The 144,179-nt window shown below is 39.4% G+C and overlaps 4 protein-coding genes and 2 pseudogenes across 9 annotated transcripts in view; 4 read left to right on the top strand and 2 right to left on the bottom strand.

The window, feature by feature from the left end:
* Positions 1-25,550, top strand: part of LOC136679498 (transient receptor potential cation channel subfamily M member 3-like) — a 242,962-nt gene extending 217,412 nt beyond the window's left edge. For 4 of the 5 annotated variants that reach the window (XM_066658059.1, XM_066658058.1, XM_066658057.1 and 1 more), the window contains 7 exons: positions 3,380-3,508; positions 6,462-6,713; positions 8,010-8,184; positions 16,101-16,251; positions 21,468-21,661; positions 21,928-22,060; positions 23,559-25,550. In XM_066658059.1, coding sequence (XP_066514156.1) covers positions 3,380-3,508; positions 6,462-6,713; positions 8,010-8,184; positions 16,101-16,251; positions 21,468-21,661; positions 21,928-22,060; positions 23,559-25,068 — 2,544 coding nt within the window. In that variant the 3' untranslated portion in view covers positions 25,069-25,550. Of the gene's footprint in view, positions 1-3,379; positions 3,509-6,461; positions 6,714-8,009; positions 8,185-14,672; positions 14,781-16,100; positions 16,252-21,467; positions 21,662-21,927; positions 22,061-23,558 lie in introns of all 5 variants that reach the window. The other variant, XM_066658055.1, reaches the window with a different exon arrangement.
* A 9,956-nt stretch (positions 25,551-35,506) lies between these two features.
* LOC136678908 (Krueppel-like factor 9) lies at positions 35,507-41,493 on the top strand. Its single transcript, XM_066657091.1, has 2 exons — positions 35,507-35,860; positions 38,010-41,493. The coding sequence occupies exons 1-2, from the start codon at positions 35,602-35,604 to the stop codon at positions 38,288-38,290; spliced, it is 540 nt and encodes a 179-aa protein (XP_066513188.1). The 5' UTR covers positions 35,507-35,601; the 3' UTR covers positions 38,291-41,493.
* A 752-nt stretch (positions 41,494-42,245) lies between these two features.
* On the bottom strand, positions 42,246-55,335 carry LOC136679033 (protein FAM219A-like). Of its 2 annotated transcripts, none has more exons than XM_066657297.1 (6): positions 55,102-55,335; positions 53,312-53,411; positions 48,947-49,049; positions 47,344-47,424; positions 47,175-47,250; positions 42,246-45,510 (listed from the first exon to the last, which is right to left on the bottom strand). In XM_066657297.1, exons 1-6 carry the CDS (start codon positions 55,156-55,158, stop codon positions 45,352-45,354), a joined length of 576 nt encoding a protein of 191 aa, XP_066513394.1. In that variant the 5' UTR covers positions 55,159-55,335; the 3' UTR covers positions 42,246-45,351. The 2 variants fall into 2 exon arrangements, with proteins under 2 accessions (XP_066513394.1, XP_066513395.1); XM_066657298.1 differs by having other exon boundaries at positions 47,196-47,250.
* Positions 55,336-88,434: 33,099 nt separating this feature from the next.
* LOC136678331 (chymotrypsin-like elastase family member 2A) lies at positions 88,435-92,721 on the bottom strand. Its single transcript, XM_066656352.1, has 8 exons — positions 92,682-92,721; positions 92,443-92,531; positions 91,710-91,807; positions 91,046-91,174; positions 89,972-90,108; positions 89,148-89,293; positions 88,851-89,003; positions 88,435-88,452 (listed from the first exon to the last, which is right to left on the bottom strand). Exons 1-8 carry the CDS (start codon positions 92,719-92,721, stop codon positions 88,435-88,437), a joined length of 810 nt encoding a protein of 269 aa, XP_066512449.1.
* A 3,494-nt stretch (positions 92,722-96,215) lies between these two features.
* Positions 96,216-114,460, top strand: LOC136677861 (carotenoid-cleaving dioxygenase, mitochondrial-like; annotated as a pseudogene).
* A 1,299-nt stretch (positions 114,461-115,759) lies between these two features.
* Positions 115,760-123,333, top strand: LOC136679456 (uncharacterized; annotated as a pseudogene).
* The last annotated feature ends 20,846 nt before the right edge of the window (positions 123,334-144,179 follow it).

Genomic DNA, 144,179 nt, shown 5'->3' with positions numbered 1-144,179 from the left:
GACCTGCCGGTGCTACATTTCCTGTGAAATGTAGTGAATTAATATGTTGTCAGTCAGACCCCTGTATGCTGAAGCCATTTTCAGGGAAGGCTTGACTCTAGGTGTTCGAACATTGTTGTGAGGCTGTGACAGCATTCAGCAAATATGAGGTCAAGTGATGATAGATGTTTTGTTCTTCCAAAATGTTATGTTGTCTACACAGAGATCACACAAATCGGTAAGTTTCCAAAAAGTCTTTGAACTAAGATAGTGTCATATACAGGTGTCAATGCTGTTAACTTAAGAGGGAAATACAAAATAATGATAAAATAAATGCAACAGAGGTGACACAGTGGTACTACAGGTCACTGCCACACAATTCCAGGGTCTTGAGGTTGGTTTAAATGTTGCATGAAGATTGTGTCCTTCAACCTGCATTTGGAGACAGCAATGGAGCCCTGTTTGGACAGTAAAGGCCAGTGGGATTTCATTCCAACATCTGAACACCACAACAGAAAATCTTAATGCTTGTTTTCCACACTAATTAAAGGAAGCTGTTTCAAGCTGAGCCATCCTTGAAGCTCATAAGACTTAAGGTATGGATCAGGTTTTGACGAGTGCAAAAAGGAGGGCTAGTCCTGGCAAACGTCACTTGATTTTGCCAAAAAGCATATCAAAGGCCTATAGAAGTGAGTAGAAAAAAGGCCACTTCTGAGCTTTGTCAATAAAGGGTTAATTGCAAGCAATTCAAAGGTTGGAAATGGTTCAGTTACAGTGAAGATGAGCTTTAAAGGAAAATGAATATTTGTGTTTCCCAACAGCATAAGTTTAAAGAAATGAAGCCTTCAAAACCACTGGTCTAAAATGAAGAAAGTGCAAGTGTTCTGAAGTTAGGAATCTTACACTGGAGTGTGTTTGACACATTTTAGTCTCTGTGTGTGTGTGTGTGTGTGTGTGTGTGTGTGTGTGTGTGTTTGTGTGTGTGTGTGTGAGAGAGAGAGAGAGAGAGAGAGAGAGAGAGAGAGAGAGAGAGAGAGAGAGAGAGAAAGAGAGAGAAAGAAAGTGCGAGAGAGAGAGAGAGAGAGAGAGAGAGAGAGAGAGAGAGAGAGAGAGAGAGAGAGAGAGGAAAGTAGCCCTATTCTCAGCTAGCAAGACCATGTTCTGTCAGTGAGTTTGACAGGCTGGAGGAGTTTCCTCACAGATGTTAGGGCTCTGCTGGAGCTTTGCGGTTCCCTTAACCCAGATTAGGCTGAGTGCTGGATTAAATTACACTATTCAGTTCTTCTTTTCAGAGTCAAATGTGCCAGAAATTGGATCAGCTATATTCTTTTCTGCAGAGTGTATTCACTGAGATATGCAAGACAGGGGCTAATCCTTGATCAACATGCTAGCTCTAAAATACAGTCACATGACTTAAAGAAGCAGTTTGGCGGGAAAACATGTACAAAATGTACAAAAGGTTCGGTGTCAGAATTTTGCTACATTTAAAACTACTAAAAAAATACTGTACTAATTAAGTTGAAGGACTTACTAGCAAGCTTGCCTAAGACCTTAGGAAGTCATAGAGTAATCTCTTTGATTGAGCAAAGCATAGCCAAAAACCATAGTAGTTGTCATCTGATTTGCTTTTAGCTATGTTACCACAGTTTATTCCATGTGTGTAATAGATGTACAATTACGTTTTAAAGTGTTAAACATATAATCATAATTCAATATTCAGTCATTCTGTTTCTTTATGGTTACTATTTTATATTATTAACAATGACAGTTGTCATTTCATTGAACAAAATTAACTAAAAAAAGAAGTATTCTGAAAATGGCAGGCAAGAAGAATTTATTATTCACTGCATTCATTAATAGGTCCATCAAGGAAAAAGTGCTACAAAAACATCAATTTTTTCTGTTTTTGGGGATAACCCATCCATCCATCCATTATCTGTAAGCGTTTAACCAATTTAGGGTCGCGGGGGGTCCAGAGCCTACCTGGAATCATCGGGCGCAAGGCGGGAATACACCCTGGAGGGGACGCCAGTCCTTCACAGGGCAACACAGACACACACACATTCACTCACACACTCGGACACTTTGGAGTCGCCAATCCACCTGCAACGTGTGTTTTTGGACTGCGGGAGGAAACCGGAGCACCCGGAGGAAACCCACGCGGACACGGGGAGAACACACCAACTCCTCACAGACAGTCACCCGGAGCGGGAATCGAACCCACAACCTCCAGGTCCCTGGAGCTGTGTGACTGCGACACTACCTGCTGCGCCACCGTGCCGCCCTTTGGGGATAATATTGGGCCCAAAAGTATTTTTGAGTTTTGTTTTCAATGATTATAAATGTGTGCAGATTCATTACTAGGTTTTTATATATATATATATATATATATATATATATATATATATATATATATATATATATATATATATATATATATATATATATATATATATATATATATATATATATATATATATATATATATATATATATATATATATATATATATATATATATATAATGAGAATAGCCTTTTTAAAATATGTGCTGTTAGCCTTAATTGGTGGAAAGCTGTTAAAATGAAAAGTTGCATTTTCACAAGCATTTTGCCACATAATGTGTGCAGTCGGATGGATAATGTAAACAAACAGTGGAGGGGCGCTTTTTCTCCTTTTAACTATTGAATTTTGCCATTGTCTAGCACTGTGATTACTTTGTAAATTACATTCCAAACACATTGTCAATCAAGTGCAAGTAACACTCAAAAAGTGTTCATAGGTGTGAGTGTGTGTCGCCCTGTGAAGGACTGTCTCCCCCTCCAGGGTGTGTTCCCGCCTTGCGCCAAGTGATTCCGCGGAGGCTCCGGCCCCACCGCAACCCTGAACTGGATAAGAGTTACAGATAATGAATGAATGTTACACAAAAACCTAATAGATTATAGATAACACTGTTAAACAATATTGACCAGTATCTAAATGACAAGATGTGCTGGTTTAGATGTTTTTATTTTAAGATGCCTTTGGTGATGTTGACTTGCCATTCTGAAGCTATATCATGTTTTCACAAATGGCGACTCATAATCAGGGTAACCGCAAGAAATGGGTTTTTCTTTTGGGGCACACTTTCCCTCTTCTAAGTTAGCTACACTTAACTCAAATGTTTGCTTTGCAGATCCTGTAACACAGAAAAGTTTTGAGGAGTTTAAACATACATATTTGCTACTCCAGTGCATTTTATATTTGAGCCGACTTTGCTGTGCTGTTCCAGCGCAAACTTCACAAGGGCAAAATATTGTGATGCTCCTTGTATATAGCATGTATTATTCCAGATATCGTGATGTTTTATGTTTTGCCAGATTGTCCACCCCTTAACTCCAAGTCCTCATTGTTGTCCACAGATGGCGTATGTGGGCTACCTAATGCTGTTTAACTACATTGTGTTGGTGAAAATGGACCTGTGGCCTTCTCCTCAGGAGTGGATCGTCATCGCCTACATTTTCACCAACGGCATCGAGAAGATGAGGGAGGTGAGGTCAAAGAGAGATGAGTCTTTTCTTGTTCTTATTCCCTGCTGTCTCTATTATTGGTGCTTTGGTCAGCCCGGTGCATTGATCCCCTCCCACTGGAATCTGAGGCAAAACTAGTCAACAACGTTTTTATTCAAATTACACCACAGAGAATGTTTTCAGTTAAGGTACAATTTATTAATTCTTCAGGAGTTACATTATATGACCAAACGTTCTACTCATGCTTATTCAACATTTCTTTTGAAATCAAGGGTATTTAGATGCAATCAATTCTGTTATACTGAAATAATAGCATATATTCTTCTGGGAAGGCTAGATAATGGCCAGATAATGGTACACTGTCGTGAGTATTAGACTGCATTCAGCCACAGAACCATTATTGTGGTCAGATACTAATGTTGGATGATTAGTTCTTGCACTGTAATGTATCCCAAAAGTATTAGATGAAGCTGTATCATTCCACAGCCCTAATAGGCTTTCTACTGATTAAAAATTCAAGAAATTCATGATTTTTAGCTTTCATATGAATCAAGAAACAGACAGTTACATCGCACTTTTGAATTTTTACTCTACACTACATCACAGATTAAAACATGACAACTTTATCACAACTAAAGTACTAAAGGGGTGGGTAGGAAGATGGTAGAGGAGGAAAAATAAGTAGAAATAGTGATAGCTATATGAATATTATACAGTCTTCGTGTATGCTGACCTGTTCTAACATAAAGTACATAAATATAGAACAGCGCCATATATTATGCAATAATGTGCAAAACAGAGCAATAGCAGCTTCTGTACAGTAGCAGCATGTTTTGCACAGAGACAGCGTTCTTAGAATATACACATATATGCATCTATCAGTGCTATACACACTGAGAATATATAATGTACAAATACAGTTTTATCATAATCATATAGTGATACTTCAGCCAGTTATGTATATACAGCTGTGATTTACATATATGAAATAGTTCACTGTTCAAATGGGCAGTGTGTTACATAGCAGCTTTCCCTGGATGCTGCTGTGTATAAAATCATTATTGTTTCTGTAATGTTCTAGCAGCTGTGCGGTGAGGGAGAATCAGAAACCCCTCACATCACTGTCCAAACGATTGTGGAGCTGGAGAGTTGGAGGGAGGGCCTTTGGGTGTTAACAATCCGAATGGCCTTTCGGGTAGAAACTGTTCCATAACATGATGGTCTTTGAGTTCAAACCATTAACATCTGCCAGATGGGAGATGTGTGAGGAAGTCGTGCTGGGGTGATTATCTTTTTTGGTCCTTTCTGAGGACCCTTACAGAATAGATGTCCTCAGGTGGGCTCATGTGCAGCTGCCCCATAGCGTCCTATTTGGTTTCTTAGATTTATGGAGATTATATAAACTGTGCACGCGTAAAAGCCTTTTGGTTGAACGTTAATACATTAATGTAATGGAAATGGCTCATCAAAAAGGGTATCTAAAATGTTTGTACATGCAGCATATGTTTAATTAAACAAATCCAAATCATCCCTCCTTTGGAACATGTGAACCCAACATGACCTTTGAAAACTGCTTTGAGAGATGAAAAATAAGAGTCATCTTCATGCTTACAGCTGCTTCAAACACTCAAAAAAACGCTGGTACTCCCACCATCCCAGATGGGGGCTTTAAATAGGACAAGATCGAAAGGAAGGCTGATTGGGAAAGACGAGGGGAAATGAGCTCCGGCACTTGGACCTGACTCTGACTGCGGAATTTTCTTTTTCTGCTGAACTCAGCTAGGAAGACCCACTAAACTAAAGACCCCCATTCACCTGGACTACAAATTATTCTCCCCCTGACTTCCCTATGGATTTCTTGTAAAAAGCACCGACATAAGAGAGTAATATTGGATTAGAGTCAGGCCTATATCTTGTCTTTTGCCATGGTGGTTACTTCAGTATTACCAGTGGCATTTCTGCAGGATTTGCTATGACAGCATTTTTCAAAAGGCTAAATCTCAGCAGTTGGTACTGAATATAGTTGAATTTAAGATGCTGGATGTTGGGGGGGGGGGGGGGGGTTCCTTTCAAGGAATCACAAGAATGAGATTCCAATACTAGGCTAATATTGCCCCCTAGTGGCAAAGAACCAGATGTACAGTTTTAGATCTGTTTTAAAAATGTCAATATCAATATTCAAATTTGTATGAAATTATGATACTGAATATACTCAGTGTGGATATATTAAATTACTATAAGCTGGAACCATTGAGTCCTGTGAATTATATTCAAAAGAGCCACAAAACCAAACAAGCATAGGTTCCAAATGAATAAATAAAAAAAAGATCCAATACATGAACTTTATCATTTGATATAGGGATACACTATAATATAATAATCAAAGCAGTATAGGTATTGTACTTTTTTTCAATACTGAAATGATACAGTAGGAATTGATAATATGAATATTAACTGGAACATCTATTCCAACTATAAAACAACAATTAATGAAAGTTATGAATGTGTTTTTGCTTCAGTACTGTTTATATAATTTTACGACTTGAATCTCTGCTGAATCTCTTAAACGTGTTCTTGTCTATTGTTTTATTATTATTTTTATCTTTTAATCAATGTGGGTTCAAGCCTTGCTCCGGGTGAATGTCTACGAAGAGTTTGGTGTGTTCTCCCAGTGTCAGCATGGGTTTCCTCCCACGATCCTAAAACAAAGGTTGGTAGGTGGACTGGCTACTCAAAAGTGTCCATAGGTGTGAGTGTGTGTTGCTCTGTGAAGGACTGGCACCCTCTCCAGGGTGTGTTCCTGCTTTGCGCCCAGTGATTCCAGGTAGGATTCGGACCCACTGCGACCCCAAACTGGACCTCTGATTGCGTCATTGCATATATATTAAATACTATGCTTATGAGGTTTCTAATCATGGGTCATTTAAAAAAATGTACTGACAGTTTTAATATCTGTTCATCTCTCCTGTGTCAGATCCTGATGTCAGAGCCTGGGAAACTGTTGCAGAAAGTCAAGGTGTGGCTGCAGGAATATTGGAACATCACTGACCTCATGGCAATCCTCATTTTCTCCATCGGCATGGTGCTCCGCCTTCAGGACCCTCCCCTCATGAGCTATGGCCGTGTCATCTACTGCGTCAACATCATCTACTGGTACATCCGCCTGCTGGACATCTTCGGGGTCAACAAGTATCTCGGACCCTACGTCATGATGATAGGCAAGATGGTGAGGGCTTAAACTCAGTCAATCAATCAATCATCTCTTCACAACCATCTAAAAACTGAATTAAAAGGTTATTAATTAGCAAAAGTGGGTAGGCACACTTTTCAGTCTGTATTTTTTAGGGGTTTATTTGCTTGTCTATTAATTTAATGTTTGTTATCTTAGATTTTGTATGTATTTATGTGTATTCATTTTGAAAACCGCAATAAACTAACTCACTAACCTGTACTAGAGAAAACACTTAACAATGTTCTAGGAAGCTTCTAAACCATCAGCAACTACATAGCAGCACCATAGTAAACACCTGGGAAACTGTCGCAACTACCTAAAAAAAACCCTATAAAAATACACTGTAATAACCCAAAATAATATATCAACTGCCGAGCAGCACCCTAGCAACCACGTCCATAACACCAACATACCCTGCAATTCAATTCTGGTTTTAGCTCGCCCCCTTCACCTCACCACTTCCCCTTCTGGAACATCTTAAGGGCCGGTCCATTTGTGGATGAACTGAAGTGAAGTGTGTTAAAGGAGCTCTCAGAGGGGTAAGAGAACAAGTCAACACTGATGTCCACATCAGAAAAAGAACTTGCCCAGGATGTGTTGCGATGTGATGCAGTTTTCATAGCAACAGAGCAAACAATGTTGGACAAAAACAAAGCTGGTTATAAGAATGCTTCAAATGTAAAAAACAAAACAAAAAATGTAACACATTATTACAAAATATATGTATATTACAGTGTGTTTAGGTTATAAAAGTTGAAAAAGATACTCAATGTTCAGCTTTTGTCATCACTCTTTGAAATATCTTTGAGTAGACAGTCATTTGCAATCATAATGCACAAATCAGCAAAGAAATCAGTTCAGTTCATGTTAGTGTTTGTTGCTAAGGGCATGTGTTCTAACTGAAAAACCTGCTCTTTGTTTTCACCTACTCTCCTTGTACTGTGAGTGTCTACTTGTGTGATGTAGGTGCTACAAACTTCAGAGTGAACTGGAATTGAAACACAGCTATAGAAACATATTTACAAGCATCTAAAATGCCAGAGCTAGCATCAAGCAACAACCCAGCAACCACCTGGAATACTAAAGAAACCATTTAACAATATCCTAGGAACCATCTGGGATAATGTAGCAACTTAAGTTATCACCCACTAAGCAATGCCTTAACAACAACCTAGACACCTCCTCACCACCACCTAAAATACCATAACACATACCTAGGGAAGCATTGCATCTAGCTACCCCTAGCAAAACCTGGAAACAATACAACACTCATGTTCCCCTTCTCTGCAGATGATTGACATGATGTATTTTGTAATCATCATGCTGGTGGTGCTGATGAGTTTTGGAGTAGCACGTCAGGCCATCCTGAACCCAAATGAGGACCCGTCTTGGATGCTGGCACGCAACATCTTCTTCATGCCTTACTGGATGATCTACGGAGAGGTTTTCGCTGACCAGATTGACCGTAAGTCTAAGTACTTGTTATTTATCAAAAATAGCACATCGTCCAAAAAGCCTGGTTTGGATGCATGGTACTGAAACTACAGCCTACAGTTTATTTCTGAAATATGTTTGTTTTTTGGACATCTTGATTTCCATAGATATTGTGACATAATTTTAAAGGAACACTAGGTAATATTTGGTATTTTTGCTCCTGTGCTCCCCATACTGATGCAGAGTGCAATTCATTCTTACAGCACTGTCCTGAATTTAAAATTTACATTGTGCTGTTTCTGCAGTAGCAATGACAAAGTGTCTGTTCTCCCTAATAGAGATCAGTGAAGCTTTGCAATGGGTTTGAAGCTTTAATATTAAGGTAAAATACGTCCTAGTATTTTTTAATCTTAGAAATTTTAATATAAATAAAACAGAGGTTTATAAAAATATATATATATAACCAAGTCAAGGGTTTACTACTGGCAGAGCTTTAAATATAACTGCATAATTTGTTCTGTATGAAGATGCACACATTCATTAGAATATATATTAGCATGCTACATTTGTTAGGGCTTTCATTATTGTTTTTTTTTTTTACTAAAATCTCTTTTCTGTTATTATTTTATTGGAATTGTTTACTTGCATTATTTTATTTGTAACAGTTATTTTTTAAAGTCTCAACCTAACAAAAAGAAATGACCAAAAAACATAGATCATTAAAAGTAAAATGGCATTTGTTGGTTGCCAATGGTGCCTGTGTAGACAGCTCACTCAGTATTGACTTGCAGTGACTGCAGCTTTGAAGTATTAGGATCCTCTGTGTGAAGCTAGAGATGATGGCATATGTTCAGATGACCAGAAACTTTAACTTTCCAGTCTAATATAAGCTATTGTGAGATGTCATGAATGTTTTTTCTCTTTATACAGCTGCTCATGGAAATAAGCTTTATTCCCAGTATCATGAGTCAATCCAATGATTTGAAGGGTTTCTGAGACACCAGCACAACAACAAATAAAGATATATTTAAATAGATGGTTCCTCTAGGGTGACAAATTAAGTTACATTCATTTTAGGTTGAATGCATCATATTGGAGAAAGGAAAGCATAAAACTAAAAGAGCAACCTGCTTTGTGTGAAATAATTCTAGGCAGGTTCTGGACCCATCAAGATCTGGATAATACATAATGTGCCATTATTTGTTATTGTACAACTTACAACGAAATGTGCCTTCTTCAGTTAACCTATCTGTGGCAGTGAACACACACCCAGAGTGGGGGGGGGCAGCCATCCCCGGCGCTAGGGGAGCAGTTGTGGGTTCAGTGCCTTGCTCAAGGGCATTTCAGCCATGGACAGGGTCATGACTAAAGTTTGTACACAACTCTAAGAGAATGGTTTACTTAGTTGAGGTCAGAGACAATGTTACACTTGGACAAAACAACATGGTGTGACTCAAAGTGGAGATTTCTCCTTTCCGTTCACTGCATGTCTATGTCAGTTCATTCCACTGGAGCCTTGTCCAGAATGAAAATACAAACCCTTGGCACTTTGAGGTTAAAACATAAGTTTAAATCATTCAGGACTTTTCAAATATTAATGTTCAACACTGAAGATGGACACACGAAGCGGAGATGAAATGAAGGACCTTGAAGTACAAAGGCCAAAAGAACTGGAGAACTTTGCCATCTGAGGGAAGTTGGATGAGAATGAAGTACTTTAACTTATGGGCCTGGTCAAGAAGTGTCACAACCATCCCACTGCTGACCCTGGTGACCCTTATTGTGCATGGAAAATGGACAGTGTGGATTGAACATATTGTAAGAATTCACGCTGCCACTAATTGGTCTTTTAGCTGCACTATATTTATGTATTAAAAAGTTATGGGTTTAGTGGGGCATGATGATTGGTTGATGGGTCATTGGCACACTAAAGGGGTTTTCACGCCTACTTTGTTTGGTCTAGACCTTCAAACTTCTTCGGGTTTTTTTTTTTCCGAACCAGGGTAGAATTTGGTCTGACAAAAAAAGAGATGGTCTTAGTCTGGATGATCTCAAATGGCACCATGGTTCGGATCATGTGCAGGATGAACATTTTTGGATGGTTTGGACTTTTCAAACCAGCTGTTATCAAACAGTAAACAAATAGATTTCCGTGTTATTTTCTTCAACACTTTGTTTTTCTGGATGACCTGCATTACCCTTACACCCTATTCGGACAGGATAAGTTTTACCTGGGTAGGTGGGTTAATGCTGTTTTACTACAGTGCATCTGTCATTTTTATGTTTGTGTATTTACAGGATAAGAAATCAAAACATAAATCAAAGATATGGGCATAACCAAGACATTTACTCACTGCCTTCAAACTTGAAAATATGTACAAACAATTACTTCAACTGTAAACTCATTACAATAACCATACCATGCTGCCTTAAGTGGAAATAGTGCTGCATCTTTGAACAGTAAACATTTTTTTTTACAACTTTACTGAGTATTTTGACATATCTCCATAGGCTGAGATGTACACATGAGGGAAAATAAAACATTACACCTCTCTCCTATGTCACATAGTAATTTTATGCCAATTGTTACTGTAGTAAACAGCAATAAAAGCTAAAATTTCAATAACTTTGATTCCCACTACATTACTTTTGCTTTATCCCAAACCACAAAATAATGGATATAATGCATTATTATGAGAAGGGCACTCAAAGGAAGAGAAGGTAATTCAGCCATTTAAAGTGGAATTGAAAATGTGAATAAGGATCTGGTGAATAAGTAAGTATTGCATGCATATTGAATGTATGTCTTGCTTGAGTTTGAACCGCTAGTAGTGGTGCCATAATATTATCAGGACAGCGGCAACTTAATTAACATTTCTTTCATTTTTCCGGATAACCACTGAATTGAACGCACACCAACGTCTGATACTCAACACTCTACAAACCAATCAATTTCAATTATGGGAAAATGACAGGACATAGATGTATCCTGCAAAGTTTTTTAGGCCACTCTCTTAATAATTGCCATGTGAAAACCAAAACTTACTGGATTAAATGTTACAAATTATGATTCATGGTACAGACCTTGGTGTAGATTTTCAGGTATGATAAGCACTAAATTACACACACTACTTACACAAGAACTTGCCCCAGGTTTTCTCTCCTGTTTAGTCATGGCTAATTCCACAATCCTTCCAAACTGAAAGTGTAAAGACAATCATCTTGTTCTTCCAAAATCACAAGAAGCACCACTGCATCATCTCAAGCTTCTGCTAACACATCCTCAACAGTTTTGGAGAAGAACTGACAATTCTGTTACAACAGTTACCAGAAGCACGGTCCTACATTTTTAGAGACAATTGCATTCACTTGGATTTCCAGCCACTTGGCATCACTAAGGAATGAAGTAACCAACAAGTGGGGTTTATTTATCCTAGGTGTCATATTTTCTTTGACTGGCTGGGTAAGAAAATGGCAATAATTAATAAAGATTTTTAAAAAATGCTGTAGGGACAGTGCAGTCCTTGTGCAAACTCCATAACCCAACCATATCTCACAAACAAATGCCTGAATATACTTGACAACATGCACTTTCCTCTTGAAATGTATATTAAGCTTATGATATCTTAACAAAGCACCTTTCTTTTAAATGAATCTGAGATATTTTTTACCATAAACTACTAGAGCCAAAGGCATTTATGAAGCAATCAATGGTTACAATTTGAATTAACTCTTGAACACCATAAGGTGTCCTAGTCATATATAAAAGTATTTGTGATGTGTACAATTCATAGCATTGTATGCTTGGGTTTTTGTGTGTGTTTGTGTATATACAGTTGTGAGAAAATTCTTGTGAACATTTTGAAACCATATTCAACTTATAAAGTTTTAATGATATATATTGACCTAATTAATTAATCATAGTTGTTAGCCTAGTTGTACACATTATAAATTGGGTAGGAGTTTGGTGAAATGGACAACAAAGAGATTCAGGGAAAATGGACGATAGGAAGAAATCCACTTTAGGAAACAAAGCAATATAACAGTAAATTAATACGCGTGCATTTGATTGTAAATGTACAACATGTGTTGGAATCGTGCTTCCTAATTTGAACCATACAGTGAACACACACACACACACACACACACACACAGTAGTGCACTAATGGCAATAAGTACTCACATACCGGAGCAGCGGGGAACCATCAGCTCCCAGGGGACTGTTAGGTGTTAGGTGCCATTTTAAAAGGCACCAAAGCCATGGATATTGACGGAGGACAGTGCTGTTCATTCACTCCCCCTGCCCTCTATTTTCCTGCCAGTCTTGGAGATTGAACAGGATGACAGTCAAGCTGTCATCAATGTGTTTGTAAGTGGGAGGTAAGAAAACCACTGGACATGAGCTATATTTATGTAGATGTCACAAATGAAGCCACTCATCCCAACAGAAAAACAACCCACTGCTGTTAAAATCAAGATTGACCTGTTTGTAAACCTTTCCATAATGAAGAATCTGCCTAAAACGTGTAATGATTACAGGTTCCACTATAGCTATGCTTCTAGTAGATTTCACATTTGGAGATCTCAAAACTAGAAACATCCAATCCAACACTTTGAAGAAGATAATAATATCTTGATGTGGATGTGATGTCATTCATGAAAACACACAAGCTTGAGTATTGCTTTTACACAACAGCTCTGCAAAGTAAAGGAAACAAAGAATCCCTAACATTGCAATGTGGAGGAGGTCCAGGTCCTGTCCCTCAAAAACGAGTACCCTTTAACATTATGTATAGTGTAACCATAAACCATAAAACTGTCTCATTATAATTTTCAGCTCACATATGTTTTTAACTGGGTTTTAACTTGTTTGCTAAACTATACTTTCTGTATGTTTGTTAGTTTCTTATTCTATTGCAGAGATCAAAATTAAAGACCAACTTAACTTAATGTAGGTGAAAGATATAAAAAGGATTAAAACTATACCATGTCACGATATAAAAACTTAAATGTGAAATATAGAAAATGTGTGACAAATGTTACAGAAACTTTGAGGAGACTTCACAGTTGTTGGTGCTGTAATGGCACCTGGGATTATTTTATCTAGTACTTTATCTGACAAATCTAATATATCTAATTTTTTGCATGTTTTGCAATGTGGCGATAACATGGTCACTGAGACTGTAACAACAAGTTGTTCAGATGCAGGTTGAAGGAATCACCCTTTCAGACACTGCAAAGGCACTGGTCATACTAAAAGTGTGTTTTCTAGAATATAAAGCTTCAAGATATTATCAATGCACCAGAGAATGAAAAGGAGACTCTCTATGGAGAATTAGGGTTTGGCCTTGAATATGGAAATAAAGTGCACTCAGCAGTAAACAAACCTATCATAAAATAGCTAGAGTAACTTCTGCAAAGGGGTGTGTTGTGTGGCTGGAGAACTGGTCCAAAGTTGACTGTAGCAATGAGACCATGTGTAATATATTTGGGTCAGATGAGAAACATATCTCCCAGTCAGCCAGTGATTTGTATTCAGTGCCCCTGGTTATATCGCAAAGCGGACATTTCTTGAATGACCAGCCCAGGGTCCTGATCTGAACCTCATAGAGATTCTTTGGAAATTACTGTGGACAAACAGGTGGCTAATATTTTTTTTAATATTACTGTTAACTAATAATCACAGTTTGTTTTTTTCAGATTTAAAACTATTAAGTTATTATATTGTTATTTAAATTATCTTCAAGTAATGGAATACACTCCATCAACAACCCTTCTATACATGTTAGGCTGTTTATGTTGATGAGTAGTAACTTTGTAATATAAAGTTGTAATTATACACAGGATAAGGTGTAAAATATCCTATGCCTGTCCATTACAGCTTCACACAGGGCCCACTCCACTCTCTTCCTAGCAACAACAACAACAACGTTCTCTGATTTTGATCTCCAATGTAGTTTGTTGAGTTGTTCTGTCATCACAGCTCCCGACCAAAAAGGTTACTAAGGTGCAATTGCAGTTTCAGAATTTGATTATGTCATTTTCTATGTGCCAGAGTAGGAAGTTACTACTGGTTAGATGCACCATAAACTCAGTTGCTGTTGGAGTGGTGGGGTGAGCCTGTTACAGCCAATAACATGGGTAGAACACTTTTTTAGCCAGTCAGGATGTGTAGCTGGGACTGACTCTAGTATAAAAAATATGTACAGAAAATGTGTTTTTTAGTGGATGAATAAGACTTCAACCATTGGATCATGTCTTTGTTGTTACAACAGTTAAAGATCAGGTGTCATATTTGAGGCCATTAATGCAGAAACGTCCATCATTCCAAAGGGTTCACCAACTTAATCTCACACCTGTATAATATTTGTGTGTGTGTGTGTGTGTATGTGTGTGTATGTGTGTGTATGTGTGTGTGTGTGTGTGTGTGTGTGTGTGTCTGTTTGTTTGTTTGTTTGCTGAGAGGTGGATGGCCCAAAGACAAGAGAGCTGAAATAACATTGTCGTTCTTTGTTTCAGATGTGAATAGTAGGAAGCTACAGAACAGGCCGAATGAAAAACTCTGGCTGGTCGAAAATTACATTCGAACTCAAGGAAGTGGGCGTAACAGTGGTCCATCCCATATAGGCAATTTTCCAATACATATATAAATCGGTCAAATTATTCAATAAGAGTTCCCTCACCAGCACCATTCCAGTTCCACCATGCCATTGCCATCCACTCCACCATCTCCCCCCTAGTGGGCAAGGAGAATACGACACTCGTGCACAGCACTGCACAGAAATCGGAGCATGTTTCCATGCCGGGGATTCTCTTTTAGAGAATCTCTTTTACACATTGAAAATCGTCACAAACAAATGATACGCCAGATTTTTGGGTCTGATCTCTGTCATGGAAACCTGATGATGCTGAACCCATCCCCAACCCACCATCCACACTGAATGATAAATGTAGTACTGCATGGTATGCTAGCTTGCAAGCAGCTTACCAGGAGCAGTACTATTTGCATTCATGCTAAAATACTACACATCCACCAAGCCTAGCATCAACGGACTTGGCTGAAAACTGAAACCTAAAAATAGATATGCAGTGTGAATGTATCCCTGTATTCTTAAATAGCCTGAATTTTGGGCTTGTAAAGCTGTGGAGGCTAAACTTATTCAAACCTAAATTGGTATTTCTAAACATAGGGCATTTCTTCATATACAAATACAAAGATGTGTGTAATTTGTGGGCTATAAAAGCCGACAGCAATTCCCCACGCATTCGTCACCTCTCCTCATCAGCAAATGTTTTTTCATGTGGTTCAGTTGTCAGAGTTTTTTGACAGATCTGATTTTTTTTAGCTCAAACCGGTATAAATTACAAATTGAACACAAATTGAAGTTACTTCAGTTCTCTATCTTTGGGCTTCCGAGTGTGATTCGCAAACAGTAAATCAAGAGCAAACACGAACGGTTACCAGTGTGACTGTCCTTTTCTTGAAAGCCACCTCAACTGAACCATCCGTAATGGAAAAAACGTACAATGTATTTTCAATACATTCTGCACAATATCCAGCCATCTTTTTTTACAAAACTGCTACACTCTGAAGTGTCAATATATTTTAAACATCCAAGGACATGTTTAAATATATTGGAGAGTGTTAATTTTGCATAACCGAATATATTTTGAAATATATTTTCGATCCACATCTCTATCACCATATGGGTTCTCACTCCTTATCGCTCATCTGAAAGCCTTGTTGGCTGTGTGCCAGTGAAAACAAGGGCGATAAGAGATTGATGGTGTTTCACATCATTTCGGCTGTGGTTTCTGTTGGTGTCGATTCTTTTGGGTTTCTTTTTGTTTGGTTTTTATGTTTGGCACATCTCGAGTTTTTTTGTCTTTCTATCTCATCCATGTCCAGCGACCATGTTAGTGCTAACTAATGTTCTCTCTCTTTAGCACCATGTGGACAGAACATCACAACTGAAGATGGCGCCATTGTGCCACTACCACCATGCAAAACTGGCGCTTGGATCGTCCCAGCAATCATGGCTTGCTACCTGCTCGTAGCCAATATTCTTCTGGTCAATCTCCTCATAGCTGTCTTCAAGTAAGACCCATCATGTGTCTTGGTTATGGTTATTTTTCATGTACTATGTTGACTAATTACAAAACCACTAAAAATGTACTAATGGTGCTTTTCCACTGCATGGTATCTACCCTACCCGACTAAATACACTATAACGCAAAACACAGACTAACAGGAACCATGGGCTTTGGAAACCACAGCAAGCATTGCTAAGTTAAAAGAGCTTAAATCACATATCAGTAAAGTTTTTTTCTCTCACTGGATTCTTTCATCCACCATCAATCCAAGAAAATTTGTACCTCTTCAAAAGATTATGGAGTAATTTTACAAGGTGTCATTGTGTGTCAGATAAAAACATGATTTCTGCTGTAGTTTGTGCTGGATGTCTGTATTTTTCGCTTTGCAAGGTTTACACGCCACAGTTTAGTCCCTATTCGGATTGCTACGAATGCCCACGAGGCTCCATAGCGTTACGGCTCATGGACTTGTACAATAAACTAAAGCCGTATGCATCGCAGTCAGGAGCTGCACTGACGGGGTTTAGTTGAAAAGTCGTGTGGATGCATTTTTTATCATCATAATTCTGTTCACTTCACTGACTGCTTCTTTCACAACTCACTCAATGGCGCACAGACTGTCAGTCTGTCTGTCTACATATAGTAATAAATAATAACCCAAACAGTGTTTCTCTAAATATTCTGGCTTTATTCTCTGAATCAGAATTATTCAGAGATTATTCTCAGAATTTTTAACTCTGAATCTTTTTTTTTTTCAATGCTGTGGCCCTAAAAGAGTCGTACATAGAACCACAAGTGAGCAAGTCCTAAAAAGATATAACTGGTTCCAGTTACCAGCTACAAAATCTGCCATTAGGCATGCAAAAAGTAGAGTACTTTAGGTAAAATGCAATGGCTAAGCACCATAATTCTGTCTACTAGCCTAGTCACTGTTGTAAAAAGTGTTTGCCCCCTTCATGGTTTTTCCCCCCATGTTTGTCACTCTTAAATGTTTCAGATCATCAAACAAATGTATATATTAGTCAAAGTTCAATTTCTAGCCACACACAGGTGTGGTTACTGCCACACTTGTTCTCAATCAAGAAATCACTTAAACAGGACCTGCATGAAGCTAGACATCATGCCAAGATCCAAAGAAATTCAGGAACAAATATGAAAGAAAGTAAATGACACTTTTACTCTGAAAAAATGTTCTAAAGCTATTTCTAAAGTTTTGGGACTCCAGCAAAACACATTGCCATTATCCACAAACAGCGAAAACATGGATCAGTGGTGAATCTTCCCAGGAGTGGCCGGCCGAGCAAAATTACCCCAAGAGTGCAATTTTGCCAGAAAACATCTTGATGATTCCCAAGACTTTTGGGAAAATACTCTGTGGACAGAAGTTGAACTTTTTGGAAGGTGTGTGTCTCATTAAACCTGGTGTAAAAGTAACACCTCATTTCAGAAAAAGAACATCATACCTACAGTAAAACATGGTGGTTGTAGTGTGGTGGTCTGGGGCTGTTTTTCCACTTCAGGACCTGGAAGATCTGTGATAAATGGAACCATGAATTCCGCTGTCTACCAAAAATTCTAAAGGAAAATGTCCGGCCATGTTTGTGACCTCAAGCTGAAAGAAACTTAGGTTCTGCAGCAGGACAATGATCCAAAACACACCAGTATGTCCACCTTATGGACTGAAGAAAATGGCTGAAGAAAAACAAAGTGAATATTTGGAGCCTAGTCAAAGTCCAGACCTGAATCCTATTGAGATGCTGTGGCATTACCTCAAAAAGGCAGTCCATGCTCAAACCATCCAATGTGGCTGAATTACAACAATTCTGCAAAGATTAGCAGGTCAAAATTCCTCCACAGCGCTGTGAAAGACTCATTGCAAGTTACTGCAAATGCTTGTTTACAATTGTTGCTGCTAAGCGTGGCCCAACCAGTTATTAGGTTTGGGGGGCAAACACTTTTTCACACAGGGATATGTAGTTTTGGATTTTTTTTCCCCTTAATAATAAAAACCTTCATTTATATACTGCATTTTGTTGTCTTTGACTACTATTTAAATTTGTTTGATGATCTGAAACAGTAAAGAGTGACAAATATGCAAAAAAATAAGAAATCATGAAGGGGCAAACACTTTTTTATGGAGAGAGATTAGTCTCAAAATATTTTACAAATGTGTAAATGTTAATCCACAAATTAAACACAAGTCACAAATATGTTTCACTATTCACAAAATAATACATCCCAATTTGTGTCTCACAGTCTGCAATTTGTAAAAATACAGTTACATTCATAAATATATGTTTTAGGTTTTCATAGATATAATCACAATTTCGGGGCGGCACGGTGGTGCAGCAGGTAGTGTCGCAGTCACACAGCTCCAGAGACCTGGAGGTTGTGGGTTCGATTCCCGCTCCGGGTGACTGTCTGTGAGGAGTTGGTGTGTTCTCCCCGTGTCCGCGTGGGTTTCCTCCGGGTGCTCCGGTTTCCTCCCACAGTCCAAAAACACACATTGGTAGGTGGACTGGCAACTCAAAAGTGTCCGTGAATGTCTGTGTTGCCCTGTGAAGGACTGGCATCAGTCGGTCTGAAACAAATCACCCGCCTTACCAGTCCAATCTCACAATTATGAAACTTTTAGTGTCCAAATATGGGATGTTTTTAACGTAATTTATTTGACAACTTGTCTGCAGCAAAATTAGGGAAGTTCCGCTGGACTTTAGCGTCGTTAAATTTAGGGCACCTTCAAAAGTGTTCCACGGTGATCATCCACTCCTAACTATCTGTGATATTAAGCTGAATTCAGTGGTTTGGGTGGCATTTTGTTAGAAATTCCACATTAAATGTTGCGCAAATGCGTCTCCATTTAAGTTGGCCCCCACGTCCTAAAACAACAGTGCCTCCTAGCGGTGGCTTGTTCACCTGCTCTCCATATTTGTGGATCAGGCTGCATTTGTATATGGATCGGGTGAAATGCGAAAAGAAAATCTCAAAATCCAAAAACCCGCGAGAGGAAATGAACAAATGCACATCACGGAAAACACATGAGTGACTTGATCCACAAACGCAGATTCTACAATTTACAAATACATTTTAAATTCGAGACTTCGACTTTACAAATATTTGCAATGTAAATTTAAACAAATGTATTTATTTTCGCATAAAATTGTGATTGTGCCTTTGGATTGGCAAACCAGGGAGGTGGTTCCTATTTTCAAAAAAGGGGACCAGAGAAAGTGTGCCAGTTATCGTGGCATTACACTTCTCAGCCTCCCGGGGAAAGTCTATGCCAAGGTGCTGGAAAGGAGAATCCGTCCGATAGTCGAATCTAGGATTTTTGAGGAACAATGCGGATTTCTTCCAGGCCGTGGAACTATGGACCAACTCTTTACTTTTTCACAGATGATTGAGGGGGCGTGGGAATTTGCTATTCCACTCTACACATGCTTTGTGGATTTGGAGAAGGCATATGACTGTGTTCCCCGAGAGATTCTGTGGAAGGTGCTCCGGGAGTATGGGGTGCCAGGGTCGCTCCAGCGAGCTGTACGGTCCTTGTACTCTCAGAGTTTGAGTTGTGTTCGCATCCTTGGTAGTAAGTCAAGCTTGTTCAGTATGGGCATTGGACTCCATCAGGGCTGTGCCTTATCTCCACTCCTGTTCCTGATATTCATGGACAAGGTGGCGCGGCGTAGCCTGGGGCAGGAGGGCTTCCGTTGAGGAGCTCAGGAGGTGGCATCTCTGCTTTTGTTGTTCTTCTGGCTTCTTCGCACGGAGACCTCCAGCATTCACTTGAGCAGTTTGCAGCCGAGTGTGAAGCGGTCGGTATGCGGATCAGCACCTCCAAGTCTGAGGCCATGGGTGAGGCCAGGGGTGAGAACCTGCCCCAAGTGAAGGAGTTCAAGTATCTCGGGTTCTTGTTCACAAGTGATGGGAAGAGGGATAGTGAGATTGACCTTAGGATAGGTGCAGCGTCTGCAGTAATGCGGTCACTGTACCGCACCGTTGTGGTGAAGAGAGAGCTGAGCCATAAAGCAAAGCTCTCAATTTACCGGTCAATCTCAACCCCACTCTCACCTATGGTCATGAGCTCTGGGTAATGACCGAAAGAACAAGATCGCGGATACAAGCGGCCGAAATGAGCTTTCTCCGATGGGTTGCTGGGCGTACTCTCCGTGATCGGGTGAGGAGCTCAGTGACTAGAGAGGAGCTCGGAGTAGAGTTGCTGCTCCTTCGCGTTGAGAGAAGTCAGTTGAGGTGGTTTGGACATCTGATAAGGATGCCTCCTGGACGCCTCCCACTGGAGGTATACCAGGCACGTCCAACTGGAAGGAGGCCCCGGGGTAGACCCAGGACACGCTGGAGGGATTATATCTCCTGGCTGGGCCTGGGAACGCCTTGGGATCTCCAGGAGGAATTGGTGGATGTTGCGAGGGACAGAGACGTCTGGGCTTCTTTGCTCGCCCTGTTGCCACCGCGACCCTGAAATGGAAAAGCGGAAAAGAAGATGATGATGATGATAAAATTGTGATTATATCTATGAAAACCAAAAATGTATATTTATGAATGTGACTGTATTTGTACCAATTGCAGACTGTGAGACACAGATTGGGATGTATTCATTTGTGAACAATGAAACATATTTATGACTTTATTGTGTTTAATTTGTGGATTAACATTTATGCATTTGTAAAGTATTTTGAGACTAATCTCTCTCCATACTTTTTCACACCACTGTATATTTATAAATACAAGTAAACATTTGAGTACCTTTTACCTTGACTGTCAAGGAAAGCTGTGAAGTAAACAATGAAATTTTATCAGCACAAAATGGACACTTTTTCTTTTAGCCTGAGAAATAAGTCAGGTATATCACAAAAAAAAAAAAAGCCTTTAGATTATCTTCATCATCTGACTAACAATTGTCAAGCAATTTTTTCTTTCCATTGTAATGATGATTTGAAGGCAATTGCCACAGCTGTATGGCTGCAATTTTATACTGTTTTCTAAATGTTGCATTAACTATCTGCTTCCCCTCAAATTGGGAGTTTTCCAAAATTATCTCCACCTTCATGATATATAATCAAAAAATGTTTTACTCATATTATGCCTATAAATTACTCCCTAGAGACAAATCTGGCACCACGGTGGGAGGCAAGTACAAGTAAAACAGGTACATAGTGTCACTCTTGAATTGATCTAAGTGACACTGTAACCTCTGTTTGACAGCAACACATTTTTCGAGGTGAAGTCCATCTCCAACCAGGTCTGGAAGTTTCAGCGGTACCAACTGATCATGACCTTCCATGAGCGCCCTGTTCTTCCTCCTCCCCTCATCATCTTCAGTCATATGACCATGGTCCTGAAGCACCTGTGCTGTCGCTGGAGGAAGCACGACGATGATGAACGGGACTTTGGACTGAGTGAGTGTCCAGTGACATAACATCTTTATTCCAATCTACACCATCAACTAAATCAATTTGTTGGCTAATTATCAATATTTGTAAGAGTTTAGTCAAGAGTTATTCAAGGACACAGAGCACAGGAAAAACTAAACCATACAGTCTGCGGTTGCTCTGTCAATCCAGAATTTGCACAAAAACAAGATAAGATAGTGGGTAACTCAAAAGAAATGGATAAATATAAGATCAGGAAATTAAATCATTTTCATCATGTTGTCATCCAACAGAGCTCTTCATTACTGAAGATGAACTGAAAAAACTCCATGATTTTGAGGAGCAATGTATTGAAGAATACTTTCGAGAGAAAGATGATCGGTTTAATTCTTCCAATGATGAAAGGATCCGAGTGACATCTGAAAGGTATACAGATCTACAAAACTTACATAATGCATATTAGTATAACAATATTTAATTATTATTTTACCTATTAATAACAGATGAAGCAGGTAGGGTTGAGGCAGGGGTGAGGTCTCCCTGGCCACCAGGGGGAGACCACGATTCGCGAGTGCTATATCAACCCCGGGATCCAGTCACTCCGTCTTTGCTAAACTCTGAGCTAAGCTCTCTGTCTGTAATTTGGTATCTGAGGACTGAGAGCCTGTTGGCTACATCTTCTTTCTTTCTCTATGAGGGGTGCATGTGGATACACAGCCCTTCTCTCTCTCTCTCTCTCTCTCTCTCTCTCTCTCTCTCTTTCTCTGTTCTTTGTCTCAAGACCCTTTATTCCTCAACAGATAAAAAAGGGGAAAGTTCTATTTATAAGAAACGTTCATCAAGCACTTAGTCACCTAGTTTTATTTTGGGAAGTTGAGTTTAGCTCTCCCCAGTTTATCGGTGTTGCCATCCTTCCCGTGGCGTTTTTGTCTTCCTTTTCCCACCATTTCACATGCTTAGTGTGGTGTCTTACTGTCTTGTTTTTTGTTTTATTTTTAACCCGTTTATTTTCTCTCAGTAGTGGTGCATTGTCTCACGTGTTGACGTCCTGGGTTTGAATCTCACTGTTTATCTGGATTTTTTGTAAATGTAACCTGTTCTGAGACCAAACTGTCTTGCACAAGGGCCAACCGCCATTACTGGGGGATAACTCACCAGTTAATTTTCTTTTATGCTACTGACCTGGGTTCGAGTCCCGCTCAGAGCAGGCCCCCATTTCAGAAGTGAAAAGATACAGAGCCTGAACATTTAACAGAGTTTTACCATGCAAAAACTGATACTTACCAGCTTATTAAAACCATGGTGCACATTTTTGTTTACAAGTACATTTATAGCATATTGCACAGCTGTAATACAAAATTCAAACATTCTCCCTCCTGTCGATTATCATTTTATGGTAACTGCTGCATGGCATTAAAAAATGACAATTGTCATTTTATTTAAAAATTTACTTACAATATTCTACTTAATATTAAGTTCACAATCACTCACTCATTTTTAAATCCTCTTAACCAAAATTCACACACACTTTTGGATACAACATTATCACCAAAGAACAGAACAAATTGACATGCTTTTGCAGTGCTTTTTCCTTGAACTTTCCTTGGAACTCAATGTATGTAGTGACAAGTTCTTCTCATCTGACATTATTAAACTGCTAAATTTTTAGGTTATTTTTGTTGAATAATATGAAAATGGTAATTTTCAATATAACACAACAGTAAACATAAAATTACAAAGTCAGAGAATATTTGAACGTAGAATTACCATTAAATGTTACAATATAGATTTTCAAGCTTATCTGTATACCTATTATTTAAGGAAACAGCCAGTCTAAAGTTACACTCCTCTTTACAGTTTTAAATATTTTTTTCTGCAGTTTCAGGCTTTTATAAATTTCCATTTAATTTATTTTCATTGTCAGGGTGGAGAACATGGCCATGCGTCTAGAGGAGGTAAACGAGCGGGAGCACTTCATGAAGGCCTCCCTGCAAACTGTGGACATCAGGCTGGCCCAGATGGAGGAGCTGATTGGCCGAATGGCAGCTACACTTGAGAGGGTCACAGGCATGGACCGGGGCGAGACGAACAAGGTCCGCTCCAGGACATCTTCAGACTGCACTGACACCAACTATATCCTCCGGCAGAGCAGCTTCAACAGCCAGGAAGGAAATGCCTATCGGCTCCAAGAGTCTCTGGAGCAAGGTGGGGAGGAGTCTATTTCACCAACCTCACCCACAGCACTGGCTCCAAGAGCAAGGAGCCACTCATTCTATGTGGGACACTCATTCAGGGACAGGTGCGGGCCGGACCGTGCAGAGGGCTTCTTCAAGGAGCGCTCTTTGAGCCTGCACCGAGCTAATAGCTCACAGTCCGTAGCATCAGGAGCCGCCCCAAAAGATTGCAAACCTGCTCCTTTGAATACGCTATCAGTGCAACAACAGCACCGGCCTTCATCCTGCATAGACATCTATGTGTCAGCATCAGAGGAGGCACAGCCCACAGAAAGCTTCCTGGAGCCAATTAGGAGGGTTCCTCCACTCGCACGGGATTCCTCGCTTCATTCCGAGATCATGGAGGTGGTGATGTCTGGGGGGCGGGACTACAGCATGAGGGCAGGGGCAAGTGAAAGACAGACGGATGGCACAGTCTTGTTTGAGGACAGTGCCGCCGCTGACTTGTCTTTGTGCTCTGCACATCTGCTGCCAGACACCTTGCCCCCATGGGACATTGATCCATCCCCTCCACCCTCTGCAGGCATCCTGGAACGTTCCAAGAGCAGCCGCTTCTTGTCTGCCGCAGGGCCCCTGTTTCTAGATGAGCCACTGTTGGTGAAGTCCCACAGCATGATGTTTACACCACGCAGTTACTATGGAGGAATCGGGGTGCAGGTAAAGGCTGCCGAGTACACCAGCATCACAGACTGCATTGACACTCGCTGTGTCTCTACTCCATACCCAGCACCGGAGAGATCAGATTCTCCTGGGGGATCTTTCACCTTCGAGAAGCCCCAGGACCTAGGTGCCTCGCACCCAGAGCGAGATGCTGAGCTGAGCCATGCCGAGTCCGACCCTGAGGAGCCTGCTGAGGGTTCGGCCGATACTAGCAAACCATGCCCCAGCACAGGGGGAGGGAGCAGTGTGGGAGTGGATTTGGGCCTGGGCTTGGCTCTTGGCCCCTTTTGCTCTCCAATCTCCAGACTGGAGCGAGCCAACAGCTGCTCTTCTTCGGAGGACTCCCATTCAAATGTCTACGCCCGGAAGAGTTTCTCCATCAGCGAGCGTATGGACAAGGGTAGAGGAGCAGCCAGGAACCCATTCCAGAGGAGCAAATCTGGGGCCAGGCCTGAGGGCAAGACGGACACACTGTCCTTGAGGAAGCTGGCTAAGCCATCTGCATTTCAGAGCTTTGATGGCAGGCACAACTACACGTGATGATGGCAGAGGCTAAAGGATAGGGGCTACCGACGTCGTAGATCTTCTGTAGTATGTGTAGGATGGTGGAAGCGGCTCTAATTTGTTTGATGTCCAAGGGCCCCATCCATCAAACAGTTAGCACTGTTTTTGGGTGAATATTGTGCTCTACATTGTAATGGTCATGGTTAGCAAATTAGCGCACTATGACACAGTAGTACAAATTGGGATCTCCTTCAAATAGATCATTGCCGTTTGGCTTAACAACTAGTTCCCAGCTACTTTGAACTGTAATGTTCATTCTTTCTGGTCCAGGTTGAAATAGAATAGGGAAGTATGTATTCATAATGACATGTGTTGAGAGGACTTGCAAAGCATTACCTGTGGAGAAAGAGGGTATTCCCATGACTTTCTAGGTTAGCAAGCCATGTTTCAAACAGGATGAACTCCTCTCTCTCTTTCTCTCTCTCTCTACTTTAATCAATTTTAATCCACCATGGGTATGTCACACTCGTTTGATTTTATTTTATTTTATTTTTATTATTATTTTTTTTACTAGCCATGTTTCAGTCACACTGACATATGTAGGAGTCATGATTTTTTAATCCAAATCAAGCAAAATCATAAAGGGAAATGTTTTTAAGAGTGAGACAGATGTGAGATGTTTGTTGTATATATAAAAAGTATCACATCTTGGATTTGTTTGCTCTCGATCATTTAAGGCACACACATACACTCACCTGCAAATGCTCATATATTTTCTCAGATGTTGAATGTAGATTAAAGCAAAGATTTTATCTTGAGTATATACAATACACTTAACCCTTGAAACACTTGCTTTTAGGCCCTTATAGGGTGAAACCAGTGCTATTCCAGCCTTTGTTTATAAGACTTGATATTCCATTTCTTCAGTGTTTCTCTTGGGCACATGTCTGAACCAGTCCATGGTCATGATCCTGAATCTGACTTGGCCTTCTGTTTGATTCTGCAGTCTTATTTAGGCCATTGCTAATCATGTTGTGATCTTACTTACTTTGTCATTTATGGAAGTGACCACTTGACGACAGCATGTTCTCAGCCAAAAAAAAAACAAAAGAGAATCAATTGATCACATTTCAGCAGCTTGTTTTGCTACAAAAAAAAAGACTGATTATTTTTCTTCTCTTTTGTGTTTTTTCTTCACAGACAAGTTTATTTATGTAGACTTGCTATGCAAGAAGCCAGGACAGGAGTGGACAGGGGTGGTTTTTATGCACTTTAGAACAGGATTTGATTTCAGGTATGCACATTTCTAATCGAAACTTGCTAGCACACCATTTCAAGATGGCTGAGAGTTTGGAGTTGAGGTCGGTTCAGAACTTAATGAGCTGGCTGTTTGTGGTTTTCATTAAATGTAAGTAGACTAAAACAGCATCATTCATATATTTAAATCCCCCTGCACTTTTTTTTCATGTTTAATCATATATATATATATATATATATATATATATATATATATATATACATTGTTATAACATGTAAACAAAGCCGTTTTGCTATTTTTTTTAAGAATTTTTTTTTAGATGTTTCTACAATTATTTTGGTTCATTTAGACAGATATGAAAAAAATAAGGCACTGAATACGCTTTCTTTTAAAGAGGATCATCATTTTCATATTCATGATGCTCTTCCTTTCAAGGGTGGATTTGGTGATACCCTGAAAATTGTAATAGGCTAGTAGCACTCTAACTAAAAATGCTGAAGCAATACGAACACGAAAGGATTGTGAATTTGGATAGTCGGAAGTAAAGACTTTATGGTGGTTCTTAGGGACTTGTTTTTGTTGTCATGTTCCGCCTCCACCTTCATTACTTCTTTTGCCTTATTCATGTGCAATAGTGCAAAGAGATTTTAATATTGAATTATAAACATAAAGCCTCTATATTTGCAGGGATTAAGAAGTCATCCTGGGAGATCTGAAAAAAGCAGTTGGGAAATATATTAATATATTTAGATCACTGTGGTTTTTATTTGGTTTTAATAAAGTTATATGACTTATTAACTTTTGTTTCAGACGAAGCTACGCCCTCTTCATAAAACAAACAAAGCTGAGGCAAAAGCAAAAAAAAGCTTTAAAGTATGGATATATGTGTGTAGAAACCTCAATTCCAGAAAAGATAGGACACTGTGTGAAATGCTAAAAAACAAAAAAATCAATAAATTCTGTTTAATTACAAAAAAAAGCAACTTTGTTATTTTACTTTATGAACCATATTTTTCTAAATTTGATTTCTGCAACACATTGCAATAAATTTAACAGAAGAATGCTTACCACCATTTTCCATCACTATTTCATTAATATTAAATAATCATTTGGGGAAGAGGATTATGATCCATTGCTGAAAGCTAAATTTGTGATTCTTCCATTAACCAAGGCTTCAGGTGCACAACTGTACTTGACATTTAAGGCATTTTCCCCTTGACCTTTTACACAAAGATTTTCAGGGTTCCCTGAAAATTTGATGGAATTGATGCAGATGTTTAAATACCTTAGCACCCTGCAACTATGTAATGCACTTAAATTGTTGGAATATTCACTGCCGAAGTGACAAAGTGGTGAGTTTTGACTGATCTTCATTCAACTCATCACTTTTAGGCCATTCAACAGGAAGCAGTTTTTATACCAAAGCATACATAAATCACCTGTTTAAGGTGCTTTTGGACAAAAGTGTTTGGTCTGAATTTAGACAGATAGATAGATAGATAGATAGATAGATAGATAGATAGATAGATAGATACTTTATTGATCCCCAGGGGAAATTCAAGATTCAATTCAATTTCAATTTGTCCTTGTCACAACTTTTTTGTCACAGGCGTCATGTCTAAGTAGATTTACATATAATTACATATTCTTTTAATTTGCATTTCACATACTTTCCAAACATTTTGGAACTGGGTATAAATACACACAAGTCTTCTACCATATTGATTTTTCTCTGATCACGGTTTCCCACTTAAAAATAGTACAAATATTTATTTGCTCACATGAGATAAAAAAAAACACTAATGCAAAAATAAAATATAAAGCTAGAGTGCTGCTGTGGCATGATATTATATTTATACCATGACAACATCAATGGCAGCCCTCCTAATTCATTTAGTGTTTTTTGTTTGTTTGTTTTTTTAGACAAAATTTTTTAAAATTTAGATTTTTTTTTGTGGTTTTGTTTAAAAAGAGGAAAACCTGCTGTGAAAAGGCCACAAAAACATGAATCAGTCCAACTAATCACCAAGAAAACACAACCTGAAATTAGCATTCCCCAAAACAAGCTCTCTGAACACGCTACAATATGTTATTGGTTAATAACATAATGGTATATGTTAATGACACTTGATATTATGACATGGTTGTTATTATATGTCAAGATTTTAGATATATATATATCCATCCTATTGTGTTTTCCTAAAGGCATCCCTTAAACTAGGTTCTTTGTTGGACTGGTTCCAGCATCAAAGGCTTAGTCCTCAGACCCCATTATTCAATGCTGACTGTATGCTCCCTGGGTGGTCTTCAAATTACTGTTTATCCAGCAATAGAACCTTAAAGTCAAGTCATAAAAGCCTTCATCTATTGTTTTTTTTTTTTTTGGGGAAAATGTCTCAGCAAGGCCAGAGCACACCCTAAAAATTTGCTTCCATAGTAAAGAGAATAGTTCTGTATATACCACTGAACACTAAATTAATGACTACATTAATGGCCCTTTAATAAAGCCTTGTTAAACCCTTCTTTTCTTAAATTAAAAACTCAATTTAAATTATTTTCCTCTATTGATACAAGTCATTAAAAATACTTTATGGATTCTTTAGGTTGAATATGGAAACATCAACACTTAGAGGACCATTGATGTGAGTGGAAGATTCTTTGCCAGGTTGATAACTTCAATCGAAAATGGTTCCACTGTCATTAGAAGTCAGACAGTTTTCCAGCTATCATGAAACCCTGGCCTTTCCCAAAAATACTTTGAAACAACACATTTATTTTTAGCATTTATGGTTATATACAGAACCCTTAAAGCATATTTTTAGGGTGTACCACAGATGAATTTTTTGCTGTTACTGTAGCCTTGGACTATTCCAGGCCTTGGGTTTCTGCAAACATACTTCAGACATTGCTGTAAAACATCTTTGAGTTTCACATAAAGAGTCAAGGGGAAGGTTCCTGTGCATCTGCTGAAATGAGATGGGGGGCAGAAGGACCTCCCTAGCATTGTGCCAAAAAAGCTTCATGTACAGTATTTTCTTAATATTTTTCCTAAACTGTAGCATACAGGTTTGTGAATTACACTTTCACTCTTAATTCCACACCATTTGGGTGCTCCCCTACAACCTTTTCCTTTTCTTTTTTTTTTTTTCTTTTCTTTTGTGAGCACTTGTATGCTAATGAGTCTGAGCACATGTTTTTTCTGCAATAATATTGTAGTTTTATCCGAAGGGGTCATAGTTGATTTTAGTGTTCTAAGATAAAAAGAGAAATAAAATAAAATAAATGCATGTCGTTCTTCCACAGGATGTGAAATGAATTGTGGGAAAGAGAGAGAACAGAGGGCGAGGGGCGATGCCAATCTTGTCCTCCCTCGCCACAGCCAGTCGAGTATTTGGATGCAAATACAAATATGTATTCTTTAATATTCCTCAATGTGAATAGGATGTTTGGCATGTATTATTAAATAAATGAATATTTAAGTGAAGTGGATGTGTTTTTTTTTTTCTTAATTTAATTTTATTGTTTTTCATACAGGATACGACCTTCATTACACATTTGTTGTTTTTAAGACAGTAAACATTTTACTCTGTCGTAAATAAGTATTTATTAGTTTATTTATTTTTAATCACAGGGCATCACATACTCACACAAACACACTTATGGACAGTACTGAATAGCCGATTCAGATTCCAGTATGTGTTTTTGGACTGTGTGAAGCAATGGAGTACCCAGAGGAAACCCACACAGACATGAGAAAAACACACCAAACTCTGTACCCTGGTACTATATGATATTGACACTACTTGTTGTACCAGTGTTACGCAGTGTGTGTGTGTGTGTGTGATGCCCTGTGATGTCCTGGAGCCCTGTCAAGTGTATGTTTTTGCCTTGTGCCCAGTGGTACGCTCTGGATTATATGTACTAGATAAGCGGTTACAAAAAAAGTTTTTTTTTTTTAATGGTCTTTTCCTCCCTTTTAAATGTGCATTTAGTGTTTTTTATTTTAATGATATCCAATTGATATACTTCTCTTATTTAAATATATTTATTTTAGAAGGCATTTTTTGTCCATAAGAATACATCTAAATATATTTTGGTAAAATAGTTCATTGAAAAATTAATGTAATTATTAATTTATCTTAAATGATCTTAAGCTAAATTAAATGTGACGAATATTAACATTAAAATAATGTAAATACGTTTACTTTTATTTTATAAGGCTAATGATTTATATATTATGGAAGTTAAAGAAATAATACAAAAAAAGCCGAAAAATTAATAAAAAACTTATAACTTATTACACCGTTTTATTTTTTAAATCCTCCTGTGTCAGGACTGTTAGTAGTTTCAAAAGTTGCTTCCGATTGGCCAATAGAGTTTCACTATGAAGAGCTAGCCAATCACAGGGAGGGATGCAGAATACTATCCAATCACAGTGCAGATGAGGTGGTGCTTTCTGGAATACTGGTGCGAATTAAAACATCGCTTCAGATCACACCTCATTTCACTGAAGGCGAACATTCTGTTCCACAAAAACAGTTTGTTCCCGCTCTGTCTTAATAATGACTGTCCAGAACACACCCACACTCCCTGCCTCGGAGACACAGCTGAAAAAAAAAGAAAAATTCTAATCTTTCTTGTTAAATGTTTACAACACATTAGCCTGTAGTTCACTGCTGAGAACTAGGAATTACTGTTAATATTAAATTTTAACAGAATACAGCAGATACGACTATAGGAGGCTAAAGCCACAGTTAAATAACAGTACAGTTCACTGATTGAAAATTAAACTCAAGCTCAAATAGAAATTGCCACAAAAAGTCCAATCGAGAATGCTTTGGTGCAGTGAACTTCATGAAGCATACTAATTTATTGAAAATAAATTATTTAAGTTACTTGGAATAACTGCATAATATTCCATCTGAAATTGAAGAAAAAATATTTTAAACAAACAGTTTGCGCAATTAAACAAACTGTGGGTGGCACGGTGGTGCAGCAGGTAGTGTCGCAGTCACACAGCTCCAGGGACCAGGAGGTTGTGGATTTGATTCCCGCTCCGGGTGACTGTCTGTGAGGAGTGTGGTGTGTTCTCCCTGTGTCTGCGTGGGTTTCCTCCGGGTGACTGTCTGTGAGGAGTGTGGTGTGTTCTCCCTGTGTCTGCGTGGGTTTCCTCCGGGTGACTGTCTGTGAGGAGTGTGGTGTGTTCTCCCTGTGTCTGCGTGGGTTTCCTCCGGGTGACTGTCTGTGAGGAGTGTGGTGTGTTCTCCCTGTGTCTGCGTGGGTTTCCTCCGGGTGACTGTCTGTGAGGAGTGTGGTGTGTTCTCCCTGTGTCTGCGTGGGTTTCCTCCGGGTGACTGTCTGAGGAGTGTGGTGTGTTCTCCCTGTGTCTGCATGGGTTTCCTCCGGGTGACTGTCTGTGAGGAGTGTCGTGTGTTCTCCCTGTGTCTGTGTGGGTTTCCTCCGGGTGCTCCGGTTTCCTCCCACAGTCCAAAAACACATGTTGGTAGGTGGATTGGCGACTCAAAAGTGTCCATTGGTGTGAGTGAATGTGTGAGTGTGTGTGTTGCCCTGAGAAAACAGAAAATGCACAACAAGGCAAATTTAAACATAAGCAGAAAATGATGATAAGCAGATGGATCCAGATATCCAACTTGTGTCAAAGTCTGAAAATTAGCACTTACATTGTTAGCACTTACATTGTTAGCACTTACGCTAACCTCCACAGAGCCAATGTTTTGTTTTCAAATTAACCTGAAAAACTATGAATATTCTGTATTATTAAATATATTCGTCCCAGTGTATAAGCAAATGGTTAACAAACTGCTAGTTACACTATTAGAATTAAAGATTGTGTCCATTTACACACTCAACATTAAAATAAACATGCTTCACTCTATTCTTAAATTTCATTTCATATAATCCAAAATCTATAGCAAACAATAAAACTATATATATATGTGTGTGTGTGTGTGAGGGAGAGAGAGAGCTGTTTGCGATTCAGTACCTTACTCGCTCTCTTTCAGTGTAAACTTCAATCTCAAAGACTCTTTTGCCTCAAAAATTTGTTGTGTATGTCAGTCACGCAGCACTGACACAGAGAATCATTGTCTACAACCATTAAAATGCAAGTTTGATACTTTTTTCTTCCTTTTTGCCAGCTTCTAATTCTAATTCTCTGTTCCACCTTAAATGAGTAGCAGTTACATCCTGTAGCCTGTTGCCCAGTCCTAAAGGGAGCATGCACAATCCAGCAGCCCAAAAGTGAACACAAGGACCACAAAGTTGTAGGGTGTCCCATTGTGGATTCTGGGGTTGCGGGTTCAAATCCTGCCTCGGGTCACAGTTTGTGAGGAGTTTGGGGTGTTTCCTGTTTCTGTGTGGGTTTCCTCCAGGTGCTCCTGTTTCCTGGGTATTTTCCTGCCTTGCACCCAATAATTTCGGTGGGCTCTGGACCCAACATATCCCTGAACAGGATCAAGTGCTTACAGGGAATAAATGAATTAACAAAAACTAAAATTAACTTTACTAACATTTTTGTGAGTATGACTGGAAGGGCATCACCATTTAAGCTGAAAAAGAAAGGAATACTCCATTTAAGGTGGACCGTTGCATTCCAATGTACAAGTTTACATAGGCTTCCTATTTATCGTTTGAGCAGAAACTACACTATTTATGGTGGGATGGATATTTGAATAGTAAGCAAACTTCAAGACCTTTATATCCTTTTTGTTAGCCTGAATAAAATGTAAGGATTACACCATGTAAAGTGGAATGGAAACTTTGAATAAGAAGGCCTTCTTGCTAGCAATTTGAGAGCATAATATTAACTGCTATCTGACATTTTTAAAATAGTGTTTAAGGTAATTAGGCTAAAACATTATTGTTGTTATTAGTGCTATTAATATCATTGTGTTTCACAACATTATCTGAGTAAATATCTGAAAAGCCTCGTGCGAGGAGTGGACTGTATGTTCCTTTCTTCGATGTAAATAATTTCTTTCCTAGAATCCTGTTCCAGTCTGAACTGAACTCGTGTCCGCTGATTACTCCGAAAAGAGTCGTATTACAGACGCTCTGATTGGGCCAGGTCACGCTACACTCGTTACCATTGGCTAGGCCCGCCTAAGCCTCGCTCTGATTTGTCGGTTTCCTCCTCCCAGCCCCGCCTCTCCTAGTTTCTCCTTCCATGCGGAAGTTGAAGGCAAACGTCTGAAACGGTGTTAAAGGGTCCATACCCTACATTTTTCTTGTATTTTTGTCAGTTATATATTTCCTGAGGGCTACTCTCTGACATGTTAATGTAGTAAAATGCACATCATTTTAACATCAACATTTGTGAGTGTGTCTTAAAAAAACTGTTGAACTGTGGAGATACAGGTAGGGCCCCCTGGGAGAAAGTGTGACCTATATATTGTATGAGGTACCTTTTTGGGAAATTTACCCCTGTATCGTACCGCTATATCTGCACAAGAATGATTAAAAGTAAAGTTAAGTAAACACACACACACACACACACCAGCAAAAAACTAGCATTTCTCAACTAAATAAGCACATGTTTATGTTAGAAAACTACTGACTTTATTGTCCATTGTTTTTTGATTGTTTGTATTTGTTTTTTTTTTTTATCCCCTGAAAATTTATGGGGACATTTTTTATAAATTGATTGGGTTTTGTGAACACTGTTCTGTTCTTATTGGCTATTGTTAAAATACTTCATGAGCAATAATATTTTATGTTAAAAAAGAACATTTGGAACATAGGGTTTTCCCTGTCATGGGCCATTTAACACTCCTGTTTAATGTGAACTTGTGATGAAACAGTCAAAAACATGCTAATGTTGCTAATAACTCATAAATGCCGGTGATGGGTAGCTTCAGAAGAATTTGAGTTGTTTTTATTTATTTATTTATTTATTTATTTATTTATTTATTTATTTATTTATTTATGTAGATTTAGATGTTTATTTTTTCTTCAATTTGACGTACACTACGTGTAGCAGTATTAGCCCATTTCTGAAAAGGTAGGTTTCTCCAGTGAAAATGTTTGCATTTTTTTTTCTTTTAAATAATACACATCGTTTACCTCTTCCCCCCTTTTTCCACACATATTTTACTTGTCCATGTACCCAACATGCGTCGGTAGGGATGTTAATCACTGGTGAAAGGTGGCAGTTATATTCTATTTCATTGTACTTTCCAATGCACCCTCGTTCACTTGCCCTTAAATCCATCGCTATCTTAAAGGGGCACACCACTGAGTAGTCAAGATTGCTTCTTTATTGAAGGGTTAATATATAAACGAAGTTATTCATATTGGTTATGTGGTTATAAATGCATACCTGATGCATCATAGTTTCATGGTCAATGGGGAATAATCTATTGGTCTATTATTAAACAAAAAGACACATGCTAGTAGGCAAATTTGTGCCCAAAGAAAATGTTTCTTTTTATATTTACCTATATTTAATCAAGGGTTGTTTCATTTTCTCATGACTTGTTTGTTGAGGAGTTATTACCTGAAATATCTAGAAAGTAACATTTGGAATATAAAAGTAGTTTTGTTTTATTTAACAAAGTGTGTGTCTGACTTGTTCATGTATATTCAGAACCTATAAATAATGTTCTGCTTTATGTTTTCCCAATATGTTAACTTCATTAAATCTACAGTAATTCATAACATAAACAAACCATGTGTTTCGATCTGGTGCCCTACCTTTGGCCTACGACAGTGATGGCAGTTAGGTTAAGTGAATGAGGGCACAGCAGTAGTGGACTAAGACGCAGCCCCTCGGCTGTTTCCAGCAGTGGAGCACATGTAGTGTAGTGGCCACGCCTCCTCGAGGCGAACGCGATTAGCCCACGACACTGTCAGTCTCTCGTTACCATGGTGATTCCTGGAAGCGACGAAGGCGACCAATCAGAGCGTGTGACACTGATGACTCCCCGGGATTCCGCGAAACTGATTCTGCTTTCACGAGAGGAGCGGCGGAGCACGGAAAGTTGACGCAGTTTCGGAGGCGGCAGTAGCGACGACGGGAGCCCAGAGTTTCTACACAATAACTAGAATAAAAAAAACAATTTGAACGCGAGACTTCCCGTTATTGTGGAGATAGACTGCTACGGAACACGGCCTAAGACCACGACTTCAACCGGTCCCACGTTTTGGGTTTTTGTTTGGGGGGGGGGGGGGGGACTCCTTCTGACAAACAAAGTGAACAAGGCAAAACAAAGGAAGGCTATTTGTTCTGAACGTTTCGTAACGCCGCTTGAAACGTTTTTGGAACGAAGAACAAAGAAAGCGCGCTTGTGATTATGACGGACGCTGGGTGCTCGTTGTCCGTTGCAGGGGGCGTGGTTAACCAGAGCGAGGAGAGCCGCGCGCTGCTGGTGGTGGCGGGGATCCTGCTCGAGCTCAGCGGCCGCGGCTGCGGCGCGACCACGGAGACGAGGCGCGTGCGCAGGAGCCAGGCGCGCGCTCCCGCTGAAAAAAGGCACAGGTGCCCGCACGCGGGCTGCGGGAAGGCGTACGGCAAGTCATCGCACCTGAAAACACACCTACGCGTGCATACAGGTAAGAAGAGGGAGTTGGGGGAAGGGCGGGGTCACTCAGTTCGGAAAGTGTCCTGTTTGTCTTTGAGGGCACGTGTTACAGGAACTGGTGCTATTGCTGAGAAAGGGGGTGAAGGTGGGGGAGGGGGTGTAACTGTGAACGGAGAGCGTGAGAGAGGGGAGGCGCAATGTGTCGTCACCAGAAGGGTGGCGGGGCTGGGCAAAAGCAACAACAACAGCACCACGTGCTCGTGCTTTCACGCCGAAGAGAAGTGAAACAGAGTTCTGACGTCATAATACTTTAACGTACAAGAATGCCCGGAACGTCACAAACGAAGGTTTGTGGTCCTTCGTAACGTCCTGTAGTTCTGAAAACCGTAGTTTACTGCGACACGCTTCTAGTTAGTGCGACCTCGTCACGCTTCTGTACACTCTGTGCCAGCCCCGCCCTTCTCCGTCTGTAAACACAAAGCACGTGCTTGTGTATATAACCGTTTAAGGTCACTTTATGCGCTACACTTTCGCTACACATAATCGTGTAGATTTACACAAGACCAACCTCTTATCTCACAGGTCTTTTTCTAACCATTTTCGTACCTCTGTTATCTGGATATCCTTCCTAGCGTTGACGTGGTACTGGGTGTGGTGCAAGTGTAATTTCCAGTTAAAGCAATCATTAAGTAAGATGAAATTAAGATCCGAGATTAGATGTAATATAATCAAGTGTGTCTGAAACTGTGTCCTATTCACTATGTAGTGCACTATTTTATGGCTTCTTCATTTAGTTCTGGTGTCCAATGTCAAACTGTCCTTCAACGTTCTTTTGTGTTGTTATGTTCTCTTGTTCTTGCTTTTTATCATATTCCACTACCTAGGTTACAGTCCAATACTCAAGATCACAGACATCAAGAATGATTAATTCACCCAGAATTATTCTTGATCAGAAGTTGTTCTTCTAAACAACACAAATACATTCTTGGGGTTTCAGCAGACTTAAACTGCATTCCATTCCACAGGACCCCTAAGAAGTGCCCTAATATTCCCTACACACCAATCACGTGATATAGAATAAGGGAGTTTGACTTTCAGAATTTCTTCATTGATTATGACCTGAAACATCATCATATTAAAGACAGCGCATCACATTGACAGTAGTCATGCACGGACAGATTATGGTACCTTTTGCCAGTTCTCATGGCCAAGAACTGCCTACTACTACTACAGGAAAACTAATTTGACTGACACGCAAAAAGGACCAATCACAAGTCTGCTATTTTTGATTGACAGGTAGGAGGCAATCTTTGATTCACTTCGGACCAGTAACAGAGCCAGTACACAATAATACACAGAAATGTGCATACGCGGAGGTACATATAGCCAATCAGAATGCAACAGGCAAAATCCTGACAGTGAGGCCAGTTTAACACACTGAAAGTATCAGACTCTCCATCTGCTTGTGGGTGGAGCGTCTGTGGCTGAGACTACATTGACAGCAAACATTGACCGCTTAATTTTTTAAAAATTAATTAATAACAAAACTACATAAGTGCAGCCGTGAATCATATTCAGTTTATAATATGGTAATAAATGTAATTTATTTGACATTCAACAGTGTGATGTTTACAATGAAACGCAATGACTGATGAATAAACTGAATGAACTTAACTGTCAACTGCCTGTGAGGTGATAAACCCTTGTTCACTACTCCCTACATCGTTTGGAGTTCCCTTCAAACGGAGCGTTTTCATTTTATGTGGTTTGGAATCTCACTTAAAATGTCTGAATTCACTGGGTAGCCCACTTTGCAGGGATCTGCAAAGATCCCTCCTGAATTCTGCACCCTGTAATAGTGAGGAGAACGTCTAGCTCAACTCTCACTTCAGATGTGAACAAACGCAGAGAGGTTAATTTTCATTCTTCCACTGGAATCTATGATTCTGAAAGGATGTGGAGCCAATGAAAAGCCCTATACTGAGAAAAGGAAATAGCCAAAAAAGAACATGACGCTAGAATACTGACCTGAATGAAAGGTTAATGGAGTTTAATTTCGGATTATAGGATCCTGAAATGCAAAAAAAATGCAACCAACACCTATGACTGAAGTTTGTCAACAAGGGCCACATATATTTGTCTCTTACATTTGATTTCTCTGTGCTTCAATGTGGTTTCAGGTGAGCGACCGTTCCAGTGCACCTGGCCTAACTGTGCTAAGAAGTTTTCGCGCTCAGACGAGTTGACCCGACACTTTCGGACACACACCGGGGAAAAGCGCTTCTCCTGTCCACTCTGCAGTAAGTGTTTCATGAGGAGCGATCATCTGAACAAACATGCTCGGCGCCATGAGGGCTTCCACCCAGCCATGCTCCAAAACGTCCGGACACGGAGACGCCACTCCTCCACCTCTACCTCTTCTTCCGCTTCTGGAGACACAGACTTCACCAACAACATCTGATCCATCACTCATCACCCTCACTAAATGCCAGTTGTCTGCATCATACGGTTGTGTATAACAACTGGTCCGACTTTACTGCACCAGAAACAAACTATTTTGCACATATAATTACCTTCATGGACTTCACTCACACTATCATGAATTACAAACAACATCCCGTGCTGTCTGATCTACAACCACCTCCCTCACTGCATGATCTACATATAATCACACTTGCTGTGTGATCCGAGTCATCGCCCTATGCTGTTTTATCTACCAGTCACTGTTGGATGTCTGATCCAAACAAATCTTCCCTCTCGCTGACTGCCAAGTGTGTATGACAGGTATATCACAGGGTCTACGAAAAGTGCTCATACACGGTGACTAGTGCTAGTTTCAGCTAGTCATCTCAACTTCATTTCATCACTTAAACAAACTACAAACTTCCCTGCACAAATGAAAACCTACATGGACAGCAAATGTATGTCCAAATAGTTACTTGAATGTCAGCCATAATCATTCAATTGTAGCCCGTGCTGAGCCCAGCAGTGGCAACTCTTTAATTTTTCACCATGTTTTATCTTTACATTATTAGTACAATGACCTCCCATAAATGTCTGCATGGATCATACTGAAGCTAATAACTAAATAATCATTAACAAATAAGTAAATACATTTCATATTCATTCATCAAGATGCATTTCATACCCAATTATGGGATTTCAACTATCATAGAGCATAAACATAGGCAAAGTGGGAGCCTACGGGAGGTCATATATTTTATGAGTTATATATGTTTTTGTGCTGTAATAATTTTAACTAAAATATCGTAATCATACCTTTTTTTTTTAAACACGTTGAAAACTGGATGGAATTGTATGTTATTTGAATGTTACTTTGTAGGTGAATTCCACTGACTTCAGTATTTTATAATGCAATCATTATTCTTCTTTCAGAGTGATATGTAAATTTTTAAGTCAGAATTTTTCACAGTGGTGAGGATTTGAAGCAAACTTTAATGCGTTTTAAAAGCTCACACAAATTGTGTTATCGTGAAAATAGTAGGAACACACTATCTTATGCATAAGATATATTTTTACAATAGTTTTATGAAAAAGGTTTTATTGTAGAGGTGCATATAAGGCGTCATAGGGCAAAACAGTCCTCAAAGGGTACTTTGCCACAATTTGTATCGTTATACACATAACATACAAAAGCTCAGGAAAGACAAATATTTATTTGTGGCTTTGGATAGTGAAGAACGTGGCTTAAAATATTTGTGTTGGCACCCTTGGTAGGTTTCATGCTAAACCACTCTGAACTTCCTGTTTACATCTTAAATATTGAACTATGCTCAAATACTGTAGATTTTGTGGAAAAATCAGTGAAATTCCTATTTTAAGAGAATCAGGGACCTTGGATGGTTTCTTTATAGAAATATGACTGATAATGGAGCATGCATGCTCTCTTTAGCATAAAACAGCTTATCATTTAATAGAGACTACCTAAAGGACAACGGCAAATTTGCCAGTGATGTAGTGATTGTGGTACAGGTTTCAATGCATTAGCTGAGCTTCATGCGATGAAGCCGACGTTACAGCAACTAGTTCATATCACTGTTGATCCTTAAAATGGTCACTACCATTGTTTCTTCTTTGAATATATATATATATATATATATATATTTTTTTTTTTTCTTGTCCCTGTATATAATATGTGGCAAATGGCAATTGGGTGGTGGAACTGCAATGAGCATGAATGCCTTTGGGATGAGTTGGAGTACCTTTTGTGAATCAGAACTAATCATCAAATAAAAGACTGAATGCCATCAGATCCTCACAGAAACGTTCCAACATCTATCAAAAAGCCTTCCCAGAAGAGCAGAGGCTGTTATTGTAGGAAAGATGGACAAAGTCAGTATTAATACCCTGTATTTTAGAAGAAACTTTGGACAAGTATATGTCCAAACACTTTTGGCCATGTAGTGTATGCTTGGTTTATTCATTTTGAGCTAATTCTTTTTTTAAAGTGATGCATGTTTTGTATTCTTTTTTTCCCTAATTTTTTAATGATGAATGTATTGTTAGTCTGCAGCTCAGTAACCCACTTTGGTTTACTTGAAATATAAATCAATGCTGTGATTGATCTGTGTTTGAAACAGAAGCAGCCACCAGCATATAAATATCATAATCAGGGTTTTCATAGAACAATCTCAAAATTAAATGTGCCACAAGAAGTTTTCCGAGCAAGGGCCAGAGACCAGAGGGCAACACACATGAGATGCAGAATCACATTTCTTAGAAGTCCCTGAAGCTTCCAGTTCCAAAAATGACATTTTGTAAAATGCAATAAAAATGAATGTATGTGAATTGTTCATTCTCTTGAACATTTATTTAACTGACAAATATTCAGTGGCCAAATAAAATTTGAAATGATTCCTGCAACACATTAAAAACAAGTAGGGACAGGGGCAAAATAAAGAGCATAAAGTTTATAGAATATTGAAGTTACACCATTTACAAACATTCCACTAAAAGCAAGTGAATATAAATGTTATAGCAGGAGCATTAGCAAAATCTCAGTGTTCGCAATCAACGACGAGTTGTGGCCCACTTCATGAGGGAACTTTCAAAAAGTCAATGCAAGATTGCAAAGGACCACCATCTATCATTTTGGGAAAACATGCAGGGAATCTGGAGAACTCTCAGTTTAGGGCTAAAGCTTTTAGCAAACTGCTGTGGGATTACTGGGAAATACTGGGATTTACTGAGTTCAATAATTGCTCAAGGGAATAAACATATCACAAAAGAATATTTTATAATGTTTTACAAAATTTCCCAACAATTTTGGAAATTGGGTTGTATCTTGTGCCCACCTGATATCCAGTGATCATGAGATAGTATCTATTGTTGGACCTGGTGCCCTCTTGATAATGTGTGCACACCTAAAAGTAAAATCACGTCTTTTCAGAGGTCCTTTCTAAAATAATCCGTATTCAGGTTGTTGTCTTTCATGTTGATTTCTAATGTAAATAAAACATGATGTCATAAATACTGCCATTGTACGATGAATGGCAGCCTTTTAATGAATGTAGAACAAAATGAGCAAACCACTGAGGGATTGTGATACTGTACTTGCACAACTGCTACAGCCACGTGTAAACGTTTGACACCCACTGTTTTTATCCTTTTTCATTTTTTCCATGTGGGCATATGCAAATAAATAAGCAAAGAAAAATGTAATTTGGTTTTGTTCTGTAGGAGATGTGTCATCTGACCAGGGGTGACTAAGGGGTGACAAGTTGAGAACAATCACATACGTACATAGGAAAATCATTCAATAGCTGGACATTAATTTCAACCTATTATTTGCAACATACACAGTGTAACACATTTCCGTGGTCATTGAGAATGTTCAAATCAGGCTGAATTAAATTATAAAATGCTATAGGAGCATGTTCTCTTTTGCCTTCCTTTTTAACAAAATTGTTATTAATAATAGAGAGAAATAATATCAGAAGCCCTGTTTGGATTAGTTTTACATGAGGTGCGTGAGGTAAAGGTGTGGTTTGATCAGGGTGAAATTAACTCACAGGTGTTCTTGTAATCTCTTAATAATTACATTACCCAACATCCTTGTGTAGAACTAATCCTAACCCTGTTCAAAATAGGGCTAAAGTGTTGGTGGATCAAGTCCGTAATCTCTCAAACAATTTGAAAGCTAGGGAGTTGTAGCCGTTTATGCCACATTCTCTCTCTCTGGGTGGGCAAGACAATCCTGGCCCTCCCTCTTCATTGAGCACGATGCTAGCCAATGCAGCCATTTCTTAGACATTTTTTTCTTTCTCATCCAAGCATGCTGACATCTAATGACTTAGCATGATTAGTGCAATTGGTCATGATTTAAAATACTGAGACAACTAGGTGAAAGTTATTAAGCATTAAAATTCCCAATGTCAAATAATTTCACAGCTGCTTCATGTATTTTATTGGTTCCATACACAACTGAGACAAGTTATAACATTGTTAATACATAAATGGATACTTTCACTGTCAGGAATATAACTGTAAAAAAAAAAGTAATAATAATTTAAAAAATGTTCATTGTACAGCTCACACTGAACCAAAATTAAACGAGGGACTTCAGAGATAAAAATCAAAGTAAATAATAAGACTTGTTGAATATTTAAGGCAAATGAATAGCAGTAATTAACAAAACAACAAAAATATAGTATGAACAGCATAAATATGTAACTAAAATAGCACAAGTAATGCAAGACAAACAACCTTTAAAAAAACCTCTGTTTAGGTTTACATTGTAGGAGCTCATTCCAGTTACAGTGCCTTTTATTATTCCGCTGTATAAGTTTCATATGTGGATACTGGCTTATGCAAACCAATAGCATCAACAGTAATAATAATAATTAAAACATTTAAGTAATCAGTTACTTGCGATAACAGGTGTGTATATGAATACAGGCTTATAGCTTAGACCCTACCAAGAAACAAAAAAATACATTTTATTTTCAATTTTTCCAACATTACATTGGCAATAGCACTCATTTGCTGCATGTTAATGCTAGATATGGCTCAAAAAGGATATTTGATAAATAAATACATAAATAAACATTTAATAAATAAATAAATAAAACTGAAAACATTCAACAGCTTTGTATCTGTGATGTACAATTCAAAATTGAATCAAAGTAACATTACGACATAAAAGACGTTAACAATAAACAGTGGGGGGTGTACTGTAGTGAATAAAACCACTGCATTCTACCTAGAAAACTGGGGTTCATATCGCAGTCTTGGCAACGTAACAGGCGACACCAGTAAGACTCCTTAAGCAGGACTTCTAACACTGCATTTGCCTATGTCTGTAACATGATGGAACTGCAAGTTGACCTTTATAAGAAAATCTGCCAAAATATCAAAAATGTAAATTCAAAAGTATGAATGAAAAGATATTTATAAAATAATAGTGCAAAAAAAAAATTGTGTAAACATATTAGATTATGGACCATAATACATAAACGTTGTTTCTTAAATCTGGTATATGATTTATGTGTAAAGTAATAAATACAGAGCTCATGGACCAAAAATAGCATGTGATTTAAAACTTTTGAGGAGCAATACCATTTAATTGCTTTCTGGTTTATTCATGGTATAAAGTTGTAATAATGATAATATAATTGACATTTTGTAATTTAGTTTTTATAGTCATTAACCTAGCCTTAATCATTAACTCCAGACTTTTGTTTTATCATATAAAAGGAATTTGATTGGACAAACGGACACCACAGTATATAAATGTAAGTTACATTGCAATAGTCAATGTTAGAGCAATGTGTGATCTTGTGGAAAATGATGTAATCTTAAATACATTTTCATAATTTAATGGTGAATAATAAAATTATGTGACACAGGACAAACTATCAATATCGACACAGCTATTCTTTTTGGTAATTCAAATGGTGAAGGTTTGGTCTATATATGCATGCAGGGAGTGAATCTGGTGACCGTCCTTTGGTGAAAATACATGTGTAGGGTAGGTCACTCTGAGCTTTGATAACAATTGTGATGGGAGCATATAAACAGCACAGTGAATCACAATTCTGCAATATTATTTGCTATTAGCCATAAGGTGGCATTAAATCAGGGGTGGGAAATAAAGATTGATTCTTAGATGTATCAAGATTCTCGTTTGAAAGATGCAGAACTGATTTACATATGGTCATAGATTGCAAATTCAAGCTCAAGTTTAAAAAGTCCCAGGTTTGTCCAGTAAGGGGAGCTATCAGCACACAAGTCACTTTTGACTTGGCACATCATTTGATGAGAAGAAACACCAGTGAAATATTGTTTTCAAAAATAATGTCTATAACCTTCATTAATAAGATATTCACTGAAGCTTCAAAGGTCCATGTTTAATCTGGTACAGGCAAAAGACGTTCATGTGCACAAGTGTTAGCTTGGTACTAGCTTAGTATTAGAAATCCTATAGTTGCATTAGCACAAACGACCATTATACTAAAATGTCTTCTCCAGTTATTTTTAAACTATAATGTCAATTTTTTTTTGGCCCATTTTATGTTTTTGTAGCTAGTTATGTGTTATGCTCTTTTTCAAATACATTCCACTCCAAACCACTGAATGAAAGAAACACTTCTGTAAAAAACAAAAACAGAATGCAATGTTATGCTAATGCTGAGCAACTGGCATAACAATACAATCAAAAATGTAAATAAATAAATAAATAAATAAATTGACAAAACATAATGGCAACATTTTCAAACACATACAGTACATTATCCATTTCATAAATGAATTCAAATAAAAGACAAACTTGGAACAATGCATTAAATACAACATGGAAGCAGTCACTACAGTGGATAAGCCTACTCCATTCTGTGGTAGCGCCACCTAGTGGTTGATGTACAGTTTGATACATCATAAATTGACTTTATTTATTTGTTATTTTTAAAAGTTGATCTACCTCCACTTGTACACTATTACACAACCTCCACTAGGGGGCGAGAGTACATTAGCCCTCCCAGCTGACTAGCATACCGAGCATCCTACCATAGGAGGATGCTAGCAATAATAGTCATAAGGTTCTTATCATTATTTTGTGTGTGTGTGTGTGTGTGTGTGTGTGTGTGTGTGTGTGTGCGTGAGTGTACAGTTGTGTGCAAAAGTTTGGGTGGTCCTGGTCAAATGGTCAGCTTTGTAGATTTTCTATGTGATATTAAAATACCAGCATTTAACATATCAGGGAAATATTAAAACATGAAATATGGACTATGAAAATGCTTTAGAACACTTATATTTTAATGTTAACTGGCAAAAGTGCCCTTGCCCATATGGATGTGTTTACCTATTGTCACACAGGAAATCAACAAAACGTGTCCGGTGACCAGGGGTATCCAAATGGTATGTGTATATATTCCCTGTACAACATGTTCATAACATTAACTGTACATTTCGTGCTGTAATATTGATATTAATGTTTTATTTTTTTATTAGAGGATGAAGTTGAGAAGAGAGAGAAAGAGATATAGACAAAGAGAGGAGTTGTTTTTACTGGATCTGGCAGGCGGTAGAAGACGTGGCTTGGCAGCACATGCATGTGGGGTTGACAGATTTGGGCGGGATCAGGTCCAGGTCTTCGTCATCTGGGATCTCGTCCAGTCTGTAGCCGTCCTTCAGCAGCTGGATGTTCAGGTCCTGGTTTATTTGCTGCAGACATGATGGGAGGGCTTACTTTGCTGAGCATTTTTTTCATACTTTGAGAATTGAATGTGCAATCAGTCATTTTCTGAGACTATTATGAAACAGTCATTAAACCTAGTGGTATAAGAGGTTCTGTACTAAAGTACAGAGAAAATACAATAACTAATAAATCTTAAATAAAATCTTTGTCACTTTTAGGTGCTAAAAAAATGATCGCTCATTAAATGCAAAGTTGAGCTAGACTTCAAATGAGACAAACAGAACGTAACTAATGAAATGTACAGTTTTTTGGTATTATTTATGTAAATAATATAATAATAATAAATGTGATCAGATAAAGACACAAAAAATATTAAATATTAAACACAAAGCTTAAGACAAGTGGTCACGGGTGACGTAAAAGCAGGCCTTGGTTACAAATACTGGTTGTATCATTCTTTCATTCTAAAAATATATATTGTCACTGTCCTATATATCCTAATAGGATTTTTAATTTCAAATTTGTTTCATTTTTTTTTTTTTATGTAAACACTCTTTACACACTATAACCATAACTATGTGTTTTACCATGTTATGGTATTTTTGCCGGGCTGCCTACTGGTCCAGCCTAGAAGAGGCATTTTCACTTACTGACTGACTGATTAGCTGTTAGTTCAGCCATATTTCACAGAGACAACTTAATGTGGCGCTACTACGCCGACATAAACTGGTTCATGAACCAGAAACATTAGTTCCCAGCTGGGCCACAGCCTCGGCTCTGCGTTGGTTAGTTCACAAACTCAGCAAAACGACTCGGAACTCGACAACATTTACACACGTATTATATCTCACAGGGAGAGAGGGACTGCTGAAATGTTCTTCTTTGTTCTTTGGTGGTAGATCATCTAGTATTTATCTTTAAATAAAATTAACATTTTATGTGCACATTAATATGTGCTCCTTTTTTCATTTGCCCTCCTGCCCTCCGTATGTTCTGTACAACACAATCACATAATAAAAACCACATGTAAACAAAGAAACACCTCTGTGACAATAGCTATATGGCTAATGGCGGTCCATGATGGCAAATCTAGACATGCCTAGTTTCTCTTTGCTCTTGTTCAAAGATGCGATTGAGGTAGAAACATGGCTGTTGAGCTGAGCTGGTTGAACAAGCCTGATTCGGTGGGCTTTTCACCACTGCATCAGGTTTCAGACAAAACATGCCCAAAACGACACCTAACTGTTAGAAGATTATCATGAAAATGAGTGGACGGGGGCATAAAAGTGAACGAGGGACTTGTTTGAAGTTTGTAATGGAATAACTAAGCAAGTCTATCTTTAGTTACTGTGCTCTTAAGGCTTTATACATGCATTTATAAGTGTACATGTCATACATCATACATTATAATGCCCGAGATAACAGCTCTATAGTATTTGTAATTACACGTATACTTCATAAAACAAGAGTGTATGACATCAAGTCAGGTTCCATCATCTATTATATTGTGTTCATATGAACACTGCAGACCAGTGTTTACAGTGTTCTCATTAAAGATGCCAAATTACATCTTATGAATGCATTATAAAGCATTATAAAACCAAGAATCCTAGAAAATGTCACCACTTTTTGTAAAAGCACATATGGTTCTGGACAGAGTGGACTGGGTCACTCAGTATGTTGTAGATACCTGTTCCCTTAGTGATCTCACCTCAGCCGAGGAGTATCCTGAGGAAGAGTATCTGGACACGTCAAAGTCGTCATCACTGAAAACCAAATCGACAGAAGGTCAACTCAGGACTTCCCAAAAGAACTTATCCCAGATGAATATAAGAAAAGAAAAAAAAACTGCACTTTACCTGTCTGTGTCTAGAGCTACTAATGGTTTCTCATCTGGACTCTGGTCTAAAGAAGAGTAGCCTTTGTTAGGAACCACCAGCCTAAAAAGGACAAGAGAAAATTGACAATGAATACAGTAAAAGTCTTTTCTTTTTGGACCTTAGATGTCAAACATTTACTGTGAAATATTGCTGTAATTTTGCAGTAAATGAATTTTCATTAATACTCTGGCTTCTAAAATATCCCGTTTTCTTATTTTTACAGTGATATTTCTGTTTCCAATAAATAACAATTTTATCACACAGATAAAAGGTAACAGTGACCTATTGTTTGCGAAACTGTGAACCCACGTCCATCTACACCGTTCAACCTCAGACCTAGTTGGATACTGACCTTACTTTGTCCTCTACATCTTCACATTTTCAGTAAGCTATCTTACACTTTCACTACTAGACAACAAAGAGATCTCTGCTATTATTTTAAAGTGGTCCCCTAATTTTTACCAACAAAACGTTCAAAACAACATTTATAAGATTATTGGTTACTTTTATATATAGTGAAACTCACTCTAGATGAAGAATTAAAGGGCTACGCAATCTCTGAATGAGACTAATGAGTTAATGCTCCATAGAACAGGTTCTCCATATGGCCATGGTCAGCCATGTTACCAGCCAGGTTTAGTACAGAATCTCTAAAACATCCGGGTCACTAAGTGTCAGTATAATGACTTAATAAGGTGAAGAAGAATCACTGGAGTAAACTACAGATTGCTGTTTTAATAACAGCACGATTATGTAATTTACACCATGTTATTGTAAAAAAAAAAATCTGTTTTGTGTTCAGCACCAGAAGTAGAATATAACGAACAGTGTTTCAGAATGTAACATCATAAAACCTAACACAGAACATTAGCCATTACTGAGCAACCGATATGACTGTGCTTAATCATGTAACAACTTTTCACCATCTAATTTATTAAACTTCATTGACATAAAAATTATTAACAGTGCTATGCTGGTGGCTAAACCACTATTACCATTATTATAATATTTCAGAGTATAAATACAACATTTAATACAAAATAATACAAGTTTTTGTTGGTTTGTTTTTTACAGTTTAGTCACTGATAATCATAACCAAAAAAGCAGAGTATTAATGGATATTCTAGATGACTTTACACCAACTCACTAAAACCTAGCATCATGGATTTTCATAAAAAATGCTGAGCATAATTGTCATGCATTCATGAAAAATCTGTTAGACAAATTTTATGGTTTGATTTTAGTGAAATATATAGACCTGTAATTTTCCCCTAAATGAATAGATTATAATTGTTTATAAAAATGGCACAAAAATACTAGATTTCTGCAAATTAATTGTATGTTGTTGTCAGTAATCCAGGTTAACACAAAAACATATTTAATATATTTAAATATCTTTGGTTTATTAAATATCAATGGTTTATAGAAAAATGCAGTTTTTTTAACATCAGCACATGCAAACATAACAAAACATTAAAATGTGTTGGCTAAAAGCATATAGAACAAACTAGTGCAAGCTGATATTTCATCAGAATGTGTTTCTCTCTGTTCTAGAAGTGACAACAGAAAACCCACAGCTCACCTTGTTCTGGCCATGACGTTGTTTTTCTTGGGCTGCTGATTGACAGGACTCCCGGCTGTCCCATTCTTCAGAGAGCCCTTCCTGACCATCTCTCTCTGTTTTTCTGTTTCAAGACAACAGACACAAAAAAGACAAACCACAATCAGACTAAAGCCTTCATGAGGGTGTCAAACCTGCTGTATGCATTTTAGTCACTAAAATCTGTGGAAAAACCTAGTGCTCCTTTGTTTTGCCATGCTCTACCTATGATTTCATCATATGACTTTAGAAAGCTACTTTCCTCAAAGTCACCTAAAGCTTCTCTGCTATGAGTGCATCATTGGACACCTCAGCAGGCTTGGAGGAGAGCACTAACTGCCAATTCTTTTGGGCGGCACGGTGGCTTAGTGGTTAATAATGAGGCGAATAATAGGTTCGCCTCCCAGCGCTGGGATCTTGGGTTCAAGTCCCATCTGGGTGGAGTTTCCATGTTCTCCCCGTGTCTGCGTGGGTTTCCTCCGGGGACTCCGGTTTCCTCCCACAGTCCAAAAAAACATGGAGTGTAGGTGAATTGGCTTCTGTCTAATAACTGTCCTGGTGTGTGAGTGAATGAGTGTGAGCCCAGATATGGATTGGCACTCTGTCCTTGGTGAAACCCAGTGCCCGATGCAGTCCTCCAGGTGGACGGTCGTTCCTGGTCGAGAGTACGCTTTGCGCGTTTGGCTGCCGCTTCTCACCAGTGTGTGTGTGGATTGAGTGTTCTGAGCAGCGTGGGTTGTAAAGCGTCCTTGGGTGTCTAGAAAGGCGCTATATAAATGTAAAGATACATACATACATACAATTCTGTTAGCTAAAACAAACCTAGATTGTGGTGCCTAATGAAAGGAAAGAAGGCCAAACTTTACATTCAGAGAGAGAACAATTGCAATCAGACTCTTGATCACAGCTGTCCTTATAGGAAATTTTAAATGCCCCTGATACACCTTCGCACCAAATCAAAACACCAGATAAGGGTAAGGGCGGTCTAATGATAGGTATTTTAAAATGTGGACGGTATCTTGAGAGCGGTATTTATAGCGTGTGTGGTGTGTCAAATTTATGTTCTGTTTCTTTAAAAATTGTTTAAAATGTTCATGTGCATTTAAGAGAGCCACAGGGAGGGGGCGCTGTGGGAGCTCAATGACTGCTGATGCCACAGTCTGAAAAGAGGTGGAGAAAAGCACAAGCCCAGTAGCCCACCGCAGTTGTATGTTTAGCGGTGAGTTTCGGTTAAAAGAGAAAGGGATTAAGCTTTGAACAGATATAATTCTCAGAAAATCCTTCACTCGACTTTGTGCTCACAGGTATATGGTTTCATCCTCTAAATATGTGTGTTTTGAGGCTCAATTGGCTGAACAATCTGCTGTGGTGTGCTAAACCACAAGTGCCCGTTAGCTGTGCTTCTAATCAGTGGACACTGTCTTATTTCGCTTATTTTTAACTTTTCTGTTCCTCGAGCACTAGTTGCTGGAATTTGCTCTCCCAGAAACAGGTTTTTATTGTCAATATGTGTGTCGGTGTGCACTGTTGGGCTGTGTTTATCTAAATTCTCTTGACATTCTGCTCACTGATATAAGGCCTGACAGAGAACCCCCTCCCCACGGTAATACTGTATACCGAGATATTATTTTGAGATGGTATCATGGTATGAAAAATGTGGGTACCACCCATCCCTAAACCAGACATAACTATCATTTGCAGAAAGCTAGCAACTTACTGTCTGAGCATTTTCGAAATGCAGAATCAGCTGTTGGCATATTATGGCAAAGGTTTGCAAGCAGTGAAGTTTCAGGGTCACAACACAATTCCATAGTCTTTGAAACCTCAATGCTATACTCGAGCATAACTTATAAGAGTTCATTCCCACTTTAACCTTAAATTGAGCAGTTTTCCATTTTTAATGCTTAATTATGGATAAATCAAGAATCCAGAATAAATTATTAACTATAATCTAAACCTATTTTAACAAAGTAAATGCATTTTCCAAACTGAATGCCTAGGGTCACTTTTATCTAAGCAGGTCACTGGGTTGCTGTGTGGGCCATAGTTGGGACATAACAATATGTCCCAACAGATAACAAAAAGGAAGTAAAGCTGGACAAATAGTAGTATGGCTTCTCTTTGCACACTATCCAGCTAACTTGGTAACTGTTGTTTATCTTTTGATGTCCTGTGTAGTATCATAGCAAGCGTTTTGGGCTCTTGAAAAGCACTATATTTTTATTTATAACATTATTATTATTAACAAATATTTAAATGCATGTGCTGCATCTGTACCAGCTTGACTTAACCTTTTAAGGATGCACTAATATGGGAATTATGGGGCAAAGCTAATATCCAATATCCTTCATGTACATATCCATGCTGACAATACACATAAACATTCATAAGACTTGGGGTTACATTCACACAAGATAGCTCCTTACTAAACATAGCACAAAAAGTAAGGAAATTTTACTTGGTAGATTATTTTTTTGCTGTAACAATGCTTCTTGGCTTATACTGTTGGAAAGCCTGTTAATTTTCCTTTAAAATGGTGTCACATTTGTAAGGAGCATGCATTCTGGGGAAGAGCAGTAGAGCTGAGTATGTGGGTTTCCCCCATGAAAAATTAGCCAAATCCTCTCTGCCAATTCCAAACATCTTATTTTGTGTGATGGTGTGGGGCGGCATCTCCCTCACTGGAAGAAGGAGGCTTGTCGTCATTGGAGGCAATTTCAATGCAGAGAGATAGCGAGAAATCCTGCAACCAGTGGCAATCCCATATCTCCACAAACTGGGACCGAACTCTATCCTCCAAGGTAACAATGCTCGCCCCCACAAAGCGAGGTTTATCAGAGACTACCTCCAGAATTTGAGCGTGGAGAGGATGGAATGGCCTGCCAGCTCCTGACCTCAACCCCAGCTTGGGTGTGCTGTTCATGCCACAGTGACCAACACAACCATGTTGGATGACTTGCAACAAATGCTGGTTGAAGAATGGGATGCCATCCCACAGCAGTGTGTGACTAGGCTGGTGACCAGCGTGAGGGGGAGGTGCCAGGCTGTTGTGGCTGTGTATGGTTCTTCCACACGCTACTGAGACTTCTGTTTGTTAAATGAATAAATTGTTAAATGTCTTGTTTTTTCAAACTTCAATCATCCAGTCCACCAAACATGTCAGGGGCAGAATAAGCTGTTTGGCATTGGCAGAGAGGATTTGGCAAAGTTGCTTTTAACTTAAGGGAAGCGTAATAAATGAGTATAAATATGGCAATATGATGGTAAAAACTTCTATTTAACCATTAAAAAAATCAGCTTTCTAGCTGTTGCTAAATATCCATCCATCCATCCATCCATATTGTAATTAGTGTTATTAATAGGGTTATTATACTATATAGTGCAGTTCTGCTGCAAAATACTTATCCTACATAGGGACTTAAATTGAAACTACATTGAGTTGTAAAATAGAAACTCACTCCTCTCCATTTTATTTCTCAGGGGTTGCACCTTATTTCACGTTATAACACCACAGTAATGTGTGTTATTCCTCTAGTGTGTGGTTAGCGGAGTGGATGAAGCCTATGTTTTCTATTCAAAAAATTTGAATTTGAGAATTGCAATTCTCAAAAAAAAAAAAAAGAAGAAGAAGAATTGGTGTTTTCACCTAGTGTGAGAGGCAGTGATTCTGTCTGTACATCGCACATTTAATGACATAACAGGTCAGGAACAAAGCAGACACCACCACATCATTTCAACAGAATTGCACGATCTTTGATGTAATAACCCTAATAATACAGAACTATCCACAGGTACATGTACTAAATTATTATATAAACTAAGGTTCCATTCATGGATAAATACAAACTGTTTTGATATTACCAAATTATTACACACTTATGACCAATCTGTAAAGTGCCACTGTGATGTGGTATGTAACTTGATTGTTTGGTTGCTTCTGATTAGTCAAAGCAACCATAAAGAATGGCGGTTCCTAAAATGCACGAAATTGGGTTAAATTTCCGACCTTAAAATCTGTTTAGATAGATGTTCAGCAACGTGTCAATACCATTATTTATCTAAAACTATAATGCATCTCTAAATCTTATAATTATCCAACAGTATTTGTATTTAACTACCAAATGAAAACAAGCAATACTCTAACTGAAACTTGAAAAACTACTTAATTTATAAAATCTTAATTGTTTAAGTCAAATTACTAAGTCTCAAAATCTTGATATAAAAATGTGGGTAATAGAGCAGATGACTTTGGTTCGGTTTCCTGCCTGGTTAACCACACAAGCCAATAAGAGTCCTTGGACAAAACTCCTAACATTAAACTTCCACAAGATGCAGAGTCAGACATACCTATTTTCCTCTGCAGCGGTGAGGGTTTATAGTTGAGAGTGGCTGGCTCACTCTCTCTTGTATCCGAGTCAGCCTCAGAGGTTGTGGATGATGCTGGGTCCTGGACAAAGAAAAGGATGGTCAGTATTCTACAAAACTGTCAATGAATCAATTGATCAGCCAGCGATCAGATATAAATCAATCTATTTTCACCATATAACAGAATGTTTTTTTTCTTGAAAACCAAAAATGGTCACTAAAACATGCCCTATGTCCAAAAAGTGCATTCACAAGCATTGCCATGTTTAGAACATGAGGCATTAAAACATCTTAAGGTCACTATTTATCAGCTAAATTGGTCTCAAATCCCTTCAATTGTGCTGTTCTCTGGACAGAGAAACATCATCCAGTAATTTTTAGATGTGCTGCACAACTTCTCATTCAACATCAGTACCTGACTTCATAGCACCTCATCTACCCAATGCTTATATGGCTGAATGCCATCCATCAGACAGTCACAGCAATTTTCAAATATTTAGTATTTTTAAAAAAGCCCTCCTAGAAGAGTACAAGCTGTTACTGCGAGTGTATATGTGTTCATATATATATATATATATATATATATATATATATATATATATATATATATTCTGTAACTACTTAATTAGTGGGTGGAGCTACTCATAATCACTGGGCAGGGGAGTGCCTGTGTGTATATATATGTGAGTTATGTGTGACTATATAATTGACAATGAATTAATTAAGCTTATTTACATATAGGTAACATATAGCTTACTTTGTCAATACTTTGCAAACACCTCAGTGTCACTGCTAGACTGAAAATACTAAAAAAATAAAAATAAAAAAAAGGTAACAGTGTCCATTTCCACTGAGGAACAATTAGAAGATGACTGAGCAGATGAGCTGTTGTCTCTGGTTTGTCAACAAGGTAGGTTTGACTAATTCGGAGGCCAATGAGTGGATAGAGTGTTTAAGAACTCCAGCAGCACATCTGTGTCTGATCCACTTGTTGACTGGTGTATATTATTATATATAATTTAAAAATCTCTGTATCGACTGAATCAATGGTACATAAACATTCATAAAGATTTACTACAACACTTATCAGTCATCATAAAGCTATATTAAGTTGATTACCATTAAAGATGAATATAGGTGTATGTAGTGTTATGAAAGCTGTCTTTCAGTTGATTGTCATGATCACTGGGTGATGTCTGTTTGGTCATTTGTGAAATTTGAATATGGCCTGATTTTATTGCATGAAAAATCTTATTTGTGCTTTTTAAGAGTTTATTTGTTTTAGGCGTTTATTAACTCGTCAATGATAAGTAATAACAGTTAATAAGCTTTTTGGCCAGTGTTGAGGACTAAAGGCATGACGAAGCGACAGAACGGGCCTTAAATGAACCCTCATCCATCATACACCCAACACCCAGACACTGCGGAGAGACGCACGTCCAACGTCGCCCGGACGTAACGACAAACAGTCAACATTCACAAAATGTTGGTAACCAGGAAAAAAAAAATCATTCAGCATTTAAACCTAGACGTTTTGATCCCACAGACCACCAAGCATCAACGACCCTCCCTGACTGCTGCATGACGAGGCTGGAGTTAATTCGGGATTGCTACGTGCCGCCTTAAATTTAAGGTGGAAGGCAGCATTCGAATGCAATGGGGTAAAGACGACAGAGCTGTATGAGAAAACGGCTTCTGTGATTGCCACATCCAGAAAACAAGACGAAGCCCACCTTAGCAAAAGAGTCTCAGACAGAGCAGCTGCTACTCACCAGGGCCTGCATCTCCGCCTCTGTCGGGACCTGAAACCGATCGATTTCTTCCATCATCTTGAGGCCGTTCTGGGTTTCCGGAGCGCGTGCCCTCTGGCTGCCCGCGGCGAAGCTACGTGCGTGGTGTGAACAGGTCCGAGCGTGGTCTTAAAGACTCGGTGGAGCCCACGGCTTGATTTGGATTGTTTCGGTTTGTGTTAGTTTCCTCTTCAGCCCCGAGACCGTCCCCGGTTCTCCTTCATCCCAACAATCCGCTACGAGAACCGCCCACATCCGCCTCAGTGAGAGAGAGGCGGGGGGGGGGGGGTGAGGGGGGGGGGGTGTAGGGAGGTGTAGGGGGGGGTCAAGACCCAATTGCCTTCATTTCACAAGGAAAGGTAGTTATGCAAAAACAACAAATTAGCAAGAAAGAAGAAGGGTTAAGGAAAGGAACTCAGCAAAGAGAATATAGGACAGAAGGGGAAAAAAGAATGAAAAAAAAAACAATTCTGGTAAAAGAAAAAAGAAAGAAAGAAAGAAAGAAAGAAAGAAAGAAAGAAAGAAAGAAAATGACATAAAGAAAAAATAAGGAAAGACATTCACCAAAGAAAATATAGGAAAGAAGGGGGAATGGAGGTAAAGAAAGAAAACTGGTAAAAGAAAACAAAAAGGAGAGAAACAAGCAAGAAAGTATTACCCAGCATCCGTAACTGTTTATGTAGTTGCCAACAAATCCTCACAGCAATGTTCCAGCATCTTGAGCATAGCTGCAGCTAAAAGAATACATTAATCCCTAGTAAAAACTAGGATGGTTTATTTATTGTGTACATTTAATAAACACCCTGGTGAACAATGTGGTAAACAACCAACATACAAACATCTATAATGCTGTATTGTTTGATGTCAATTCCTTATGAAAACCAATGTGCAGGACCCTGGACAGCGCCTTACATCAACTTCTGCCCTTCAAATTTCTCTAGACTAGTGGTACAGCACATTTGCCCTTTTCAGCACTAAATTTAAAAACAAACAGGACTTTACATTACTACAGCTCTACAAATAATTGAAGGATACAGGAAAAAATTATATCTGAACTCTCAGCAATAGAGCAAATCCTCCTGTCACACCCAAAACTGTACTTAAAGCTCTTTGTGTTGAATCTTTCACTGTGAGAACAACTCAATGCATGGGACAGAAAGGATGTAAAATGGAGAGAATCCCACACCGAGAGAAGGAATAAACACAAAAGAAGACATCTGAAAATGACACAAAGAAGCTGTTTTTCTCCGAACTAGACACCCTAGAGTGCAGTGCAGGTAGCCAAGAGCTAAAGTAGATTTAGAACTAAAGGATGTGATTGGCCAAGTGCAATGCAGAAGAGCAGGCTTTGGTTCCGATGATATGTGGAAAGTGTTTAGTAAAGCCACATCGCCAGAGAGAGGGCGAATGATGGCTAGTTGATTAGCAGGCATGGTGTGCAACAGCAGCATTGAAAGGAAAACAAGGCCAATGGCTTCATTGGGAAACTAGGGAAGTGGAAGATCATTTGGCAAGAGTTGCATGCAATAGAGTTTATTTTATAGGATTAAAAATTCTGTTTGAGAATGCTGTAGATGAAACCTTCAAAAGGAATAAGCAGAATGATGCAGAATTAATAGCTGAAGTGAGACAATGCAGGTGCCAGGCACATTAAATACTAATGGAAACAGGTGTCAGGGGACTTGTAAACAAGTCTGCCACATCCTTACTTGTGCAGTTTAGCTTTAGGGGCCAAAAACTATGGGTGTAATATTGAGGGGATGTGCCTACACGATGACCCCTGTGAAGACCTAGCAATGTGGTAGGTGTTTTAAGCATGGATAAATGAAACAAGCTGAACCCAATGTGTAACCTTTGTGGTTAGGTGTAAGTTTCTGTTTAGTGCTTAGTTCTTTATCTCTGTTTGTTATTAGTCTGTCTCATCCCTTCATCCAACACCCCAAATATTATAAAATACACAGTAAACACAACAAATTTTTGTGAATTTAAATTTTTTATTTCATTTGAATATTTATTTATTTTTTGTGAACTTACTGTGAATTGTGAAGCACACCCTAACTGAGTAAATGGAGACATAAAAAAAAAAAAATTCTTGCAATGCAGTCCACTTCATAGGAGTAATTCAAACTGGTGAACAGCAGAGGGCAGTGAAATTCAACACATTGTAATTGACTACTGCACTGAACTATTCAAACTTAAACTTAGAACACGGATAACAGGCTACAATGAAACACCAATGTCGTTCTGTAAAATTGTAACTGTTACATCATACGTGTGATGTCATCGTATTTATGTATGATCACTGCTAAACGTAAACAGCAGTCACGTTTGGTAGTCCTTCCCAAGAGTAAATAAACATGTATGACGTCACTAATATAATTCATCACATGCTTCACTGTAGGCAGGGTGCTCTTTTCATTGTAATCTTCATTTTTACTCTTCCAAACACACTTTTGATCAATAGCACCCAAGCTGATTTGTTTTATCACACCACAGAAGAGATTCCCCAAAAGCATGTGGCTTATTTATACAATGTTGAGCATATTAGAGCTGACATTTCTTTTTCATTTTGGACATTATGAATTATATATATATATATATATATATATATATATATATATATATATATATATATGATTGTACTGTGTTGTTCCTATAGAAACAATGTGTAAATATAAAACATTCAGTGTGATTGTGAATTGCAGTTTGAGTACTGTACATAAACAGTTTTCAGTTTAATTAATGTAAATTTTACACTGAAATTTAGATATATTTGCTGAGAATTTAGAATCAAAGGCCTTCTTCAAAGAATTTACTTTCTTCATGAAAGCAAAATTAAGGCTATTTAAAGACAATGTGGGACCAGGTTGGATAATGAGTGTAATGTTACTCAAACTGTAAGTAAAATATGGAAATATAACAAGAAACCCACAGAAATATAGTGTGGTTTCAATACTACTATACACTTGCCTATGCATCTGGAGGATGTGTGTGACAGTGTTCATCTGCTGTGTGGACTTTCTGTGTAAGGCAGATGAGATCAGATCCAATGAGTCACATCCATTTTTAACAATGAGCTCCACACTCTTGTGTAAACACACCCTTGGAGCAAGAAATAAAAACACTACTCTCTCAGGGCTATAAATAAATGTCAGGAGTGGCAAAAAGGAGCTGATACAATTCTTAATTTTTATGGACATACGAAAGATAAAACATATGGTCAAAGATTTTTGGACACCTGCTCGTCCCAAAGCTCTTGTCAAATTAAGGCTATCAGGGAGTTTGTTCACTGTCTACTCTTCATATTTAGAATAGATGTTGAGCCATTGCTGTCAGGATATGTCTTTCATCCACCGGACAAGCATGGACAGTGGAGGATTAGTGTACTCCAACTCACCCCAAAGTTATTAGATCTATTAATGTAAATCTATCACTCCAGAGAACACAGGTCCACAGCCCAAAAAGAGCAATATACACTCTCAGAAAAAGGGTACAGTAGAGATACAACATTGGTCACTAAAGGTACAAACAGCGTAAATGTACCTTTAAAGCTATGATGGTTTTAAAAAGTCCTGCTGCATTCCCTAAATGTACTTTGCATTTTCTTCTCCAGAAGGAGAGGTGAATATTTGAAGTTTTCATTATAGAACTGTGTCAAATAAAAAACATAAGTCCTGGAGATGAAATGGGGCGTATGAAATCAACACAATTTATACAATTATAATTAATAAAATAAAGTACAATTATATTCCCTAATATATGCCTACAAAGGTTTGGCAAAGAGTGTATACACAAAGTTCAAATGCATTTGGAAAAGAACTCCAACAAAGGCAGACAGCTGTGATCTGTAAATCCACCAATATACAACAACAGCACAAACAAAAGCTCTTTACTCTTTAACTTATACAACTTCATTGTTATAAAACTGTTGTCGGGGCAAGCTCATCAGACAATGAGAGGAAGGTTTATTTCTAGCTGCTGATGCTGATTTCTGGAATAAGGTGTGTAATAATAATTTCCACATGACCAGCAGCATTAGTCTTCAACTCATTCAGTATAAAATCATCCACATAGTACATTACACCACACACAATATGTTTCAAATGGGATTTACAAGATCTGCTATCTAGCTATCTATCTGCTATCTAGCTATCTAGCTTTCACCATCTTTTGTCTCTTAGAAGACATGTCATCAACCAATACAACACCAAAAGATCTTGTTTGTGGAACTAATCACCACCAAGAAAACCATACTCAAGGATTAGAAAATTTTGGAAAAGGATTGGGGAAAAAAAACATTAGTATTGCTCACTAGAAAAATCTATTAATAGAATATAATATATATATATATATATATTTCTCCTCAACAACAAATTGCAGGGATTTTAAGGAATTCACCCTCGGTTGTCCATAATATACTTAAAACTTTTAAAACTACATTTAAAAAATCTCTATATAATTGGCAAGGCTGGAAATCACATCATTATTAATGTTGCAATGGCAGGCTCTCTTGAGAGTGCATGGTGGGGCCTTTTGCCACGTTACATTGTCAGGAACAACCCATTATTGAATGAAAAGAAAATTCAACTCTTACTGCTGAGCCATACTCACAAATAAGCAAGACCTGCCCTGAAAAACACATCAACTGCATGGCAGCATATGTTGCTCCTGAACCTGATGCTCCTAAATAAGAGGAATAGAAGAAGGCAATCCTATATGTCTAAAGGCTCATTTCTGCTCAGTGTTAAGTACAGATATGGATAAGGACGCAGCCTCCTGTCTGTAGTGGGGGCAGTTTAAGATGTGACCACTTCCATAGGGACAAGACGAATACGACCAAAAAAAAAACCAGAACATTTTGAAAAGAGGTTATTTAATGGCCTCAGACAACCGCCATCTAGAATGCTGCCTTTTTCATCATTTTTTATTAAATACAGAACTACAAGTTCCTCCGCCATCACCATTAGTGTTGCAAAAATCTGGGAACTTTTTTAAAGTTGGGAAATTTACCATGGGAATTAAATGGGAATATTCAAAGCTAGGTGAGAAATGTACATATTGTTGGACATACTGAAGCATAATCTTGGTTAATATAATTAGAAATGATACCAAAACAGCTGAATAGCAAAGCTGCTCCTCAATCCCAGGCACATGGCTATTGAGACCACACCCGCTGTACTGTTCATTCCTCTATCACATGTATATGGAGACAAAGGGTCAAAATGTTTGAGCTTGTAAAACAATACTCAGATGTAACAGAATTTGTAACTGCATTTGAATACATCTAAATACATGTAAAATCCAAATCCACAGATGTATTGGAATGCACAAATTTAAATTCACAAACTGCAGCAGGTAGTGTTGCAGTCACCCAGTTCCAGGGACCTGGAGGTTGTGGGTTCAAGTCCCGCTCCGGGTGACAATCCGTCAGGAGTTTGGTGTTTTCTCTCCGTGTCCGAATGGGTTTCCTCCGATGGTCCAAACAGCTGCGTTGGTAGGTGGATTGGCGGCTCAAAAGTGCCCATAGGTGTGAGTGTGAATGTGTGTGTGTTGCCCTGTGAAGGACTGGCGCCCCCTCCGTGGTGTGTTTGGGCCTTGCTTCCAGTGTTGCCGGGCAGGCTCTGGACCTCAAACATTGAATGTGCAAATCAGTAGCTCTCAAAAAAACGACACATTAACCTTCTCAGAACACTGATATGTTGCTGTCATTGCACTTAGGCTCGCTGTTGGTAAATGCCTCTAGTGCTCCATCATGGTGGCTCCAGCAAGAGATACAATGGAGAGTCAGGTAAGTAACATTAGTTCAGGCTTCTTTTTGCATAAATAACAAATCAATGTTCTGATTGGTTAAACAAACCTCATGATCTGATTGGTCCAGCTAAAGCTTTCCTATTGGTCCATCAATTGGCCGTCAAAACAGGGTCAATAATCCCAGCTGCAAAAAGAGATTCATACAACCAGCAGAAGATGAATGTGTGGAATATTTCCACCTCATTGAAAAACTTCCACCAACCTGGATAACTAGACTGGAAACTAAAATAAAGAAAGAGAGAGAATTGTAAATAATGACCAGGACAGAGAGACTTGGAAAGAGAACTGTACAGAGAAAACTAGACAGAGAGAGCTAAAGAGACTAACCTGGACAAAGAGCTAAACAGAGAGAGCCAGATATAGAGAAACCTAAACTGAGTAAAGACACAGACTTAAGACAAGAGAGATACAAAGACTGACATGAAGGGACCAGCTGAGACAAACAGACCAGAGACAGACGTGTGGATGTGGAATGTCCAATGACCAGTCACAAAAAGGAACTTAAATATACAACACAGACAAGGGAAACCTGGAACAGATAATGAGAGGGCAGGACTACAAAGGAGGCACAACAAGAAGGTGGATCTAAGGCAGGACTAGGGTGGAGACAGGAACCAAAATAAACAGAACCGTGTGCTAAGTAAGCACATGGTGGGAACAACAGACACGACTGTCACAGTTGAAGGAGGACGAGGAGGTGGATGTACACGCAAGGAAGGTTTATTAAACCAAAACTAAGGCAAACACCCAACAAACAGAAGACAAACAGGAGCAGGGAGGCAAGAAAACAAACAAGAACTCAGGGAACATAACTAGAACAGGAACATAACTGTGATCTGGTGGTAATGTGTAAGACAGCAGACAAAGAAACATCTACACACAAGAACCGACCAAGGAACACTGAAACAAAGGGACTATTTATACACAGATCACTGATAAGGAACACCTGGGGACAACAACGAGAGGGCAGGACTACAAAGGAGACTCAGACGAGAGGGTGGAGCTAAGGCGGGACTAGGGCGGAGACAGGAAAAATAAACAGAGCCATGTGCTAAATGAGTACATAGCTAGGAAAACAAACACTGGACGTGACAACGACAGGACAGAGGCGTGATACACATTTGGAACCACAGGGTACTGATTCACATATTCACAACATTTGATTTACAAATGCAAACCTTTAAAAAATATTTCTATACATTAAAAATATTTTTCCACATTTGTGAATTTAAATTATTATTGTTGGAAATTAAGCTGGGGACTTGACAGGTCCAGAAACAAGAGACTGGACACGGGACAGGAGACGGGACTAAGGACTGGAACGGACTAGACAGGACAGGAGTAGAAACACAAGACTTGACAGGTGACAGGGGTTGCACATTGGACTGGAGTTGAGACAGAACAGACGCATTAAACTGAGACAAGACTGGGGACAGAACGGGACTAGAGACAGAAGACTGGACAGGAGTGGCAGGTGGCGTCTGCACGGGGACAGGAGCGGCTGAGGAAGCCGCCATCTCAGGGACAGGAGCGGCTGAGGAAGCCGCCATCTCAGGGACAGGAGCGGCAGAGGAAGCCGCCATCTCAGGTACAGGAGCGGCAGGAGGCGCTGCGCACTCTGGAGCAGGGGCTTGTGCTGCTCGAGGGGCAGGTACTGAAGCTGTTGAGGGTTGAAGAGGTCCAATGGGTGCATTCATGAGGAAATCCATGAAGTCACTTGGTCAAGGATCCTCATGAATTACGCCCCTGTTAGCCTCACCTCTTCTGCCCTGAGGTTCAAGGCTAACAGCACCAACCCTCAACGCCCCCCCAAAATCCTCCCCGGACCGGAAGGGGCATTCCTCCGGCGAGGCTAAAACTCCAGCACGCTGCTTCCGCCAACTCCCATGCCGTCGGGATAAGGAGGACAGTTGTGTCTCCAGCACATACCCGACTGGCTTGCCAGGACCAGTGCTAAAGGGAGTCCGCCTAATAGCACACCTGGCCCATGGGTTCCTCGCTACGTCCATATTTGTGGGGCGGTCCTTCTGTCACAGTTGAAGGAGGATGAGGAGGTGGACGTACACACAAGGAAGATTTATTAAACACCCAACAAACAGAAAACAAACATAACTGTGATCTGTGTAAGACAGCAGAAAAAGAAACACATCTACACACACAAGAACCAACCAGGGAACACTGAAACAAAGGGACTATTTATACACAGATCACTGATAAGGAACACCTGGGGACAACAACGAGAGGGCAGGACTACAAAGGAGACTCAGACGAGAGGGCGGAGCTAAGGCGGGACTAGGGTGGAGACAGGAAAAATAAACAGAGCCATGTGCTAAATGAGTACATAGCTAGGAAAACAAACACTGGACGTGACAATGACAGGACCGAGGCGTGATACACATTTGGAACCACAGGGTACTGATTCACATATTCACAACATTTGATTTACAAATGCAAACCTTTAAAAAATATTTCTATACACTAAAAATATTTTTTCCACATTTGTGAATTTAAATTATTGTTGTTGTTGTTGTTTTAAATTTGAGCATTCCAATACATTTGTGGATTTAAATTCTATGTGTATGTACTTGTTCAAACACAGTTATAAATTCTGTTATATCTGTGAGTATTGTTTTACAAGTACAAAATCTTTTTGACCCTTTTTTGACTCCATACATGACTCCTGACACTAACTGTTAGTGAAAGCACACATTTGGACCAAAGGACTACCTAAAGTCAGTTATGTTTTGACAAGGTTCATAATTTTATTGACAATAGCATTGAAACATTTAAGCAACTATTCAATCAAGGTGTAATCTCACATTTACTTGGTATTTGGTAAATCAGAAAAGCTTAATGAGCAATTTCATAGTTTACCAAGGCTAGCAGGCTGGCAAGAGGTTAGCATACCAAGGCTAGCACAGGCTAGATACATATGTTTTTTTGCCTCAACATGTTTCTGTAACCAATAATTAATATTTATTATTTATTTGCACGTGGAGGATGCAGAGGTTCAGGAAGAAGCCTGGAACTAAAGCTAAAATGCAGAATATGCAGAGGCCAGACTTGAGAAGTTTGTGAGGAAAAAAAACTTTATTTGATTCGATGTTAAATTTGATCTTATTTTTTTTTAAGAAGAAGGGAGGTTGCTTTGTGCATTTTGAGGTGGCTTGAGGTCTTTTGCTCGTTTTTTGATTAAAATTTTGATTGTTCAATGAAAGAATTAAGCATTTATAAAGTTCTGCAGGCAACTAATTATGTGTCATAGTTATTACTAGGATTAATATGCCTTCAAGTCTGCTGTTGACAAAAATGGTACATTGATGATAGTATAGTTCCTTTAAATTATCCATTATTTCCTTTTAATTCCAGTAAATTCCCATAAATTCCCAATGTTCCCAAAATTTCCATGGAAAGTTAACATTTTGGAATATTTCCAAAGTTCTCAAGCTAAAGTTCCCATGGAAAGTTATCGGTAATTTACTGGAAATTTATCGGAAATTTTCCACCCCTTTGCACCCCTAGTCACCATGTTTGATTTTTACTCTGAACTGCCCTCTACTGGATGTGTTGCTCAACAAACATGCTAATGCTAATTAGCAGTATGTGTGCAGTGATGGTTATATCACTTGAAGCACACACATACATGAGCCTTAAGTGTAAGTGTGTATAGCCAGTCAGAAAGCTCCTGGCAGAGTCCTGACAGTGTGGCCATGTTAACGCACAATAGGTATTACAGTCCATGTGTAGGCAGAGTGTCTGTGACTGGCACTATGCACAGCAGAAGCCAAATATTAAGTGTCCATCATTGCTGGGCTTTAGCTCCTCTGATATGTACAGATACACAGTGGATACAAATCTGATCAACAGTTTTTGATAACTTTCTGGTTATTCCTGGAATCTATTATGGTTATGTTCCCCATGCCAAATAAAACAAACATACATTTTCATAAAATCCAGTGTCTGCCAGTGTTTGTTGTACATTAGTGCCCAGTGGTCATGAAGGCACCTTTCACTTTTTATGGAAATTATGTTTATTCATCACCACAATTGCTGTCAATCAGTTTACTTAGTCTTAATTATACACTGTCAGAAAAACTATGGTGGCACCTTTTTCTGTCACTGTGGTGTACCCTCAGAGGTACATATTCAGTACCTTTACTTCAGGAACGTAATTATACCTTATTCTATTATAACTGTAGATTTTAAAATTGTGTTCATTTCATACGCCCCATTTGTTCTCCAGGACTTATGTCATGTCCTTTGTTTCATACAGTACTATAATGAAAACTTACAAACATATCATTGCTACCCAATTAAAAACATGAGAAGGGAAAAACCCTCTTAACTTTAAATAGAAGTCAATAGCATTTATATTGGACCATTCATCATGAACTTTTCACCAAACAGTGTGAAGGATTGGACAGAAATGAGAGAGAGAGAGAGAGAGAGAGAGAGAGAAATCTAGGTTATGCAATCCCTGTAGCATCACAGATGGAAGGGGACTAGATTATCGTTTATTAGTAAACAGTATATATTTTTATATCCAATGAACCGTAGTGTTATTACATAATTTTGTATAGTATGTATATATGTATACGAGTTTCCGTGCATGTGTGTGTGTGTGTGTGTGTGTTTGTTTATGTGCATGTTGCACATCGGTATTTGTTTTTTTTATACATGGATTTGTAGGAAAACCACGTTTCACAATAAAGACTTTATAAAGAGCTTTTTACAAATATAATAATATAATATTATAATATGATTAATACATTTGCATGTTTCTTCTGGAAAGATTTTACATTAAATATTGATATGTTGCCATGAGGATTTGAAACCAGCCATCTGAAAAACAGTCAAGCTGGCTACAGATGTTCCATGATTAGTTGTGGATCATAAATAATCCCGCAGATATTGGCTGGAGTGCCATTACTTCAGAGAATAGAGCCTCACTGTTTAACAGTCCAGTGCATGGGGATTTTACACTTGGTATTTTTCAGGTGCTTGTGTTAAAACTATTGATTTTTTATTTGGATGAATATTTTAGGTCACATCTTAGCAACAATTCTGAGAGATCCTAAGTTGTATCATGATCACAAAAAAAAAAAAAAAAACCCATAGTTATCCAGGTTCAGACCTGCTGCAACACCACTGTGTGTGAAGTTTTTCTCCAGCTAGTCACAGCTTTGTAATCAGAAGCCCACTGAGAGCACAATTAAGATTTCCCACGCTGCGCCGCTGGTTCTGATGACCTTGTGCTGTTGGAGGTTTTGATCCAAACTCATTAGTGCAGCAGTTCACATCAAACAGCATTCACCTTGATCCGGATATTAAGAGACATGTCAAAGTCTCTCAGCATAACATCTGATGTTTGTTTGTGTTGCTTTGTGGGATGAACAGGGATGGAAATGTGTTCTGATTGTTAATGCCATAATCAGACGCCAGCATGCCAGACGGAATGCATACCAATGGGACAGTGTTCCCAGTGGCCACTGCACTCAGCCATGCAGGAGAAAATAGGCTCTGGGTTTGGCTCACAACTACCAGACACTGTCTTATAAAGGGATTTATGCATTCAAGGGGGCTGCAACTATTATTCAGCACCCTCACCTAACACTTCTTATTCACTTAACCAATTAAAAGCAATGTAGACGATTTTGGAGAAGTACTATTCTGCCAGTAAAACAAACTCCCCCCAACGTTTGTGTTTACTCATAAACTCTGCATCTTTTAAGGTGGAACAGAATGTTGGAGGAAGAAGCTTGCTGTAGCTTGCTTGTTGCTGAGGTTTACCTCATCTGTAAGGTTTTCAATTACCACAGAAATTAATTTGTAACTTGAGCTGTTTATTTTTGTTGCACTTTGGTATGCATTTACTTTCATGCAGTTAGCTCTCAAATTTGCTCCAGCTTGGTTCATCTTTTAAGGTGGAACCATATGTTTGACTATAAAACAGACTGTAGCTTGTCTAGCAAGATTAACTTGCCTGTACATTTTTACTTTTTGAATTAACACAGAAACTGAGACCCTTAGCATGTTTCCCTGTTTACAGAGCTAGGGCTACATATGAACCATGAACATTTTCCAGCAAACTGAACGATACCAGAGAGCTAGGAAATGGTGAGGAAACATTCTCACATTAAAAATGTATTGGATTAAAATGACAAATATCACCTTTAAAGCCTCAAAATCATTATAGCATAAGTAATCTGAAAATAGAGCTTGCTGATATGGCCAAAAATGTTATCACAATAAGTTTTTTTATATGGATCATCTCGATATTTATCACAATATTAACATTTTGTCACACTGTGACATCCTTCTAAAAATGTAGGCTGTACATAGTATGCACATTACTTAAATTCACAAGGAAAGGTTTCACTGGAACAGTAACATTTTCTTACCACAAAAAAGTAATGATATCTTCGTGTCATGAAAATATTCTTAGGGCATTACCATCTCAAGTGTTTAAAGAAACAGAAAGAGTAAAAAATAGATTAAGACAAGTTTAAAACAATAAATTAATAAATAAATAAACACTCAGAAGTGCTGAACTGTAAACATATTGCACTTAAAGCCAACTTCACTGCAGTTTCGCACACTCATTCATTAATTATCTGTAACCGTTTATCTAGTTCAGGGTCGCAGTGGGTCCGGAGCCTACCCAGGGTAGAAAAGTCATGCCCTTGGGAGTGTGTATTTAAAGGAAGCAGCCTGGGGTCGCCATACCAGGCAAAATACACCCACCCAAAACACAGAGTGAATGGGTCACTATAACATATTTTATATATATATTCATATATACGAATGGGTGCTTCTCATGAACCTACTACTCATTAAGTTCAATCATTCATAATAGCAGTCATAATAAGTGTCTTAAGGATTACGAATGATCCTCTCGCTCATTTTATGTTACAAAGGAAATGAAGATAAAGTTGTTGAGGGCTAGATATTTTTGGATGGTAGGCTGTTCTCAGAACAGTAACCACAGTCTAAAAGCTCCAGAAAATTGAGTAGTCACTTTCTTCTGTTATTTAAACAAAGATTTAATGTCCAGTGCAAATTCATCTTAAACATTACTGATTTTCTGTGTTAAAATGACATTACCCCAGCGCCCCATGTAAAACTCAATAGGGCTTTATAAGGTGGTAGTAGCTGCCAATGTTTTAAGAAGCACCAGCAGCTTGTTAGATTTCCTCTTTTGTTTCTTTTTCCTTTTATCCTTAAGGATTAATTTTCCACTGTTCTTCAGACAGCTGTGAAATTTTAAACATCAGAAGCCAGATTCTAAAAGAACAAAAGTCTTTGATGACCCGCCCCCTCAGTTATACTTTTGTCCCATCCCTTTGTTTTTGTTTGTGCCAGGCCTCCTTGCTGAGCATCAGTTCCTTAGCCAGGCAACTTTTGACTTTCCAAGAAAAAAGCTATAGCTATCACATGATTGTCCATGATTGTTCTTCCATTCCATTTGGTTCTTCTTTTATTCATTTCCTTTTCTCATTAAGAGCGCCTTACCAGCTACACATCCTTTCAGAACTTTGACACTTTGAGTTTTATTTCTCACCGTGGAAAATGGGCACAAACAGTGGATTTTTCAGGTCGGAAACCAGAAGGTACAAGAACAAATGTTCTGATCAACAGCATCAAATCCTTGTGGAATATCATATTCTAAGAGAGGCTACATTTTGACAGTCTAAGGTAGAAGCTAATTTTACAGTAATTTTACAGGGACTTGACTTGAAAGCACTGCTATGTAAGTGAGTAAACAAAGCCATTGTTTTGGAGCACTGTTGCATAAGAGCAGCATCACATGTGGAATACTACAGCCCCACTCCACCCTCCCACCCCATCTGTGACCTGCTACTGTCATTCAGGAGCATCACAAATATATCTGGTGTTGACATAGTAGTTAATAATTCAGAATACACTCAAATAATCTCCAAATAAACTACATACATTTCATATTAGTTCTTTAATAGCTACTGGACATTGCATAATAATGAATGGATAATATGACTTATGATTAATAGCTGTATAATAATCCTGGAGAGTAGAGGAATAAGCATGTTAGTTACATAATAATAATCAATATCTGTCATACAGCATTCAGCTACATAATCTCACTTAAACCATTGCTAAAATCCTTTCAGATTCTGTTGTAATCCCACATGCTCAGACCAGTTTCGTAGTGGGATGGATGTGTTTTATAGTCAAAATTATAGAAGCCAAATTATAAAATTTAAACTACTCTGCATTTATGAATAGTATATACTAAATTATATAAGCAACAGCCTTTTTAAACCTATTAATCACATCTGAAGAAGCATACAGCACAAAGTTATAGGTTTCATATTTTCTTAATTCAATATACAAAATGAGCCAAAGCATCTTGATCATCTGCCATCTATGTTGTTGTTGGAGGGGTGCTTTGGTCAATGTTCTTCTGTTAAACCCATGATCCTGGAACTAGTACCATTAATGCTGGGCTGAGAAAGGCTAATGGTCTGCGGCTGTTTTACAGGGTTTTATTCTATGCCTGTTAGTAGGTCTCTATGGAAGTTTTATATTTTCTGAATTCTGAGACTGAGTGTTTCTAGCATACACATTCACACGCTGAATGTACAAAACTGAACACTGAACCAAAAGCCACATGTTTAGATTGCTCACACCCCACAGACAGCTTCGGTCCTCAAAACCTTGCGAGAGTATCTCAGGAACTGCTACATCGCAAGAGTAGGCAGGAGTTTCTCCAAACTAGTTGTAAACAAACCTGGCCAATGGCAGTGAAACTATAACCCTAGATCGTCTCTCACTAATTTAATGTCACATTTCACACCTGAGAGTCTGCATCCACCCAGCACCACAGGAATATGAGTCATAAATATTTACCATCTTTCATATTTACGATTCACAATTCACAAAATACGATTCACGGGATAATCTGAGCAGACAATTGTTTGCAATAACCCTAAAGTTGGGAGACCTTTTGCCATTGTCAGGAGGAGCAATTTTACTGTAACAATTACACTGTATATCAGCCTGATTATATTGTAGTGTGGGCCTGGCATAAAGGCAAATGTCATTTATTTGTATTATTTAGTTGTGTTTGGACAGGAGTGATGAGGAAACATTAAGCTTTTATAAGTTTTTTTCGACCATTGAGAACAATGCAGTTTACTAAGTATTAAGACACAAACCACAGACTCTGTCATTCAAACTCTCAGGTTTTCCTGATTCCTTTCTTCTTCTGAGAAGTTCTGAGGTCGAAAGTGACCGAGCCTGATTCAACTGAAGACTGTCAGAGATTTCCTTTAACTAGAGTTTGCTCTCATCTGTTCTCCTGGTGCTGATCTGAGACCTCAGTCTTGCTGCTCCTCTGTGTGATACCTTCTGCTCTTATGGTACAGTGGAATGATTCTGGATCAGATCTTATCCGACATATCACTCAGCGGTAAATAGACTGGCAGATGGGCAGTGTCCAACGGGAGAGGATAAGAGGCTTTAGTCGCTTTACGTAATAATCGTACTCATCCACAGCCTGACAACACACACACAGAGAGGCCACATCAGTTTGCATGCTTTAAAGGGTCTGCCTCAACTCTTAGGCCTTGAAGTAGTGCTCAGTCTACAAGACTAGACACTAGACTTTGATGACTTTCTGTTGTGAAAAGCGCTATATAAATAAAATTTGATTGATTGACTTGCTTGTTTGACATTGTTCTTAAATCAAGGTTACTCAGAGGAAGGTTATTCCTTCTTTGCTGCAGTAACAGCTTCTACACTTCTAGGAAGGATTAACACTAGATAAACATTTGTACCAATGTTGGATCATTGGTTATGCCACACTAAGGCATCCCAAAGTTATTAGACTGTGCTCCATCCATCCAGAGAACTCAGTTTGAATGCTTCACAGTCCAGTGCTGGCATTGGGCATGTTGGCATTAGGCTCGTGTGGCTGCTTCGACTTGTTTGACCTGTAATATGTCTAAAATGTGCCGCATACCTAGAAAACAGTTGTAATGCCAGAAATTGTATCATCTCCATGATGTAACTATTAAACACTGTGACTGTCCCTGAACATGTGGGTGTGTTTGTAATGTTACTTCATTTAAACCTCAATCTGTGACACTATAACAGAGGTAGTGTCCAGTAATAGAGATAAACACATTCTAAAACATTCGTCAAATGACTGAGGAAAATAAAAGGAAAATTTTAAAAGGAGCATATTTCCCGCTTGGTCTTACTGACATGACTTTTAAATTGCTATACCGCAAGGATCAAATGCAACAGCACCGATGTCTACCTGTCTAAATATCCCTGTTCCGAACGACTGGTTTCTGCTTTAAATGCGAATGAGCCACAGTTTGCCCTAATGCAAGCACAAAGCAATGGGGAGCAAGGAGCAGATCTCTGGTTATTAGCAATTTACACTTGGCCACTTTGTTTCTTTGCTCAGTACACTATTATTTCTCTACATTCATTGTCCATCCATCCATCATCTGTAACCGCTTATCCAATTCAGGGTCGCGGTGGGTCCAGAGCCTACCTGGAATCATTGGGCGCAAGGCGGGAATACACCCTGGAGGGGACGCCAGTCCTTCACATTCATTGTTTGGTTTACAATGTTTAGCTCTTGAAATAAGGTGGGTCTAGTGCTGAAGCTGGAGGCTCAGATGAGAAGTTGTATAATTCTAAACTCTCAGAACTTAACATATGAAGCGGAACAAAAGCAAAATGATTCAGTTTATCCCAGTTCTCATTTGTTTTCTGACTCCAAATTTGTGGGTTGGCAAGCACCCCAGATTCCCACATGGTTGTGTTGATGCACTGATAAGAATTTTTCCCTTGACATACATCCCCTTTAAAAGCCAAAGATCCCTTAAAAGCAACATGATTTTAACCAAAAAACTTTGAATTTGCATTTGAAACCAGTATATTGTGATTGTAAGAAGCCTCAATGTCTGTAAAAAAACCATTGTCTCAGTCTTGTATGCTGGTATGTCTTGTTTCTTTTTCTGCTCACCGTAGTAAAATGGCATTTTCGTGGAGAGAACTCTGAATGTTGAAAAGCATGAACCAAGATGAGGAAATTGCTTTATTCTCTTTCCATAAGTGGGTAATATTGACTTCTTTTTGCTGAATAAAAAAAACCTATCCAAATTCAGGGGAGCACTAACTGTAAAAAAGTAAACAGAGACCAAAAGATTTACAAATTAATTTATGTGCCAATAAAACAGCCAATAAAAACTTCAGTTTTATTGTTTTTATTTTAAGTTAAACTGACATACAACAGTCATTTTCCCCCCTTAAATATACCATTGAGCCTTAAAAGATAGAGATTTTGAATGTAAACAAACCAGAGAACATATTTTCCCCACAATCACAGACATTCCCTTTAAGATGTTTTATCGAAGTAAGCCCTTGATTGCTGCCCTTTTTGTCTTATTACAATCTTACACACCCCTTCCTTTTCTGCTGAAATGAGAAGATTGGGAGTTTATTTAATCATTGCCAGTTTCACCCGTCAGGCACGACTCCACAGTCCACATCATGCTAGCAAGCTGTAAGGGTGATGACTAACACGTTTCATTCCAGATACTTGAAGCAAGACGCCCCTTGGCTTTGAACTGCTGTTAGCACAATGCCACTGGACAGCTCAACATGCTTTTAAGATAATAATAATTGTCCAAATTCTATTATGTTAGCTAACAGATGCCCATGTTGAATGGTATCGTACTGAGTCATGGGAAAAAGGGAGGGTCATATCACCCACTCAGAGCAGCTCTACTGGCCCCTCAATTTTGGTAGTTTATGGTGGTTTTTTTGAACACAAACAAAGGCGAAAAAAAAGAGGAAAAATCCAACGAAAATTAGCACAAGAGTTACTAATAAGTCCGTGTAAAGAAATGTGAATTATTTAACCCATGCCTTACAGAGCTGTAGAAATCAGATGATACATATTGCTCAGAAGTAGAAAAGAGACTAATTATATGCGTGCACACACACACACACACACACATATCCAGTCCAGAAACACACAGATCTGTTCATGGTTGTCTCTTGCCATGGAAATCTGTATTTCTAAGATATTCATGGGGCTCTGAAGAACCGTCTTAACTGAGAACCAGTAACAGCAGGACTTTTCATTTAGATGACCCTATTTTACTAATCTCAATTAATCTATTAGCTCTATTAGCTTATTGTGGATATGACTGCTGGAGGCATGAGAACTCTTGGTGAAAACTTGAGCTTCAAGCTCATTTTGCTGGTTTCCAAAGTGAAAATAGATGTATAATTTTATTTGCTGATAATTGCATGGAAAGCAAAATAAAATATAGGCTGTGAAAATCTATAACAGATTTAACAAAATGTGGTTCATTTCTTCCAACGTTAAATTAAAAGGAAGGTGCACTAAAATTCTTAACAAACAGGATTACTAGGACCCCAAAAGGACACACGTATCAGTGATACGAATTATTGCTGATAATCTCCAGCACTCTAACTGTAGGAATGTGTTACTCATTACTTCTTTCTTGCTGTTTAACCTTCCGGATTAACAGAGACACTTAAGCCATTGCTGGTGCAAATGATACAGATAGTTTCCTTTCCCTCTGGCACGGATTCACTCATAGCATTCAGTACAAAGCTGTAACTCATCATGTAAAGATCGATGTGGAGCCAAACTCATACCTTGCAAACTCACCCACTTGCTCCTGGTGGTCCCATGTGTAAGACTGGAGTTGATAAAGAATTACAATGCAATAAAGAAAAGTGCCTTCTCAGCAGTGTGGGTCGTACAAAATAACGTCATCTGGGACAAAAACCTCATTATACTTTAATACTCAGCTTTCATCCTTCACTATATTGCTTTTGCCTCAGATCTCTTCAGAACGTCTCACCGTTATACAATGATATAACCCATTACATAAGCTTTAAGTTAATTAGCTAGGGCTGCACAAGATATCATTTTGTTATGATGGTTTTTGCTTATATTCCAGCAGTGACTGTAAAATATAAAATGTGCCCAAATAAAACAATGAACTCTTTAGTCAGATTCAGACAAGCTGTTTACACAAACTCCTGGGGTAATTTCCTCTTTCACAGCTACTAATCAGTGATTTCATTTCTGTCTGGATCAGTAATACTGATGTGTTTTCTCTTGCCTCTATTGAGGAAATATTAGGCCAATTATTAGGTCTGACACATTTAGTCTCAGATGCATTTCTGCAACTGTGAGTGTGAGTGGTGGCTACTTGCCACGTTTAGTGTCCTGTCTATCCAAAACTCTTCCCTAATTTGGGCAACAATCCAAGTTTTGGAAGAGTCTCCCAACTGTTTATTGGGAACTTATTAGCAAGAAAATAAAAATATCTCAAAGGTATTCATGCTGAGATCTTATTGGCAGCTACAGGTTATAATCATATACATGCCCAGTATGAGACAATTTTCTAAATAAGGTGAGTTTTTCAAAAACATTGTATCAGCATTAGGCTCCTTGAACATCTAATGCTAAAAGCTGAACATATCGGGGTCGCGGTGGGTCCAGAGCCTACCTGGAATCATTGGGCGCAAGGCTGGAATACACCCTGGAGGGGGCGCCAGTCCTTCACAGGGTTATACACATATTCACGTCGCCAATCCACCTCCTAACGTGTGTTTTTGGACTGTGGGAGGAAACCGAAGCACCCGGAGGAAACCCACGCGGACACGGGGAGAACACACCAACTCCTCACAGAGAGTCACCGGGAGCAGGAATCGAACCCACAACCTCCAGGTCCCTGGAGCTGTGTGACACTACCTGCTGTGCCACCGTGCCGCCCCAACATATAACCAGCTAACACGTTTTAATGCCATTTGGATGCTACTTTAAACCCTGAAGTAATCTCCCTGTTAAATAAATCCATACTGAATAGGGCTAGAGTGTGCTTTATGTATCCTGACAAAACTCAGGTGATCAGATGATCTAAATCCAGACCGGTCTTTAACCATGTAACATTGGACAAAGGACACGGTCCAGATGACAAATGCATTATGCATCTATAGCATCCATATCTTGCAATGCTGCTGTATACCTTTCTACCAACTCCAAAAAGTAAATATCATGCTGCAGTCAATAGGTACTTCTGCTCAATCTTCTTCTTCTCTTGAGTCTCTGTCAGCCCTGGTGCCTTCTGTGGACAGGAGGGCACCTTGCAGGCTTTGTACAGTATAACAAAGAGGATGAGAATCAGAACAGCCACCACAGAGTTACACGCAATGGCCACTACAGCTGCTGCCGAAAGCCCAGTCCTAGGCTCCATGTCTCTCGTCACTTAATCTGAAGGCCCTGATCCGTTCCACAAAACTGTTATTTTGCCCACTTGAGCTCAGCTTTTTATAGAAAATAAATGTAATTCCATTGTGGTATGCATCATGCTTTTCTGTGCTTCGTTGAAAAAACAAATTGACACATTGTCCTTTGATAGGGTGGAGGATCCAGTGGTCATAAGTAGTTGATGTGCTCTCTTCCAGTTTCCAACGCGTGGTGGAGGGAGGTACGTACTCAGGGAGCCTTGTCTGAACTTTGTTTTACCCCTGAAAAACAAACAGACAATTTAGTAAAACTTGCACGTCTCACGAGACTAGACAGAAAATATTAGTCTGAGGACTCCAACCGAATTTTAATTTGCTACTTTGTTTTTCACCCAAATCTTTCCTAAATGAATCCATTTAATGTCAAAATTTAATCGCATAAAAATTCATCAGTAATTGGACCGCTCATGACTAATCAGACCGCGCAATACTAATAATATACAAAAACTGTCACACAGTTTTATGAATAAATTTCTTTTATAATATGAAACCATTATGCTTTATGCAAAAAGTGTTCTGGAAGGGGGCCCTGGATATTTTATCAGCCAGGATTTGGTGTGTAGAATTGTGTCATTCTTTACTGTGGGATTTCTTTTTCATTTTGATGCAGATTTAAAGTGATTCAGGTGTTGCCACTTTTTTTTAAAGGTCATGATTTATTCACGTGTGCTAGCTAATGTTGGAACAAAAGCAAAAGTGGGACACTAAGTGCTCCGGGGCAATGATAACAGCAACACTACACGACCAAAATCTCCTAATTAGTGAATTCAGCTACTATAAGGTGCACCCGCTGCTGACACAGACTTTCAGTTCTGCACACACTGTTTGTGTAATCCCCAAAGAAAAGTATAAAACTAAATGGGAGGGTTAGGGGCAGCTGCACACAGCAGTATAAAGCACTAGACTGCTGAGCAGTGAAACCTTGTTCCCTGGAATGTTGGAGTATTGCCCAATACCTTGTGGTGTTCCAGAAATAATCATCCAATATTAAACCTTGGCTTCTAATACTCTGCCATCAAATCTTTACAGATATGTTCCAATGTCAAGTTTAAACATTCACAGAACTTTAAACAATTATTACTTTTTATATTTTATTATGAATTGGATATATGTATCCATCCATTATCTTTAACCGCTTATCCAATTCAGGGTCATGGTGGGTCCAGAGCCTACCTGGAATCATTGGGCGCAAGGCGGGAATATACCCTGGGGTTCTTTACAGGGCATCACACACACTCACATTCACTCGGTCACTTTTGAGTCGCCAATCAACCTACTGACGTGTTTTTGGACTGTGGGAGGAAACCGGAGCACCTGGAGGAAACCCACACGGACACGGGGAGAACACACCACACTCCTCACACACAGTCACCCGGAGCGGGAATCGAACCCACAACCTCCAGGTACCTGGAGCTGTGTGACTGCGACACTACCTGCAAATTAATAAGTTGGTTTATTGGGGAATATATAAAGACACAATATTTAAAAAATGAGCCATAATTTTATTTCGTCCCATGTTCTGGGCTAAGACTGGCTCTCTAATTTGAAGCTATATTGCAGGCTGTAGAGAAGAGGTGGTCAGATGGTATTGAAATGCCACAGATACTTAGGACCTAGAAGAAAAACAAGAGTCAAAGAACTTGCTCTTTGGGGTTCAATTAGGAAACAAGGCCAGCATGCACTGCAAATAAACAATACAATAAATCACTGTAAACTCATGATTACTTCAAAGATATAAAAGAGAGAGAAGTGCAATGTCAAAGGTTCAGTCAGATCCCAGTGCTATCCAGCGTGTATCACTGTTACACGTGTAAACAAAACCATGTTTCAACTCCCTTCTAGATCGTCTTTCGTGTTTAAAATAGGACAAACTGTATCCTTTTCTGTAAACTCTGGTAAGCGTGGTCATTATAGTTTTGGCCATTTCTTTTAAATCCCCTGGGAACCCATTTAGAACATTTTTTTTGTATAATTCTAAACTTGGGTGTTACGTGAAATGTTCAGCCAAGTTTAAATAAAAAACACAAAACAGAAACATGATTAATCCCTCCTCAGAGAGGGGAATGGTGTGGGCGTGGTCCAATATACTAATGACTGTGTGTGACTGACAGTTCTCTATCACTGGAGAACAGAATGCTGTTTACGTTAACATGGCAACACGCAGCCTCTAGACAGAGCAGTCATGGGGTGTACTTTGCAGTGTGGTCGGTATATCCATCGTACTGCAGTCTGAGTGAGTCTGCCTTCCCCGCTGTTACTCTGCTCTGTGCCCCAGCCAAATGCTGCTATCTCTGCAGATACGACATTAATCTGACATAAGCATTACCCACTAGACCAGGGTAGAACAGTACTGGTCGTTTTGGAGGAGAGATTTACCACATTTGCTAAACATTTCATATAAAACCCAAGTTTAGAAACATACAAAAAACCCCACAAAATTTCAAAATGGGTTCCCAGAGGCTTTACAGCAGAAGAACTGACTGTTAGTTCTCATCTTGCTGCATGGAGATAATTTGATGCAAACATATAAACAACGTATGTATAATGTGATTAGACTTGGATATTTAAAGGAAGCATGCCCGACTTGCCACCCTGTCAAATGTTGCCCAGAGTATTAACTTTACTACCAGCCACAACCTCTGTCTGTTTATTGTAATACTGCATCAAAAGAGCTGTGCATGTTCTGTGATATATAGATTGAATAATTATCTGTATTAATAAGGAACAGAAATAGATTTTATCGATTATTTGTTCGATCTTAAGTTCAATTTACTCTCCATCAATGGGCTTGATTTGTCACGCCCTCGTCCTGTCAGGTCTGTTGTCCCCGCCATGTGCTTTATCTGTACATGGCTTTGTCTGTTATTGTCTTTGTCTCCGCCCTTGTCCCGCCTTTGTTCCGCCTCCTCGTCTGTGTCATTTGTTAACCTGTCCCCTCGTTATCTGTCCAGGTGCATCTTGTCTGTGTCTTGTATTTAAGTCCCCTTGTGTCTCTCCTGTTGGTCGTTCATTTGTATTGTTTGTTACCTAGTGATGTCGTGTTTTTTGCTATGTTCCGCGTCTTGTTGTTTTGCTCTTTCCTAGTCTAGTCTAGTCATGTCGTTTCATTTCCCAGTCCTGTCCTGTTGTTTCCTTCCTTCTCCTTGTCAAGTCGTTTTGTTTAAATTTCTACTCTTGTTATTTCCTCATTTCGTGTTTGCCCTTAAGTCCTTTTGTGTTAGTTTTGTTTCTTTATTTTGATATATTAAAAATCCCTGTGTTTTAGCAAGTGCGTCCGCCTCTGTCAGTCCACCCCGTGATCCATGACATGATTCCAGTAAAGAAACTACACAGATAAAAACCCACCAAACACCCCCCCAGGAATCATTTAACAGGTCTTTTAACAATGAAGCACATACGTCCTACTCTGCCTAATGTCCTGCTTTTGGTAAACTTCATGTCTTTGTTTGTGTGGATGCACTTATGTCTCGCTAATGTTGGCAGAACCTCTATTACACTACTGCATCAATAAGGCAGTGCCGTTAGTAACACATTCCCAACTCACAGAATCTCTTCGGCTAATGAGTCAAAATGAGCCCAGCAGTTCACTGACCCCCTGAGAATGCAATAAGCCTCATCTAACCATAAAAATTCACTCTGAATTGTACTCTGAAAAAAATAAAATAAAAATGAACTTGGCGTCTCAGTGGTGGGCTAAATGAAGATGGATAGGCTTTTGATAAAAGCTCTGTGAACACCAAATCCATTTTTTATTTTTTTTTTGCTGCAGGGAAATGCTTACATTATGGCAAGATTTTTTGCTTACAAGTCCGAATGAGATTCAATCACAGGCATTTTGCTTGGCCTCCAAGCAGTTCCCCTCCCACCTCTCTGCCAATTCTGCAGCCCCTGCCGTTATTACTGAGCCTGGAATGAGACAACACAGGGAAGAAGATTGAGGAGGTTCACTCAAGTTACATTCTTTTCCTTCTTGATTTCTCCTTCTCTTTCTCACTCTTTAATGCATAGTTATACACAGTTTGGTGATCAGGCTCTGAGATTATAACAATGGGAACTGAGCCCTTTGAAAATCACCCTTCAAATTTTGTGAAGTTAGCCCACTGTTCATAACTGAATCATGTTGTTGGGGTTTGCTTTGTTCGTTAACCCAGCAGAGGGCTTGATTGTCATAATAATGTTATTACCATAATTACTACAATCATTAAAGTCTGAATCATAATGCCAGGACAGTTGTAACTTGGCACAATATATCAACATTTGCCAAACAGAAATTAGTTCTAGGGCTCTTCAAACTGAAATTTATTGAAGTAAATACATGCACTTCATGTCAGTGTCTGGGTGCATGTTGAGTGCTGAGAAGAAGGGGTGCAACAGCGCATTGTGTCATCATGATATGGCATTATAAAACAGCAAATAGACATTCTAGATTACACTTTCTAATGACATATTCATCAGTGTAGATTCCAAGCCATATCTTATCTAAAATGTATCGAATATATGGGTGTCACGGATCACGGGGCGGACTGACAGAGGCAGACGCACTTGCTAGAACACGGAGAGTTTTAATATAACAACAGATATAACAAAACAAAGACAAGCTATAACGAAAACAAAAAGACGTGGATTATAAACAACTTGAGACAGGGAAGGAAGGAAACAACACGACATGACTGGGAAACGAAACGACTAGACTAGCAGAGGGAAAGAGACACCACGACAGGACACGGAACATAGTAGAAACACGACTTGACTATGAAACTAACAATACAAAGTGAAGTGAAATGAACGACCAACAGGACGTGAAACAAGAGGGCTTAAATACTGACACAAACGAGACACACCTGGACAGATAACGAGGAGGACGGGTTAACACATGACACGGACTAGGAGGCGGAACAAAGGCGGAGACTCGAACATAAACAAACATAGCCATGTGCTCTCTCTCAGCACATGGCCGGAAAAACAGAGGTGACAAGACGAAGGCGTGACAATGGGTGTGAGATTGAAAAAGTAGAAAATACAAAACTCCGTTTCCTGAAGGGATGGGAGAAATGCAGGAACATCAAGAGTCTGTGAGTTTATTTTGCTGACAAAAATACAAATAAAATTCTATTGATATTTTGACTGACCATTTTATTTTTTTAAATAATAAAAAAAATTGAACTTGATGCCTGCTACACAAAATCAGTGACCGGCTAGACAATAATTCAATATCAATATATATCGCAATATAAAATAGTTCAATAACAATGATATGATTTTGAAACATTTATTTACAATATTTCTATATACATTATTTACAACATCTGTCACTGACTGACATTCATTACAGGCCATTTTCGTCAGTTCAACACATTCAATTTAAAATTTTCATTTCATTCATTCATTATCTGTAACCCTTATCCGATTCAGGGTCACGGTGGGTCCAGAGCCTACCTGGAATCATTGGGCGCAAGGCGGGAATACACCCTGGAGGGGGCGCCAGTCCTTCACAGGGCAACACATACACACACACACACACTCATACTTTTGAGTCGCCAGTCCACCTGTAACGTGTGTTTTTGGACTGTGGGAGGAAACCGGAGCACCCAGAGGAAACCCACGCAGACACGGGGAGAACACACCAACTCCTCACAGACAGTCACCCGGAGCGGGAATCGAACCCACAACCTCCAGGTCCCTGGAGCTGTGTGACTGCGACACCACTTGTTGCACCACCGTGCAGCCCATTTAAATTTTTACATAAAAATATTAATATTGACAAAGCCAATAGGTTTATGTATGATGGTCATTCCATGCTTCAAAAATAGGGCAAACTTAGAGTGAAGACTGACATTTTCAAGTAACGCCTTTTACAAAAATTCCACAATGAACAGGTGAATTTATTACAGGTGACAGTATCGTGAGTATTCCAGAAATGGGATGTGTAGCATAGGGTTTAGCTTATAGTCTAACAGGTTTATTTTTTCATGAAAATAATTTATTTAATTCCTTTTGCAAATAAATACTGAATAGTGAAAGTGAAATTTTAATACACTCAGCTATCAGTTTGGAGCAGGGCAATTAGAGGGGGATTCATCTGGGGGAGAATTCAAAAAGTCTCTCTTCAGGAGTCAAAAAGGTGCACTTGGGGAACAATCCCAATCCCCAGCAATATGTTCTAGGCTTTTGTTTTGAATTTAAATAAATATGTTTGTGTGAACAAAGAGAGCTGGTTCTGAGCTGTCTACATTTGGTGTCGTTTGTAGTCATTTTGTCAGTTGGTGTCTGTCACGGGGACGTGAAGAGTGGAATTACGGAGGCGGACACACTCGCTACAACACAGATAGCTTAATATATAGATAACACAACAAACGAACTTGACGAGAAACACGAAATAACACTACTTAGAAACATAGGAATAGAGCAAGAGACCGAACGAGAAACGAGAAACAAGCTAGAGAAACGCAGACTTCAATAACACAACACAACAATACAAATGAGTATGAATGACTACGGCACGGCTTTACAGGGAGAAGGAAGGAAACAGAAGGAAACGACACTACTTGACTAGAACAGAGCAAAACAACAACACAAACACAATCACAAATGACCGATCACAGGAAGTGAGGGAAGAGGACTTAAATACACGAACTAACAAGAGACACCTGACACAGATAATAAGGGACAATGACAAAGAGGCGGAACAAAGGTGGAGCTAGAGTGGAACGAGGGCGGAGATATGAACAATGATAGACAGAAAGAGCCACATGGAAGGGGAAAACAAACAAGAAAGTGCCAAAATGTGACAGTGTCAATTTATTCCACTTACAAAATTATTTTAAAGGAAATATATTGTAAAATATTGCATGTACATTTGATTCTGGTGGCTGCTTTATTTGCAAAAACAATACTCTGCACCCCATTCAAATCATAAAATATATCCCCTTACTTATAGCCAAATTGGCAAAAAAAAACTTGCAATATTTTTCAGGTCCTGATTTTGCAACATGTGACAATGGCTTAACTGAGGAAAGTGCTGCAAAAATTAAACTGAGTTGTTAATATTGTTGTTTGTACCCTGGTGTTGTGCTCTTGCCTACTTCAGGGTGCTAAGAAACTGATTTCCTAGTAAGTTTCTTGACTTAATGGGTTTTTTATTTATTTTTAATTTTATGCCTTGTTTTTGTTTTGTTTTTTTTTATGTTAGTTTTGTGCTGTTTATAATGGGCTCTGTAAATATTAACAATTACAACCTGCCTTCTTGCCTGAATGTTTGTTAAACTTTTGCGATTGCATCCATACCTTCCATATTTCAGATCATTTGTCTCTGGAGCAAAGCAGTGAACGGAAAATATTTGTCTGACACTATTGGATTCTGTGCATTTTTGATCATCTGTTCAATATCAAAGAGCCTGCATTTAGAAAAGCAGTTATCCAAAGTTCACAAAAAGGTCTCAGTACGGGCCACATCAATACCTACAGCATCAACATACATAAAACACCATGTTTCATTACAGGAAGCTGAGTGTCTGATGCAAATGATCCGAATTCAACCTCAGTGGCATCCACTGTTTTATTTATAAGCATCTGTAATGAGTGCAAAAAAGAGGGAGATTACAAAATACTGGAGCCCAAGCAAATCAGTGAAAAGAACAGCAAGACCAATCTGCCTTTTGTCCAACATGGACTGAAATAGTCTACACATTCATGGCGACACAAAGAAACTAACATATTCTTTGTGCTGTTATTCCTCTGCCCTGATATTCACTGGTGTGGGAAGTATTGATTCTAGATGCTGCGCTCTGCTTTACAGAGTGGAAAAAAAGACCTCTATTTGCATGCACTACTTAAAAGTTCATTTCCAGCTCAATGACCTGCAATCTTGAAGAAAACAAAACTAAAAAAGTTCTGGCATGGCATACAAATCAAGAGCAAGTGTATGAGTCCAGTACATATGTCTAAAACAGAATGGAGTTTCACTGCTTCACAGCTCAGTTCTGGATGGACTTATATTCTTCTAGCCCACACTTGGCACTGGTCATGGTGACCAAAGCATTGTGTGGCATTTGGTTGGTCAGTGATGTTTTATGTCCATCTGAATATAAGCGTAAGCTATGGGGGCACATTATGAAAATGAAGTATGAATTTATTTAATTATATAAAAGCATGTCTGTGTGTGGATTCTGTTAATGAATTAATGTCCTTCAGTGGGTAATATATTTGCATATTTCACTTACTACATACAAGCTTTAAAGTCATTTTGCTCAAAACATATTTACAGCTAAGAAAGACATCCATTAAATCACAGTAACCTTAGTTTCCGCCCGCTGATTTAGATATGAAGCCAAATTTATACTGAGTAGCGGCAGTGTGTGAGAGGTTTTGTCTGTGTTGTCATTTCGGAGACAATCAGCCGTTTGTTCCTGCCCCACATTGTGAACTGTGGGGTGCTTGGAGAATGTGGAGATGAATGCTAAACAGACTCAGAGTTAGTGAACAAAGCCTAGTGGTGCATGAAGAGTCCCTTACATACAATTTAAAAAACAGCAAATGTCCGTAACTCATTTTGACAACAAAAACTGGAAAAGGACACATACACATATCACTGTTGCTGGACATAAAACCCTAAATCTACAAAGAAAAAGAAATATATTGGTAACTTTCAATGGATATTAATGTAGAAAGACTTTATTCCAAGTAATTCTCGATATTCAGAGAATTAGTGACTTCTTGTAAACGTGTTTATTACTTAGACACAAGACATCTTAGTGGCTTGCTGTTGACTATTTATCTTTCTTTGTCTTCCATATCCGACAGTTGACAGCTTGTTAGCTTTATCAGATATTAATATTCATCAGAAACAGCATCCCAGTTCTACTGCTCCACAGTTGATCACCACTAGCTGACACCTTGCACTGGACATAGTGACCTAAGGTCCGACACAGCTGCTTCAGAGCGTCCTGTTTTCTACAGATTATAATACATTTCTAACCAATAAAGTAGCTGAAGCCACATATTATAACTTTAAAATTGTGTGAGTGCCACCCCATATTTATACATTATTAAGAGTTTATGTTTAGGTCCCTGTATTTTTATATTTGGTCTAGTTCATCACTTATAATTGTTAGTAATAGACCACTGACTAAATGCGTATTTATTCAAATTAACCCAGTGAAGTATATGAAGTGGTAAATACATTAGAGGGATATATACGTATTAAGTATCGTGGAAATGTTTTGAGTAACGTTATCGTGATTCGATATTTTTAACGTATCTTTCACCGCTAATGTAGCTATCCTCAAGACACACTTAAAAAATTTAACGTAACGCCTGGTTGTCTTAAGAGGGCTCAGTCCGCTAGGAACTGTTAAAAAAACTAGTAACCGGTGCAGAAATTTGAGGTAAAAGCTGTGAAAACTGAGCTAAAATTTTAAAAGTGTGTTACCCAGATCCTCTGTCTCGCTTCAGGTTTGAGATTTCTCTCGAATCCAGCCTTCGGTCAGAAAAACACATTTATAGGCGGTACTTCTTCAGAACAATGCAGTGTAATTCACATATAACTCAAAACGTTGTATCTCCAGTTAACCGTGTTACTCTTTAATATAAGTCCATAAGAGCTCCGTTGTCGTCCTCCTCTCTCAGGTCCGCTCAACTGACTGAGGGCGGCAGGAGACGTTATTGCTTTGCCACCCATTTTCCGACAACCCCCGCCCCCTACGCCGTGATTGGTTCAAAGTGTTCCATCTCCTGCATTAGATTGGTTGCAAGGTCTTTCTTGACCAGGTCGTGGGCGGAGATTGTCCCAAAATGGGTGGAATACAAAATAACACCGTTTTTATAGTGTTTTATTGTTATTGTTGTGAGTAACGGTTTTTAGTATTTATCTCATGTACCTTTTCGTGTTTAGGCTAATTCACGACTGTTTTGCGATTAAAGCAGCCTCATGCGTTACAAGCACAGACATAATATCCAAATATACGAGAACTTAAGGTAAACGAACAAAAAAGGGTTGACACTTTTCAAGAAACAGCAGCTGAACACCATGGTTCGCGCAGTACGAATGCAGGAATGTATGGGCTGAGAGCAAACCTAGATATGCACTCCCTAACTAAATAACGTCTTTGGGACATTCTTAAATCCTATTTTGTAGGGTCTCAAAAACACTTTAATGGGCGTCTTCCCTTACGTCATGTTACTAACAATAGACCTCAAGGCTATGGCTTTATTATCATTATTATTTTTTTTGGGAATGTTTTTGAGAACGTGCACAGGCTACAAATATTGGTAGATGGGGTGAAGCACGAGACTGGAAATTGCTGGTGGACGTAGGTAAAAAGCTGCAGGTCCCAGAGTGCATTGTGTTAACTACGCTGAGGCCAGACATGGTGCTCTATTCTGAAAGTCAATGGATAATTTATTTTATAGAGTTAATAGTTCCATTTGAGGATGCATTAGATGAAGCATTCGAAAGGAAAAACCTGAAGTACGCGGACTTGGCAGTTGAGGTGAGGGAACACGGGTGGCATGCACATGTAAGACCGGTGGGGATAGGTGTTAGGGGATTTGTAGCCAAGTCTGCCACATCCCTGCTTGTGCAGTTTGGCATCAGGGGCCAGAAACTAAGGGCAGCTGTGAAGGAGTTATCAGAAACAGCTGAAAGGTCTAGTCAGTGGTTGTGGATAAGCAGAGCACAGATTACTTGTGGAAATGCACTGTAGAGATGCTATTGTCATTGTTGGAGATGTAGCATGTAAAGTTCACATGGTACTGGTGGCACTGAGCATGCATTAACAGTGCCGGTGGGGCTAGGTATATCCTTAGTTTCCAGGGAGGCCAGTATGGATTGACGGTTGTTGATACTTAAGGGTAAGGTAGGACTGTAAAGCTAGTTTTGAAGGGTGTTGGTCTGGGATGCCAGACTTCACTGTTGAGCCTTCTGGAGGTGTTGTGGGCTTAATTCAGCAAAACACCAACAAGGATGGTACCTACCTGATGACCCTGGTGAAGAGATAGTGATACAGTTGGTGGTTTGGGTACTCATGGGTTGGGCTCAATGAGTAACTGTAGTTGTTAAGGATAGCTGGTTGCTGATCTGATCATAAACGGCCACAGCAACCCTAGTGAGCGGGTTAGGATATTATAAATATTGCTAGATATAGCTGGTTGCTGATCGGACCATAAACTGTCTCAGCAACATTAGTGTTGAGGTCTAGGATTCAAACAGCAGAAATTTTGTGGCAGCAGGTAGGAAGAGAGTGTGGTGGGCCCTGTGTGGGGGACCAACACTATTGATTCGTGATCTACTATGAGTTTTTTGCATAAAGATTAAAAAAATAATAATGACAATTAAGTATTTTCATAAATATTTTCGCTACTTTTTAAATGGATAAATATATTATTGCTCCTTCAAATCTAGTCATAAACTGAGCTATCTTCTTGTGGAATACAGGAAAGATGTTTCCTCTGCTTTGCCTTTTTTCTGAGGGACCAGTGGCTGCTCCTGGAATACTAATTTGTGAAAATGTTGTGTTTGTGGTGATAAGAGGTTTTTTCTTTTTCTCTAAAAAGCAACAATATGATGTGCTGTTTTGAGTGAAGACCTTTGGCTGTTTGTGTGATATATTTACAGTCATCAACAGACTGGAAGCAATTCAGATTGACAAGGCTATAAATATGATAGTGTGTGTGTGTGTGTGTTTTGTCTTTGTTAGGACCTTGTTACATGTGTATTCATTCAATGCTTTATTCTTTTTCTGTAACAACTTCATTATGTTCAGGGTTACAATGGGTTCAGAGCCTACCCATAATCACTGGCGCAATGCAGGAACATACCTTGTACATGGCACCTGTTTATATGTGTTTAATAATAATAAAAATGGTGATAATAATAATGGCTTTTTGAGCAGAATATATAACCTTTACTCAAAAAACCATTAAGAGCCAAAAATATGATCTTTTAGAATCCAAGGATTAAATTTAGGTTCAGGATTAAGTTTTCTGATTCTGATTTTACTTCGGATTAAAGATAGAATCCAAATATTCTAATAAATTGCTCCATAATTCAGTGGCTAGGATGTAAACAGTTTGTGGTTTGTATTTAAGATCCTTCAAGATCCTCCTTGAGAAATGCGCCATAGATTTCTTTGCAGTGGTGGAAGCAACCAGATATTTTTGGCTTCATAAACAAGAGCAAAGAGAAACTAGGCAAGCCTAGATTTGCCGGACCACCACTAGCGGTAAAGTCATTGTCACAGAGGCATTCCTGGCATTTCAAAAGCAGGAAAGCCCAAAATACATACCCTTGTTATTGGTAGGTCTAAAGAAGCTTTGGTGCTTCATATCAATGTCTTTGTTTACATGTGGTTTTTATTATCTGAGTGTGTTGCACAGAAAATATGGAGGGCAGGTAATAAATGCAAAATTGAAAACACAAGTTTTGTTCATAATATACAACATCGGTAACAGTGTTTTTCTTGTACATTTTATTTTAAAATAAATACTAGATTATCTACTTCCAAAGAACAAAGAAGACCAAGAAAATGTTTTTGATATTAAGAATTACAATTACTTATTTATTCAATGTAACTGGGTAAAGCATGTGAAGTTTATTGAGGCTGTGCGCAGCTTTATGGAGTTTTATAAACACACACACAATGCCTCCCCACCACTTCCCTTTACAATATTTCACACACTCACATAAAATAAGACAAATTCTGCAGTCTTCCTCTCTCTGTGTGATGTGTGTGTAAATGTTGCAGAGTTCCAAGCCGTCCTGCTGAGCTTGTAAACTAACCAACGTTGAGACAAGGCTCTGGCCAATACGCATGGTGTCACGCCAAACACAGCCCCAGAAACACATGCAAACGGAGCGTGTTCCTGACTTATTGCCTGTTATTCAGCCACGGTTCATACTGAAGAACCTGTCAGTCAGTACGCAAAAATGCCTCTTCTAGGCTGGCCCGGCAAAAATATAGCAATTTTATTTACAATCCACAATATGTGAACTTACAATAAAAAGAAGAAAAGAGAAATAAAAAATTAACTAAGGAAACTATAATATTTAGCTTATCTAGTGATATTTGTATGGTGTGTGTTTTAGAAAGTAGACTTTTGAAAAATACTACTCAAACATTTTAAACACCTTTATTGAAATGATTTAATCCATTGTCTTCTTTAGTTTTTCATCATAACCTGGGAAAAACAATAATCAGAATTATTAAAAGTATGAATCATTATACAAGATATAAAACACTTACATACAAAAAACCTTACTGGTACTGTGTCTAAAACTGTGACCAATTCACTATATAGTGCACGATTTTTGGGTTCCACCATTTGGTAATAGTGCCAAAAAACATAGTGGATAATTTTCAGTCCGTTCATAAAATCCACAAACAGTAGTGATGTTTAGTAGTTTAAGAGTGTTTAGTTGTTTGCTGTCATTTGGACATGTTTTGTATGTGTTCTGCTAGTTGTATTTTTGCCTGTTGCACTTTTTTATTTTATTCACCATCATGATCATGTTACTGTCTGTCCCTCATTATTGGCCCCAAGGACCATCAGTGTAGCTGAGAAACCCTGGATATTACCTGGTCGATCCAGTCATTGAAGGCTGACACACGGGTGAAGACGGTGGGCTTCTTCTCGTAGTTGCAACCCAGGCCTGAGACAAAGCTGGCGATACCATGGACCTCCCACACACCTTCAGCATTCTTACAGTTGAGAGGGCCACCAGAGTCACCCTGCAGGACAGAGGACATTCTACACTGACCCAAAGTTTTTGGATACTTGCTTATCCAGTATTTTTCTTCCAAAACGCAGAAACGTAGACACTGATATTAATCATTAGTGTCAGTACAGAATTGTCAGAGCGTGAGGGAACTCACGTTGCAGCCACCAACAATGCCATCCCCTCCAGCACAGACCATGGTGTCCCTCAGCGCCGGACCCCACCAGTCAAACTGTGTACAGGTTTGATGGTCCACCACAGGCATCAGAGCCTGCTGCAGCTTATCAGCAATGGGTCCTCCAGCTGAAAAACATCACACATCTGCCTAAACACAATTGGAGTTATGCTTTTATTCCCTATTTGGCATTATGCCCATATAAGACATTCCTGGTCTAAGTTAAACTTCTCTCGGTTTTGTCTTGTTTGCATTTGTCAGGGTGAATAAAGAGGTTAATCAGCAGTTGAAATATGAATATTCCTACATCATTAGTCAAAGCAAGCCAACATTTGTGCACACTGAAATTAATTTGCATGGAAATAGGTGTACTTTAAACACTATGACCAACCAACAGCTGCCATTTAGGCAGTAGCATAAAACAACACTATATCCACACCACTCAACAGTATATCTGGTGAATACAGAGTGAATAATCACTGGTTCAGGAACACCTATATTGTATCTACACCACTTTGTAACTCTATACCTAGAGGACCACAATGGAATATGTACTTTTATGATAATTACACAATAATGACTTTGTTTTCATGCACTGTCGAGCCATTACATGGACTTCCATTTAGTGGAGACGTACCCTTTCCTTACACTAAAATAATACCAGCTTAACCCTAATCCTAACCTTAACCGTAACCCTAACCCCATTCTTGAAACTTCACCTTAAATATGATTGATTTACATTGCATGAACCAGGTAGAAGAATCCCCACAATGTGATATATTCCTGGTACACATACACACACTTACTGGAGATCCTGCCCCATCCGGTGATGTAGCAGGGGTAGTTATTGGGCAGGACAGTTCCAGGTGCAGGCATGCAGGTCAGCTGCACAGACTCACTCAGGGTCACATGTTCAGTCAGCTTAATCAGAGCTACGTCATTCCTGACCACATCATGATAGAGATAAATTTTTGTTAACAGCATCAGAACAATTAGATGACAAATCATTTTGATATTTCATCTCATGTGAGCTGCTCTTTACAGAAATAATAAACGATTACTCTCATAAATATGTTGCCTACTTTTGGGTGGTGAAATAACTTCTATTTTAATTGTTAGAGCCCTGGGAAATAAACCTTCTATAACTACATATATACTGTATATACACTGACCACTTTATTAGAAACCCAGTATTTGTAGCTTCATCTAATTATTATAGTATATAATATTTACATGAATTAGTATATAATATTTACACTAATTATTATATATATAATATAGTTAGAGACAATAGCCATGATACTGTTGCACCGTTTGTGGATCCTCTTCATCAGTGGCCCATTTCAAACTGTTGTCTAAATTTTCTGTACTCTTTTTGTTGCTGCAGTAAATATGAGCGAAGTCAGAAATTAAACAGACTGCAAATTGTAATCTCGGGTTTGCTTCCATTGCAGTTGTTTTCCCAGCAACAACACTGAGCCTTAGATTTCTTCTAAAGATATCATAGATTTTCCTTCCTGAGCAAAATACAGGCAATCTGTTTTCTCAAATAATGGCTAGATGCATAAACATGATGATACGGTAAATAACATTTACAAAATCTATTGACATAAATCCTTCTATAATATTTTATTGGCTGCTCTCAGCTGAGGGTCAACATGATCATAGCTCACAGTTTACTACTTAAAGCACATTGCACTTGCACAATGAACAACAGTAGTCCAGTGATACAGGATGAAGGAGTGATGCTGATTCTGCAGTAAACAGAAATAATTAGTTTCCTACAAAGTGTTTCCCCTGGGTGGAAGCACAAGGCAAGTGTTTGTAATAAAGTTGCATCATAAGTTTTTTGTATGGAGTATATGTAAGGTGGTACTGACCCAAAAGCCACAAAGATGGAGTTCCACTTCTCATGAACAACAATGGTCTCTGTGCTAAAGGCTTTGGATCCAGCTTCATCTTCCACCAGGTTATACTTCCCAACAAAGACTCGGTAGGTGTTCTTTGTACTGCAGTTAGAATGAAGGTAATATTTAAATTTAAAGGTTGTAGAGCATCTTAACAACTTAACACATGGAAAACAACAATAATATGAATTAGATCAGGAATTAAATTAGAATGAAATTCATAATAAGGCATTAAAATACAATTAATCAAGTTAATATCCAAAATAAAATTCTAACTAAATTAATAATCAAAAATGAAATTGCCATGACATTATAATCCAGAATAAAATCCTTACCCAGAATAAGGCTCTAATATAATTAATATTCAGAAATATATTCTCATATATTTACTGTCATAATCAATTAAAATTTAAATCCATAAAAAATCTAATAAAAAATGTATATGTAAAGAAATAAAAAGTTCACATAACTTAATGCGCATAGATAACCAGTGGTGCCAAAATGTTTGCTTGTGGCTGTTATTACTGAATAAACATTTTAGAATAAAATCATCTCAAATTTTGCTATCAGTGTTAGCAGGGTTGTGAAAGTGAAACCTATTTCTAAGTAAATGAATAGCAAAGGTAATACATCATACTTAATACAGTGTGCAGCAGTCAGCACCCAGTTGGTGGCAATGAGGGAGCCACCACAAGTGTGTCTCCACTCTCCATCTCTCAGGTACTGCAGAGAAATCTACAGGTGGAAAATTATTTATTTAAGAATGGTTGTCTTAAATTAGAATTCAACTGATCTTTTAAACATTATGAAATAATCAATCATTACGTAATAAACTATGTCAGTCAGAATCATTACTCCGTTCTCCTTTGGGTCTAAACTTAAATAACTTTACAACAGTTTCAGATATCAACAAACTTAAATTAACGTAAGTGTGTACTGTATTTTGGATTTATCTGTTAAATCCTTCTTACAAGAACAACCCTGTTCTATACCATTACCATTCTTTGTTTTTCCATTGCTCAATAGCCAATCAGATGAAAAAATACACCATCCAACTTGTGTCTGGGTTAATGGGTTATGTACCAACCTGGTATAGTTGATATATAGTTTATATATATGATATATGATATGATATATAGTATAGTTGATATAGGTTAACACTGTCTTGTATTGTCTGGCACTTTAAGGCTTACAGAAGCTGTGCATGAGATAAAATAACTTTCCAAAAATCTATGCATGTTGTGGAAGTTGAACAGAACCCTTGTTGCTCCCTAGCAGCTTACCACAGTGAGTGGCCACTATGGAGCCTGCTGAAACAGGTTAAGTAGAAAAAAGAAAGGAATACAATGAATGAACTGAGATTGGCAGACCTGCCAGGGCCAGCTGTGGGGTTTGGCATCCACTCCATTGACCACGCGAGGGGTAACAGGCTCAACGGGGGGAACCCCACAACCCAGAGCTGAAGGAGAAAAACAATAATCACTTAACTGTGGTAGTCACAAATGTATATCCATTTCTGTGTTTAAGATTTTTAACGTCATTATCATTATATTAAGGTAATTTTCCACTTAAATTCGTGTGCATGTTACAGTTCAAAAAATGCACCTACCGCTAGCGATGAGCACAGATGCCAAAACGAATGGAAGCATGATGACTAGGTCCTGCTGATCACTCAGAGCCCAGAGCTAGATTTTAAATCTTTCCTTATCAGCTGCACCCAACAAGTCACTGGTCATTCCATTGGAGGAACCAAATCAAAGTAGTGTCCACCCCTTTCTGAGACTAATGCCTTATCAACGTCTGGGCAGCTGGTTTCCAGGAATATGTTCTCACAATGCTCTCACATAAGCAGAAAGATACTAGAAATGAAGTCATGTAATGGTTGTTGACCATTTTATGGTTTCTGAATACAATCAGTATTTTAATTTCTGAAGTTTTTGGAGCATAACAAAAATAAATAATGCGTTGTAAGTGTATAGTTTTATATTTATCACATTTTTATTTCTTGTGCATAAAAAATGGGGGTGCGGGAGTAGTGTATATACAGTATTAGGCAGGTGAACAGTCAGTGATTGAAAATCGCAAGGGCCAAGTAATAAGGGTCATAATGTTTTAGTCAGAGAATTCCCTGGTATATGGTGGTTAGTGGAGTAGAGAACAATGGCTAGGCTGCCTGGTCTGAATCCACAGAGGAAACTGATGAAATACTTAATACTGACCATGACAGAAAGAAATGTCAGATCATCACAGGTTGCTGTGTATGAGACTGCATGCCCATCTGAGTGTGTGTGTGTGTGTGTATGTACAGTACTGTACAGTTTTAGGCACCTAAGATAATTATTTATATTTAAACTAATGCCTTCTTATTAAGCGTGGTGCTTGTATAAATGTATATATAATCACAGTAAATACAAAAAAATATATATAAAACAAATAAGAAATCTAAGATAGTTGTTTTTCTATAAAGTAGTAGATATTGAAGAAGAATGTTTTGTTTAGATTCTCCTTGATTGCATGAATTTGTTAAATTAACAGCACACATTATTTAAAATCATTATTTATTAACCGGTAAAACTAGGTATTGGATGATGACCACAAATAATAATATGGACTGCCACAAGAAGAGATTTGGAAAAAATTAAACCAACACATTCACACACAGAATGTCACACTTATTGTTTTATTTTGTTTTGTTTTTTTATTCTAATGATGGGCGTTATTTGTTGTTTGTTTCTCAGATAAATAGCTTTTAAAATTTCATAATCTCTGGTGCCTAAAACTTTTGCACTGTACTGTATGTGTGTGTATGTGTGTGTGTGTGTGTGTGTGTGTGTGTGCCCGCTGATCATATCATAATATTATAACCACCTCTTTGTTTCTACACTCACTGTCCATTCTCTCAACTCCACTTACCACAGGAGCACTTTGTATGTTATAGTATGTGGTGGTGGTGCATTAGTGTGTGTTGTGATGGTATGAGTGGATCAGACACAACAAGAGCAGGGTGAATCTGGGTAAATAACATATGTAGAGCAACAAGTGGACTCCAGTCTGTATGTGTATAACTACAAAGTGCTTCTGTGTGATCAGTGTAGCTGAGAGAATGTACAGTGAGTGTAGAAACAAAGAGAAGGTCATAGTGTTATGATTGATCTGTATATATATTAGAGAAGTATAAACAAATAGAACATCATCAGTCCAGACAATATGTTTCCACAGCCCCAGAGCTCAGTAACAATATGTTTCACACATCTCCAGCACCTATCTTAGGTTTGTGTGCAGTTGCTGAGTCATGGATTCATTTGAGATTATGTATGATACATTTTTCTATGTTCCTGTCTTGGAGAATTATACATTTATTTTCAGCCTCATTACTTTATACTGTATCCTTTTCATATTTTTGCAATGGCTTCCACTGTTTTATGAACTATCATTATAAACATGTCGTTATTGTGGGGGTTTGACACAAAGACTCCAGCTGATTTGCTGATTGCTGTTTTTTAAATTCCAGTTATAAAAGTGCAGTGAGGATGATCAGCATATGGCCGTTTCTCACTTTAGATCAGCTTGTCACTTAAGTGTTGTTTTTCTGTGTCTGGCAACCTAAAATAGCATATCAGAGATATTGCTTAGGCAGTGTTTAATCTGTATACATTACGCCCATGAATTTGGCCAAGGACATTTCTTTCTATTTGATAAAAGACAAGAGTCACAATTTCCCGTGTTTTTATTTTACCATATAAACTAGGCCCATGGGAGAGAAAAATAGAACAAGTTGTGTCTTTTAGAGCCCTGAACTAAAATGTTTTCAAACTCTGAAAAGGTTTACTGTGGTTCTATAGACAGATATTGGTGTCAAAGTTCACTTTTGCCAACTGAAATCACAGCCTTTCTTAGTACATCTGAAAAAAAAAACCTAATACTGATGATTAATGAGCTTCTATGTTGCACCTATTACATTTGTAGACACCTTATAATATGAGTGAACTCATTTTTAAACTTCTATAATCGCCATAGAAAATTCCTGGGAAAATAGATTGGGAAACTGTTTAAGCCAAGAATGAGACTATGACATTGGCCATAGCATTGTGTGACTCAAGGAGACCTAGCTAATGCATAGAGTTGGCAATGACTAAATATTGGAAGTTTGTAAAATACTTTTGGGGTATGAAATTTTTGGGGTATATTTGTGATCTGAAAATTACCATGAATGAAGGGCAGGGGGGATGACTGTATTTTCCAAAGAATGTCTACTGGCCACATTATTTAAACTACCATAATCACACCTACCACATAGCTTCATACTTTGGCCATTTTATCAAGTGTACTTTTCCCTTCTAAGTCATACATTAACAGACAGGAACATTTCTGACAGGTGCTTGTATGAAACCAAGATCCTCAGAATCTGTATATTTTTCTAGTATGGGGTTATAACAGAAAAATACATGCATTTTATATCTTTTTATCACATAAAATCACCCATATCCAATGAGACAAAGTTTGTTTTGGCCTGAATCCTAAAAGATATTGGTGGCAACAAAGCTCAGCTAAAAAGTGGTCAACTAAAGGGGTCAACTAAAGACCCCTTGATGTGAAGTTCAGTAGTGGGAGCATCATGTTAAGTTAACTGCTTCTCTAAAGGGTTCATTCCCTACTAAGGTACTGTACGTCTTTAATGTTTATATACATTTTTTTGTTGCTGTAAGATCTAATTAAAATGATTTATGATGATTAATGTCTTTTACCACACACAAGTATGTTTAGATATACTCATTAAATAGCATAAGTTGCACATTGTATTTAAGGACCGTGAGAGCATCTAAAAGGCTGATAGAGAATTGCGTCAGATTGAATGGGTGGTTAACAAGCCCAAACAAGACAAACGGGTGGGTTTATAATTCTTACTCCATGCTCACTTACAGGTCAGATCTGGCCTAATAAACACAGCACAGTAGCAGTTATAAAAGCAGCATATTTTATCATCAGGAAGTTCAGAGACTGTTGAGTAACTGTCAGTGTGTGCAGAGTCCATTTTTTTATACAGATGTCAGGCCCCCACCCACTTCAAGCAGTATTTTGTAAACATACTCTCATTCTATTGCAACTGCCAGTTTAAGTTAGAGTGATTTTCTGACCTGCAACTATGTCTGAACCACCTAAGGAACCCAAGTTTAAAACATCAGGTAAGCTGTATTATTATTTTAATAAGGATTTTTTTTCATATATCCACTTGAAAATTACACACATGGTCTGTTCACACTACATATATATATATATATATATATATATATATATATATATATATATATAAGGTGGATGTTTCAGCAAGACAATGCCCCCCAAAATACGGCAAAAATAACTCAAGGATGTTGTGAAGTTGCATGCACGTGAAGGTCTTGCCAGTTCCCTGCATGATATGTTATGCATTAAAATTATAATTAATAGCAAAACCTTTAATGTCTAAATGTTTGTTTTCACCATATTTTATGTGTAAAGATGAGCTTTTTAAAGCCTTTTTTTAAAGCCCATTCTGTTTGCCAATAGAATGAGACAGTCTGGAGCACTCACATGAGCCTAAGATCACAATAGACCGATTCCAAGTTACATCATTAGCTGTCATCATTAATGCTCTCATGGCTGAATGCTGTCAAATCTTCACAACAATGTTCCACTTTGTTGTCTAAAACCTGTTACTGAAAGGAAAGAGAATATTTGAGATGGAACAGATGTTTCTACAAACTACAGTACAAAAAATACACAAAGTCTCACAATCTCTATTTTCTATTTTCTCAGAGTTATCATGAGAATTATGAGTATAGTCTTGGTTAATCGTTCACCTAGAGCTTTGGCTTTCAGCACGGTGTCCGTTCAAAGTCCTAAAGCAGCTCAAGCCAACCATTTTTTTAGGACAAGTCATTTCATAATAGAGACCAAACCTCATGGTATTCTTGGAAAAAAGTTTGGGATACTTGATCAAAAAAGGCAGATAATGAGGGGTGTATAGAGCAGACTCCATTCAAGAAAAAATGTTGGATGAGCAGGTGTCTAATATCTCTGCAACTGAGATCCTCTGCATTAGTCTAAGTGTGTTCTGCTCACATCTGTATTCCTAGCAACTATTGCACGATTTAAAATGTTTTAAAGTTAAACGTCATCAAGGTAGATTAAGTAGTCAAGTAAGAATAAGGCAAATGTAGTAATGCAGTTTAGATTCTGTATTCTTTAAAAAAATATTATGAAGGAGATTTTTTGCTGTTATTCTGTAAAACTTCCTGTCTTTTGTCTACAAAAGATGCATTTGTAAGTAGAACCATGCTAGGTCACTTGGGATCTAAAGGCTGGTTATAGCCAAATACTGGCCACCTTAACTCAGACAATAGACTAATCCTCTGTTGTTATCCTCTACAAAATTAAGTGCGTCCTCTGGCCCATGGTCTGGAAAGCATCGCTCCATTGGTCATGTCGGTAGAGGAGACTCCAGAGCCCATACCTACAATAATAAAAGGAAAGATCCCATCCTGGATCAATGGCAGCTTTCTGCGCAATGGGCCTGGCAAGTTTGAATTTGGGGAAAGCAGGTATGAAATCAAGAGCTTGATGCTATTCAAGCTGTATTATAAGCATGTTACACCAAAAAATATACGTGCACAAAATTCCCGGGCTACAATCAATCCTTGCTTCTTGAGAAAGTTGCATATGTCATACATTTTCATGCTGATAAGGACTGACCTAACTGATGTTGCAGGTAAGCATTTCTCCTTGGCAGATCATGTTTGTGCAAATAGCACTGCACAGAATTAATAGCAAGTAATTTAACAGGTAATTTAAGACCTGATTATTTAAATGAAACTACTCCTCAGGTTTAATCACTGGTTTGATGGTATGGCCCTGATGCACCTCTTCCATATCCAAGATGGTCAGGTAACCTACAGTAGCCGATTCCTACGCAGTGACTCCTACATCCAGAATCTCGAGAAGAATCGCATTGTGGTGTCAGAGTTTGGGACCTTGGCCATGCCGGATCCCTGCAAGAACATCTTCACTCAATTCTTCTCGCGCTTCCAGATCCCAAGTACAATTCTTAATGAATTCAGCCCAGTGTTTAAGTGGTTCTATAATGAAATGTCTGTAAATTAATACTTTAGAATAATTGTGCTGATGTAGAGTCTGCTTTTGTGAGTAAATTTACCACAAATATGATCTGATAGTATAAGAGATAATAACTAAAATCAGATTCTCTGGGTGGGTAGAATTTCCTTTCCTCTCTGAGATCACTTAGCATGATGCTAACCAAACACGACATGTGCTAGCTAACGTAACAGAGTTGGGAAGTTAGTATTCTAGTGTGTTGGGCTGTCTACAAATTAAAACAAGTCACTGAAGTACCTTCACCCTCACAGGTTTAAGTGATTTTAAGTGATTTAATTTTGTACATAGCAAAATAATTAAATATTTAAAAATAATTTACAATTTAATGTCTTAAAGATTACATATTATGCTATTTTTCCACATGTTGACAGTTTGTGGTTTTAATCTGAGATTTGCTTTGCTCAGTACTCCAAGGATCAAACAACACACTGCTCTGATGTCTAAACGGCCCTGTTTATTGGCTAATTTCTCCCAACATGACCTCAGAAGTGGAGCAAACTCAGAACTGCTCTTTGAATCCATTATTTTTTTCACTTAGACAGCCCTCAAAAAATGACTGACTTGTCTTCTTTGGAGTGGGTAGGCACAGATACCCACATTAATGTGCAAATGTACTGAAATGTAAACTTTATTTCATAATTTGTCCCCTTTAATATTTTACTTTACTCTGTAGAAGCCACTGATAATGCTGGTGTGAACTTTGTCAAATATAAAGGGGATTTCTACGTAAGCACTGAAACCAACCTTATGCGCAAAATCAATCCCCAAAGTCTGGAGACAAAAGAGAAGGTACAATATTTAATGGCCTGTTAATGCTAACTGTTCTAAATAACATTAGTTAGTAATATTAGCTATTGTTTGGGAGAAAATGTACTGGTCCTGGAGTGTTACACTGAATGCCTCATAAAAATGAGCTAACATTTAGGTCTATACATTCCCAAACATCACTACATTTCCTGTAAACATTTGTAGTTTTATTTAGTTATATATTTTCAAACACAAAAATGAACCCATATTGAGGTAAGGTATCTAGATCTTTGGCAGCTATAATAAGGCATGCTGGATATTGTCGTGAACAAACAAAACATGAAACTATATGAAATATTGAAATGCCAAGCTAAGGTAGAGTGCAAAGCAATATAAATAATATAAATTCCAAGCATATGAGCTTGCTTTGTGTGGCTATCTACCACCAGACAATATGTGCTGTTTGTTTTTAAGGTGGACTGGACTAAGTATATTGCCGTGAATGCAGCCACAGCCCATCCTCATTATGACCGAGAAGGAGCAACCTACAACCTGGGCAATTCTTACGGAATACGAGGTAATTACAGGCAGCAATGCTAAATGAAATGTCTTTAAAATAGCAACTGCCTGTAATTGTCTGCCTGAAAACACACTAGCAAACCACCACCACTGTGTCTACTTACTGTCCACCCTGTTAAACATACCTACCTCGTTGGTCCACCTTGTAGATGTAAAGGCAGAAACAGTAGCTTTGAGCGAGGTATCTAAGATCTCATATCTGTCACATATTTGGTGAAATAATGGATTTAAACAAGGAAGAGAAGACATGGGGTTTAGGATTTGCTTGAATAAAATTGGGGACCTATATAGTAAAGGAGTATTAATGTCTTTTTATTCATATAAGTAAATAGAGTGGCATGGTGGCGCAGCAGGTAGTGTTGCAGTCACCCAGCTCCAGAGACCTGGGGGTTGTGGGTTTGATTCTCACTCCTGGTGACTGTCTGTGAGGAGTTGGTGTGTTGTCTGCGTGGGTTTCCTCCCACAGTCCAAAAACACATGTTGGTAGATGGATGTAACTGATGTTGGTAGAAAATGTGGCCACAAATATTTTGGCATATTGTGTATTTTTGTGAGGTTCACATATTTTTGTGTTTTTCAAAGGATACTTCTACAATATTATCCGTGTTCCTCCTGGTGAGGGTAGGGTAGATGGAGCTGATCTGGAGGGCGCTGAACTCCTCTGCTCAGTTCCAGCTACTGACTCAAGAAAGCCATCTTACTACCACAGTTTTGGTAAAACAATTCTTTATTTTCAATAATGTAATGAACATAGCATTCAAATCTCAGAAAAATCTTTACTGATGTGGAATTAAAACCTCAGCCAAATGCTCTGAAGGGAATATTTTCTGTACTTTTGGTGACAAAATTGCAATTGTAGATATTTAAGCTATTGATTTTATGCAAGATTTTATACATCAACACAAGGCATTTTATTTTATTTTTACACATAACAAACTACAGATTTCAGCTTTCCTTCTACAAAAGAGAATGTAGTGTAAACTTTTAATGTAAATGGATTTTAAAGGAGCAAACAAGCTTTTTTTTTTTTTTTTTTTTTTGTCACATAATAAAACTGCCTTTAATCTAACAAATGTAATCTTGTGACCTCTGGGGCCAGTATTTCAAAACTTTTAGTCTTCATCCAAATTGTCTTGATAACAAAATCCCTTTTTCTCCTATCCAGTATCAAAACGATCTCAGAGGTGGCACGGTGGCGCAGCAGGTAGGTTTTGCAGTCACACAGCTCCAGGGGCCTGGAGGTTGTGGGTTCGATTCCCGCTCCGGGAGACTGTCTGTGAGGAGTTGGTGTGTTCTCCCTGTGTCCGCATGGGTTTCCTCCCACAGTCCAAAAACACACGTTGGTAGGTGGATTGGCGACTTAAAACTGTTCCGTGTGTGTGTTGCCAGGGTGTATTCCTGCCTTGCCCCCAATGATTCCAGGTAGGCTCTGGACCCACCGTGACCCTGAACTGGATAAGCGGTTACAGATAATTAATGAATATTGCCCCAGTTTTTCAAAACAATTTCAGATTGGATTAAGCTGGTCCAGATATCTCAGGATAAGGATTTCTAGGTCTGGCTTTTCTGTGATTTAATACTCCTCAAATTTGCTTTCTGTTGGACAAAAAAAAAAAGAAAAACAAAATGATTAAATTTCAAGAGAGCACATTGATCTCTTTATTTTCCATCTCCACATTTTAATTATGATTTTAATTGCTTATTTAATCCCTGGACCTCCAGGAGTTTGGTGTGTTCTCCCCGTGTCTACATGTGTTTCCTCCGGGTGCTCTGGTGTCCTCCCATGGTGTAAAAACACATGTTGCTAGGTGGATTGGCGACTAAAAAAAGTGTCCACAGTTGTGAGTGGGAGAGTGAATGTGTGTGTGTGTGTGTCGCCCTGTGAAGGACAGACGCCCCCTCCAGGGTGTGTTCCCGTCTTGCGCCCAGTGATTCCGGATAGGTTCCAGACCCACCATGACCCTGAATTGGATAAGCGGTTACAGACAATGAATGAATGAATGAATTTACATTTTATCCTAGCTACATGTATGTATGAAACAAATTACTAAAATTTCAATGATCATGAAAGGTATAAAAGTTTAACACAGCATTCATTGTAAATATGTTTGAGTGTGAGTGCTTTAAACTCACTTTTACAGAATTCCGGTTTATTTCAAAGTCATTTCTGTACGAAGTGTGTTCTCAACATTATTAATCCTGATTAACACCTTTCAATGTGGGATAATGATAATCCGGTTATTAAGTATCAAAACTATGCAAGATTTCTGCTAAAAGTTTTGAAAAACCCAATTGTAGCATTTAATCCTGATTAAAGATTAGATTGGATTACAAAATCCAGATTTAAATTTTCAGGATCAAAAAACTTTTTTTTTCTGTTTTGAAAAAACAATTTTTCAAGTTTAATTAAACTATAAGATTGTTTTAATCTTGTCAGATACCTTTTGAAAAACCATCCCCTGGAGGTATCAGAGATTCTGTACTAGTCATGTTGTAAATATAGCTGCTCCTATGTAAAGGACATTCTCTATGGACTATGAACTGGTTCATTTATAGAGCACCAATCAGTTTGGGTCTTCATTTCATGTAAATGCACTTTATTCAAAACATGTACAAATGATAAAAACCTGTTTTGTAAATATATATCATGGTAAAAATGTACTTGGTTGCTCCTTTAAAACCAGCACTGAAAACAAAAATGTACCAGACATTTTCCTTTATAATTCTTTTTGTTTGCTTTTGTAGCTATGTCAGAAAATTATGTAGTCTTCATAGAGCAGCCAATCAAGCTGGACCTTCTGAAGTTCGTTCTGTACAGAGTCCAGGGCAAGAGCTTCCAAAAAGTCATGTCATGGGAGCTTCATCTGGACACCATCTTCCATGTGATTGACCGGTGAACAGGCCAGGTATGTCAAAGCTTTTTTTTCACTTACAAAGGGACACAAACATGCAATACATTTTTTTGAGTATAGAATATACTAACAAAAATGAATATGAAAACTGTTTTTTATTTTTTTTTTATATATATATTTTATCTAAGTGCATGAAAAGGATATTTATGTCCCAAAATGAACATGTGTATGCTCTGTAGAGCAGGTCCCCACCATGTGTTTCAGAAGATATGTTGAATAAATTATTGTCCACAAATTTATAACATTAATATGGGTCATCACTCATGTAAATTTACAGGAAATGGCAAGAGTATGCCTATGTTTTAGTGTACTTTAAAGGAAAGGCATTGCATTCCTGGTTATTGTGGAGTATTTTTACTTGTGACATTGTAATCCATAATCATCTCAAATTTGATGCTTTCCTCTACAGCTCAGCAAGACAAGGTACTACACCAGTGCCATGTTTACGCTCCACCAAATCAATGCCTATGAAGAGCATGGACATCTGATCCTAGACATGTGCTGTGGAGAGGAAGGAAATGTGATTGGTGAATTTACACTGGAGAACCTCCGTAAAGCCACTGGACAGGAGTTGGATAAGGTACTAAACTACAACAGATTATTATGGGTCTGGCAGGTCTCCATGACCAAATATATATGTATAAAACCTCAAATTGAATTCCATGTTAGAATTTCAGAATTAGAAACTGTGCTTAAGCTTTGTTAAGGTATTTTCAATTATTTCCTCTCTGTCAGTTTATAAAACACAAAAACAGCTTACAGAATATCTGAACTGAGCTGGGATAATAAAGAAGCAATCTGTCGTCTTATCATTAAAAATGAATGGATGAAATAATTCATTCATAGTCTGTAACCACTTATCCAGATCAGGGTCGTGGTGGATCCAGAGCCTACCCGGAATCACTGGGTGCAAGGCGGGATCACACCAAGGAGGGGGCGCCTGTCCTTCACAGGGCGACACACACTCACACATTCACACCATTGTTGCAACTCCACATACCAACCTGTGTTTTTGGACCATGGGAGGAAACCAGAGCACCCAGAGAAAACCCACGTGGACATGGCGAGAACACACCAAACACACAGAAGATTAAGTATTAAATTGATTTTGCCCTAACACTGGAGTGGCTATGTAAATGGTGCATAGTCTCTAATACACCCAGGACACTAAATGTCAGTAAATGGCTTCTTTGTAACATGAAGATAAATCATAGAAGAAAATCATTGATTACTATTTTGGTCTGTTGCTCATTAAACAAAAAATGTAATATATTTGAGGTTATATATATCTCCAGTCCAATTTGACCACCAAACTGCACACCTTCTGCCATTTGGCTACGCAGAGAAATTCTGTGTTCCTCCCAATCATGCCCCTCCAGGTCTCACTGTCACAACGTGAGCTTCCCCCAGAACGTCCAACGTCCCCCAGAAGAACAATGGAGTCCCCAGAATGAGTGTTCTCCAGCACATTCTCTAGGGTCCCCAAGAAGGCCTGGTACTCTGAACTGCCGTTTGGTGCATAAGCACAAACAACCATCAGAGCCGTTTCCCCAGCCTGAAGGTGCAGGGAAATTACCCTCTCGTCCACTGGGGTAAACCTCAACGTACAGGCGCTAAGCCGGGGGGCTATCAGTAGGCCCACTCCTGCCTTAAGCCTCTCACCCTGGGTAACTCCAGAGTGAAAGAGCATCCCTCTCAACCCTCTCAAGGAGACTGTTTCCAGAGCCCATACTTTGTGTTGAGGTGAGCCCAACTATATCTAGCCGGTACCTCTCAACCTTGCACACCAGCTCAGGCTCTTTTCCCACCAGAGGGGTTACGTTCTATGTTCCAAGAGCCAGTTTCAGTAACTGAGGATCAGAACACCAAGGCCCTCGCCCTCGGCAGCCACCCGATCCACAATGCACCAGTTACTACCTCTCCCAAAGGTGGTGGGTCCATGGGAGTGTGGACCCCTGTTGCTCTTTGGGCTGAGCCCAGCCAGACCCCATGAGTGAAAGCCCAACTACCAGGCGCTTGCCAAGGAGCCCCTCCCCCAGGCCTGGCTCCAGGGTGAGGGAAGCTGTTTTTACTTATCTTTATGGATCACTCTTTGTCTGGCCCATCACCTAGGACCAACTTGCCTTGGGAGACCCTACCAGGGGCTATTGCCCCCGACAACATAGCTTCTAGGCTCACGCAGACACGCAAACCCCTCCACCACGTTAAGATGATGATCCAGGGAGGGAGATATGCATTTTGTGGTGGTTGACAGGTCTCTAGCTAGTCAGCGCTCTGTAAGGTATACATGTGACATTTTGTTTCTGCTTGGTTTGCCTCATACCAGATTTGAACAGAGACTAATGAAGCACCAGATAAAAAAAAATCAAATGAGCTGTACTTTTCTTTTCATCATGCCCTTCAGGATTTCTGTACAAAACAGACAGAACACATGTAAAAAAATATATATAATTAAAGTAGAGTTAGGATGATAATCAACTATAAATAGAATATTTACCAAATATGGATATATATGTATTAATTGGTTTATTGCTAATTTAATCATTTAAAATGTATATATTACTTTTGTTTCCATTCATACAAGTGGGGAATTTTAAAGCATTAAAAATTTAAATTAGTCATTAACTGTTATTAGAAAGTGCTGTTAACATTTATAGAGGTATTGTGTGTAAATCTGCCTTATCTTTATCTGTCCAAATATGGTCTCAAATATTAATATTTGTTTTAAAATGAAAGACCTTAAAATAAAACTTGGTTGCATTGCCAGTTTTACAACTCTTTGTGTACTGTCCTGCCTCGGAGGTATGTCCTGCCTCTGGACATAACGGAAGATGATCCAAATGACCAAAACCTCATCAGGTTACCACACACCACCGCCACAGCCATGAAGACCAGTAACGGGGTAAGAAGAAATCATTGTGACACTAAAAATCTACAGCTGATGTTTACAACCACTTACTAGAGTCATTTGTATTTTATATAAAGGTCTTCTGTACCCATGAGAATCTCTACAATAATGATTTACTGGAGTACGGTGGCCTGGAGTTTCCACAAATCAATTACACACATTACAATGGTCGTCCATATCGCTACTTCTATGCCTGTGGCTTTGGACATGTTTTTGGTGATTCTTTGCTTAAGATGGACCTGGAGAGTAAAAAGCTGAAGGTATGTATCTCAGAGGAAGTTTATACTTTAAAAGGAATAAAAATAAAGGGTCAAGCCCAAAATACCAGGAATATTTATTGGTGTACTGCAAATTATTACTGAAAATATGTATAAATTATTTGCATTAAGGTAGAAAATTACAGAAATACTTTGGAATCTAGAAAAACACAGTGGAAGAGTTGATGTCTGAAGAAGGACCTTGTGCTATTTTTTGACAAGACAGCACTCGCGCTGCAAAAACAGAGCAGATTTCAGATTGAATCCCTTATAGAGAATATTTGGTCTCACAGTAAACAGAAACCAGATTAGAAATGTTTATCTGTTCATTTATATTGAAATAAATATACCGATCTTCTTCTATGAGAAGCTGTGTTTTAGACTTTAGTTCCTATTATGTACATAGACAATTCAATATGTAACAACCATGCCTTTCCAGCAGCACTGAAGGGTGCTGTCTTTCTGTAATGGAAAGACAGCGATCTAAAAACTATTGAAGAACTTTACATTGACAACAGTTTTGCTTCTTTCCAGCAAATAAATATAAATTTCTCTCTTCACATTTTTTCACATATTTGCAAATCCGGCATTACATTAGAACTCCTTTGGTTGAGTTCAAAACCAAACTGCATCATTCATGCTTGGAGAAGTTTCTTTTTTTCTGTCCATATACATAAGGAACAGTTTCCGCTTTTTATAACATCTTATATGACCACACTGCTATCCAGTCCAACTCTTTCAAACAAGCATGGGTTGAAGAACTTGGTATAGAGATTACTAATGAACAATGGGAAGATACTCTAAAGAATATTAACAGATGTTAAATAAATGCAAGACATGCATTAATACAGTTCAAAATAGTTTATACATTTCACTATTCAAAAGCAAAATTGCATAGGATCTTCTCTGAGACCTCTTCAACATGCAGCAAGTGTTAAATTGGAGAAGGAATATTGATTCATGAATTTTGGACATGCTCTAAACTTCATGAGTTTTGTAAGTCTGTTTTTGAATTCTTCTCTACAGTATTTGATAGAACCTGTTTACCAGATGCATTAGTTGCAATTATTGGAATAAGAGACTCTAATCTATATGTGAATAAATTTCAGAAAATCTTGGTGTCCTTTTGGCCAATAGAGTAATATTACAACAGTGGAAATCAGAAGCTGCAACATCATCTGAAGCATGGACTGGAGGTCTTGGTAATAGACCTATACACTTATGATTAACCGATAGACCAAAGGTTTTTGCTAAAATGTGGCAACCAATTCTGGACCATATAGAGAAAATATAACTGCCACCAACCCCCATGCAGCTTTTTTCATTCATTCATTATCTGTAACCCTTATCCAGTTCAGGGTTGCGGTGGGTCCAGAGCCTACCTGGAATCATTGGGCACAAGGCAGGAATACGCCCTGGAGGGGGCGCCAATCCCTCACAGGGCAACACACACATTCACTCACACAGAAACTTTTGAGTCGCCAATCCATCTACCAACATGTGTTTTGGACTGTGGGAGGAAACAGGAGCACCCGGAGGAAACCCACACGGACACAGGGAGAACACACCAAACACTCCTCACAGCAACGGGAATCGAACCCACAACCTCCAGGTCCCTGGACCCTGTGTGACTGCGACACTAACCTGCTGTGCTTAATTACAACATATACACAATCCTTTGTATTGTATTCTGAAAACCATATAAACATAATTCAGAAAAAAAAGACTTAAATATTTAAATATATCTGATAGCCGAAGCTCTCATACTCACTTTATTTATGTGTCTTATTCATTCTGATTTAAGGTTAAATTAAATGAAAAGCTTTCCGTTTTGCCATTTTGTCCTTGGCATGGGAGTTTAACCATCAGTTGGTTTTCGTTCCCAGGTGTGGCGTCATCCTGGTCTGTTCACATCTGAACCTGTGTTTGTTCCGGCACCAAGCGCCAAGGATGAAGACGATGGCGTGGTCATGTCAGTGGTCATCACACCAAGAAAGGTGAAGGAAAAAGTGGAGTACAAACGGCTTCTCTACGGAAGAAGAAATAAACCATTCTAAACTAGTAAAAGCTTTGAAATGTGACTGCATTAACACAAACGAATACACTAATATTAATATATAAACATCTACTAAGAGTTCAGCCTAGACATCCATCCATTATCTGTAACCGCTTATCCAATTTAGGGTCGCGGGGGGTCCAGAGCCTACCTGGAATCATTGGGCGCAAGGCGGGAATACACCCTTGAGGGGACGCCAGTCCTTCACAGGGCAACACAGACACACACACTTTCACTCACACACTCGAGTCGCCAATCCACCTGCAACGTGTGTTTTTGGACTGTGGGAGGAAACCGGAGCACCCGGAGGAAACCCACGCGGACACGGGGAGAACACACCAACTCCTCACAGACAGTCACCCGGAGCGGGAATCGAACCCACAACCCACAAAGGTCCCTGGAGCTGTGTGACTGCGACACTACCTGCTGCGCCACCGTGCCGTCCTCAGCCTAGACAGCTAATTTAAAAGTAAGAAAATAAATTATTAGAAAGTAGAATCATACATGGATTCTATTTTCCATGTTTGGCTCCGATTTAAGGTTATTTTTCTGGAAACTTAAGAATTATAATCTTTATATTCATTAATTTTCTGGTATCGCTTCACCCTGCTCAGGGCTACAGTGGGTCTGGAGCCCACCCAGAATCATTGAGCACAAGGCAGGAACACACACTTGATGAGGCACCAGTCTATCACAGGGCATCACACATTCACCAAGAACACATCAAATTCCTCAATGACAGTCTCACTCAGAAAAACGGTCACTGTGATGCTACCTTTTGCTGGAGGTAGAGGGTGTTGTCGGAGCTGTCAATCATAGCAACAAATCAGTGTTCTGAATCAGAATCAGAATCAGAATCAGAAATACTTTATTGATCCCAGGGGGAAATTGCAATTATTCTGGTTGGTTAAACAAACCTCATGATGTGATTGGTCCAGCTAAAGCTTTCATATTGGTCCACCAATTGGTCGTCAAAACAGGGTCTTAAAGAGAAGACACAGCAGAGAAGGCGAATGTGTGGATTTTTTACACCTCATTCAAAAACTCCCACTGTCACATTTGGAAACTTAAAAAGGTTTGTTCTTGCACATTTTACACAGTTCTTGCCATTTGAGAAGGTACTGATTCACACATTCACGACACTTGATTTACAAATGCAACTCTTTTTATTACACATTTGTGATTTTAAGTTATTATTGCTGTTGTTGTTGTTTTAAATTTGTGCATTCCAATACATTTGTGTAGTTTTACGTGTCTGTAGTTGCTCAAATTCCGTTACAAAGTCCGTTACATTTGTGAGTATTGTTTTACAAACTCAAAATCTTTTTGACCCTATTTTGACTCCATAGAATAAATATTACACTTGAACCCAAACCTGACGGTCATATTTTTAAAATATGTGGAACCAGTTTTGGAACAAAAAGTGTTTTAAAAGTCTTACATATATTTTATGGCTAAACAAAACAGTAAACATTGTTATTATGTATATTAATATAATCCATCCATCCATTATCTGTAAGCGCTTATCCAGTTCAGGGTCGCGGTGTGTCCAGAGCCTACCTGGAATCATTGGGCGCAAGGCAGGAATACACCCTGGAGGGGACGCCAGTCCTTCACAGGGCAACACAGACACACACACACACACACATTCACACCTACGGACACTTTCGAGTCGCCAATTTTCGAGTCGCCACTCAGCAGACAGTGGGCTGAGGACCTAACGGAGCAGCGGACAGTGGAGGGACACAGATCTAGACCAGAGGATCGAGTAAATGGCAACACTGCTGTGAGTACAACTAGAGACGGGCAATGGGTGCAGATTGAAGCTAGACCCAAGCGCCGTGCTTTGTATAGCTCTGTAGTCTCGTCCTCTACTCCTGGTACCACAGCTGGTCCAGGGATTTCAGCTGCTAAACCTAACACTGCTGCTGAGAGAGCACAGCACAGACCCAAACCAGAAAACCGGTCTTATTCACTGCAGCTGAAAAACAGGTTTGAACCACTGCATGCCCTTCGTGAGAATCACAAACACAGTGAACACAGCACAGAAAGTGCCAGAAGTGTCAGTCAGTCTCAAAACTCTAACAAACCTACTGCAGACACCCTGATCTTTGGAGATGACACTGTTAATGGGGTAACAAACCCAAAACTCATAGTGAGATGCGAGCCAAACATCACCGTGCCTGAACTTACTGCAAAGTTTCCAGCTGTACTGGCTGAGTACACCAATGTGAAGAGGATTATTGTACACGTTGGAAAGAATGACACTATCAAGCAGGACTCTGAAGTTTTAAAAAGAGACTTTAATGACCTCATTAACACACTCAGTAGGTTCAACATACAATTTTTCATCAGTGGACCTCTACCTGCAGGAGGCACCAATATGTTCTCAAGGTTACTGGGATTAAACACATGGCTACAGAACAGCTGCAGGTCAAATGGACTGAACTTCATTGACAATTTTAACTTGTTTTTTGGGAAGAGAGAACTTTTTAGGAGAGACGGACTGCACACAAACAAGAGGGGTGTTAAACTTCTGACAGACAATCTCATTTTCTCAGTGTGCAATCTATCTACTTCTCTTGGGGGTGGCGCATCAGCATCAACATCCAGGAACTCTCCTGTACAAGCTGATGACACCATGTCAGAGCCGGAACATCCTCTCTCCACTGAAGACGACCTGAGGGAGCAGCAGACACTGGACATGAGTGGCAATGACCAACTCTATCAGCTGCCAGAGACACCAAAACCCCAAGAGGAATCCTCCTTGTCCTCTATCTCCCCCCCCACATCACCCCACCTGAACCTCCCAGCAGCCATGGAGAAGCTGGTTTCGGCTGGGACAAGGCTGTCACTTTCCCTGTCAGCCAGCCCTCAGGTGCAAAGAAGAACCACCCCAGCTTCTACTCCACCATCATCTACTGCCACTTCTCCACTGCAGTCCCCCAGACTGTCCCCTAAGAATAATCACACTCCATCACCACCTAGAGCACCTCAACGGAAAAGACAAGCTCCTCAACCCCCGGAAAGGCAGCTTCGCTCACGGCCCCATCGCCAGCAGGAGCTTCACACAGCTTCGTCAGCTGATAAGGGCAAAGAAAAGTGATGTTTTTCGGGTCCTGGTCCTTTTCAAAACAAGCTTGGACCTTTGATGCCTGTAATCTCTCCCATTCCAGTACTTATCAGAGAGAGAAAGAACAGAGAGTTCAGGTCAGATTCTGTGAATGTAGCCAATCTACAGCAAATAAAATGTGAAACAGAGATTCTGTGGCAAAGTGCACAAGTTACTAAGTTAGCTCTTCTAAATATCAGATCTCTCACAAACAAATCACACTTAATTAATGATTTTATTACAGCACATGGGCTTGATTTTATACTTTTAACTGAGACTTGGCTAAATGAATGTAGTGCTGCAACTGTTTTATTGGAGTCGGCTCCTCCAGATTTTCATTTTTTAAATGCATCTCGTGCCAGCAGAAAAGGTGGAGGTCTAGCTGCTTTGTTCCATGGTTCTTTTCAGTGCAAGCAGTTATCATTTGGAGACTTCACAACATTTGAGAATCTCTGTGTAGTTTTGAAAGGGACACCACAGATATTACTAGTAACTGTCTACAGGCCTCCGAAGTACAGCGCTAATTTTATTGATGAATTTACAGAGATGCTGTCCTTTATTTCTACAGACTTTGACCATTTTGTTATTGCTGGTGACTTTAACATACATATCGACAATCCCAAGGACTGTTTTGCCAAGGAACTACTTGCCATATTGGACTCTTTTGGTCTTTCACAGCATGTTACAGGGAGTACTCATTGTCATGGTTACACGCTGGATATTGTTATCTCAAAGAGTCTCAACATATCAGTGACTGTGAAGGACGTCGCACTGTCAGATCACTACTGTGTGTTCTTTGATATGTGGGCCTCACCAGTCATCAGAGATAGAAGAGTTTGTGTCAAGAAAAGGATTATAAAGGACTGCACAGCTACACTTTTCATGAGTAAATTGTGCACTACACCATGTGAACGATCCAACTCTGTTGATGATTTGCTGAATAGTTTTAATACAAAAATTGTCAGTGTAATGGATGAGATTGCGCCAGTTAAAATGAAGGCCTTGTCTTGCAAACAGAAAGCACCATGGAGAAATGCTTCTGTTGTTCAAATCCAAAAGAGGGAGTGTCGCAAGGCAGAACGCAGATGGCGTAAAACAAGTCTTCATATTCACAAAGAAATCTACAAAGATAGGCTACGTCAATACAACGCGACAATATGCAAAACACGACAATCCTATTTCTCTAGTATCATCAACAATAACACTAACAACAGCAAAATCCTCTTCACCGTGGTCGACAGACTTACTAACTCACCCACACCAATGGCCCCTGAATTAGTATCAACTGAGAGATGTAATGAGTTTGCATTCTTTTTTAACACTAAAATCCAGAATATCAGACAAGCGATTAGTACATCTATATCCAACAATGAGTCTGTACCTTCTCCATCACCTCATAAAAACTCCTTAGTTAAAATGTCAGAGTTCAGTACTGTTGATAGTAATATTTTAACTGACACAGTTAATCATCTCAAATCATCCACTTGCAGTCTTGACACACTACCAACCAATTTTTTAAAGAGTGTGTTTCACACTATAGCACCAGACATACTCCACATTGTAAACACCTCACTCATGTCGGGGGTTTTTCCGAGCTCACTAAAAACTGCAGTTGTAAAGCCTCTTCTAAAAAAGAAAAATTTAGAATCTTCTCTGATAAGTAACTACAGGCCAATTTCTAATCTACCGTTCATGGGCAAAATCATTGAGAAAATAGTTTTCAGGCAAACCACTGGTTTCTTGTCCATAAACAGTAGCCTAGACAAATTCCAGTCCGGGTTCCGGTCTAATCACAGCACTGAGACTGCTCTAATCAAGGTAATTAATGACATCCGCTTAAATACAGAGGCTGGAAAGGTATCTCTTCTATTACTTCTTGACCTTAGTGCTGCCTTTGATACCATTGACCATAAGATTCTTATAGATAGACTCGCAAACTGGGTTGGACTCTCAGGAACAGTCCTGAAGTGGTTCATTTCTTACCTGGAAGGCAGGAACTACTTTGTAGAAATAGAAAATAATATTTCAGAGAACATGCCAGTAACCTGTGGTGTCCCCCAGGGCTCTATTCTTGGTCCACTTTTATTTAATTTATATATGCTTCCTCTTGGCCAGATTCTACAGAACTATGGGCTGTCCTATCACAGCTATGCAGATGATACTCAGATTTACATGGCCCTGTCCCCAAACGACTCTGGCCCAGTTGACTTATTAAGCAAGTGCCTTGAACACATCACAAACTGGATGGGACACAATTTTCTGCAGCTGAATAAAGATAAAACTGAGATTATACTATTTGGGAATAGCACTGAGAGACAAAGATTGGCTACGTATCTGGACTCGAGAGCCCTCAAATCTAAAGAACTGGCTCGCAACCTTGGTGTATCAATGGACTCAGATCTCAGTTTTAGTAGTCATATTAAAGCGGTTACTAGATCAGCATTTTACCATCTTAAGAACATCAGTAAGATTAGAGATTTTCTGACTAAACCAGACCTAGAGAAACTTATCCATGCTTTTATTTCTAGCAGGATTGATTACTGTAATGGTCTCTTAGCTGGACTTCCAAAAAAGACCATTAAACAGCTTCAGCTGATTCAAAATGCAGCTGCCAGAGTTCTCACTCGGAGCAAAAGAAGAGATCATATCACCCCCATCCTCAAATCCTTACACTGGATACCAGTCTGTTATAGAATAGACTTTAAGGTGTTATTACTGGTTTATAAATGTCTCAATGGGGTAGGACCAGCGTATTTATCAGATCTGCTACAGAGATATGAGCCGAGCAGAGATCTCAGATCTTTAGGAACTAGTCAGTTAGTCCTGCCTCGGGTCAAAACTAAACATGGAGAGGCAGCATTTAGCTACTATGCCACTTTTAAATGGAACCAGCTGTCTGAGAATATTAGAAGTGCCCCAACGTTAGACACATTTAAATCAAGACTTAAAACTCTCTTGTTTGAGCAGGCTTACAGCTCAGTTTAAAATATTCTGCACTTTTCTGTAACGGCATTTTATTTCTTTTATTTCTTTTCATTAATTGTCATTTTAAATTGTTTTAATCATTTTACTCTTTTTATGTAATTGTCTTATTGGAATTTATGATTTTACTCTGGCTTTTAATGTAATTTCTTTTTCTGTAAAGCACTTTGAATTGCTTCTGTATGAAAGGTGCTCTATAAATAAACTTGCCTTGCCTTGCCTTGCCTTGCCAATCCACCTGCAACGTGTGTTTTTGGACTGTGGGAGGAAACTGGAGCACCCGGAGGAAACCCACGCGGACACGGGGAGAACACACCAACTCCTCACAGACAGTCACCTGGAGCTGGAATCGAACCCACAACCTCCAGGCCGCTGGAGCTGTGTGACTGCGACACCACCTGCTGCGCCACCGTGCCGCCCCTATTAATATAATACAAAATTATAATTAATATTTTACCATTATTGTTTATTTATTTATTTGTTTGTTTGTTTCATGTATGAACCAGATTAAGCTTTATCAAGACATATCAGAATATCTATCAAATCTCACACCTATATTTCCTCTTAAGAGAAAGAGCTCCTTCCTCCTGATTCTAGATGCTAAAACATTTACGGAACTGGGGCGAGCTGAGGTTCTGGTCGACATCCCTTCAGGGACTCATGGACTCTTCAATGAAACGGGCTGAATGCGCATATGAGACCCTGTAATATATTCTTTCACAAAATATGTGCGATATCGGAATGAGTGTGCATAAGCAACAAAGAAAAATCGGTTTTAATGAACATTATAATAAACTACATTCCAAAAACCTCTTTTTTCAACATCTCGCTGCATCTTAAAAGTAGAAAACAGCTGGCTGGTTTGAAATCACAGCGAAGTATGGCAGAGGAAGTGTACTGATGCTGTGGTGCTTTACTGACTAATGGCATTAACAGGTTGTAGTTTGTAAAAGATCCCTAACTTCTAAGAATCAGGCTTGGTCATACAGGAGTAAAACAAAATGGTGCGTATTGAAATAATATACTGTTGAATAGAATGACCCTTTAGTCAATACTCAACAATTTGTGCCTGAAAGTATGTAGAGCTCATACTGAGAAAAGGATAAAAGACAAAAGAAAAACTGAAAATCAAACATAAAAGTAGATGTTGATCTCAAAACTGTATACAAACAGCTCCAGAGAGTTGGTCTCTACATCATTTAATAGGCTTGGTATTATGTGGATTATGAAAAACAAAAAAGACAAATGTTTAAGACATGTAAGCATTAAAAATAAACCAACTGTACAGTACTTACTGTATCATTGACTGACTGCAAAAATGGGTGATTAAAATTATATTGGTTGACCATTTATAAGAGAAGAAAAATCTCCTAAAATTGTCACCTATTGTCAGTTTTAATTACAAATTTCTGCAGTCAGTCCAAAATGGAATACTGTAAATACAATGAATACATTTTAAATGTTAATGTTTTTAAACCATGGATACATAATAATTAAAAAATTACATTAAACATAACCATAAACACAACTTTCACCAGTGTCTGAGATCTGGCAATCCTGCAGTCAGCGCCGGTCCTCTAGAGGGCGATGAAGTCGTTACAAGTGAATGAGCTGTGTTGTAGAGTCAGAGGGTGTGTTCCAAATGACTCTATGCTCCCTACGAAGTTCACCAGTTTGGTTAAGAAATAGAATAGAATAGAAAGCCTTTATTAAGAATTCATGCTTAAAATGTCTTATAGAAAACCATGTATGTTCAGCCAGACCTTAAAAGTATGTCCACCCTTTGATGCGGTTATTGGGTGTATAAACCATGGTGTAATCAAATAGTGCAAAAGTGCACTTTATATGGAGTAGGGTGCCATTTGAGATTTGAGATACAAGAGAACAGAGTTCACTCTTTCTTCTGATAGGACTATCACACTGAAACAAAGTTCTCGTATTTACAGCATTAAAGTCCAATTAAATAAAAGAAGGGGTCTAGTTATAAAACCTGTCGTTTTTATGAAACTCGGAAAAGGGTACGCCTCAAAATTTATTACAAGCAATTTCTTCCCTTTAGAACAACTAAAAAAAATGGACACCGGCTTGGTAAGACTTTTAACAAAATGTCTTCATATATTATTAGCCTATTCAGCGAAACAACCGTTGACAATCTCAGGGTTAAGGGGTTGTTGGCTCAGTCTGACTCCTGAGGGAAGGAATTTGGCTAGCTAGATAGCTAGCAGCTAGCATAGCTAAGGTTATTAGATTGTAAATGTAAGCAACTGTCCATTCGAAATTTTCCCTAGGCATTTAAAGTTCTAGTTTGTGAAAACTCCCTGTGAAACCAGACATCTTCAGCTCAAATTTGGGGAGTAATGATCCTCAGCTCTTTTCCTTTTACGTCTGAACAACCCTTGCACGTTTTAGGACATAAACTTATAAAATGTGACATCATTTATTTAAAAATAAATAAATGAATAAATCATGCTTGTATTACAGTTCCAGTGACTGCTGTAGGTAGCGATGCCACTGTTTCGCCAGTTGGATGTCAGGCCGGAGAGAATTAGGGAGAGGGAGAAGAGAAATCAAAGACAAGAGTTCAGTGAGGACGAGGAGGAGGATGAGCCTTCATCACTCACTCGGCTCTGCCTCCTCAGTCTGGCAAAGAACATGAAGGATCTTTGGGTGCAGGACTATGCACAGAATTACATGAACCAGTACTTCTTCAGATACGTCATGGGACCCTTTAGCCTTCTGCGTAAGTATCCCATATGTTTACCTGTGTCTGTTTGTTTATTATAGGTGGGGTATAAGTCTCCATCCATCCATCCATTATCTGGGGGGTCCAGAGCCTACCTGGAATCATCGGGCGCAAGGCGGGAATACACCCTGGAGGGGACGCCAGTCCTTCACAGGGCAACACAGACACACACACATTCACTCACACACTCACGGACACTTTCGAGTCGCCAATCCACCTACCAACGTGTGTTTTTGGACTGTGGGAGGAAACCGGAGCACCCGGAGGAAACCCACGGGGACACGGGGAGAACACACCAACTCCTCACAGACAGTCACCCAGAGCAGGAATCAAACCCACAACCTCCAGGCCCCTGGAGCTGTGTGACTGCGACACTACCTGCTGCGCCACCGTGCCGCCCCGGTATAAGTCTCCATTTAGTAAAATCAATTGCCTGTAAAAGGTTTGCATTGCTACCTAGTGTCCTGAACTTGTTAAAATATTGCTTGGTTATATGGAGTAATAGCACAGCATATTACTGTATTAATTTATATTATTAGGACGGCCGTGGCGTAATGGTTATAGAAGAGGGTTTAGGACTGAATTCTCAAGGCACTGAACTGCTCCCCAGATGCTGGGTTTGGCTGCCCATCGCTCTGGGTGTGTGTTCACAGCCCCTAGTGCACTAGAGTGTGGGTGTTCCCTGCTACAGATGAGTTAAATGTGGAGGATACATTTCGTTGTACATTGTACAATTACAAATAATTGCAAATTTACATTGTGTATTTTAGATATATATAAATGTGAAAATGCTTACTAAAGTGTAAATGAGCAAATGTATTTGTGTGTCTGTGTATATTTGTGTTTCTCTGGATGTATTTGTGTGTGTGTGTGTGTTTGTTTGACTGTGTGTGTTTTGTGCAGCTGGTGATTTGTTGGAGGAACTTCTGTGTCTTTTGTCTCGGAGGAATCTTCTGTCTCGTGCGGCTCTGCACCTGTTGATACAGCCGCAGCTCCACCACATCTCACTATCACATTCATGCAACCTTATCACTGCAAACATCTGCAGCCTCATAACTGCACGCTGCCAGGTTACTCTCTTTCTCTTTCCCTCCCTTTCCTTTTCTCCCAATACCTTCCTTCTGCTTTAAATGTTTTATCTGACATTTGTTTATAATATAGACATTTGAGACCTAGTACAGGGATTTTTCTTTTTATTATTTAACCCTAATTTTATTTTTTTTATTAACTCCTCTGCCAGTATTTCCAGCAAATGATTGCCTAGAAGAAATGCCTCAAAATGTCAGCAAATAAATAAATAAATTAAACTTTCAGTTTTAATCCAAAAGACAGAAATAAAAATATAAAACAGACTTAAAAATGTATTAAAATAACTGTTTGTTTTCTTCACTAGATTAGCTTAAAGGGAACATCTATGATTGTGGGTAATCGCAGTTCTCTCTGGTTGTTTATATTCAGAAGCTAAGCATATTTTTAAGGTGTGTTTTAGGGGAAAACAAATCACCGTTGTTTGTACATGGCTGAAGTTTATTTTGTCCATAATTATTTATTCACTCTTTGAATTAAAAAAGAAAATTGAGATGTTGTGTACCAGTTTTGATAATGCAGTTACCTGTCTCCCGAGTTTAAAGACATTTCCACCTTAAGTGAGACAATGAAACTGAAACATCATTTTAGTGTGGGAGGTTTCAGGGCTAAATTGGACCTGCCTGGTGGCCAATCTTCATTAATTGCACATTGCACCAGTAAGAGCAGAGTGTGAAGGGTTAATTAGCAGAGGGTAAGAGCACAGTTTTGCTCAAAATATTGCAATGCACACAACATTATGGGTGACATACCAGAGTTCAAAAGAGGACAAGTTGTTAGTCCACGTCTTGCTGGCGCATCTGTGACCAAAACAGCAAGACTTTGTGATGCATCAAGAGCCACTGATAACACAGGGTTAACTGTGGATGCAAGAGGAAGCTGTCTGAAAGGGATGTTCGGGTGCTGACCCGGATTGTATAAAAAAAATAATAAACCCACGGCTGCCCAGATCACGGCAGAATTAAATGTGCAACTCAACTCTCCTGTTTCCACCAGAACTGTCCCTCGGGAGCTCCACAGGGTCAATATACACGGCCGGGCTGCTATAGCCAAACCTTTGGTCACTCATGCCAATGCCAAACGTCGGTTTCAATGGTGCAAGGAGCGCAAATCTTGGGCTTTACTGTTTTCCCCACATCCGAGAGAGTTACGGTGTGGAGAAGCCCCAAAGAAGCGTACCACCAGACTGCTGCATGCCCAGAGTGAAGCATGGCGGTGGATCAGTGATGGTTTGGGCTGCCATATCATGGCATTCCCTTGACCCAATACTTGTGCTAGATGGGCGCGTCACTGCCAAGGACTACCGAACCATTCTGGAGGACCACGTGCATCCAATGGATCAAACACTGTGTCCTGAAGGCGGTGCTGTGTATCAGGACGACAATGCACCAATACACACAGCATGACTGGTGAAAGATTGGTTTGATGAACATGAAAGTGAAGTTGAACATCTCCCATGGCCTGCACAGTCACCAGATCTAAATATGATTGAGCCACTTTGGGGTGGAGGACCGAGTCAGGAAACGATTTCCTCCACCAGCATCACGTAGAGACCTGGCCACTATCCTGCAAGAAGAATGGCTTCAAATCCCTCTGACCACTGTGCAGGACGTGTATATGTCATTCCCAAGACGAACTGATGCTGTGTTGGCCGCAAAAGGAGGCCTTACACCACACTAATAAATTATTGTGGTCTAAAACCAGGTTTCAGTTTCATTGTCCAACCCCTGCATGTCTATATTACCCACCTCTGAAGCAATCATAAGCAATATCCTCATTTTGGTTCATGCTTTTCAAAGTTTTGAATTCTCTCCATTGTCTAAAAATACTCCAGATGCCTCTGCCATGAGCAGGGATAGATTGGAATTATCCAGCTTTTTTTTAATTTATTTTTAATTTTTTTTAAATAACAGACACTGGGGCTTTGTAAACACACCAGACTAGTTTCTAGCACGCAAACAGACTGGAGAGCTAAAAATTGGAGACGAAACATTTAATTTTGATATAAAGTTCTTTTAATTACAATTGTGAACATCGCCTTTAAAAATTAAAAAATTAAAAGCCGTTAAAAATTAAAGTGTGTTATTTTTGCATGTTGATCTGGTATTATAAAATTCATTATATAACAAATTGCTTTCATGAAACAAGTTGAATCATAGTGAATGAGCTTTCTAAAGTTTCCATGGACCTAACAAAGACATTACACATCCCTGTCAGTATAGCTAGTTTGATAACATGCAAGAATAATCTATAACAAAATCAGTTTTATATTTATTCATACTAATTCCTTATCCATCAGTTGTAATACTTTTAATATCGTTACTTTGTATACATTGTAAAGTTTCAAACATAAACGCTGCCAAAACATTTTATCTGAAGGATGAAATGTGCCATAAATGCTTGATATGTTACATTTCACAGCAAATTTACACTGTAAAACTGATTTTTATTTTCAGAACAATAAAGTCATATGGGAAAGCAGCTGCCATTTTGTGAGCCATTTCCAGGACTAGATATTGAAAATAATTTTGATATTCATATGGTATCGAAAAAGTAACTTCACAGCTACAATTCCATGTCATGAAATATCTAATATTAAACTCTAATTGATTATATTAAAATCAGTAAATATACCCACAGCCTGCAACTCATTTCCAGTTTAAGCCTTATCCAATAATTAAATGGTACAGGTATTTTTTTACATAGTGTTAAACTATGTAAAACAGAAAAATGTAAATGAGCAATTAAGGAATACATTCTCTCTCTCTCCCTCTCTTCCCCCCGCCCCTCCTTTTCTCTTTTCTCAGTCTCTGAAGTCTCTAAATCTTAACAGTGCTACAAACGTCTCTGCCCCGGCCTTGTGCAGTCTTCTGAGCAGCTTGTCTCACCTTCAGTACCTTTCTTTGGCTGGAACTATGTCTGACCACACTGTGATTGCTACAGTGGCCCATAGCTGTCTGGGACTGAAGTATTTGGACATATCTCGCTGTGTTCACCTCCACCCAGCTGCCCTGTTGCCCCTGGCCCACAGCTCTGGGCTTAAGTGCCTGAGCAGGCTTCTTGCTCTTGATATTGGTCTGGAAGAGAATGAGGATATTGGCACTGCTTCAGCGGCCTTCCTTCTGCTTGCCTTGCCCAGTCTGCGGCAAGTGGCGTTAGAAAACGTGGGTCAGGCTTGTGTGCTAATCTGGAAGAGGGAATTTTGCCAAACGGATGCCTTCACCAGCAAAGAAAGAGTTGCCAGTCTTCAGGAATTATGGAATAAGAGGTTAAAAACTGATAAGAGAGTTTATGAGAAGGGGAACAGTTTCAACCTAGAGGAAAAGCTGGACAAATCATTGGATTTGGAATCCTCAGATGGTGGAAACCAAGGAGAGATTTTGAAGTTTGGCATCCAAGAAATTCAAAATGTTTCACTCAACACTTTGGATGCTCTTGGACATTTATGTCCTGATCTTCATTCTGTATCTCTGAACTGCCTTGATGAAGATGACAGCAGTGATGATGGAGGTTTAGGATTCAGGCAGACAACACTGTTAACCAGAGGTTTAGCCAGGTTTTCTGGTCAGTTGCGCTTCTCTCCCTGCAATTTCCTATCGCTCTCTCAGAGTTGGCTCCTCCTCTTCAGCACACAGGGTTCAGTCTGATCTCCCTCACACTAGAAGGAATCCGGGCAAATGGACACCTGCCCTTTCTGGACCTCATCCGTTCTTGCCCCCAACTGAAAACACTCACTATTCACATAGACCCTCCCAGGTCTAACCAGGAAGACGAAAATGATGATGAAGACTTGGAAGACTGGGATTTACCCTGTCTTTCACACCTCTGCTCCTTAACACTGAAGTGAGTTAAAGGTTTTTACTTAATTAGTTTTTTTGTTCATTGTGGTTTTGTTTATGTTTAAAGCAGGACTAGGTAGCATTTGTACCTTAAAATTACAGCTTCAAAATCAGTCATATTCCACCAACTCACATTAGGGAGAATACAGCACCTGTTTTTGCTACTCTGAGCTCAGCACTGCAAAAACTGCACTAAGTAACTGGGGTAAGCTGGCAGGAAACGACCTCCACTACCACCCGCACCCGTGATTTTAAGGACGGTGCTTTAAAAGTGAATTACACCCTGGATTTCTTTGTGTCAGACAAATATAAACAGTAATCTAGGCACCCTGAATCATTATAATATCCCTCTTTTGTAAAGCATTTACAATAAACTGGTTCATTTGTGTGTTTCTTCTGTTTAAATTATAGAATTCCAGAATTTGTGTATTTACAGTGAAACAATTGTTTTACATTGTTAAAATGTAATATTAATTAAAATTTTAAAAAGGTAATTTGTAATATTAATAAGTAATTTTGCTATAACATACACTGCAGTGACATGTGCTACTGATATTGTTAACAGTTTTTCACTGGACCAGAGGCAGCTGAAGCCTGTGCTGTGTTGGCAATCGCTGAGGGGTCCACTGTGGGCCTTGCTGAGAGGTGCCCCACAACTTCAGAAGCTCTCGTTGATGGCCATGCCCTGTAGGTTGGATCCTGTGTTCCGGTTGGTTCTAGATCATGGTGCCAAGCCACTTGGAGCCTCTGACCAGCCGCCACTGAGACAACTCAGAAACGTTAGCCTTAAACGCTCAGACGTAACCATGGAGACAGCTTCTAGGCTGGTGGACACCTGCCATCGCTTGTCCATTTTGGACCTGAGTGGGTGCTGGGCCATGACCCTGAGCAACATCAAAAAACTACAGAGTAAAGCCAGCAGGAGGCTTCATAAACTACACATCAGTTGGACATGAATCAGTGCAGCACAGTCAGAGTGCATTTACATTTACATCATAATCTCATGTACTTTAGTAAATCAGATTTTAGCAATAATTCACTGAAGTTTACAAGCACTTTAGTTATCAGATAATGAGTCTGAGTCTCTCAGTAATTAGTAATTTTTTTACCATTTAAGTAGCTTCAATGTACCTATTTGTGTAGGACTTTATTTTAATTTATATAGAGTCCTCTGTCAGCAATTCAGTTGTTGCACTGAAATATGTGATTAGTGTTTACTGTTTCCTAGAACATTCCTTTTTCTTTTCCTCTAAATTGCAGCTTGCAAAGGTAGTCATACCAATTTAACTTTTTCACATTTTGTCACCTTACAACCACAGTTTGTCAAAAAACACACTTGTCGTGCTGTGAGTTTATATAGCGCTTTTCACATACACAAGGCTGCTTTAAAACTGAGAGGCAGAAAAAAAATAGAAGCACCTTCATCTTATTTTTTGCCTTCTAATAAAAACTTAAAACATGGGTCTTGAGGGGGTAGAATAGTTCTGAGAATGCAGTAGTCATTAAAAGTGATATGTATTGAATCTGGACAAACATATTTCCTTGAACTATATATTGTTCCTGTTTGATTGAATTGATCTGAATGAATATTTAGTACTTATATAAGTACTAAATATATACTATAAATCAATCAATCAATCAAATTTTATTTATATAGCACTTTTCACAACAAAAAGTCGTCACAAAGCAGAAAATATATACTATTATAGTATATATTTTGTATTACAGATGGAACATAAATTGTGACCTGTGTAAATATTGTGGTCCGTTTTATACTTTATGTAATGTAAGTGTATTTAAGTGCATTAATGTAATTTCTGCATTTACAGCTCATAGGTGGAGTTGAAGATGTGGAGGCAACAGTGTTCTGTGTTTACACTGTGTTTAATTAAAAAGGACACATTTTCCTCAGTTAACCAAGAATGTGCCTGGTTTAGCCAACTGGGTTGTTTTTCATTTTGGTTCACCAAATCTGGCTTGCTGTATTTAATTTGTGCCATGTCTTTATAATTACAGAGGTCATATAGTTCACATATATTATAACATCTTGAACACATGGCAACACATTTAATTCACGTAATTTAATCTTACTTTCCTTTCCTGTACAATTTCTTTTCCAGATTATACTGTATAGCCAAAAGTTTCTTAAAAAATGGAAAGTATCCATAGAGAACTGGCCTAACAGTAACACCCTCTAATTTTTGCTTAACACCAGTTGGAACATTTCTGTGAGTTTTTCTGTGCCTATTTGATAGCAATCATTAGTGAACATTAGTAAGATCATGTACTGACTTTGGATGGTTGATGTATGGCAAGAGATTAGTCTCAAAATACAAATACTTGACAAATGTGTAAATCCTTCCACCAATTCTACACAAATCACAAATACTGCTATACACAAAATGATCCACCCTATGTCTACAAATACAGTTACGTTCATGAATATATATATATATATATATATGATATATAATTTTTATGTGAAAATAAATGCATTTGGGTGTGGCACGGTGGTGGAACAGGTAGAGTCACTGTTGTATAGCTCCAGGGTCCTCGGGTTGTGAGTTTGAGCCCTACTCCTGGTGTCTGTCTGTGAGCAGTTTTGTGTGTTCTCCCTGTGTCCGTGTAAGTTTGCTCCAGGAGCTCTGGTTTCCTCCCGCGGTCCAAAAACACGTTAGTAGGTGGATTGGCGACTCAAAAGTGTCAATAGGGGTGAGTGAATGTGTATGCTATTAGTCTTTACCTCTTAGAACCTATTTGTCTTTGATGTTATATAATCTACAAGGCCTCTGAAGGTGTCAAATTGATGCATATGAACCCGGATCGTCAACCCCAGTCTCTACTAAAAACATGCCAGGCAGGTTCACTGGTGAACATTAGCTATATTAAAAATACAAGCTAAAGTAGTAAATAATATAATACAATTATAATAAAAAAAAGATAAAAAGAGCAGTTCTCATAAAATGAATTATCTCTAACTTGAGGCAGATTATGCTCTATAGAATGGTTAGCAGGTTTAAAATAGGTACAATAGTACAACATCTGATACATCCAGATATGGTGTCAGTATAATGGCTGTTGCATAATGTAACAAAATTACTGGAAAAAAAAAATTTATTCCTTAATTGAACTTCAGACCCAAGGCTTGAAAGAATTACAAGTTTTTGCCAAGAAGTTTTTATGCTATTTTATTCTAATTTTATACATAAAATGGCCTTTGAGTCTGTCAGAGAATGCAATCTGGATTAACAATTTTTTTAAAAACCTGTTATGAAGGCTGAGGATTCCGTATCTGTTTCTACTCGGACCGAATTAGTTGCCGGACCGCAGCGCGCAGAGAGACAGAGAGAGAGAGAAAGCACGAGGTAGAGAGAGAGCACGAAGACGCGAGAGAACGAGCACGTTGGAGGAAAAGAGCACGGCCGCGCTAACATCTGACTGAACCTAGTTATTATCACTGATATGCGTGCCTGACATTATGTGAGTTAGTCGTTATGTTGTTATGTAGTAATCGTTAACTTGTGAAAGGAATAACACATTGTTAAGTCGAGTGAAGTAAGGTTCACCAGGAACCAGTTATGTTTAGCCTGCAGTATATTTTCATGTTAGACATGAGTGTTTACGAGTTCATGGAATGTATTTGGTTAGCATGGGATTTAGTTAATTAATTGTGTGTATTAATGTGGTAGTTATGAACAATCTCTTTTCTCTTTATTTGTTTCTGTAGACCATATCAGAATATCCTCAAATCAGCTATTTATTACCCTCATATCTGCCTCCCATATTCCACCTGCCATATCCATAGACATGTTCATAATAAGTCACCTGTTGACATACTCTCCTGTAAACATTCTGAGTCAGCCTAAGAGGGTGTGAGACTGTATCAAAGGAACAATAATAGTTGTGTGGATGAGCTGCCGTTATTCAGTAAACCATCCTAACTTTACACTGACTCTGGTGTCTTCCTGGGCTCTAATAGGCCTTCCCAGTCTGATGTCTGTCTATGATTAAGCTAAACCAGTTTGTGGAGTGGGATTGAGATAATCACATCGAAACCTTCACCACACTTGATGGTCCTTCGAGCCGGATAGGCATTACCTGGTATCGTTAACCTCCAATCAGTGTAAAGCACCATGCAGTCAGTCCGCCCTAAACGTCGTCCAGCTTATATACAAGATTATGAAGTAAATATGGCAGGCTTCAGGGAAAAAACCTCAGTCACTGATGTCATACAGCAGGTGCCGTATGAGTTCTCAGAGCAGCCACTAGTCAACGCTGTCATAAGCCCAGCTTCTGCTACAGATATGAGTCATCTCGCATGCTCCCTGCAATCGAGACGGAACACAACTGTTGATGAATGGCACCTCTCCCCTAAACAGTCCATACGTGAAGCTGACAGTAACTTAAGCCTCCAGTCCCAGCCTCTGGCGTATAGTGGTCCCTTCCAAACGATGCATAGGAAGCAAATGGATGAAATTTATCGGGAAAATGCAAAATTGTATGAAACTCAGTGTGCAGTACGAGCCGACATAGCCCGTCTCCAAGCAGCTAGAGAGGACTTAGTAATGCTGATGGAAAGGGCATGCAGTCTTTCAACCAATGTCCAACAGCAGGAGCCCTTGCCAGAAGATGAGGAGTGGCCAGCTCCACCTCCATGGGTTGTCCCTGATGCTGAACCATTTCCTACCCCTACCCTTGACTCCATGGCTCCTTCCCACCAGAATGTTAACCTGGCTACTTCAACTCCTAAAGCAGTTAACAGTGACCGTCACCCAAGACACGTAGAAATAACAGCACCATCTGAAAACAAACGTGCTCCATCCACAACAGATCGTCCCATTTCTGAGGCCCCCCATTTGAGCTCTGAACTTACAACCCATACTCTCCGTCAACGCATGTTGCCAGCTCCAAATCCCTCTGGAATAGAGCGATATTACAGAGGACCTCAACCAACTATTCCCTACTTTCGTAGTCGAGACCCCAGTGAGTTTGCCCGCCTCAAAATGGCATTAGATAACCTCCTACCACCAGACAGTACAGAGCTTTTCAGGTATCAAGTGTTAGTTGACCATCTAAAGACAGAAGAGGCCTGCCTCATAGCTGACTCCTACCTTCATTCGCCTACTCCCTATAGTGATACAATCTTAGCCCTTAATGAAAGATTTGGTTGGCCTCACCAGATCGCCCTCAAGAGAATAGCATACATCATGGACTTACCTGATGTGCATGAGGGTTATCCCTCAGCTTTCGAGAAATTCTCCCTCCAGGTTCAATCCTTAGTTGGTATGCTTCGAACTTTGGGACCAGAAGGTAGTGTAGAGCTACGGTGCGGGTCTCATGTAGCTAGACTTCTCAATAAGCTTCCACCTAATCGAAGAGCAGATTTCCGCCGCCACCTCCTGCAACATCCAAGCACTCCATACACACTGGAAGGGCTAGCAGAATGGCTGAAGCATGAAGCATGGTGTCAGGATTATGATAGTGAACCTACTAGGAGGGAAAGGCGGACCAGGCCAGTTCTACAGGGAAGTCAACGTCATAAATATAATAGTGCAACCATTCTAATCGGTGTAGAAAATAAAGACTGTCAGTCCAACACTGATGCAAGAGCTCCACCTATGGGCCGAACTAAGTCACATTGTTTCTACTGCCAGAGTACAGAACACCCTTTCAGTCAATGCCCCGCGCTCCAAGCCCTTACAAAACCCCAGGTGGCTGACTGGATACGTCTGGATACGACTCGTCGATGCTGGCGCTGCGGGCGGCTTCATCAAGCAGCCAAGTGTGACCTGCGCAAACCATGTTCCCTTTGTAAGAGGAGACATTTGCGGATCCTTCACGAAGTCAATAATCGGCCCCGGAGAGATCAGTCAGAGGTAGAGCCGTGTTTGGAGACTACCCCGACACAGCTGCTCTATTTAAATAAGCCTGCTAGCAATAATCGTGTACTTCTTAAAGTAGTGCGTGTGCTGCTTCACGTTGGAGAGTGTACATTGGATACGTTTGCTATTCTAGATGATGGGTCCGAACGTACAATACTCTTACCAGAAGCCACAAGGAAACTTAGGTTAAAGGGAAACCCTGAGAGCCTTAATTTGAGGACTATATGACATGACATTCAAACGCTACATGGATTGTCGGTGTCTTTCCAGATTTCCTCCTTCACACAGCCACGCAAACGCTACCAGATCTCTCAGGCCTTTACCGCCTCTCAGTTGGCCCTAGTAGATCATTCCTATCCTGTATCCAAACTACAAACCCAGTACCGTCACTTAGCCGGCCTTCCACTCCATCCCTTTGAAAGAGCAAAACCCCTTATTTTGATTGGCGCTGACCACCCCCACCTCATAACACCCATTGAACCCGTAAAGTTGGGTCCTCCAGGTGGACCTGCAGCCATCAACACCAGATTAGGATGGGCTCTTCAGGGGCCTACTAGTTTGGTGGAGCAAGGGTTAACTCCACAACAGTGTCTGCACACTTCAGTTGTCCCAGATGCTGCGGAGCTATTCCAGTGTGTGGAGAAGCTCTGGCGGGTCGACACTGTGCCATTCCAGAAGGAACAAGATTACACCCGTTCCAGACAAGACAATGAAGCCATGGCAATCCTAGAGACAAAGACAATCCGTATCAAGGAAGGTGATATCTACCGTTATGCTAGACCTCTACTACGTAAACGAAATATGCCTATGCTGCGTTCTTCAGTAGCTGCAGTCTTGCCACGGCTCAGAAGCACAGAGAGGAAGCTCTCTAGAGACCCCCAGTGTGCTGCAGCTTATAACGCTGAAATCCAGAAGCTCCTCCTATCAGGTTCAGTGGTAAAGCTAAAGGACAAGCCTTCTGATGATGAAGAATCATGGTTCATTCCTCATCATGTGGTCTCGCACAACAGCAAGAATCGTATAGTATTTGATTGCTCTTTCCAGACAGGTGGGATTAGCTTAAATGATTCTCTTCTCCCTGGGCCCAGTTTGGGCTCATCACTCCTTGGAGTTCTACTCCGTTTTAGAGAACATGCGGTGGCTATCAGTGGATATGTACGAGCTATGTTCCATCAAGTCCGTCTCCTTCCAGAGGACAGCACACTCTTGAGGTTCATATGGCGCGACATGAGACGAGAAGATCCACCTGATATTTATGAATGGAAGGTGTTACCATTTGGAACAACATGTAGCCCATGTTGTGCCATATACGCCATGCAAAGTCATGTGCGGGAGAATAGTCAACCGGAAGATGATGTAGGGTTTTCCATAGAACGAAGTTTTTACGTTGATAACTGCCTTCAGAGCGTTCCGTCAGCAGTGGAGGCCAAACTGCTGATTGACAAGCTGAGATATTTACTAGCGAGAGGAGGTTTCGAGTTGAGACAGTGGACAAGTAATATGCCATCAGTCATTGGTCACCTACCAACAGAGGCCAGATCGAGTAGCAGTGAGCAGTGGTTGGCACATGGGAAGTCTGAGAGTAAAGAAGGGGCCCTAGGTCTTATTTGGAACTGTCCATCGGACACGCTGATGTACAAGCATTGAGAAAAGACCCATGGTCCAACTACTATGAGAATCATATATAAAATACTGGCAAGCCAGTACGACCCTTTAGGCTACATTCTTCCATTTGTAACCCGTGCCAAGATCCTAGTGCAACGTTTGTGGGAGAAACATCGCGGGTGGGATGACCCTCTTCTCCCTGGTGATTTGCTGCAGAGTTGGAACCAATGGGAAGAAGAGCTCTCTCTTTTACCTAAAATACACCTGCCAAGACCTTATGTGCCACTTGATGTTAAACAGGCAGAAGCCATTAGAGAACTCCACATTTTCTGTGACGCATCAGAGAGAGCATATGGAGCAGTGGCCTATCTCCGTACTGTAGAGTTATCAGGTGCCACACATCTCTCATTTGTGATGGCGCGATCCAGAGTAGCGCCTAAGAGAACACTGTCTATCCCTCGGTTAGAGCTGTGCGCAGCTGTAAGTGGAGTTCAGCTAGCTCGATTATTACAGGCAGAGTTGACTCTGAAGATACATAGCAGAATATTTTGGTCAGATTCAACTACTGTGTTAGCATGGATCAGTTCTGAATCATGCAGATATAAGGTTTTTGTAGGCACGAGAATAGCTGAGATTCGTGAATTCACAGAAGTTCCAGACTGGAGATACGTACACTCAGAGTTGAACCCAGCTGACGATCTCACTAGAGGGAAGGCTTTGATGGAATTGAGTAAACCCAGTAGATGGACTCAAGGACCTCCATTTCTCCTCCAAGGTCCAGATAAATGGCCAGATCCACCAAATGCACCACATGAACTGGACTCCTCAGAACTTCGCCGTTCTATGTTCTGTGGTGTTATAATGCCTGCAGCGTTGAGTTATCAGCAGTTCAGGTCCTGGGAGGAACTTATAGAGTCTGTTGTGCAAGAGCAACAAGGGGCAGCCAGTGCTGATGGCACCCCCACTGCAGAAGATTATAAGAATGCTGAGATTTCTATTCTGAGGCGGATTCAGAGAGAATGTTTTGGAGAGGAGTTGAGCAGATTGGAGGCTGATAAACCCTTACCTTCTGATAGCCGTTTGCTCACATTATCGCCAGGTCTAGACAGTGCTAGTGGATTAATTAGAGTAGGTGGTCGTCTGAGAAGAGCTATAGAATTAGATGCAATCACTGCGCACCCCATAGTGCTGGACTCAAAACACCCAGCAGTTAAGCTGCTCATTCAGGATTATGATAGTAGACTTCGCCATCCAGGGTCCGAGAGAGTGTATGCAGAGATTAGGCGACGATTTTGGATTCTACGCAGCCGAGAGGCCATTCGTCGTCACCAGCGTGCCTGTGCTGAGTGTCAAAGGTGGAGGGCTAAACCAGCAGTTCCCAGGATGGTGGATTTACCTGAATCCAGGCTACGTTTGTTTAAGCCAGCATTTTATTCCACTGGTACAGACTGCTTTGGACCCCTAATGGTGAAAGTGGGTAGGCGCTTGGAGAAAAGGTGGGGAATCCTTTTTAAGTGTTTGACCACCAAGGCACTACATATTGAGATACTCCACAGCTTGAGTACTGATTCATTTCTGATGTCCCTAAGGAGGTTCATAGCACGGCGTGGGACTCCCATGGAGCTGTGGTCTGATCAAGGCACTAACTTTAAGGGAGGAGAGAAGGAGATAGAGGAGGCGTTCAAATCAATGTCTCCAGAATTACAACGTCTGCTGGCCAAGCAACAGATTGTTTTTAACTTCAACCCCCCTGCGGCACCTCATTTCGGAGGTGTATGGGAACGGGAGGTTAGATCGATCAAGGAAGCGCTTTACAAGACTATCGGGGCGCAGCCAGTTCAAGAGGAGATTTTGCAAACTGCTCTTCTGGAAGTAGAGGGCATTCTGAATTCCAGACCTTTGGGCTATGTGTCTTCGGATATAGCAGATGCAGACCCGGTAACTCCCAATCTCTTACTAATGGGACGGCTTGATAGTGCTCTGCCACAGGTGATATATCCTGAAACAGCTAATCTCAGTCAACGAAAATGGAGACACGCTCAGGTCCTAGCCGACCATTTCTGGTCCGCCTTCATTCGGCATTACCTTCCCAACCTGCAAGTTCGAGCTAAGTGGTTTAAAGCCTTACCTGGAATACCAGTAGGAGCGGTTGTTCTGATGGTTGATCCTCAACAACCGAGAGCGCAGTGGCCTATGGGTACGGTGGTGAAGGTACACCCTAGCAGAGATGGTCAAGTGAGGTCTGTGGATGTTCTTATCCGAGGGAAGACTTATACTAGACCTACAGCCAGACTCATTCCACTTCCTGCAACAACTGATGGAGCTAACACTCATAGTACATCCTCTAACCCAGACAGCCTTCCCAGAGAAACAAATCGCAAAGGCGATTTGGGGGCGGCTGTTATGAAGGCTGAGGATTCCGTATCTGTTTCTACTCGGACCGAATTAGTTGCCGGACCGCAGCGCGCAGAGAGACAGAGAGAGAGAGAAAGCACGAGGTAGAGAGAGAGCACGAAGACGCGAGAGAACGAGCACGTTGGAGGAAAAGAGCACGGCCGCGCTAACATCTGACTGAACCTAGTTATTATCACTGATATGCGTGCCTGACATTATGTGAGTTAGTCGTTATGTTGTTATGTAGTAATCGTTAACTTGTGAAAGGAATAACACATTGTTAAGTCGAGTAAAGTAAGGTTCACCAGGAACCAGTTATGTTTAGCCTGCAGTATATTTTCATGTTAGACATGAGTGTTTACGAGTTCATGGAATGTATTTGGTTAGCATGGGATTTAGTTAATTAATTGTGTGTATTAATGTGGTAGTTATGAACAATCTCTTTTCTCTTTATTTGTTTCTGTAGACCATATCAGAATATCCTCAAATCAGCTATTTATTACCCTCATATCTGCCTCCCATATTCCACCTGCCATATCCATAGACATGTTCATAATAAGTCACCTGTTGACATACTCTCCTGTAAACATTCTGAGTCAGCCTAAGAGGGTGTGAGACTGTATCAAAGGAACAATAATAGTTGTGTGGATGAGCTGCCGTTATTCAGTAAACCATCCTAACTTTACACTGACTCTGGTGTCTTCCTGGGCTCTAATAGGCCTTCCCAGTCTGATGTCTGTCTATGATTAAGCTAAACCAGTTTGTGGAGTGGGATTGAGATAATCACATCGAAACCTTCACCACAAAACCTGTTGGTGTAATTATGGTGATTCAGGTCATCAGTCCAACGTGTACCTGTACTGCATATAGCCTCCCATGGCCATGTTATTTTTGTGAGTTCCCGGCTTTACCAGAGTGGTATAAGATCCCAAGAGGTCATCAAATTTGTGGTCTTTGTCCCAGACCTCCAGCTTCAGCCAGTTATTGGTTTTAACTATTTCATTTTCATTGCTATGCTAATGACATGCAGCTTTATGTATCCAATCCGCCAACTTCTACTATTCTTGTGATTAATCTTATTGCCTCTGTGATGTACATACATGGATGACAAAGAACTATTTAAAACTCAATTGCAGTAAAATTGAGATACTTATTATTGTATCTAAGACTGCACTTTCAATATATATATATATATATATATATATATATATATATAATATTTTATATATATATAATTTATTAGTATGGTGTAGGGCCTCCTTTTGCAGCCAATACAGCATCAATTCGTCTTGGGAATGACATACACAAGTCCTGCACAGTGGTCAGAGGGATTGTAAGCCATTCTTCTTGCAGGATAGTGGCCAGGTCTCTACGTGATGCTGGTGGAGGAAAACGTTTCCTGACTCGCTCCTCCAAAACAGGAGAGTTGAGTTGCACATTTAATTCTGCCGTGATCTGGGCAGCCGTGGGTTTATTTTTTAGATTGGATTTTAGTCAGGTGAAATAGTCTGTCCAGATCTGTTCCCCTGTCATAAACACCTTAAAGTAGTCTTTTGTGATCTAGTACTGATGTGAGTGAGACATTTAGTCATTATTAATTAATAATACACAGTTATTAATGTAAGTGAATATAAAAACACAGATTTCTGTAGGGGGAACACTTTTAGACAGGTGAAATTTCTCACCTGTACTTAGTTCAGAAAACTTTTTTTAATACATATAATAAGGATAAACCTTTTCACCTTTGATCAGCACAGTTCTTATATGTACATTTTTATTTTATTTCCAGGTCTTATTTAGAACAGCAATATGTCCAATGTTATAGGAACAACAAAAAAAAAAAAACAACAGTATTAACAATACACTATATACAGAATTAAGAGTATTAAATTAGTAACAATTAAAACTATTTCACATGTTTTAGTTTTCTTATACGCATGCTGTGCACATGTATTCTTTATCCAGTGCTGGATTATCAACACAGCTGGTATGGAACCACCTTCCACATCTGTCCCAGGCAATCTGTGTAACACATTCATGTTCAAAACATCAACAACTGTCTGATATATTTATTGGTTTTATGCTAATTTTTGATAAGTCATCAATTTATTACTTACCCACAAGTCTTCTGCAGCTGACTTATCATTTGTTGCTGTCTCTCCACAGACATGGCATAGACTGCTAATGTCATCTAATGATTTACCACAATGTTAATCCATGTCCATATACATTTTTAATGTTTTCAACAAACTGATTTTTTAAGTAATTTAATATCTCTTAAGAGGAAGTCTAGTGGGATTTATTTTAACTACATTTAAGGTGATTATGACAGGGGAACAGATCTGGACACAAACACAAACACAAATCATTCCGTTAGCTTTTTTAATTACATTAGACAAAATATTATTAAGAAACGTCTGCATAAATAGGCCCCAATAGTGTGGACTATAAGAGTGTCCCATCCACAAAAGGCCTCATGCACTCAAAAAATGTAGAGCATTCTGGGAGAAGTCTTTTGAAGAACCTAAGGCTTACCTGAAACAGAATCAGATATGTTTTCGATGCTGTGCCTCCTCCAGCCACCAGGCTAAGAACTGTAAGGCAGAAATTCACTGTGCAGAATGTGACAGCGACTCAAATATCACCACTCTCCATGCCAGTCCTGCACCATGGAAAACACACAGAGCTGCAGACCCTGCTGCTGATCATGGCGGGGAGGGAGAGTCACCTCCTTACTCACAGCCACCTCCATATGCACAGAGGTATGTGGAGATAAGTCCATCGGGCGGTCATGTGCTAAGATCTGCCTCGTCCACGTCTATCCACAAGGTCACCATAATAAGAAACTGAGAACTTATGCAATCCTTGATGACCAAAGCAACAAGTCTCTGGCTAGATCTTCATTTTTTGACACATTTGCCATTACCAAGAACTTTTCTCCATACATTCTTAAGACTTATGCAGGAGTTTTTGGAGATGACTGGAAGAAGAGCGACTCACTTTATTGTGGAATCACTGGACGGCCGATGCAGTCTGCGCCTGCCCACACTCATTGAATGTGACATGCTCCCTAACAATCATAATGAAATCCCAACCCCTGAGGCGGCTCTCTATCATTCTCACCTCAGAGACATTGCTGCAGAGATTCCAGCACTTGATCCCCAGGCAGATATTCTGCTGTTATTAGGCAGAGACATTATTCAGGCCCACAAAGTGCTTGATCAGCGGAATGGCCCTCCAAATGCTCCATTTGCACAGAGGCTCGCTCTGTGGTGGGTTATAGTGGGAGACGTTTGTCTTGGCAGAGCTCACAGACCTATTGAGAAATGTTCTCAAGACAAACATCTTGGACAATGGTCGACCAAGCTACCTCTTCCCATGTCAAAACAGTATCCAGGTGAAGGAAAACTTCAGCTGTCAAAGTCCTCACAAGACTAACTGCCCCAATTTTGGACAAAGAATTGGACTTGAGGAGGCTAACGCTATGGGAGAAACTGTTTTTGAACAAACAAGTGCAGATGAAAAGCCTTCTTACTCAATCAAAGAGCAAGCCTTCCTGCAGATAATGGAGAATGAAGTCTACCAGGAAGATACTAACAGTTGGGTGGCTCCACTGCCACTCCACTCACCCAGACCACGCCTTCCCAACAACAAACAGCAAGCCAGCCAACGCCTCACCTCAGTTTGTCGCACGCTGAAGAAGCGACCTGTAATGAGAAAACAGTTTGTGGACTTTATGCAAAACATATTTGATAATGGGCATGCGGAACCAGCACCACCACTGAACGAACTAGAGGAGTGCTGGTACCTGCCTTTCTTTGGAGTTTACCACCCTCATATGCCAGACCAGATAAGGGTGGTCTTTGACTCTAGCGCACGACACCATGGATTGTCTCTGAACGTCGTACTTCTCAAAGGTCCGAATCTCAACAACACCCTGATTGGTGTGCTGATGTGGTTCTGCAAGGAACGAGTGGCAGTCACTGCCGATATCAAGCAGATGTTCCTTTGTTTCTTAGTGCGAGAAGATCATAGGAACTTCCTGCGCTTCCTTTGGCACCGAAACAAAAACATGGAGGAACCTATAACATAGTACCGCATGAGAGTGCACATGTTCGGCAACAGTTCATCACCTGCTGTGGCAATCTATGGGCTCAGAAGAGCATCTGTTGATCATGAGGATGATGATGGCAGGACAAGGCACCTTGTTGAACGATATTTCTACATCAATGATGTTCTTATTTCATTTCCATCTTGTGATGAGGCCATTGCTGCTCTCAGGAAGGCCCAAGAAACCCTGGCCGCATCAAATTTGCTTCCAACAGCATAAATGTGATGAAGGCATTCCCCAAGGAGGACCTCGCAAAGGGACTAAAGGATCTCGATCTAGCAACAGTCTTCCCACCCATTCAACGGAGTCTGGGTATAAGCTGGGACAGCCACAGATGAGTTCACTTTCCAAGTGTCTGCCACGGAGAAGCCCTATACTCGCAGGGGGGTCTTGTCGACCATAAATAGTCTGTATGACCCTCTTGGGTTCGCAGCTCCAGTTGCTACCAGCGACCCTTCTTACTCAAAAGGTTGGTGTTCCAGCCACTCCCCCTGGTGATTTCAATGAAGGCGACCTGTACAAACACCAGTGGAGGTGGGTGCAACGCTTTTCCTATGTGTTTTGGCATCATTAGAAGAACCAATACCTCTCTACCTTGCAAGGTCGAAAGAAATGGCACCCAGAAAGGCCTAATCTTCAAGAAGGGGACCTTGTGCTGCTAAAGGACAGACAGGTCAAGCAGAGTCACTGGCCAATGGGCGTGGTGGTCAAAACCTTCCCTGGTCATGATGGGAAGGTGAGAAAAGTTGAAGTCAGGACTGCTTCAGGAGGAACGTGCAAAACCTTCTTGAGACCCATAACTGATATTGTGCTCCTCCTGCCAGACACTAAGGACAAAGACTAAAGAAAGTCAATATGATTCTGACATCCTGTTGATGTCAGGCGGGGAGTGTTCTGGCGGATGTTGCCTCCCGCCAGCGGAGGGCACTGTTGTTTTGGTGTTCATTTTATGTGTTGTAACAACCAATAGAAATGCCAGTGAGCTATTAAGCAGGAAATGGATGTTAGATAGTCAGTTGTGCTGCATAGAAGGACACATGTTTGAAGTGTGCCTGAATCTGTATCCATCCATCTTTGTTGCTTTACGGGAAGCATTGTCTGTAAGTAATATCACTTATTAGCACCTCTTCATGCAATATTATTATTTTTGGGAAACATTAGAAATATTTAAGATTATCACATTTAATTGTGTTTACATTGATGGCATGGTTGCACTACGATGCTTTGTGATTTTGGGAATTGCATCTTTGTACCATGTTTTGCCTTTTGTAATGAATATGCAGCTGCATTGCTTGTGGATTTCTCCAGTATGTTAATGGGGTTAATTGTACTATACTTATTCAAGTGTTCTGGTTTATATGCTATATGCAGCTCATGTTTTAATGTCTATATGTTCAGAAAGTATTTGAATGTGCAATATACACGCTTAATGCAAGCATCTGAAAAAAAACTCTTTTAAAATTGTTAGTTTCACTCTGTCGTCATTTGAAGAAAAGTTTCTCAATAAAGAAGACCATACCCCTGTAATTTGTCGAGGAGTTTATCTGTCTGCTTGGCTGCATCCAGGTTGAATAGTGAGAGAAGAACATTAGTACTTTTTGTTGTGTTTCAGCTTCTGTAGATGTAGCACTCGGTCGCGCGCAGGGTGATTTCTTGAATGCGTGTTCTCGCTGGACGGGGAACTGAATCGGCCACAACACCGGCTCCAGAAAACAAACATGGAGGACAGAGGGTCCATGCAGTTCTTAGAACGGGGAAAAGAGAAAACAAGGAATAACTCTTTGTCATATCTCTGATGGAAAACATAAATAAAACTGGGAAAGTGTCTTTGTGTCTTTTTGGGGCTGGGTGTTCGTTGTGCAGAAGTGAGAGCGCGCAGAAGTAGTCACTTGTGATTGAAAAGACAGCAATTAAAGGCTAAGCACCACTTATGGACCTCCATGAATATTTCACATTATTTTAGTTACTTACATAGCGATATATAATTATGAATTAAAATGAAAATAGCATGCTTAATTTGCTTTAAAACTGACAATTTTATTAAATTGACTGGAAAAACCCGAGCTCGTTACAGAAATTCTTGAACGCAACCGTGTGACGTCACTGATGGACGACAGCTGAACAACGCCGCAGTAAAACACCGTTAAGACAGTATCTAGCGATAGCTAAATAACAAACATTATTCATGACAATAGCCTAGCAATAAGCTAAACTCAAATTTAGAGGTACCGTTATTCTTGTAAATGTAATCAAAGTCGAAATCGAATTCATCCGACACTATAAACCTCTGTAATGCAACTACGTAGCCTAGTATAATCTGAGCCACCAAGTCAAGCTAACGTTAACTAACACCAACTAAAACAGGCGTAGCAAGTGTCCTTACCCTGTTTACCTCGATGTATATAGAGGCTCTTGAACACCTTTCGTTGGTTTCCCTACATGCCCATATTGTTGGTAAGCGCCAGTGAAATGAGCACTACAGATAACGAAGTGAGCTGATGGTCCAAAGTGCCCGTTTAAAGTTGACAAATTTTGTCTGTTTTCTGGATATTTTCTGGACATTGAATTATTGCAGCCAAAAAGAACACACCTTTTCGTCATTTTGCATTAAATTAAGTGCAACTTCTAGAGTTGTTGTCCACCATCTACGTCACATGCAAGACGCCTATTGGAGTGTCCAAACACTGTTAGTGGGGGGACCTACGGTCTTTTAAACCTTATTCCTTGAATTAGTAAGAAATAACATGTTTTCTGACTATCAATAAACACAAGTTATGAGTGTTTGTTCGGAACTAGGGAGGGTCCCAGGCCCCCATAGACTTTATTTCTTGACTGGGTGAGCACACTTTACATTAAAATGTTTGTGTGCTTTTACCCTGCCATAACACCAACACTTCTTGCTCAATCTACACGATTCCTGCACCAAATCAGTTGCTAAATGGTCATTTTTCATACAGTGTGATTAGTTTTTCAATGTTGGATACGGTTTTCGTACAGCGCTTGTTCAAACAGGACATGGTCCTCTCCTAGGACACCTATGGCAGAACTTTCCGGAACACTGACCTTTAACTGCCACTCTCACTTGGCCTGCAAAATATAATGGGATACTCTTTGAGGTGGTATTTATTTTAATGTGACAGTTTCAATTAAGTGGCCACTTAAATTCTCAAGTAAAGAGCAAAGCTGAACAAAAAAATAACTGGGGACAAATCAAAGTACATATGACATAAAGGCATAAGGGAAAATAAAAGCACATGGCCAGTAATACAATCATAGAAAAAAAAACAGGGTGAACAAAACGATAAATGCAGGAACTAATAGACAGATCATATTATGACAATATAAATAAAACAGATATCTCAGCAGTGACCAAAAACCCAAACCAAGGAATAAAAAGTACCAGAGTGAGGGATGGGGGCTGTACCAAAACCAAAAAGCACCAAACAGATGAAAAAAAAAACAAAGACAAAACTATGAATCTTTGAACTGTAACCACAACACCAAAGTAAAGGGTGTTTCATAAAGTACGCAGTTTTTAAAAATGCAATAAATCAGCCAAAATCGAAGTAAAATTATTCATTCATTATCTGTAACCCTTATCCAATTCAGGGTCGCAGTGGGTCCAGAGCCTACCTGGAATCATTGGGCGCAAGGCGGGAATACACCCTGGAGGGGGCGCCAGTCCTTCATAGGGCAACACAGACACACACACCTACGGACACTTTTGAGTCGACAATCCACCTACCAACGTGTGTTTTTGGACTGTGGGAGGAAATCGGAGCACCCGGAGGAAACCCACGCGGACACGGGGAGAACACACCAACTCCTCACCGACAGTCACCCGGAGCGGGAATCCAACCCACGAAATAAAATAAATTTTTTTTTTTATTAATTTCATTCAACATATGCTTCAATTTAATAATGAAAAATGATATCGAGCATATGACCACCTCCACTTTCTCTGCAGGCAGTCATCCGATCGTCGACTTCACAGAGCTCACTTTCACATTATCTTGCACTACCGCAATGTTTTGTTGTGTTCGAACATTATGGTTTCGACTGTTTTCGACTGACCCAGATTCTTCGAATTTCTGTACCAACCTCGAAACTTGTTGCGGTAGGGGCATTGCCACGTCCAAAGATCCCGCAAAGTTTACGGACAGTCTCTGCGTAGCACTCCCGGTTTTTGTAATGAGTTTTCACAGTAAGAATGCGTTGCTCGATATTGAACAGCTCCATGGCTACAAAATGGAAAAACGACAAATGATCTTCTAATCGGAGTGATAATAGTATGAACACTGTTGACAATCTTGAAACAAATAAATCCCGCAAAATTAAAAAAACTGCATACTTTATGAAACAGCCAGGACAATACGAAAACACTAGGGGAACATAAGCATACACAAGAACATGATCCACAGAATAATAAATACAGAAAACAGGATATAAGAGAAAAAAAATATAAACAAAAGCTAAACTTTTAGTCCCTGTAGTTGTGGTGAGAACCTGACATAGAGACTGCCCCAGTGGCCATTCAGGGGAACAATCAGGCAATCTCACTAAAATCGTCTGCTTCAACGTCCTCAACAGTTCATAATAAAGTGTGAGAAGCTGACCATGGGAAGTAGACTCGGGTGAAACTTGAGCACAGAATTCTGGAACAGGTGCTGCAGATGCATGGGGCATTAGTAATGACGGAGAAGAAGCTTGGCACTGGCAGAACAGAGTCGCTGTGCGCTGGCACTGGTGACGGGTGCAAGAGGCACTGGCAGAGCAGGTCCCTGAAGCACACAGGACTGACTTCCACAAAGGCACAGGGCGCTCCATTGACAGGAATGGGCACTGACTTTCACGATAGAAGCTTGGGGCACTGGTACTGCTAGCTCAGGTGGATGTGGTGCTGACAAAGGCAGACCAGAGGCTCTGGCACTGGTAGCTCGGGTGCACTAAGCGTTGGCACTGGCAAAGGCTTGGAACACTGACCCAGACAGAGCAGGTGTGCTGACCTCTACGAAGACAGAGGGCACTGCATTGATGTCCACAGGAACAGGTGCAGAATTTCTAGTGCTCTTTGGAACACTGGTAGATGCTCTGGGGCAAGGTGTGGACAGAGGTGCCGTCTTGTGCAGTGGAAGATGTTCTGAGACTCTGTACTGGGCTTTGAGTCTTACAGAGATGAGAGTCAATGCATGTGTACAGAAGGTACAAGACAGGAGACAAAGTCATGATCAGACTAGGGTAGAAATAGAGAACAAAACAGGAGACAACACAGGGGACAACACTGGGCATGGGAATTGCCCTTGTTTAGGCTTTGCCTTTCCCCTTTGTCTTGGTTTTTACCAGGAACCAAGAGACGACTCCAAGGAACACTCAGAAAATGATTTCCAATTGTTTCCTGTTCTAGCTTCTGTGCACAGAATCTCCTCAGCTGTCTGTCAGCTCAGGCATTGCATCTTGTTTATTGCCTGTAGTCTGTAGTGAAAGTAACCCTAATAGACAAGGTCAAGACCATAAGCCCTTAACCCCATTAGCAAAAAATAAAAAATAAAAAAAAAAATAAAACAAACAAGGAGAAAACAGAACATAACTGAAGATCTATTCAAGAAATTTGTGAGATGTAGTAAAATCTATCCCATAAGTCTCACAATTATGCTCTCTCTCTCTCACACACGCACTCACCATCTTTCACTGTCTTGCACTCGTGCAGTCTCTATTCAAACTCTTTTACAATTACTGTTTAAATATCTTACACTCATACTGTCAATTCACTCACAAATGCAAACAAATTAGAACATTAGAACAGTCACACAAGAAAACTAAGCAGTAGCAGTGTAGATTTATGAATGTAGAATTCTAAATGTTAAACATGTACCTTTAGTAAGCGGAACAAATTCTGATTAAAATGAGAGCATGACTGCAATGTTTTTTTTTTTAAATTACATTTCAATTTTCAATACCACTCCTACTTTATACGTTGCTGGAATTTTAATCGGACGTTTGGCTGCAACACTGTCCACATCCCCATGCCACATTTCTGCTGGTATCACCAGTTCATCCATTTCTTTTGTAAGAATTGTTGTCTTCGTCCCAGAAGAGATCCCCACAATTTCAATAGTGTGGGTTTTGGCCTCATCTTCGTTGCTCTGTGAATGACAGGAATGTTTTTAGTAAATATGATACCCTCAAAACAAAAGCTTTTACAGTATTTTCAGGATCTAAGAGGATAACAAATGTAAAAAAAAAAAAAAGGAAAAACACAAAATGAGCTCAATTTTCTCCTTACCAGATATAATTAACAAAGATATTGCATGCAAAGGTTTTTTAAGAGTTTTTCACACAAGTCTGGACCAAGGTCTGAATCAAGTTTTGTCTTAGTATTAGAAGGTAAAGACCTAAATCATTGAAATACGTATTTGAATCTGAATATAATACATACATTAAAGCTACTAAAACTAGAGTGCTGTAATAAGCACTGTTGTGTATATAAGACGTTTATAGGCATAGAAATATACATATATTTCTTTTTCAAAATCGCTTTTCTGCCAGTGGATTTCACAAATGCCCAATCATTCTAATCTTTTGTTATTCAGACATACCATTAATATTTTAAACAAACCACGACTCACAGAAACCATAAACTTTAACATTTTCATGTACCTTATGAGAGTGTGTCAGGAGTGAGGGGCGGATTGAGGGAGGCAGACGCACTCGCTAAAACACAGTATATTTAATAAAGGATGATAACAACACAACGAGACTTAAACAGAACGAAAACAAACGGAGCAAAGCAGGCTAAATTAAACACGGGTAACTAGACAGGGTAAGCGTGACAGACGGACAAAAAGTGAAAACAACGACAAAGGAAAAGAGACGGGGAGAAGCTGTGGAGACAGACGGACAGACCAGAAAACACGACCGACTAGAGAAATGTGAAATGAGAAATGTACAACAAACAGGACGTGAAACAAGAGGGCTTAAATACAGACACAAACGAGACACACCTGGACAGATAACGAGGACGGGTTAACACATGACACGGACGAGGAGGCGGGACGAGGGCGGAGACAAGGATATAAACAAAACATAGCCATGTGCTAAAAGCACATGGCCGGGGACAACAGACATGACAGGACGAAGGCGTGACAGAGTGAATGTAGTTGAATTGAATTTTACATGGTCCCTTGATTTTTGGTTTAATTTAAGATGAGTGATTTCAATGTCTACTGAGAGTTGTAATTCAGCTAGTGAAGCATCCCTCCAAAGCGAGACCTCGAAGAGTTCTTGAGCCTGTAGTACCATATCTCGTACAGGCACAGGCCCATCCCTTGTATGCTATAGTCGTGGTGTACTCAGCTAAATAAACGAGAAAAAAAACAAACATAATAAATTGACAATAATTTAATTTTAATTTAATAATAAATTTAAATAATTTGCAAAAGAGATAAATAATTTTCAACGTAAAAGGTATTTCTTTCAGGACATTGAAAGGTTAACTGTTAGGAGTAATAAACCTATAGAAGGGTAATAACAAATACATTAATAAATAAAAACATTTCACATGCTTTACTTCAAATCTATACCTAGCTCTTTTTGAAAACCACACATGTATTAAAAATTACTGATATATTTATTTTAAATGTGTGGCGGAAATATGTGTCCTTTGGTGGCACCAATGGTGGAATTACTAACGAATGCCCAGCTTAGCTTTTGAACTGTCCTGCTGAACATTGTGTTGTGACAAACATAGCCCCAGAAAGTAAATTCCTGTTTAATTTCATATTAGTTAATCACAGTTCGCTCTGAAGAACCTACTGTTCTTTGGTTCCAGATGGGAACTAATTTTTCTGGCTTACAAACCAGTTTTTGTAGGTGGAAAATGTGCTGAATGGTTACAAATTTAGTTCATGTACTGGAACATGAAATATGGCTAAACTAACAACAGTAGCGCCACTTTAAGTACGCTTTGTGAAATATGAACTAACAGTTCTCTTTCAAGCATTCGTTTCGGTGTCTCACTATGGGATACGCCCCCTTCGCGTATACCTCAGAAGCTCTATTACACTACGCCAGCCCCTGGGCTGGCTGACAGCTGTGATGCTCATGCGCCGCCCTCAATATATAATGCGGAGCACGACTTCATAACCTAATTCAAAACCTTCTTCTCGCTTCACTCCAGAAGCCTTCATTCTCTCTCCCCTTGCGACACCTAAGCTTCACTGTCCGCAGACAGAGTTAATACCTCCGTCGACGGGCGCTTAGTGTCGTTAAGGAAGAGAAAAGTAATTGATTCGTGTCTTCACCATAGCTCGGATTATTGTAGTCTGTTTTTCTCCAAACAACAGCTACGTAGCTAACGGGCCCTGCTAACTAACCACCATGTTAGTTGCGACTTTCGGCTAGTTGTTAGCTCCCGTGCTTGCGGTACTATTTGGTCACCACGCCAATTGTTTCCAACAGCACAGTCTAAGCACAATTTAGCACACCAGCTATATGGCTGCAGCAATGCAGGCGGTGCCTATTGGGGACGGAGAACCAGCGCGGACGTGTCCCTGCAGGAATAAAATCTCTAGCAGGGACACTCACCAGGTCTGCTCAGTTTCACTTGGGCTGCAACATGCCCAGGCAGCGTTGAATGACCCGGGCTCGTGCGAGCACTGCGCGCGTTTTACCGTTAAAAGCCTCCACCGTAGGCTGGCACGACAAGCCAGTTTTTCAGGCGAGGACCCCCTTGTGTCTGGCGCTACC

This window comes from Hoplias malabaricus, chromosome Y, assembly GCF_029633855.1.
Source record: "Hoplias malabaricus isolate fHopMal1 chromosome Y, fHopMal1.hap1, whole genome shotgun sequence".
NCBI lineage: Eukaryota > Metazoa > Chordata > Actinopteri > Characiformes > Erythrinidae > Hoplias > Hoplias malabaricus.
The sequence above is the reverse complement of the archived record's forward strand: the minus strand, read 5'-3'. Positions and strand labels throughout refer to the sequence as shown.

Coding starts and splice junctions, on each gene's coding strand:
- LOC136678908 (XM_066657091.1), top strand. CDS start 35,602: ATGACGGACGCTGGGTGCTCGTTGTCCGTTGCAGGGGGCGTGGTTAAC. Junction 35,861..38,009: donor ACACCTACGCGTGCATACAG/GTAAGAAGAGGG, acceptor ATGTGGTTTCAG/GTGAGCGACCGTTCCAGTGC.
- LOC136679033 (XM_066657297.1), bottom strand. CDS start 55,158: ATGATGGAAGAAATCGATCGGTTTCAGGTCCCGACAGAGGCGGAGATG. Junction 47,425..48,946: donor AACGTCATGGCCAGAACAAG/GTGAGCTGTGGG, acceptor TGTCCTTTTTAG/GCTGGTGGTTCCTAACAAAG. Junction 45,511..47,174: donor TGAGATCACTAAGGGAACAG/GTATCTACAACA, acceptor TCATGTCTGCAG/CAAATAAACCAGGACCTGAA.
- LOC136678331 (XM_066656352.1), bottom strand. CDS start 92,721: ATGCTTCCATTCGTTTTGGCATCTGTGCTCATCGCTAGCG. Junction 91,175..91,709: donor ACTGCTGCACACTGTATTAA/GTATGATGTATT, acceptor TTCTAACTGCAG/TACAAAGAACACCTACCGAG. Junction 89,004..89,147: donor GCATTGTTGGTGGCTGCAAC/GTGAGTTCCCTC, acceptor TCTGTCCTGCAG/GGTGACTCTGGTGGCCCTCT.